The following is a 120,749-nucleotide window of genomic DNA, read 5'->3' on the forward strand; positions in this document are numbered from 1 at the left end:
ATTGGCCCAGCTGATTAGGGCTGATAAGAGTTAGAAATCCATAACACCTGGAGGGTTTTATACTCTGACATTCAGTAGATTTGGAAAGAATTTCAATCCTGAAACCACCCTGCAAAGATCAGCTTCTGAATAACATCAGGGGGAAGGCTCTGGATTGACATCAGAATCACAGACCCCCAGGCTGTTTTTGGAACCCGTGCTCCTAGACAAAGGCTAAATACCCAACTAGAATTGATTTTCACATATTGCCACCTGAAGCAGGGACATCCACCAGGGGGTCAAAAAAGTCAAGATGGTAGCTACAACCAATCAAAGCTCTGTCTCTTTTTTACACATCTCACCTTTTTTTTTTACCCCCACTCCCCTTGACCTGAAAGACTAAATCAGACTGATTATAAATACAGTCTACTAATGGATCTTTTCTGCTTAGTCAGATGCTCTCAAGTTGTGTCTGAAGATTGTTCAACCTGGGAGGCAACATTCAGACTTCAACTTTTCAGGATTTTCTAAGCAAACATGGCCATTTTTGAACACAAACTTCAAAGCAGAACTTCAGTGAGTGACAAAAGAATGGCAGCTTATCTTTTCAGTTCTTTTTTCTGGCACCTGAATTTAGGTCCTAGACTTTTATTCCATTACAGAGGTCAATTAACTTATCAATTTCAGAATATTTGGGGTATTCATCAATGCTGTTTTGTAAGGTTCTGACTTTACAGATAGGTTTCTACACAACCAACACACTTTGTACTTTTCACATTTCGTTTTCTTCAAACCATACTTATTTTTTCCCGCTTTCCAGTGTCTTCAAGCATGACTAGGTTAGAATATTAGAACATGTTATCAGGCATTGGAAGTATTTCTTGACCGAGAAAGGAAAAAAAAATCACAATAGTTAACAACTGAAAGTCACTGTAACTCTAGAAACAAAAGGGTTGTTTATTAAGGTGAAGGAGCACTAGTAAATTGTCTGGCAAAATACATGTCACCTCTGTAGTCCCCTTCTTACATGGTGGATTTAGCCATTGTTATAATTCAAACAAGAGCTCAACTATAACCATTTTCCTTGGAAACTGAACCATCCAACAGCTTTGTGGATGAAAAGCAAATGGATTCAAAGGCTTCAGTCTAGACAGGCTCCAGACAACTTAAACAATGGAACAACACACAGCAAAACTCATAAACCAGCTTGAGATAACTTTTTTCCACCCCTTCGCCATGCTTTATTTAGACCCCATCTCCTGTAGGGCAGACATATTAAAATAACACTTAATTTTGGAGAGGTCTTTCTGCCATTCCTTCTAAATACATTTGATTATGGTTGAGGTAGTATTGCTTTAGGCAGCTCTCATAACAGACTCTACACAACAAACTCTACAACCTCAAGGGCTGTTCAGGCTCCTCTTGTGCAAACACTGCCTTAGCGAGAGCCACTTCACTAGCCTTCGGAAGCCACTTCAAAAACCGAGAGCTGTTGCGGAAACCATTTTGATATACTGGGGAAAGGCAGGGCAAGTTTGGAGGAATTGTTCACACTAAAAGAATTCCACTGTACTTGCATGAACTCTTGAATGCATTCCAAATAGCTATTAGTATTTTGGGCACAACAGTTAATTCTGACATGATCTATGAACCCAGGTATCAATCAGTAAATCAGTCTGAGAAAATATTCCAGACATATATAACAGTTGATCAATGAATACAGAGATAAAAGAGTTTTTATCTTTAGGTGCATAAGCCACGTTCAGATGAAATCAGCGCTCGTAAGCACAGATCACAATTTTCTTTGCGCAAAGAAACTTCAAATTTCTTTTTATGGAATCCTGATTATTAGGTCAAGAGATCTGTGAGGCTCCCCCAAATCCCTCCATCAAAACATAATTTAATTGAATGACCACCTGAAAAATGAAGGCAAAATACTGCTTTGAAAGTCACGAACATGAACAGTAGCAATTGTATTATCACATGGCTACATGCTCAGGTATCTTGCCGCACGAGATGCTTGATGTCAAGTGGGAATTGGAGATGGAAGAGCAGAACCTTCTTAGCAGCAGGACAGCCTCCATGTCAAAGTAAAATAATCAAATATTTATTACAAGGTGACTTTGCAATATTTATATACATGTATATACCCCAGAAATGAATCTACTCCTGTAGTCTAAAATGGGGTGGTGACTTTGGCCTAACTTTAGAAGACCTCTGCCAAGTCATCAGCTCTGACCTTCAACAAGGTCGATCTGTTTCTTCCTTGGCATGCCTTGGAACAGGTAGAAGGCAAAGAAAAAGCATTTCATGTCACAGGAGGTTGGGGAGCCTGTTAAACTCACAAGGGACTTCTCAGAAGGCCATAGGTAACAGAGCAAGTTTTAAAGCAGGATTTAATGGTACCCCTTATTCAACTTTTAAGCCCTCCCCTCAAGAAAAATAACTCCATGTCACAAGAACTTATGATTTTCTTATACCTCAAAATGGTTTTCAGGAGCTACTTTTTAAACAAAGTTGTTCATGAAAATTGTTGATAGCAATATTCACTTTATGTATAGGAAGACGTTGATGAGAAACTAATCTGATTTTTCTAGCATTTCAGCAAGTGGAGGTCAATGCCATTCATCAGTTACAAATTCCTTTCCTGGTTTGTGAGTAAGGATAAACGGTTTCTCCAAAATACTGAAATGCAATGTCATAGGATTACTTACCATGCCATGTTTTTGCTGAAACATGCTGTACCTGGTTATTTTTCAAACTGATTTCTATTTGCCCTTTTCAACACAACTCTAGTTCTCAATGGTGTATTTTGGAAGCATTTATTCCTTGGCAAAAGTCCTAATGTCAGTCAGAATGACTGACCGATGAGCCGTCAGAACTCTGAAATGCCAGTTTGAAGTATGGACAATGAGAACTGTTTCATTCACTGCAAGATTCTTGCTAAGCTCCAAGGATATGCTTTGGACACAGTAGTTAGAGCAAAGTTAGGAAAGGCTAGCTAGACTTTGAGATGTGCAAACTAAAAAGCAGGAATTGAGAGGACACATACCACACTGCAAATCAAAGTATACTTGGTACTGAAAGTGTGTGCTTCAGGCCACAGGTCATGATCCCTGGCCAAGCCTAAACTCTCCCACCTACAGTATGATGAGGAATTAAACTGGCCTTCTTTGCAGATTTTTCTTTTAATTTCACTATTATAATAGCATATGCAGGGAAACTTGCTGAACATGCAGGAAAAGCATTACAGGTTGGATCAGGCCAAGCTGATCCTAATCTAATTTTGCACTTTTAAAACTATCCTTTGTGCTTGAACTAGCTTACCAACACCAGGTATTATTGTCTACTCTTGCTAACGATTACTGAAGCTATTTTAGTATATAAAATTGTCCCTTCCTGTTCTTCCCAGTTGACCTCACTTCTCTTCATTCTCTTCATGCTGTAATACATAACCCAGGAGTCTTAATTTTTTACCAAAAAAAAAAGAGAATACTCTTGGCATAGATGAAAGTCTGATTACAGAATTAAATTACTACGTTTGGATCAAATCTGATATACAGTAAATAGCAACTACCTCAAATACTATGTGCTAAATAATATGTAATGATAGGAACTTTTATTGTTTAACTATCTGCAAGTAAATTACCCATGTCCCACCTCACCATTTTTCCTGGTTGGCTATAGATACTCTACCTCCATCATGCTACAGTACTAACCCAGTTGTCACCATGGTTAAAGACAATGTTTTTCATTGCACATTTTAAAAAACAATTTATCATCAGAATAAAAATATTAATTTCTGGAGTATTTAACCCAGCTCTAAAGAAGGGGAAAAATAATCATTTGCTCAGAATGCAAGCATGTCCTATTTTGGCCTGAGGTAAAATTGGACCTCACAATTTGTATTAGCTTTTGCCTGTGTGTGAGACATTCAGTGGAACAAGTTGCTTCCTATCAGATATTCGCAATGAATGGTCCTACTAAGTCCACGAAAGATTTGTGGACATGCAGCATTAAGGTTATAGAAAGCCATATGGGGAATGTCTGGACTTCCTCCAGCCAACTTGTATTTTCTGAATATTTGATGTTATACTAAAAGTAACTGGCAAAATCCAAATTTAAATTGAAGTAGTTCATTGATGAAGGTTCTCTGAGTATTACCACAAAGGTTGGGAACATCTGGTCTTCCAGATATTGCTAAATTCTAACTTCCACCACTGGCCACGCTGGCTGGCTGTTTAGATTTGCAATGCAGCAACATCAGGTTTTCCATCTCTCTTTCAGAACTGGATGATGGGACATGTCCATGCAAATACATTAAGGTTACCTCCCAAGTATTTGTATCATCTCCCCAGTCCTGGCTTGGTCTGGTGCAAAACAAAGCAACATTGCACACGTTTTCTGATGCACCAAGATACACATAACCGTCCTCTCCTCCACCAATATATGTACATTACTAATATTTGATTACTGAACACCTGCCATTAAAACATGACAAGCATAATTTAAGCAAATTCTGGATACACAGCTAAAAAAGATGCAGGGATCTCTCAACGTTAATCCTGCTATGACTTATTAGTAGCTATTTTATTAGGATCAAAGGTGGCTTAATTTTAGATACTAGTGAACAGAGATAGCACTTGGCTGATTTGGTCTGGGTTTAGAAGCTAAACAGGGTTAATCCAAATTAGATGGAGATACCACCAGTGAGGGTTGTAGGACTGACTGGGAACTTAACACAAATTCTAAGAGGCAGCAACAGTGGACCACTCCTAAGAACATTAAATGATTACCTCCATGTAGTAACCAGCTGAGTCAGAGGTGCGTTTCCCCTCTTAACCGACAAGAATGAATTACTGACGCCTTCTACTCAATTGGGCCTTCTTTCTCATGATAAGCTCTATTTTAGTCTTCCTGGTTTGGCACTCCTGAGATGTCCGAGAGAAGAATTCTGTAAGCTCCAAAACAGGGGTAGACAATCTGATGATCTTCAGACATTTTAATCCACCATTGCCATACTCACACTGGCCAGGGCAAATGGGAGTTGTTCTCCAGCAGACCCAGAAGGTACTAGGTTGCTCACCTGTTCTTGGAAAATGCCAGGCAGTGCTGGTCTTCCTGGAGGAAGACTGCACAACCTCTCACCAGTATTGTGAGACTGCCACACTGTAGTAATTTCTCAGTACCCATATTTGTGTGTGTGTGTTTTTTTAAAATTTATAATCAAATCTGAATTCACTCTTCAGTAGAACTGTAGTAATAATATTTTTTGTCCAATCCAAGATTAGCTCAGGAGTTGTATTGTAATGATAAAGCCAAGTAACACTCTAGGAGCAGCTGAAAATTCAAGAAATGTTTGCTAAATCACCCTATGGTTTGGCAACCGACTGAATGAAAAGAAAGAGAAGGCAGGGGATGTCATTTGAACTTGCAGTTCATGCACAGATATGATCAAAGGAGTGGAGTTTGATGCAATTACGGTTGAATTAATTACATACTGAGGCATCCCTAAGATAGTAAATGAGATTTCTAAAGATCTCTGTTGATTGATGGGCATACTCTCTTTCATTTCACAAAGGAACCATTGTTTGGTAGGTCTATAAACTGCTCTTTTTGTTTAACTTATTCCTTATGCTTAACCATCCACCTCAGTCCCCACAAAATAAATGTTCTAAGGAAAGCTCCAGGCCCTCCCCTCCTGTCCCATTATACTCAAATGTATACATGGCCTTATTTGAATTCAAGCTAGACTATCCTCTTCCAGGGTTTGGTTTCGTTTCACAACATCTTATTCATGAAGATCTTTTTCTTATAACAACACACTTCTAGCATGTTTGCACAGGCTGACCGTGAAGACAAAACAGCACTCACACGATTCAGTATCATTTTGGTGCATGTCAAAAATGCAAGTTTTAAAGCAGGGTGGGGTGAAAACCCTTCCTTGCTTGTTCTGCTGAAAATGCATCTTCAGCAAAGGCTTGCAAGCCTGTTAAGTTCTGTGGCGTCAGAAACAGGGAACCGGTAGCCTTCCGTATGCTGCTGAACTACAATTCCGGGCATAACTACGGGTAGCTTGTACTAGGAGTTGTACCTCAGCAATGCATGGAGGCTCACAGGTTCTGCATTTCTGTGTTGGAGAAAAATGAAGCAGAAAAAAAAATTGGGGAAACAAAGCAGCAAAAAACGCAAAACAAAACTGAAAGAGTAGTTAAGGGGGGGAAATGATACAATATTAAAGATGCACAAAGGGCTTTAAGTCCAAAACATTCTGTCTCAAGCGCAAAGTAGCCAGTTCAGGTTTAATGGAAATGACTCAAGCTTGAAGCAGGGCTCCATGCAACAGAGCTGCCCTGAGCAAAAATCACTTCCAAAATGTTTGCAGCAGCCCTTTCCACCCTCAAACCAACTGCTTCACCCTCAGAATGGAGCATCCTAAATTCAAAACGGTTTGCCTGGAAACGTTTTTCACACTATGATATTCTGTAGCACATACACTAGCTTCATCAGGAAGCACAGAAGCAGCACTGGTGTCATCTAGAGTTGGTGCCTGGAGTTAAAGGGTAACAAATCAAACTTCTTGTTGCTGTAACACTTAAAATTAACTTTTTCTTGCAGTATAGTAGAGGACCTAAATTTAATTTCCAAGTTAAAATAGTTCTTCTCACAATCCACAAGCGTTTTTTTGAAGCGGTAGCTCTTGATTTAGGATGTTCTCCTCAGAAGCAGCAAATACTGTTTCTCCATACTGCACTTAGCCTACTGTTGAGAAGGAACAGACCGGTGTTAAAAATGCTATCATAAATGTAGGATGATACATACGCAGAAAGCATATAAGTGTGTAACCCAGCACCCTAGAAATTTCCACTTTTGCTTTTAAAAGTGAAGGTCAATTTCTTGTTCACATGACTGGACTAGTATGATTGAAAGTGTATGGCAAAAGCTAAGGTAAAATGTACAAGCCCAAAATGTATCATCAAATTATCCTTTTCTCTGAGGAATCTTTAGTGCATTATTATCTGAAAGAAGAAACCTTTGCTGTTTTCGAAGATTCCTGAACCTAAAACGCTGGAGGGAGACTAGCCACTAGCTGTCAGCTGTAAGTAGAGTTAGAAATGATACTTTAGGGACACGTCTCTCAGCGGTAGATTGCATGACTTCAGATTCAATCCCTACAATTTCTATTTAAAATCTCATATCTTAAGTCTAAGGTCTTGGCAGTAGAAAAGAATTCCAATTTGAATCAAACTAAGGCAGAGTCCACTTAGTCTTTGGTATATGCAGATTAGTCATGTGAACTAATGTGAGCTGCTTATGGGTGGCTGAGTACACAAAATTCTTGACTGGACAGACCTGGTGCAGAAGGACATGTCATTATTGCTGGCAGTCTGCATTTGAGAAAGAAGACCAAGAGTTGGAGCTGGGACTCCAGGAATATAGGTGCTGATACCATTCTGCAGCTAGCATAGCTGCTTGCTCAAAATTGGCTCAACCTATACATTTGCACATTAAACCTAGTGCAGAGTAGTCCCAAAGCCTAAAATTATTGTCCGGAAGGAAGCATCTACACTAAGACGAGGAACCTACAACCTTGCAGATGTTGTTGCTCTCTAGCTCCTATTAACAATGCCAACATTACAATTGATGAACTCTAGTTTAACATCTACCAGTCTATAGGTTCCCCAACCCAGTTCACACCGATAGGGCAGGATAGGTGAATCTAACCATTTGCTGTATTCAGATAAGCACCATATATATGCAATCCCAGACACTCTAGAAATTTCAGCATCCTCTTATGCATGCAGTGAAAAACCCACATTGGACAGTATAGGTAAACTCCCATTCTTAGCATAGTACAACTGCCCAGCAATGGTGACTACCAATTGAAGTATCACAAATGTACATTTGAATTATCGTAACAAAACAATGAGGTTCAAGCACGAGAAATACTTAAGTCATATGGAACTGCCTATTAAATGCTTCCTACATCTGCATATACATAATATACAAGTTACCTTGGGCACCAAGTCCTCAAAAAAAGTCTTTGAAAAAAAGCTTTTGTGGCACCCTGGGAATCAGGAGAAAGTATAGAGCATCTGCTTTGTTTGAATTTATTTTATTCTATCTGAAAGACCCTAAAAGGTCTTCAGGGTAGTTTTACCTCTTTTTCTTGGAGACACAGTCCTTCTTTAAGGCACATATTTTTCATATACATATATATATATAAATGAACTTAAAAATCCACTCAGAATAGTAGAAAAAGAAAATGATTTGGCTACATCTGGAGAAGTGCTGCAGTCCTTCAGGCCCTTAATAACGTTGGGTCCTAAATGAACTCTCCTCGGAATGGCAGGGAGCTACGACTTTGCTCCTGCCAACGGTAGCGAAGCCGGGAGAGTGGTCTGTTCTCCAGAGTTTCAAATTCAGAAAAACCCAGCTGGTTCAGGATCTCATAGACACCCGCCTTGGCCGCCACCTGAAAAGAGAAAACACATCAGGGATTGGGAGGAAGGGGGAACAGAGAGAGAGAGAGAGAGAGAAAGATGGTCTTAACAGTTTTTTTTAAAGCAGAGAAAAGTACCTGATGTTTTAGATTACCAGCAAGCTAAAAAGGAGGCAATTCATTTGCAGCAAGCATCAGGTTTGTATGTGTGTGTGTCAGAATGGTTAAGGGCACTCTGGAGGAATTCCTTACTCTTTTCTATGGTACTTTCAGATATATTTGCAATACTCCAGTCTAGGCATTTTCCTCCTCCTCCTCCTCCTCCTCCTCCTCCTCCTCCTCCTCCTCCTCCTCCTCCATCACCACCACCACCACCACCACCACCACCATTAACCACTCACACACTTTGATTCACTTGGGCAGGGTTCTCTGATGTTTTGAGCTAGTAGGTGCATTCTGAATTTTGACAATGTTGCGTTTTCTCCCACCAAATGACTTAGAGAGCAGGGACAGAAGCTTATCCCTGTAGAAACTCCCTGCCTGGCCCAAAACACTATTTCCCAGCCAACAAACCAGTGAGATTAAAAGAGAAGGTAACTTGCCCATGAACCTAATCTCCAGGCAGAGCTCCAGAATGCAATGCCCCTTTTTTGAACTCACAAATGTTCTTTCCCAGGAGAAGCTCAACTGAGGATCCTTACAGTGAAGGAACTTGGCCAAGAAAGGCTGAGTCATGAATGCCAAGTCACATATTTACCTCCACAAAACTAACGGGAAATGACCCCTTTCAGTAGAAGGTATAAGAGCACATCTTCCCAACAGAAGGCAGCTTTGGGCCTTTTTACATGCATCACCTCTGCAAACTAGGGACTTACATCAACCCACCAGTGTTAAAAGGCTTGCAAAAGAACATAAAACTTAGTTTAGTTCTGTGCTTTAAAATAACTAGAGTTTAATGGAATTACAGCAAATGTATATTTGCAGTTATCAAGTTATTTGTCTCTCTCTATATAAATATATGCATCCTTCTGTACAACATTAAGAAGGTTGCTGGGGTGGCAAAACAAATGAGAAAAAGATGCTAACAATGGTTTATAAAAGTAAGAAAATGTTTCTGGAATACATCTCCCCAGTCCACATCAAAGAAGTACCAAAGTAATCCAAAAACAATTTGGGAGAATGTTTCATCTACTTCTGCTAGGATAAAGCAAACATAACTGTTTACATTTTTCTCCTACAAAATAATTCAAAATGCACAGCCTTATTTCCCCCCTGAAACTTTTATGAATAAACTTCCCTCCATCAAGCATTTAAAGCCACTTTGCAAAGCATGTCTCTGACCAGCCAAGAATCTACCCTGAAAAATTGCATCTACCCCTGTATTGGGAAAAGGGATCTGCAGTCCCTAAAAAGACCATTTAAACTGCTTTAGCTTCCTAGAAATGCATGCATGCATGCATGCAAGCAAGCATGTATGTATCTTTGAGTGGATTCCGATGACCAATGAGCAGTTTATATTTGGCTTGGCTTTGCTGTCATCATGATTATTCCACAGATGTCTAAGCCACCGCTATCACCTGACTCTCAGGTGTCTACAGGATCCTAATTATACACATCAATCTCAAATGTTCAAATGTCCATGGTACACAGACACAATACCAAAATCCAAACCGACCACCTTATTGGAACAATATAAACATTCCTATTGCATTCTGTCAACTACCTAAAAAAGCCCCTCTGAAAGGCCTCCCATCTTAACTTGCTTCCAGAAGACCAAGGACATGGAATCAATCTAGCTTCCCAGGATGGCTGTTCCAGATCATATGGGCCATCATGGAGAAGCACGGGGAAGGCTTCATAGAACTTTCAGAGCTTATCATTATTCCCAATGTTCTGGGAATTTCACACTAATGCCATGAAATGTGAAAGTAACTTTTCTGAGGCTTACTGCATTATCAGTAGCATCTTTTACAAATGTTATTTTCTTTTAACTTTAGCTACTATACCTGGAGTCTCATAAATCAGAGTACAGGTAGTCCACTTTTAACAATGCTAATTGGGACTGGAAACTGTTGTTAAGTGACATGTAATTCAAAAAACCACATGAGCACCAGCCATTTCCAGCAGTCCTGGTTGCTGTTGTTAAATGAGGACTGTGCAGGTCATTAAGTGAGGACCTCACGTGACCATGACTTGTGACTTACTGCTGGCTTCCTAATTGACTATGCTTGTGGTAAGCCAACAGGGAAAGTGGCAAATTGTATCACTTTACCACAGGATGCTGCAATGGCCGAAAGTTCAAGGTCTGGTTGTAACTACCACTCGTTCAGCTCCGTCGTAAGTTTGAACGGTCACTGAATGAGTGGTCATTAAAAGAAGACCACCTGTAGTTACTGCAGATGGAGCCAACTATGAATATGTCCATTCTGTCGATCTGCTGTGAATGCTGGAAACAAGGCCTGATTCAGTTTTATAGCTACAAGACAAAACTGTTTACACACATGCAGACCAGAGAATATATTGAAAAATACTTCACTTTAACTAGAAGATTAATGAAAGACACTTGTGTGAATACCTATGTAACATGTATCTGCCTTTCATTAACTAAGAGCCACAAGAGCTTGCGGCCTGATGAGATAACCTAGAAATTACATGCTTGTTGTTTGTATTTTAGGGTATGTTCCGCTTAGTTGCAGGGTCCACTTCTTTTATACTACACTTGCCTACTTCTTACAGTGAAACGTATCAATGCACAGTGTAACAAGATCCCACACCACCCCCAACTGGCTTGTCTGCAGAGTCTGACACAGATTAGAGCTGAAAGGGAGTGATTGTCCCAAGGTTGCCTAGCTGGCTTCTGGGGTTAAGGGAGGACTAGAACCTGGGTCTCCCCAATCCTAGTCCAGCACCTTAACTGCTACATCATGCTGGCTCTCCCTAGAAATTATATTCTTAAACCTGATAAATCTCTTTGGGAGGAATAAGACTAAGGGTGTGCAGCATCAGCCCTTTGATTGGGTAGGCAACATTAAGAAATTCAATTTTCTGTATCAGGCTTTTACAGTTTAGTAGAAGAGTGCATGTTGCACATGTAAAAGGTTTCAAGTTATATTCCCAGTGCTCCAGAAAGGGATGGGAAGGGTAAACTGTGGGGAAGTAAGCTGGTACCTTCCAGGTGCTTTGGACTAAAATTCCCAAAATTCTTGGGTCACTTACAATGCTATCTCACACTAACTGGAATTGATGTTCAAAACATCTGGAGAGCACTGTCTTACCTCTTCTTAATTAGATGGACCACTGGAGCTATATTTCCATACCATCAACCGGAAGTATTCATAGCTCTGGATGGTTCTTAACAACAGCCCATATCTATCTGTTAGATGTGGCAAATAATTAATGAATCAGGAGGTTGGAAGTGCGACTCACAATATGGATCACAACATGGCTCCCAGAAGTTCTTGACAAATGAAAAAAATGGTTTCCATAACAATCAGCAAAATAGTTGTGCCACCCTTACATGGTCTGTTTTATGGTGCAATAAGCTCTTTTTTCAAGTGCAGGATAAACATGTGCAGACAACATTCTTTCTCTTCCTGCTCAACCCTTTTCGTGCTGTACATTTCTGACCTGCGCATTTCGGCTCCATCTCTCCTCCACCCACTGGATTAATGTCATTTTCCAGCAAATCTCTTCAATCGAGAATAGCCAGGCTGTGATCGTAACCACGGCTGGCAGATTCCTCTTTCATCTCTCACCAAGGAGATCAAACATGCCAATATGGATTTGCAAAGCTAACTGAGACAGAGAGGAAATGAGGCTTTCCCATCATATATACCAGGCAGGGGCTCTTTGCTTACAGCTTACACAAGCAAGAAAAAGAGAGAGGCTAATCTCAAGGGAACTGATCAAATGTGCTTAAGCAACTCATTTCCTGCAGTTTCACCTTCTCTCATTCCAAGTAATTATTTGCATGGTACTTCTGCTGTGCAATTCCACTGTAAAGTTAATCACCAGAGCTACATTTCAAGTGCTGTTAAACCCACTAAGAATAATTTAAGCCACTGGTACAGCCTACTTATCAAAGACTGGGGTTGGGGGGGGAGGGTTAGTTCTTTGTGGACTCTTACTTGAAGTGAATGCCTGAAATACAACAGAAGTTGATGGTGCTAATTTTATTTTGCAAATTCCATTTAAATCACACCAATTCCATCCTCAGCTAGTCCTTTATTAATCCCTCTTTGTTGTTCTTCTGTTTTGACTGGAAAGGAATAAACAGAGAGCTTGGTAGAAGAGCATATACTTTGCACTCAGAATGACTGGGCATCTTTAATGAAAATGATCTCAGATAACAGGAGATGGAAAGAGCTTGGTGAGACACTGTTCATTAGAAAATACAGGGCTAGAGGGAGGAGACAAAACTCATATACAGCAGGTTCTAACATTCGTTCTAACAAGTCTCAAAACTACAGCCTTTGCTATTTTCTCCACATGATCTCTTTATCCTCTCTGAAGCAAATGTCATCCCTCAACAGAACAAATTTATTTAGAACGTGGCAATTGTTGATCCACAGGAGGTCTGAACTCGCTTCCTTCCAGATACCTTGGTTTACAAATCTCATAATCCCTAGGAGGCATGGCCAACAGGTGTGGTAGGTCAAGATATCTGGAAGGCACCATGTTAGATGGGTAGTTTAGACCAGGGTTCCTCAACCTCAGCAACTTTAAGATGGGTGGACTTCAACTCCCAGAATTCCCCAGCCAGCCATGCTGGCTGGGGAATTCTGGGAGTTGAAGTCCACCCATCTTAAAGTTGCTGAGGTTGAGGAACCCTGGTTTAGACTGTAGGTTATTGATGATGGCATTCAATGGTTGCAGATCTTTCCCCTGACCTTGTTTCAGCATCAAAAAAAGGAGTGAGATATGCCAGTTTTCCTCCAGAGACATTTATATCTTTTACTATATGCAGGTTTAGACAACTTTAGACTGACATTATAGGTATGGGTATTTAAGGAATAATGCTTGGTTTCCCTTTCTTGCTGTCTCCGAAAGAGGAATTCAACTCATGGTCAGCGGTTTTGTTTCAGAGTTCTTGCTGCTGGAGCAAGTCTTTATAAAAATCACTATAACAAGTTGGGGTTTTTTTTCCCCTCTGAGAATGACCATTAAAAGGAAACAATGGAATCTCTGTTTAGACTCTGTAAAGGAAAGCACTGAAATGTTGATTTTTGTTCATGCACAAAAAAATATCCTGTTATCTTCTGGAGGAAAACATTAAAAAACTGAAAAATCAGGGGAAGCGATTGGGATTTGCTTATGAATTTAGGCTAAAAAAGCATTCCTTTGGAAGGTTAAACATTTTCATAGCAAGCTTCTTTTCAAATGCTCAAGATTTTTGCTTGCAGAATGCATTACTCCCCCAGCAACTCGACCCTTCATGGCATCATTAAATATCTAAGAAACAGTAAGTTGGATGGTGTGACTTTTCTAGTCTCATGGCTTGTAAAAATCATAATCATCGTCATCGTCATCGTCATCATCATCATCATCGGAGGAGGAACAGCAGCAGCAACAGCCACCAGGAAAAATATTTTACTTCAGTTACAGGTATTTGGCTTAAAAGAAAAAGGAGGAAACCTTTATCTAAAGTAAAGGGAACCTATTGTCTCACTCTTACCTTTGCAATTCAATTATTACTTCTGGTTACACTGTCATTTTTCACTGAAAAAGTGTGATGCATATTCTGAGGTGCACACATGCATCACTTGTACAAGCTGGGGCACCCTCTTTTCAAGATTGGAATTTGGAATTTTGGGAGCATTTAATAGATACTCCCATAAAATGATTGTGATGGGTATATATGGAAAGGTGCACAGGGTTCCTGTGAGTGTAAAACAGAGAGTGGATGAACCACATATATTGCCTTCAGTTCCTCAGTAGCATAAAAATATGACAAATATTTAATATCAGATATACAACGAATAGTCAACTATTTAACACTGACTTATATTTAACAAAGACCTAATCATGTATCTTCAGATCTTCTGTACCTTAATGACAGAATGTCCAGTCCATGTACATGAGTATGGACAAATAAGGGGATAATCTCCACATTATATGCTTTTTCTTCATGAAATGCTGGTGCACATGGCCCCACATGGAGTAACCCCGCTTGTTACATAAAATATCATCCTGCACTCTACACCTCTGGCTGATCAGACTAGAGGTTAATTTTATGAACAGTTCTTTCTCCCAGCTAACAGTTCTCACTGCAATTCTCTGCACAGACAAAACAATTTCAAATTAGGGGGAAAAAGAGAAAAAGTAGGTGACAAGGACCACCCCAGTTGCTTCCTCACAGCTTTCCAAGTTATAGTATGGACGTGACAAGAGCTCGGAAAGATTTGACTGCTCATGGAAAAAAGAGAGAGAAGAAAGCCGGAGATGCAATGAAAGAAAGACATCAAAAGGTCTTTTGTGCAGAATAATACAGCGAAGAAAGATACTTTAGATGCTTATTAAAGGCCCTGGGTGGCAGGAGAACAAGCCTCACTGTCAAAAACAGCAATGGGTTGTGTTCACACTCATTTCCTCAAAATGAGAAGAGCAGGATGGAAAAGCTTCCTTGAGCTCAAAGACCACACTAACTTTTTCATGAGTGCCAAGGACCGTATTCCGACAATAGGAACAGTACTTATTCTGGGGTGTGGATGAGTCTTCCCCCCACACAATCTAGGGCGGTCTGGGGAAAAAAATGACCCTCTTATGGCCCAAGGAACACACTTCTTGCATGCCTGCTTTAGGGACTGTAACCTAATCTAACTCTGAAGAGTTGAATAACTTCCTGCCCTGTTTTTTCCAGAAAGCAAGAGATTGACCAACTCATCTGAGACTAGGAGAGGTACTTCTGAGCGTGCCTTCAACAGAAAGGTAACAGCCGAGAAAAGGGGTCTTTTAAATAGTCACATTTTGTATGCTCCTTCTCAAAATAGAAAAACATACCTGCAATAATAAATTATCTAAACTGATAGGGAAAATAAGCAAAATTAGTTTCTAAAAATATCTTTATGAATCACATATCTCAGATTCGTGTCTTGAAAATACATGTAGAACTAAATCTACAGAGCGTTTTGCTTGTCCTGTTTACTTATCCCCATTGATTGTCAGTAAATGGAACAAAAATGAGAATATTTTGTTGACAGCTTTTGTGATTGATCAGTGCAAAGCCTACATGTTTATTTAGTGATCCCATTATGGACAGGATGACAGCCTAGGCATATTAGTAAGAATTATTTACACTTATACAATCTCTCTGAATAAAATGCTGGAGAATGCATTTGTTATTATAGGAAAGCAATCTGGGCCACTTTACTGTCACTGCACTGTGACAATGCATTCTCTTTTGCCAAGGTGAATAAGACCAACATACCACATTTAAGTGGTAAGAGCTGATCAATTCCCTATAATCTGTGAAGAAGGCACCCCAATTCTACTACGTATGTCCATTGGACCACACGGCACGGAGACTGATTCACTAGGATACTTAAACAATGAGGTCTTAGAAACAATTAGAAACAATAGACAACTTGGTGCATTCTTACAAGGGCAGGGGAATCTTTCCTCTGCTTCCATATCATGAATAAAATTATGATAATATCTACTTGTGAGGAGTACTGACAGAGAAGAATGGGAAGCTGGAATGGGGAAGAACAGAGGAAAGCAAAGCGGTCTGAGACCAGATCTCAGATACGGTACATCAACATGTACTGGTCAATTGTAACTACAGAAGAAACAGTCCAGAGTCACACAGTCCTTCACAGAGATCCTGTGACCCGTTATTTTCCCTCTGCCTAAAGTGCTCTATCTACTCCAAACTTCCCCAACATGGCGCTCTCCAGAACTTCTGGACTTAACTTTTGTTAGCTCAAGACTGTATAAAAACTGTAACTGGACACAATAGGAAGCATTAAGGTTAGGAAAGGATGTGTCAGTCTCTAGGACAGTGTTTCTCAATCTTGGCAACTTTAAGATGTGTAGACTTCAACTCCCAGAATTCCCCAGCCATGGCTGGCTGGGGAATTCTGGGAGTTGAAGTCTACACATCTTAAAGTTGCCAACGTTGAGAAACACCGCTCTAGGATATGGGTTGTATTCTGTGCCTTAGGAGATAACCATATGAATGATTATCTTTGTTGCTGGAAAAAGAGAAAGACTGATTTCATTTAAGTTCCTTTCTTTCCATGCCTGTTGCTATGATGGGACTATATTGATCTCAATATAGGAAAAGTGACAAAGCTAATTTGCAGCATGAAATGAAGCAGGGAGGACCCGGTTTGCAGTATGATCATCACAGAAATAAGGTTTCTAGACCCTGAATCAAATCATACATGGGTCTAAAAACTATCCAAGAAATCAATCTGGTAAATCATATATGGATTATATTATTATATATGAAGTGAATTTGGGAGGTGATTTTTGAACAGGTACAGAAATTCAGTGATAAAAAAAATTCTTACAGATGGAAACTGCCAAGAATGTCCCTTATAACTTCTTACTTTTTACTGGATATTGGAGTCACTGCCTGCTTTACTAGATAAACAGAAAACACTACAGGAATACAGTGCTGAACATATGTACTGAACATAAACTGTTATTATATGCTGATTATATTGCTATATCTCATTGATAATTACGTATTCTCTATACAAAAACTTTGTGACATGGAAGGTGTTACAGGTAGTCTTCGACTTACAACCACAATTGGGACTGGAACCTCCATTACTAAGTGAGTCATGCTCAATTTTATGACCTTTTTTGCCATGGTCCTTAAGCAAATCACTGCGGTCTTTAAGCAAATCATGCTGTTGTTAAGTGAATCTGTCTTCCCCCATTGACTCTGCTTGTCAGAAGCCCTCTGGGAAGGTCACAAATGGTGATCACATGACCCCAGGATGCTGCAACCATCATAAATACATGCCGATTACCAAGTGTCTGAATTTTGAACACGTGACCGCGGGGAGACTGAGACAGGTGTAAGTGTGAGGACCGGTGGTAAGTCACTTTTTTCAGCATCTTCGTAACTTTGAACGGTTGTTAAACAAATGGTCATAAGTCAAGGACTATCTGTACTTTGATATCAGATTATTTGAGTACCTGGGATTAGTCCCATATGCCTCCTATTCAGTTCTACTGTTTCTTTGGAAATTAACTGGGGGTTTAAGTGTGGTTTGAATTATTTAAAACAGTTAGGAAGAGTTGTTCCAAGAAATATTCCTCATTTGTGGCTCTAATGGTATAATCTGGTATAACTAGTTAGATTTTACCATAACAGCAAATCAATGGAAAACCATCTTAATAATATTAAAAACCTTTTTTATATTATTTAGAAGAAATTAATTCCAGAAAATAATTGGCTTTCATGATTAATGGATTCTCCAAATAATGTTTTAAAAGGGCTGGTCAATTTCATTATGTTAGAAATACAAAATGGATGAGGAGACACTTAAATATGGCATTGGCTTATTTTACTAATGCTCTGTTTTAGTTTGACATGTGTATGATCACTAATGTGATTTTACAAAGATTGTTATGGTTTAATTTTATTAAAAAGTTGGAACTTACTATTACAGATTTATTAGGCAAATATTGTCCAACACTGAAAAGACAGAGCTTAGATTCAAGATATGCGTTTACATTCGGCTTAGGAACTGGCTCTTTACTGACCTAATAGAATGCATATTATTTTGTAATCAAGGTTTATTTTTGTTTTCTTTTCTGTTTGTACTTTTTGTGGTACAGGAAAGCAAAAGAAAAGAGAAGAATAGCAATAGCAACAGAAATTAGATCTCAAATAAGAGCTAGCAAATTTGTATAAGGTATTCCGCATTTTCTAAGTCATACAGTGAAATAAGGGGAGTGTAGACATTGAAACAGCAATGAGTTCATATGCGGACAAACCACAATTCTCTCTTTCCAGGACAAAATTAGATTTCGGATGTGACAATCAGGGATGCCTTAAAAAGGTTGACAGGAGGGAAAGCATATGAAAGCAATTTTGGGGGATTCTGGAGAAAATAGGAAAGGATAATTGTGCGGGAGGCATAGACATCCAAGCACAGAACGCAACTGAGGATAAATTGGGAACATAATCAGAGGAAGCCCCAAATGGGAATGTTTGGTGGGAAGAACATGATAGGGTAAGGAGAATAAGACAGAGAGGTGTAAGAGACTAGAAATAAATGGCTTCCTTCCAGCACAAACTGTTTCTATTTAAACAAGTAAACAGTAGTTCTAAAACATAACTAAAGAAAATGTCATGAGGCCTCTCAGTTTTCTGTCTGAATGATTCATTCTAAGGCAACAACACTGTGGAACTTCTATTAAATTGTTGGTCAGAGCTATGATGCTTCTGCTATATTGCACGGTATATAACTTTCAAGTTTCCTTTCATTTAACACCTACGGTGTCCCATGTCCTTTTCACATTGGAAGCAGGCAGATTTCTCTGGTCAGGCAGTTATCCTGATATTCTTGAACAAATCAGTTATCTTGACTGCAGAAAAGTTAAGGACGTAGAAAGCTGCCTTCTATGGAATCCCACTATTAAGCCACCTAGTATTGTCTGAATTGATGGGAAATGGCTCTCTACGGTCTCACCTGCATTCTGGAGAAGTACTGGATTAAACCTAAAAACTTTGGCATGTAATGAATATTCTCCACCACTAGAAAACACTAGCTCAGAACCAAGGCAGCCAAACCTGGAGTGGGTAAATGGTGGCTAGGTCTCATGTTGAGACAACAGAGAAACAACCAGTTTCTCTGCCTTCCACAGCTGGGAGACCAGCCAAGGAGAGTGGTAGCCAAGCCTAATACTTAACACATGCATGGACAATTCAAGTCTACCTGTAGAAGATCAAACAATGAGAAAGGATGAAAAGAAATACATAGCAAATCATTGAACCCATAGGAATAAGGCATAACTTATATATACAGAAACCCACAGAAATCTGTAAGAATAAGATACATGGTATATAGAAATACAACGCACAAGTTTTAGAAACACATAGAGACAAAACTTAGAAATATGTACACACCCACAAATAAGGAAACAGAAGACAGATAGGTGAGAGTCACAGAAATTCATAGAAAAATCCTGGAAATAAGTGAAAATATCTTTAATTTCCTTTGAGAAGCAATCTTTCTGGGGGTTTTGGTACCATAAATCCTCCTCTGCGACAAAGGGAGACAAAACTTCACTTTTTATCTGTAGTCTCTACCACTTCCCCAAAAAAACTCTTGCACACACACTGTCTCTTGTCCTGTGATGGACAGGATGGATTTTTTGTCCCAAGAAGTAACATTCTAAACTAGGGAATATATTTCAACACCATTTATCAAGTAACAACTTGGCGTTCTTTAGCCTGGTGCTGTCTAGGTGTGTCAGGAGCAGAACTCCCAGAATTTCCATGCTGGAATTTACATTATGTTAGCACTTGTTAAATCAATTTTCTATGGAGTTTGGCCAAGTGGAACAGTAAATAGTTCAAAGTGCTCCTTTCCAATTGGCAAGGTGAGATAGACCATGAAAAACTAAGGGGTTAATGCACACTACAGTAAGGTCCTACTTAATCAGTTATTAAAAGCTCATTTGTGATCATCTCAGAGAAAAACAAAGCATTATACCCTCTTCCATTCTTCAAATCTGATGTATGTGAGACTGTCATGTTTAGATGGAGGGTTCCTAGATCCAAAAAATAAGATGTGTGTTGCTGTCTGAGATCAGGTGTCTTGCTTATACACTTTCTTTAGAATCATGGATTACAGCTGAACCCTGGGATAGCATCATTGGGAGAACTTGGCTGAATTCTTTTAGCTGGTATATCAGGCAAAGAACCTTAGCCATTTCTCCAAAGAGAGGAAGGGCTGCAGACATCAAGCAGGCAGGAATATGGAGCCTGTAACCCATCAATGGTTCCCCTACTACTCTCATTAAAATGGCCATGTTTCAAAAAGAGTTACCACCTTGCCTGTCCACAGCTGCTGAAACTTCTGGCTTGCGGTCAGGAGCTCTTAATAGTGCCTGATCCACCGAAGCCACTTGGTCTAATCTTGCTCTCTGCCAAAGATGCTTACTGCATAAAAAATATTCTGAGAAATAATGAACATCATCAACAAATTACAAGAACAGCTGTTGTTCATGGGAATGAATCCACAAGGAATGCAAGGATAATGCGTTTTGCCATAACAATAATGTGTGAAGTGACTGGGGATGGGAAACAGGGCCTTTCTTTAGGCCTGCGAAGGACCTCTGTGAAAGCTAGAAGCAGCTATGAACAATGATTCTGACTTGAGAGCAGAAATGTAAATTTGGAAACAAAAAACGAAGACTATAAAATGCAGCTCCTATAAATGTTTGTCACCCACTGTTCCATACTGTACATATATACATTTAAGGAAAGGCTGGGCCTCCCCATGTTAACAGTGCAAAAATCTTTATAGTTTCCCATTTTTATATAGTCATCCAATGGTGAATAGTAATTAGTCAGCAAAGCTTGGAGGGACAACTGCGTCTGTGCTGTCTCCCAGTCCCAACAATCACGGCATCCCCGTGACTTTCTTCTGCCCAAGAAACAAATCCTTGGTCCTGCTGGTTCTTTCCCCTTCCACCTGCTAATGGACACTCAACTGCCTTGCGGCACCTACACACATCTCCATCCCTCTGTTCCCTTTGGTGTAAGCAACACGATGCAAAATGCAGAAAAAGAGTACACAGTAATAAGCAAAAGAAACTAAAGGGAGAAGAAGGAATTCTAATCAACCTAGCTTACAACACGGTACACTGTATCTTCTCTCTATCTTTCAGTTCTTGCAAACCATCCTTGCTTTTTCATATCCATAATTGCCTTTTTGTCTTTTAAACATCTCACTTCATCAATTCCATCCAATCGCAGTTTATTCAGTCCTTCCTTTCCTCCTGTAACATTCACTCTTCCTTCCTATATTCATCCTGCAATTCCATCCTCATTCATACTCTCTATTTGACTAAATCACCTCAACATACTTCTTTCAAACTAGTTACCCATTTGTATATTCCACCAACATTCATTCGGCTCCCTTCATTCTTGACTCTATCTCTTCCTGTTTTACGACACACACTTCTTCCCAATGCATTCAACTTAATCTTTTAACAAAAAAATATTATACGCTGGCATTTTTGCTTCTCCTGACATTCTTCCTCATAACAGACCACATGCTCCTGACTATTTTTCTATCAGCAGTTGTACATCTTCTCCATCTGTTTTCCTATCTTTAATTAACATAACGCCAAGATACAAAAATTAATCTACTTGCTTTCATTTTTCTGCTCTTTATGTGTAACTTGCAAGTTCACACCATTTTCCCTATTAAACCTAATTACCTTGGTCTTCGATACACTGATTTTCAGATCCAGATCCTCATTGCATCATATAATTTATCAAAGGAGCCAGGGAGAATATTACAGTTTAACAAAATGTGCAAATGTAGTGTATGTATCTCAACAAGTTCTGATCTGAAAAACTGTACCCACAAATTATGTGACAAAGTGCAGAATTTAGACTACCTAAGCTGGGAGAAGGGGAAATAGGCCATAAATCCTGTTTAGAGCACATTCATCTTCAGATATAGGAAAATTCACTTCCTGTCTGTCCTGACCCTCCATACCCCTCAACCCAGCATTATTCATCAAAATAAAAAATCTACAAAATGTTATCCAAGGGCTATATGTTGGTATTGAACACTACTGACCTCATGCATCCAGATGCTGAAAGGCTTTGGCCAGGAGTCTTTTTTCCCCAAGTGAAGATACGCGTTGAACAGAATGAGATAAATATAGCGTTCCAAGAATTGCAGGCTCCTTAGCTGTAATGTCTGCATCTCTGGTTCCTCCTTTGCGATTTTTCCCTGAAATCAATAATTTTAAAAGGCTTTAATGGTGGGAACCAGATGCCCTCCAACTCTTAAATGGGCAGGTTGATTTGTATTTTAACAAAGAGTATCAAAGAAATGAAAACACAACTGTAAAAGCTCAGACTCAATTGTGGGGATTCTTTCCTGATCAAAAGCTGCAGATCAGATGGGATAAGCCCTCAAAGCAGTACTTTAGCACCTAGTCAACCTTGGCTAATCTCAAAAAGCGAAGTATGGTTAGACTTGATTAGCACTTGAACACCAGGAAAAAGTAAAAAAAAAAAAAAATCCCACAAATCAGCAATGGCAGACTACATCCATATTGTTGCCAAAATACTTACATGGTCATGTCAATGGGCTGAGTTCAACTTGAAGGAGATTTCATATATGTATGTATGTGTGTGTGTATGTGTATATATGTGTATGCGCATATATGTGTGTGTGTGTGTTTGACATGACCACTCATTCAGCGACTGTACAATGACAAACACGCTGAAAAAAGTGGCTTATGATCAGTGCCTGAGGTTACAGACGTTGCAGTGCCCCCACAGCCACATATCAAAATTTGGGCACTTGGCAGCCTGCCCACACTTTGACTGCAGGGGCATTTCAACTCCCCCCACCTGCCTATCTCCCCCCATCTATGCCCTTCTGCCCCCCAGCTGCCCTGCACCCACCACCCTAGTTGACATTCGCTGTCTTCTTGCTCCTGTTGCTGACAAGGTGTGCCCAGCCTGGCTGCTGGGCCAGGCCAGGCCGGGCTTTGGCTATGGGAAAAAAAAAAGCCAAAAGCAGCCCCTGAGCTGGGGCGCACCAAAAAGCCCCTTTGCAAAAACCTTGTGGAGCACGACGTGCCAAAATGCCCCATGAAAAATGCTTTACAAAGGGGTGTTCTGGCATGCTGCGGCTCAGGGGCTGCTTTTGGCTTTTTTTTTCAGTGGGAGCAAGAAGATGGCAAAGGTCAGCTGGGGCGGTGGAGGGCAGGGCAGCAGGGGTCTCAGAGTGCAGGGTGGCAAGGGCAGCTGCAGCTGGGACTGGGCTGAAGTAGCTGAGGCTTCCCAGGGCATGGCAAGCAGCCCCAGAGCCACGCAGGGTGGCCGGAAGGGCAGGGATGGAGGGGAAGATAGGAGGGGGGGAATTGGAGGCAGTCCCTCCCCTTACTGAGGCTCAGGGCTGGGAGGGACCAAGCCAGGAATGGCTTGGATTGGGGTAGGTACTCATTTAATGACCCACGATTCTCGGTTAACGATGGCAACTGGGACTGCCGGGATTGCAGTCGCTAAGCGATGTGGTCACATGACATTTTTTTAAAATTAAATTTCATTACAAAAAGAGGGGAAAAAAACATAAAACTGGTTTAACAAAAGTGAAAAAAAATACAACAAAGAGAAAAGTGTTAAAATATCATTATAACAATAAACAATTTCAATTCTATACATACTTATCTGATACAATTATTACTCAAGTACTTATATATTTCTAATAGATTTATATGATTATCATTTTTTTTAAACTACTGTATTTTGTATAAATGAGTCCCATGTTTCATTATATTTATTCATACAAAGTCTACATCTATAAGCAATCCACTCATAGGTGGCAAGTGCAATCAGGACTTCAATCCATTGAATGAATGGCGCCATACATTTGTCTTTCCAATGCTGCAATATCAGTCTTTTGGCCATAGTAAGGGCACGGAGAGTCCGTTTACATTGTCCACATGTCAAATTCCATGTACTAGGTATATAGTTCAAAAGAATATTATCCTCTGAAAATTTTAGCTTTTGGTTCACAATCATATTTATATAGTCTATTGCTTTCTCCCAAAACTTGGTAAGCATAGGACACTGTAGAAGCATATGCTTTAAAGATACATTGTCCTTATCACATCTCCAACAAAATGCTGTTTTTGACATCCTTTTCTATACAGACATAGTGGAGTCCAATAAATTCTAAATATTATTTTTTGTTGTATAAGTCATAGTTCAAAGACTATTGACACTCTTGCTATAGAAGTTAAGACACTCTCCCACTGTCTAGACAATATGGAAACCTCTAATTCTTTTAGAAACCTCCAATTCTTCCACTCATCCCTTAACATCTGCATATCAAACTGGTCTATTGTATCTATAAAAACTAATAGTAGTTTTTTTAGTTTTAAAGGATCTAACAAGTTGTTCTAGTATCTCAGGGGTCTCAGAAACTGAAAATGCTGCTGGTCCAACCAATGTTGTTAATAAATGTTGTAGCTATAAATATTGCCACTGGGTTACATCTGATAGATGATATTTATCTCTTAAGACAGTCACATGACATCTTGTTTTATGACCGCATCACTTAGTGATGGAAATTCCGGCCCCAACTGTGATCATAAGTCAAGGACTACCTGTACACACACACACACATTTTGCATGAAATTCCAGATTCAGTCCTGACCTTTATAGGAAAGTCATGAAAAAGTTCAGTCAGAAGAATTGTTGCTAGATTCAACTCAGTATGATACAACTTTTTATATACCTTCACAATCTATAAAATTAAAATTTGTCCCAAAAGTTGAGTGAGATAAAAGCATGGTAAATATGTCACGTAATATGGAGAAATGGATTCCTAGAATGATATTCCAGAAAACCATTACGTAAATAGCTAGCTGCAAGTTTCTCTGGTATCATTGAAAAAAAAAATCTCTCCATTGGATCAAAGGATGGCAGGTGGAAAGATAAAGACAAAAAACCTGCCCTGCTGTATATTGGGATATATAGGTTCCAGAAAGCAAATAGTTCAATTGCTGGAATTGCCTTTCTTCTCAATAAATCTTGTTTAAAAAGACTCTGTGAGAATTGTGCTTAGAAAGACACACTTTCAGATTTAGCTTACTGCCAAAAAGCTTGACACGTCCCATAAAAACAAAGAACGCATCTGTCATGCAGAATGGCGCAAAAATAAATACTATTTAAATGTTTTGTATCTGAAACACTAAGTCAAAACTACACTTCGCAGACAAGGGGCTAAGCTGGGACTGGGTCACCCTTTGCTTTCTAATAACATCACAGCTGCTCAGAAGGTCTTCTGTTAAGCAAGGACACACAGCTGGCCAGATGCTGATTCTGGCACTCTCACACTGATCAGCTGAAAGGACCATTAATCAGTTCAAGGGAAGCACTGGCATTGGGGTTGAGTGGCACAAATATGTTTAATTTCTTTTTTTGTGGGAGGAATGAAACAAGTTGAATGGATGAAAGCTCCCTAGGTCAGGAATTTGTGTCCATTTCTTTTGTATTCTGAATCCTTCCACACCAAAAAAACCCCCTGCATTCCTGCAAACCAAGGTGAGAGTGACTCTGTTAAAACAATTACTTTCAGACTTAGTTCAACGTTGCCATTTCAGATCTGCCCATATTAAATGCCCCAGTCTGGAAGCAATTTACAAGCTTCTCCATCAGCCTTCCCCAGATTGGACACCCTTCCAATATGGATGCCGACTCCGAAACCCCACTGCTGATAATTCCGAGAGACCGACAGAAGCGAATATGTGTAGCTCAGGGTTGAACTATGGAGTCCTTGGGGTTCTCTGAGCTTGGTTGTTTTCTTGCAAACGCTTTGTTTCTTGAACTCTGAAGATGTTACCTAGCCGGGTAACGAACGTTTGCATGAAAACAACCAAGCTCAGAGAACCCCAAGGACTCCACAATCCCGACAGAATCAACTCCAGAATTGCAGATATTCTGTGGAAAAGTGCGAAGTGCCACATCTCTGAAGCCTGAGACTAAAAATCTCACTGTGTGCATTAACTGCACATACCTGGAGGCAGAGGGAAGACTCTCCTTCCAGCTGGGCTAATGTGGTAAGGAGACTTCTAAGCGTTACCATCCCACAACCACCATCCCAGGGTTAGCATCCTTTGGGCAACATTTCCCCTTTAACCTCCTTTCAGCAGCAGCTAATAACGAAGCAGCTCCTGCTGGCAAAACCAGCAACTTTAGGAAATGATCTGTCCCCAGGCCATGTTTAAATTTGGCAATCCAGGTTCTCATTAAATTGTGCCACATGCTAAAACTTTCCTCATTTAAACACAGAGACCCCTGAAATAGAAAAAAAAAATGTTACAAACATCAACTTTTGGAGGCGGGCGATAAGGGAGGGCGGGTAGGGGAGAACCAGGAATAGGCAGTTGAGATTTTGAGCTATAAATTGAACGTTTGTTTTATATAGTGTTTCTATTCCTGAAAAACTGTAGCAACCAAGAATTAGCCCCGTCCTCTCTTCTGTCCCTTCCTTGACCTCAGTTGAGTCATGACCACACAACAGCAATCACTGAGGTAGACATCAGCGGTGTAGTTGTGTTCGTATTCATAGTTGCAGGATGAATGCAAACACCGCCCATCCTCCAACTCAAAGTAACCACTTTGCTATAAGTAGAACTTAGCAATTAAAGCTTTACAGAATAGAACGAAAGCAAACAGGAAAGGGGTTGGGGGCTTGGGAAAATAATGCAATTCACTGGGAAAGGGGGCCTGCAAACAGATGGCATCAACACTGCCAGACAAAAGGCATTATATGGAGCCCTCCACCTTCCTCTCTTTTATGGATGTCTTGCAATAAGAGAAACGATGGAAGGAAGGATGGGCAAATAGAGGGGACTCACAAATGGGAAAATGCCATCTGGAGCCTTCATAAAATTCCGTGAATAAGCCAAGCTATGCACAATGAGCTCCTTGTCCAGAAATGGCCAGGCTAAGGCTAAAAGCTGCACACACTTACCTTGGAGTAAGGCTCACTGAACTCAGTTGGGCTTATTCCCACTTCTAAGCCCACAAAAGTATGCAGATTTTTAGAAACAAAAATAGAAATGTATTCCTTTCTAAGAGCCAGAGCGGTGGCGGTCCATTAGGTGGTAGCATGTGCAAAAATGGTAAGTTGCTACTTGGTGGTTTTTCAATAAAACCTGATAGTTTTACAATCACTGCAGCATCCTGCGGTCATGTGATCGCCATTTGGGTGCTTTGCAAGCAATGCATATTCATGACCGCTGCAGCCTCCTGTGGTCATGTGATCGCCATCCATGCATTTTGCAGCCAGTTTCTGACAAGCAGAGTTAATGGAAAACACAGAAGTAAAATCACAAGTCGCTGGCAGATGATGCCTCACTTAACAACCTTGGTGATTTGCTTAACGACCAAATGGGAAGTGACATAAGCCTGCTGCAGTGACGTGTTTTCCGCTTAGCAATCGCGGCACTTAGCAAAGGAGTTGCCAGTCCCAACTGTGGTTGCTAAGCGAGGGCTACCCGTACATTGTATTCTCGAGAAGAAACAGCAGCTGCTAATCATGATTTCTTTTCAAGTGGATCAGCACAATGCTTAAAGGGTTGGATGGGTATTGAGACAGCCAGATTCCAAACCCTCATGTCATAATCCCTTGCCTAGCCTACTATAGAAAGGCAGAGTACAAAGGAACTGTGTGTTGCAGGGAGGAGGGACCAGGTGTCCTTTGGACAAACAGCAAAATGTAATTATAAATGGTTAAAACATACTCATTTCATTCAATCGATGCTAGAAAAAATATTGATCCATCTAAAAACTAGATGGATAAAAACTAACTTCAGCTCTTTGTAAGTGATTCGGCAAAAAAATTAGATGGACTGTATCTTTCTTTAGAGCACATCCAAAGAGCTACAGTATATAAGTCAGAGCAAAAACTAGCTAATTCTGTTGTTATTAATCAGTTTTGAAAGGCAACTGTCATAACACATCAGGATCTGAATTTCTTAAGCAGCCACTTTTTGGATCATAAACACTAAGTGGAAGAAGGAAATATAGCCAAATACGGTTCAAAAACCCGGGAAATCTTCAAATGGTAATGAAATGACCTATTCCAGAATCAGACCCCTCTGCTGGAAAATGGGTCCAACAACAGTTACCCCAGTCGGTAAAAGCCCAAATAGTCAAGGGACATTTAGTTCTATTTCAACACTCAGGCAACATGTGTAACTTTAAAAAATATCTATGCCCACCTGTAGCCTGACAACGCATTTAAGGCAGAAATATTCTGTGATCTCTCTTGCTGAAAAATTAATGGACCTGTGGGGTAACTGCCAGAATATTAGAAAGAACCAGAAGGTAATACTGAATTCATTATTTTGTAGCAACCTGATCTTACTGTGCTGTTTCCTGTTTAAAGCATCTGCCATCTCCTTCCTCCACTATCATGTTTATCTGCCAGAGTTCTGTCTGGTTTTTAAATCACACATTTCAGCAGCCTTGCAAGCAGACGTTCACCTGTACTGCTTTCACAGTCAAGCAGAGCAACATAAAGGGAGCAACATCTTTCTCTCCAGATCTGAACTTGATGCCCCACTGAATAGTTGATGTTGCCACTGGCTTCTTGGAGTCAAAGTCCACACATCTTCAAGTTGCTCAGGTTGAGAAACACTGATCTAGATCAATCCACTGCACCTTTCCAACATCTTTTTTCTAGGAGCTTCGACTCTTTAGCAAATGGGAATCGCTGGTTTTCAGGCAGCATGTTTTGCTGAGGAAAAAGGAAGTGGCCAGCTTGTCCCTTCTCCTGAAACCTGCTGCAAGGGCGAGATGCTGTGATTGCACTAAAGGGTCCAAATGCAGAAGCCTTGTGTGTGGAGGTGTCTCACCATAACAAGCAGATGAGAGATCTGCAGAGGTTTGTTTTTTGAGGGAGAAAGTTTGATGTTTACTTTGGTGCAAACTGGCCAAGCGCTCCATATCAACCAGCAGATGAGCTCTGACAGATCAAGACATCACTATCCTCATCTATTGGCCAGGAAGGATAAACTCTGATTGGTTGTTGGTTCTTGAGAATACTGCAGCTTTGCAAAGAAGTAAACATAAACCTTCTTGTAGCAATCTGGTAACTTTTAATAGTCAGAATAGCCTCCTCAAGCCCTGCTTCATTTAAGCTGTGCAACTGAAAATTTTGGGATGGTCACCTGGGAAGTATCCACAGAAGGAGGCAGACTACAATATTCACCATGGGATCAATTTTGCAAGGGACTACATTTACATCAACGGCTGACTTTTAAAGCTAATCAACTCGGTGTTCTTGTTTAAACAAAGGAGCATCAGAATCAGCCTTCTAAACTGTTATGTGACACTTTCAATTCTTTTGTACAATTTTCTAACAGTAGAGGGGAATTCACACCAACCTTTAAGTACAAGGCTAGCATAATTTTGAATCTAGGCAGATTTAGTAGGCAGTATGTTTTAGTGAGAACTGATGAGACTCAGAATTAACATGCCTATGAAGATTGATCATTTGAATAACCACAGCCAAATATGGGAACCACTAATGGACAAACAAAACTGTAGAAACGTTGTATGAAAACTGAGATGGACCAAACATACAAGCAATTCAAGACTTAATAGGTTCAGCTCTATTCAGGGATTATGTCTCAAGAGAGCAAGCATAGGAAGACATATTGTACCTCAGATACACCAAAATATTCCCAAGATTGGCATACAGAGGAGTTAGAAGACATGACTCACATTAACATGAGCAAGAAAGAAGCTTTTATGTAACTGGAAACTCTGCAAGTTTGACTAGTGACCTCTCAGCTTAATATAGGAAGGCTAAGGACCTAAGGGACTTTATGTTGATAAATGTGATGGTTAGAGCAGCCTACTCAGCCTTGTGCTTCTTACAAGGGCTCCCACCCATGGTTGATGAACACGTACATGTAAATAAGTCATATTTCCAAATGTGTGCGCTTAATCCAAATAAAATCCTGCTTGAATGCTTCGACAGTTCCATTTTCGCTTTCGGCCTAGTATCCAATCATGGTAAAAACTCCTGATGTTATGATGTTTAGTTACCTATGAAAACATGCTCTAAGAAACAGTGTCAGCAGCCATGTGGGAAAACTTACTAGATTCATCTCAAGACATATATTTATGGGCTGTTTGGAAAGCAGTTATCCTTAAACCACATTTATGTAATTGTTCATGGTATTTCAAGATTGCTCTAATAGTTAGCGACTAGATCTCAGAAATGTGACCAGCAAGGTGACTCTAAGAATTACAGCATTCAAATTGACAGTCTAAAGTGGCAGATTATTTCTGGCATAGGATGAAGTGCAGGCTGAACTTTAGAAGAACCGATGCCCTGTCATTGTCACCTTGTAAAGTAAAATGGTACTTGCTCCTAAGAAAACCCCTGGACATTTCCTTTCAAATTTCACACTTTGTTTAATGCTAAGTGTCATAATGAACACACAACAAATGAGTGAATAGCCCCATCCTGTTTTTTTCAGGTAGGGTATCTGTAAGCATTGATCACATTAGCATGTAGAGCACCTTTGGCCTATAATAAAAGAGTTCTACTTTGGCTGTATCTATGCAGTAAGTTAAAAATAGCTGTAGAATGACAATCTGAGGTCCCTTATTTTAATAATCCTGACTTTTTCATGCTGAATTTTCCTGAGCATTCAAAACAGCAACATGGTTATCTTGTTGAAATAAGGCCTTCCTGTAGCCAGACACAGTTTCTTTCTAAGCACTGTTTAGCATTACCTGCGTTTTATGCTTATACGCATTCATTTGCACATACTTATATATGCACACAAGGAATCCATCGATCCATTTTTAAGGAATTAGCTTTAAAAGTTGGGTGGTAATTTAAAAAAAAACATTCCCAGAAAAAGAGATCACAAATCTGTTATATAATGTGGCCAAGAAAGCTGAATGAATATGAAGTCACCAGGAGTCAAGCTTGATGCAAAAGGGATTTTTACAAAAGAACTTACTAATGGCCATTTTACATAAGACAAAAGAGCAAATTCATACTTGCTACTAAGTAGCTGCAAATCCTAACTTGATAATTAATATTTACGGTAGTATACAATATTCCCACAAATGAACTAAGAAGCATCCCATTTAACTTCAGACTTTATTTCTTCTTCTTTCAGTGTGGAAGAACAGTACTACAAAATTTGCTACTGAATCTTCTCCCCCACCCCTTGTTCCTCTTTAGGGCACAGTTGATTTACGTTTGGTGTACTTGGTGATGGTGCCAGACGATGAGTGGAAGATGATGAGACAATGGCTATATATTTGGAACTGAATGTTAGAATGATTTGCCAGTCCTGTTCTACAGTCAAATCCCCAACAGTCCTAGAGTATCCATTCTAAACTGAAGAACAGTTCTCCAATACAGCAGTTAAAACTATATGCTTTCCCTCCATTTTTACTCTGCACTTAAACATCTTAAGGAAGATTGATTCTGGGAAGAAGTGGGGAGAGAAGTATGGGTACTTTTTTAAAGAGATCAAAAACTGCCTTAGCTGTTTTAAGAATTACAACTCTGAGAGCTGGACCCTCTGTATCACTACCAAAAACATATGTTTCAATGTAAATTTGACTTCAGTATCCATGAGTACAATGGGTAGATTATATATTTGTGTTCCAAAAACCAGCAGTTAAATGAAGGAATTAAGTATATTCTCCATCTCATAATTGATTATAAGGTTGTAGCTAGACCACAGGAGATGATTTCTGCTTTGCAGAGCTTGGTCAACTAAAACACCGATTATCTGCCAACAAGTTGGCGTTGACTCTTAGTGATCACATAGGCAACCCTTCTCCAGGATGATCTGTCCCCAACCTGATCCTTCAGGTCTCCCAACAGTGTACCCATTACTGTTGTGTCCATTCAACCTTGCTAGTCATCTTTTTTTTTCTTTTCACCTTTTCCAACATTAAAGAGTTCTCAAAAGAGCTAGATCTTCACATAATGCATCCAAAGTATGATAATTTGAATCTGGTCATTTGTGCCTTGAGTAAGAACTTTGAATTGATTTGTTCTATAATTTGTTTTCTTTACTATGGTATTTTCTAGTATCTTCTCCAATACCAAAGTTCAAAGACATCAGCACTATTTCTATCCTGCTTCTTTAAAGTCCAACTTTCATATTGACAGATGTCACAGGAAAAACCATTGCCTGCACGATTCTGACGTTTGTTGGTATAAACAAGTCACAGCACCTGAACATCGGAATGAGGCAGTACATGAATAAAATGCAATTTTATCAATGCATTGACACAGACATGTATTTGTAAAAAAAAAAAAAAAAGGAGTGATTTTTCTTTGTCCACTTCATGCAATCTATAATGAGAGGTGGAAGTCTTGGTTAAGTCTTAACCAAGATTATCCAATGAATATTACTAAGAAAATTTGAACCTAGGTCTAGCACCTCGATACTAGACCCCACAGGCAACCCTCCTCTCTGACCCTCATTAGTCAATTCCACATCCAGCATTTCATAAAAATACTCTTCAAATGAAACTTGGATCACTGGAACATGATGCTCATGAGCAATGGAGCATTTGCTTAGATACACGTTATCTCACTCTTTATACAATTAGCTCCCAAAGTGCCTTGTATGAAAATCATAAACATAATTTGCACAGTAAAACCAAACACCTTCTCCAAAACTGGTAAGGCAATGTTTTAGTATTTGTTATTTATTTATCTTAGCAAATTTATATGGCTGCTCATTTTGTCCAAGTAACTCTGGGCAGCTAATAAACACAGCATAAAATGCCATAAACAGTAACCAATTAAAAATAATAGTCGAGACCCCTTACAAATGTCTAACAGCATTAAAAAAAAATGCATACCAGGCTCCACTAACATCTTGGTCCCAGTTCCTGAGGAAGAGCCAGCCCCATAGGGCTTGGGGACATTAAATCTCAAGTGAAAGGGAAAGTGGGTCATTATTTCAAGAGAAAGGGGACAAACGGTGAAGCTGCTGGAGGAGTGGTACAAAGAGGTCCCATTTCAGTCAGTCCTGATCACCCAAATAATCACCCCAACTGAGTCAATATAGGAAATTTTCCATCAACGTAAACTGAATGACAATTCCATTTCGCCATTTGTAGCTCAGTAGCAAAACAAAGGTGGTGTTTGTTTTTTTTAAAAAAAGCTTTTTACAATTTGTTAAAAGAATAAAACTAGAGGATTTATTTAAAAAATATAAGCTAAGCCAGGCAGGGAATATTTAGGGGATAACATCTCTCTATTATTTCAGTCTGCTAAAGCCATTTCTTTTCCTTAGCAGACAACTTGTCGACTACAGACTAAAGTTATATATATCTTTCTACAAAAAGGGCTGGAAGCTATCACAGTCCAAGTAAGGACCTTCCTTCTCCCCCTACTAATGGGGCCCTCCAATCTATCATTCTCAAAGTACTTTAGAGAATGTGCTCTTTTTTGTGCTTTACCCACTAGCTAGACAGCAATGCCAGTACAAACCTCCCCACTGAAACATAAATTTTCTACCTAAACTTCACTTCCAATACTGCTGAAAGTTTCAATGTGAGTTAGAGCTTATTTAACACTTAAAGAATGAACCACTCAGGCACCATTCTCCCCCACTCAGGATATTAGGAAAAAGAGAAAGAAAGAACAAAGGAATAATAAAATGTGATGATCTCAGCTAAGATATGGTATGTGACAGTAATTCAGCTACAGCTAGACAGACTCCAGATGCTGAATAAATACTAATGCCCATACTCTGTTTGGGTTTCAATGTGACTCAGACAACAAGGCACTCCAGTACTATTTCGGAGGGTTGGATTATTTGAGCCTAGAGTTGGATTATTTTTGGACTATTGCTTTTCCATAAAAGCACCCACTCTTCAAAAACCAGCACTTCTTTTTAAATAATTAACTTTACTGCCCTCAAACAGAGAGATAAGATGGGGGGGGGATAACATGGGGGGGAAAGGTCATTGTAATGGTTAACTGCAAACATCTGAAGATATACAGTAACTGACACCTTCACTGTGAACTAAATGGGACATCAACTTCTTCCTTGGTGTTTTCTGTTGGTTAAACAACCTCAACACCAACCCTGTGAGATAATCCTGCCTCACCAAAAATCTTATTAGCCTCTCATCTTGATGGAAAGTTTCTACTTGGATGTGATAGGGGAAACAATCAAAAATGTCAAGAGATTAAAATATACCAAGAATTGGGATTTGATAGAAGCTCAAAGATGGGGATTACTCCTTTGACCACAATTCTGTATATATTACTAGGGATTTAGCAAGTAGGACCTGGACCATGGCATCTCACTAATTCCAGCTTGAGATAACTGTTTAGGGATCTCCTTGATTTGGGGGTTAAAGATGCCTTCCCCATCACCATTCCTGCCTTATAGAACAGCATTCCCCCTGAGATCCAGACAGCTCCAACACTGCCTAGCTTCCAAAAGATTCTGAAGACCTAGCTTTTCTATGAAGCATTAGGTTAGGTGGTTTTCTAAAGCCATCTTGATTGTTTCTGGCTGTTTAAGCTGCCTTTGGCTCAGTATGTTTTAATACATGTTTCATTTATTTTATTATCCATTACAGGTAGTTCTCAGCTTATGATGGCAATTGAGATGGGAACTGCCATCGCTAAGTGACACAATCATAAAGCGTGACGTCACATGACCATGTTGCTTCGCGATGGCAATTCTGGCAATCCCTGTTGCTGTCATTAAACAAACACTACATGGGTTGTTAAGTGAGGACCTCACATGACCACAACTTCTGACCGACTTCCCCATTGACTTTACTTGTGGGAAACCAGCAGGAGACATCGGAAATTGTGATCGCATGACCACAGCTCACTACAACATGATAATCATGGGTCAGGCGCTGAGTGCCTGAGTCATGATCACATGACCACGGGGATACTGCGACCATTGGAACTCCAAGGACCCATCATAAGTAACATTTATTCAGTACTGTCGAAACTTCGAATGGTCACTAAGCAAATGGTCATAACCCAGAGACTACCTATATTCTTATTCTTTTGTTGATTGCTACTGCATGTGCTATTCTGAGTCACATGTCAAGTGGGTGGCTATCTAAATTAAGTAAACAAACAAACCTACATTTGCAAGACAGTTTTTCATTAGTTTAAGTCATCAAAATGCACATTCATTTTTGTTTTCTCCTTATAGCGTCAAAAGATGTCATTTAGAAATTCAATAGTTTTATCTATTTGTAGCTGACCTGAAGGAAATCCCTCCTTGGGGTAAAGATTGGGTTGGATGGTGGTTTCCTAACACCAACTTAATCCACAGGAATTTGACATGCAGGTGTTTGCTATGGGATGCTATGCCTTGCCGCACCACATTCATTTTTGGTGTTACCTTGCAGCATCGAAATATTAGCATTTATACATTACCTTCCATCTTCTGAAATTGAGGGAACAGGTGGTAGAAGGGGGAAGGACAAGAAACCTTCTTTTTGCAAACATCCTTAAGCTAATTTATCTCAGAATCCAAGCCAGAATGTTTAGCATGGTTATATTAATATAAATAATAAGCACAAAATGACATTTTCCACTACATTCTGAAATTTTATTGTTTGTTGTCCCCAGGCATGAAAATTATGCATTCAGAGAGCCCATTTTTTTTCCAGCACCCATTTGCAAATGGCTTGTGTACTTGACAAGAAAGCCAGAATACAGTTGACACTGGAATTAAAATTACTAATGCATCCCAGTGGGAAATCTTTTAAAAGGAAACAATAGAAAAAATATATTAAGCAACTACAGCTGTAGAAAAGGTGGTGGTTTTCTTTGCTTGGGACCTGTTCCCACACGTCATGCCTGGTTGGTAAGACACATGTTGACTTCCAATTATGGCTTGTAGTCCTTGACTTTATATCCCTCTTTTTCTTTGGGACCACTGTACGTAGGGAAGGGTCTTCCCTAATTTTATTCCCAGAGGTACAACCCCATAAGTTAAATTGGCTTAAAAGAAAGTGACAAACCACACTCATTCAGCAAGCTCCCTCCTGAGTGGGACTTAAGTCTCAGTTTCCTGGTCCAAGTCAACAATTAGACTACACTGACTCTCCCATGAAATGAGTGTGTGAATCTGTGGAAGACAATAGTGATGCTGTCACTGTAAGAGAAGTGCTGGGAATGAGCACTGGGCATAAAGTCAAACTGCCAACAATAGACTTCATATGAATATTTCTACCTTCAGATATACCAGTGTTTCTCAATCTTGGCAGCTTGAAGATGTGTGGACTTCAACTCCCAGAATTCCCCAGCCAGCAGGCTGCCAAGGTTGAGAAATGCTGAGCTATACTGATGAAGCCACCTATCAGTGTTAGGTGATAGAAGGGGAACTGAAGAGAAAGGCCTGGCAGAATGGGAATCAGAAATGGATGGCTTGCTTGGGGAAAAAAATCTATGGTAAGGTTTAATTTGGAGATAAAATCAATTGCAATTTGGAATCTACGTATGAACAATCATAGAGGCAGCCAGTGGAACAAGCAAGTGTGCTGAACAGACTAGGAATGCAGCAGGCAATCTAAAGGGTGATCCAAACAAAGCCACTCTAGTAACTGTCCACTGAGTGACTCAGATCCAGAATCATGTCTTATTTTTATTTATAGGCCACGTGAAAAAATAAAGGGTAGTCATGGATGATGAAGCAATGCTGGAATTGAGACAAATATTCCGCCACAGCTCTTCTTTCTCTACAATGCATCCTTGCAGGGCTCCCAACATTCACAGACCAGGAGGCACTGGCCACAAACATATCTTCTGTGATCTAAGAATATACATTTGGACCCTTAAGTTCAAAATAAGTTTTAACAGAGATGTTTAGAAAGACACTGTTTTCAGTGGAGAGACATTTAGAGCTGATGTGGCAGATTTCAAGCTTATAGGATCTTACTTTTTTTTTGGTAATTATTGTTTTTATAGGAGAACCTCATGGTCACCGACAAGAGCACAGGGTAAAGCAACAGTGGAGCCATTATCCATCACACTCCAGCTGTGCATACTTATGGCTAATACTGAACCTTGTACCCTTTCAGCCGTAGCTTAAAACGTATTTGTTCAAAGTAGTTTTTAAATGAATCTTTGTTGATGCATACTTGTTGCTGTGTTGATCATTCTAGTTTTAACTTGTTGGGATTGTATGGCTTTTAATCCTATTTTGTACCCAACTTTGTGATTACTATGGTTATATTGAAAGAAGAAAATGAACAAACACAATATGAGTTGCATAATGCAATTGAGCATCAACTGCAGATCCCAGAGCTTTAGAGGCAAAGAAAGCAGACACTATTGCTATGAGCTAGAACATTTTCTTAACTTACTGCAAATCTTCTGCCATTCTACAGTACATCCCAACCTTTTTTCTATCTCTGGTGTAGAGAATTCCAGAGCAAAGCACCTGATGAGGCTGACCTGCAAGATCCTTTAAGATTGATGGTCTGGGATCAGAAATGATCAAAACCTAAGAGGAGATCCTGGCTTGATATGACACGTCCACTTCCAGCCTGATTATTGTCTGTGATTTGACTAAGTGTATGTGATTATTTCATATTAATCCAGCCTTTGTTCCATCAAATATAAGTGAATTCAACAGAATACACACAGCACCACTACAAAATGCGAGTGAATTATAAATAGCATACAAATACTACATATTTATGATTCAGTCATTTTATTCAGCTTGACCTGTTTTGAATGGAAAGTTAAACAACTGCATACATTCAGATCCAAGCTGACAAGAAGCAGATGACATTATTTATGAATTATGTTTTAGGGTTTCCTCCCAGTGAGTTGCTCACAGATGGTAATGAGAAACTCTTGTTTAATTATGTCTATATTTGTGTGGGGCTAGCAACAAGGGGAGATGAAGCCCTCCCAAGTTACAGCCAGAGAAGTCCTCTGATTTAAAAGCCCAATTCAGAAAGGGGAGACTAGAACAGCCTTACAATCTCTTCCGTAGCTTTCACACTATGAAAAGACAGTGCTGACTCAGTGAAGATGGGCCATCTTTTCAATAAGGTTAGGACTACGCTATGATACAATCAGTCACATACATGGATAGCTCAGTATGTCCTTTGAAAAACAGCATGCAGAAACACTGTATTTTTTAGATATCGTGTTCCTTTTTGAAGAAACATCTTTAAGGAAACATTCTAGAAGTCACCATAAATTGACTTCCTCACCTAACCCTATCCCAAACTGTATGCATTTTGCTAGTTTGGTTCCTTTGCACAGTTGTTAGACACAAGTATAATTAAAATCAATTGCCCAGTCCAGGTAAGAATCCTGTGTGTGTTTAAAAGCTCTAAGAAGCTGAAGCAACTATTCGCTGGAGCAGCTGCTAGAGAACCCAGTAAAGTTTCTTCCAACTTCTATTCAATGCTCCTGTTTGCTCAGCCACTTTATAGCTTCCTGAATCTCAGCAATCAGAGAAACTCAACCAAAACTGAAAAGTCCTCGTTGTTCCCCACTGCTTCAAATACTGTCAGCATTTCACAACTTGCTGCCCTCCAGATGTGTTGAGAACACAGTCTTCAGAATTCACAGGCATTGTAATCCAGCATTTGTCCACCACAAAGTTGGAAGGCACCAGTTTGAGAAAACTTTATTTATCCATCCTTTGTATCTGTATACAACCAGACTTTAAAAAAATAACTCATAGCAGTTTACATCATAAAAGCATAAAACATAGTAAAAACCTAAAATTAAAATAATACACAAATCTACCATAATACAATAAGGCACAATAATGACTGTTCATCCCCCAAAGCCCCTCCAGAAGAGCTCTCATTTTCTAGTTTCCAGAAGGCCAACAATGAGGATGCCAGTCCAACTTCCAGAGGGAGGCTATTCCATAATATGGGGCTGCAACTAAAAGAAATGCTCCCTGGGAGCCCCTGCCTCTTTCTTCTTACCTAACTGGAGGACCACTAAAAAATGTTGACTGCATGAACACACTGGACAAGTTGGATGGGCTGCTTCTGTGAGCTGAAGGCAGTCTTGTTTACCACCTTGGGATCAAATCATATTTTTGTTTCTCACAAAGATTCATGAGATGCTTACAAACAAGAGATGGAGACATCACCCTTTCCCAAAACTGATCTCTTACAACAAGCATTTGGGGGCCTGCTGCCCCAATTCAGAGGTAATACTCAGTCTTCAAGATTAATAAGCCCTTAAAAGATCTGTCCTAATCCCCCTTTAAAGCCATTCAAGATGGTAGCCATCACTACAGTATGAAACAATAAATTCCAGATGTTAACTCTGTATTATGAAACAAGTGCTTTTATTTGTTTGAAAACTCTTTCCAGTCATTGGATAACCTCTGGTCCTAGTGGTTTGAGAGAAGGAAAAAGCCTTCTCTTGGGCCAAATTTTCCCATGCCATGCAAAACTTTTTACCCTTCAATTGCCCTTTTTCCCCAAGTTAGAGTCCCAAAGATTCTGTTTTTCTAGACTGGTAGCCTAAGCTAATCTTAAAAGTAGCCACTAAAAATTGGTTTATCATTTCCATTTTTCACAAAGAGAAAGCCAAGTAACAGAATACAGTAAGAATGTACTACATGACAGAATCAGATTAAAAGGCAGATGAACCCTGGTGTAGCTTATTTACTATGAGATGAACTGAACTACACACTTGGTTCAATTCCCACTGTTGCCATGAATTCAACAGTCTTCCACATACTAACCTTTTATGCTCCCTTACACCCATCTAATGCTCCTCCTACCTCTTCCTTCAGATTGTTTTAGATTCTTGTTTTTTATACAGGTAGTCCCCAGTTTAAGAACAACTTTTGTTCCCACGGTCTGTCCTTAAGTCAAATTTGTATGTAAGCCAGAACAGTAATATTGTATAATACTGTGTAAGTAATATTGTGTAATGAACTCAAACCATTGTGTACTTAACTCAAATTTTGCTACAACAGGGTCCATTCTTAACTATGGGTCATCTGTAAGCCAGGCATTCTTAACCCAGGGACTACCTGTATATACTTTCTCTTTTAATACATATCTCTTTTATATCTTCTAGCTTTTCATATATATTTTTCTAGACTCTGATGTATTTCCTATGCTTTTTACTGACTGTATCCCACCCTCCTTATTCTGGTCTATGACCGTAATAAAGATTTGGTTTGATTGTTGTCATGAATTCAGTAGGTAGCCCTACACAAGTAACCATTCTCTCAGACTTAGTACCTCCACCAATCTTTAATATGGGGATACCCTCAAAATAGTTCACTACATCATACTCAGGGTTACTATGAGGAGGTATATGAAGGACTTTGAACATCCTAAGACAGAAGGGGCAGGGGGTAGGAAACCCTGTTTAGGGCCAAAGGCTATGTTTGGCCTTGGAGTGATATACTGGGAGACACACCCCAAAAAGTGTAGTTAGGACACTCTGTGTGTGTGTGTGTGTGTGTGTAAATATATAAAGAGAGAGAAAGATCAGTACACCTTGGGATTCCAAGGAAAACCTTCGCACACAACCAAATATATTGTCAAAGTCTTTTGTCAATCAACTCCTGCTGTAACTACCAGCAACCACAAATCAAAGACAGAGACAATGTCAAAGTTAAAAGAGACTTCAGAACAGGTTCAGGCAGCTTACTGTTTTCAGATGTCTGGATACTAATTGCTCACACTGATCATTTTTCAAAGAATGACAAAAGTACCAGACTACTCACAGAAGAGATACTCTTCTGATATTCCTGAACAGAAATAAACTTTTTTTTTTTCAGAGCAGAGGATCAATATTGAAACTGCCAGAATTAGGGATCATTAGCAATGCTGGTAATTAAAACAAAAAACAAAAGGATGATGTAACACTTGCAATATTATTTTTACTTTAGTGACACACATCCTAAACAACAAGCACAGACTACCTGATAATTTCCTGTGGATGCCTATGAGAAGCATGCTTATTATTTTGGAAGATTTCAGCTCATTTTTCCAAAACATCATGTGGAAGAGGGTTCATGCAAGGTCACTGGAAAAAAGATCCGTCCGTCCATCTATCGGTCCATTCATCCATCTAATTTAACTGACCACTTGGAACCAACTGGTCTTACAGAATATACATAATAAAGTGGCTTATAGGTTATACATAATAAAACTAGAATACAGAATCAGAATAAAATTAATTAAAATGGTAATCAGGAACAAAAATATGAGAGAAGGCTACCTTTAAGGAAACAGGGGTTACATCCCTTTGCCTAGTATTTACAATTTATATCAATCCTAGAAAAGCTCCATAATCCTAAAAATACATAAGCACCACCAATGTCACAATAAAGAAACAACTTGGATTCACAACTGTGAATGGAAGGGTGAGCTATCATGAAGACTGCAAACCAGACGCATACACATAGCAAGACATTTTAGAAGGTTTAAAAAAAAAAAAAGGTTATGGAACCCACTGCACTGTCCTGTAGATGCCAATTCAATTTAGTCATTATTCAATATAGATTTATACTGATTGTGATGGCATTAGGTAATGTCTTATATTTATTATTATACTGTTTTGTGGCTAATGCTGGCTTACATCATGTTGCATTTTATTATTTAGTCCCAATGCAAAATACAATCATTTAGCTATAAGTGCATACTAAAAAAAAATTGCTACTACAGGTAATCCTTGCTTACCAACCACTCGTTCAGCGACCGTTCAAACTTACAACAATGCTGAAAATAGAGACTTACAACCGATCCTCAAAGTTGCGGCCATTGCAGTATCCCCAGGGTCACATGATCACAATTTGGGCTTGGCAACCAGTGTGTATTTATAACAGTTGCAGTGTCCTGCAGTTGTGTGATCGCCATCTGCAACCTTCATAGCCAGCTTCTGACAAGCAGTCAATGGGGAAGCCAGCAGTAAGTAGCAAGTGACCTACAGTGATTCACTTAACGACTGCAACTGCAACTGATGGAACCAATGTCATAAGTCGGCATGGTCACATGATGTCACACTTAATGACAGTGCCTCTTAGCGACGAAGTTGTCGTTCCCAACTGCAGTTGGCAAGTGAGGATAACCTGTACTGTAACAGTGTTAACAATGGTGCCGGGGAAAGACAGGAATTATAATCTAACAGATCAGTTTAGAGAAGAAAGAGTTCGCTAAAATCAGCTCATTTACTCCAGAAGTCTTGTCAACTATCAGCCAGATAATTTTGGTAGTTCACAAACACAGTCTATAGGCTGTTCATACATCAGGCTAAGTGATTAAGATTTAGGCTTAAACAAACATGATTTAGTACAATGTGTAAACTTTATACTATTTTGTTTATAATTAAAATTTCTTTTATATACTATTTGTTTATAGTTGCATACATTACTTTTCTATGATGTACTGATACTATTAGGAGTTACATCCAAGAATTTATTGAAAGACTTGCTTTATAAAACTTTATTCTGAAGATAATCAAATATTTCTGAAACCACAACATGAAACCTGATCCCTGTGTTAGGACAGATCAAAACATGGCAAAACATTGTACAAGCTTCTGCAAGCTCCAGAAGCTTGTACAAGCTTTTGTGATATTTTAAATTTGTTCATCAATTCATCAGTGAAGATGTAAAAAAACACAAGGGAGCAGACAGAAAAAAACCCTCCCAAACTTAGGAAATATCTCTACAGCAGATAGCAGGATTAGACCTGGTTAGCAAATGGACAGGAGATTACCAAGATCCCATGGAACTGCAGGCTGGACTGGGAATTATTTCAATTTATATGGCTACCCATCTCAAATTCATGACTCTGGGTGGCTAACAATAGTTAAAAATATGTAACCGTAAAACAAAACAAACCCAAACCCAAACACATATACAATCAGCAGCCGAGGTAAAAGCAAAACCACCAAGAACAAATTGACATAGCCATTGCATGGGCTGTAACACACATCTGGATCCCCAGTCTGGTCTTTAAAGGTTTGCAAAGAAGGCAACAGTCAAGCCCTTCTGTACTGTTATGAAGAAAACAACAGAGGTATGTTCATGAAGTCACCAGGATGGAGACTATACTTTAAGCAATAAGGTCTTATTCAGAGTCAAACATCTGTCCAACATCTAAAGAGAACCTGCTGAGAATCCCACCTCCTGGAGAGGTGCACAGGTTGTGGATTAAATAACAGGACTTCCCTCTGGTAATTCCCACACTCTGGACCATTCTTTCCCCAGAGGTACATTCAGCCCCATCTCTTTTTGCGTTTTGCAAGCAGATCTTCCAAAGGAGGCCTTCAACCCTAGTTCACAGTGGCTATTCATCCTAGGAATGTTTATTGTTTGTGTCAATTGCTTTTTGTTTTTGTACTTTGTTGTTCATCTTTTGTACTTTGTTATAAGCGTTGTGGTGGTCTACAAATATATTTAAATAAGTAAATAAATAGCAATAGTGTCAGATTATTCTGAGTCTTCAAGAGACAAAGGAAATGGTGGCTCCCTTAACTATGAAACACAAGGATCTCTGCATTCCATTTTTAGTAAATGCTACATGACATTCTTTTTGAGCTTTCTCTTTTCAAAGAATATTAGATATGCATTCTTCATAATATAGGATGTATACACAGATATAAAATTAAAACTACTTGTGTCTTTTTGACCAGGATACATATAATTCAGACACAGTGACAGTTGGATTTAAAATTATGTTTTCAATGTACTGTCCAAAAATCCTGTCTTTATAGCCTCAAGGAAAATATTAGCATTCCAACCTGACATCTAGTGGCATTTTCCACACATCACATGCACTTTACACTACATATGTAGACAAAGCCACAGAAATATAAATGGTTCTCCAGTGAAAGTACCTGAAGGAAAAGACAAGCATCACAGAGGAAAATGTGTCCAATTAAGCACTGAGTTCCAGAAAAAAAGAAACAAGTAGAGACAGATAACAATCAAATGGGAAGGAGAAGAGATTTTTTGAATAAAATTACAGAAACTAGGGAAAACTTATGCAAAGATGGGCACTATAAAAGGTAAAGGTGGCAAACATCTACTGGAGAAAGAAGATATAAAGAAGAGATGACATAAATATCTAGAAGAATTACATGAAAAACAGCTTCAAGCTGATGATATGCATGAAGGTTTAATCACTGAACTGGAGCCAGACATTCTCTAAAATGAAGTTAAATGGGCTTTAGAAGTATAGATAACACTGAAGCTAGAAATATTGGCCATATTGCTTAAAACCTTGCAAGATGATGCAGTTAGTGTTACTTGTGGTCTGTACGCAGGTATGGAAAACACAGCAGTGGTTAAGAGACTGGAAAAGACAGATTTATATTCCAATGCCAAAACAGGGCAATACTAAGAAATGTTTAAACTACCAAACAATTGTACTGATCTCATATACTAGTAAAATAATTTTGTAATCTAGACTTCAGCAATACGTGGAACAAGAACTGCCATAAGTACCAGCCAGATTCAGAAAAGCCCCCCTTTCCTCCCCCCCAAGATCATACTGCTAACATCCACTGGATAGTGGAAAGGACAAGGGAGTCATAAAAAGCACTCTATTTTTGCCTTATTGATTATCCTAAGGCTTTTGATAGCTCTTCAAGACATGAGAGGTACCCACCTCATTTCCCTAAGGAAGAATTTTTACCATGTCCAGGAAGCATTGCTTACAACAGAATATGGAGAAACTAAATGGTTCAAAATTGGGAAAGGAGAGCACTGCGATTGTATACTACCGCCTTATTTGTTTAACATATGTAAACTATATCAGGAGAAATTGCTGAGAGAAACATCAACAACTTCACTATGGTGATGATACAACTTAAATGGCTGAAAGCGAGGAAGTCTTAAGGAATATCCTTTTGAAGGTGAAAGAAGGGAATTCAAAAGCCACCCCTCTGCTCAATATTTAAAAAAGTAAGATTACTTCAATAGGCAACACCAACCAGTTCCAAAGAGGTAGAGACAAAGCTAAAATGGTTACAGATTTTATCTTTAGGCTCAAAAATTAACAGGGATGGTGACTGTAGTCATGAAATAAAAAGCTATTGGCTATTTGGGACAAAGACTACAAACCATCTAGAGAAAAAAAACTGAAGTTCAGAAACATCAAACTAACAAAGATACGTATGGTCAAGAACATGGTTTTCCCAATTGTACATATGGCTGTGAAAGCTGGACCATCAGGAAGGCTAAGAAAGAAAAATTGAGGTATTTGAACTGTGGTGCTGGAGAAAATTGTTTTGACTGCAAGAAGAACAAATCAGTCAATACTAGATGAAATAAAAGCAGATGAAACAAAACCAGACCACTCCCTGTAAATCCTAATAATGAGACTAAAGCTTGCATATTTTGGAAGCATCATGCAAGAGATCCTCACGCCTGGAAACATCAAAGGCAATCAAGAAGAGAGGGTAACAGAAGACAAAGTGGCTACTAGCTATTATCAATTATCACACAAGTATGAGCTTACAAGAACTCAAAGAAATCATTACTGATGGACAATCCTGGTGAAACTATGTTCATTCCGTTGTGAAGAATCAGAAACAACTGAGCAACAACAAAAATGAAGTGAGCAACAGCATATGGCACAAAAACAGGGGTGATAAATGTACAACCCATGGTCTATAAATGGCCATCAGCAGCCTTTCTGCAGTTCCCAGAACACACTTACACTCTTGAGTTTTTGCTCCATTTTTGGGTCTTTCTAAGCAAGTGAAGGGGTATTTACAGGCAACATGGATTATTTGAGCCTTTAAAGTAAATGTAAGGATGTATGTATATTTCCTTATGTCTTAGTAGATGGTAGTAACTGGCCGGTCTTAAGATTCTTCTGTTTTAAAAGGAAAACCATAATGGAATACATATCTAACAAAGAGGAAGAAGTTTACCAAACAAAGAGAGCAAACAGCAGCAAGAACAAACCCAATACTGCCCTATTTTTTGAAATTCACTGAAATTCTCTTTCAATAACTTGAAAAAGAAAAAAATAAAATAATGGCCAACAGCAACCTGCAGAAAACTTAAGAAAATGTAAAATTAAAAACTTTAATTTTTTAAAATTAAAAACTTTGATTTTTTAAACTCTGGGTAATTCTTTCTCATCACTACCATACTATGTTGAACAAAGGTAAAAGAATTTATGCAAAATGATGCAATGTATGTAAAATCATGCAAATTAGGATTAATTTGGGAAGTTACAGGACTTTTTGTTCCCCAGACATGGAATGACATTTCTGTTTTCATTTTTTTCTAAGCCCAGATAACACACAACCCTGAGAGGTTTACAAAACAGAGTTGGTAGTGATCATATGGACTTAAGCCATTAAGTCCAACCCTTGTTCAATTTAGGAAGCCCAGAAAGAGGACAGCTAAAATCACTTCCATGAAATTAGAAGGAGGTCCTCATGTATGTCTCAGGCTTCAGGTTATTCACTCAATGGATGATCCTCATCCTGAGCAATCAACCTCCTCTTATTTCTGATCCTTCTACTGCAGCATTCCATGACATTTCAATTACGTGGCTGACTAAAGCCATATCATATCCAGATCCACTTATTTGTCTTAATAGCTGATTGGACCAGAAGTGAGCAAAAATTCAGGAAATACACCCAGTAACTTGTTTGTTCTCTGCAAGGTCAACCTTACCTGTCTGTAAGTACTAATGATGATTTCTCTCAGGTGATAGTGCATAGGCGTCATTGTTTCGCTCACAGTATCCAATGCCATGTCAACTTCCTTCTTCATACGGTGTCCCTCTGGCAATATCTGAACCACCTTCATTACCACCTGCCAGATAAAAGCAAAACTTACAGCTTATCATAAAGCTTTCCCTTCTGGAATCTCTTTTCCCATAGAGGGACTAAAAACTCAGCAAAGAAAATGCCTCCAGCAGGTCTAAGAAGAAAAACAGTTTGTCCACAAAGGCAAAGTTTAGTACTTATATATCCACTTTGCATTGTGAAAAAAACAACGTAAGGAAAGAGATGTTGAGATGCATACTTGACTCTGTTTGCCAATACAAAACCTATCCCTACCAAAACTCCAGGAATTTGCATTGGTTTTCATATATCACACATGGTCAGTGCTACCCTTTCATCTACTGAAGACTTCCTTCTTTGTTTAAAATAGACAAATGCCACACTATCCAGTATTTGCACCGATGCCCTTTGCTTATTGAACCCTTGTAGTTCAATAAGGTCAGTTTGTGGACCATTTCTATGGTAACTGTGTAAAAACTTGTGAGGAGGCAGGTACAATCTCATTATCCAAGACCCGCCCCCTCTGTACAAGCATTTACATTGCACACATATACAAAAGGGTCAGAGCTTGGGTTGCAATGCCACACCTGCCATCTTGCAGATGTTGACCCCACTGGGGACATCCATGCTCCAATGGGATCTCTTGCACTCCTCCAACTACTCTACGACTGTAGAGGCAGCAGCAGAGATGGGAGATGCTCATTGTTCAGTCAAAACATGCTGTAATCATTCTGAGCAGCAACCTTTCAAGTATTCTGTCTGTTCTTTGTGCTGCCAGTATTCTGTTATTGTCTGGTTAGTAGCTGTGTTGCTTCTTGTCAAAGTTGTTCCAGCCTGCTCAGTAGAGTTGCTGGGATCAACCATAGTCCCTGCTGTTCCAGGTTTACACTGGGCAGGTTATACAGAGTGGAAAACTGAAAGAAATGCAATAGTTAAGCCCAAAAGGAAGATAGCTGGAAGCTGCATATCCACTGATCTGTCTGGTACAATACTATTCAAAGAAAAAATCTGGTAAAAAGGTGTAAAGAGTTTTTTGGGGTGGGTTGCTGCTAGAATGCATGTGGGTCTTCATGCATTGTGCAAAGTTTTACTTTGCAAACAAATAATGCAAAAATGTTGCTCTTAATGTATAAACACCAAGGCTTTTAGCATGCTCTTAATGTAATTCATCTATTCAGCTTTGGTACGTGTGTGTACATTTTGTTCATTCTCTCGTTCCTTGTTCATGCTGAGCATCAAGATGTATTCAAAAATGCAAAGGATAGATTGGTTTGGCTGACCAGCTAAGCGTTGAGTGCGTGCACTCTCTACCAGCTCTTGCCTCTTGCTGTGATGTTATTGCTATTCCTCGTCTAAAAGCACCAGCAATCTTTTGTGTGTGTGTCGGGGGAGGGGGGGGCTGGCCATTACTGTTACATGTGAGCAACCCCCAATTGCTTTTACTGCACTTGTGCCTGGCAGAGAGGCTAAAAAAGGAATTATGCAAATCTATTACCTGGCCTCACTAAGGAAGTCAGGTAGGGAAACCTACATAAAAAGGGGCCAGAACACTTAAAACATTTTTGCTCTATCAGAGCCCAGCCAGTTTAGAACTCATGTTGATACAACATTTCAGGTTGAGCTTTTTTGTTCAAAGCTGTTTAAGATGGCTTCTGTTTCATGCATGTTCCCATTGCTAAATTAAAATATGTCTTACTGAATAAATCTCAAGCAGCAGGGTTGGCATGAAACACAAACTCAGCCAATGCATTTATTTATGAACGTGAAGGTTCTCTACTGGAAAAGTATTATATTAAGAATATACAAAGTGCATATTGATTAGAAGACACCAACCTCAAATTCTCCTTTTGTGTACTTGGCATCAGGCACACTCACGATCTCATCCTCCATTATCTCAGGGATTCCCTGCAGCAAGAAGACAGCCTTAGCCTTGACTTTAAAGCCATGGAAAAGCTAAAACAGTGCCCCCCCCCCTTTTAAGAAGCTGGCAATATACTATTTAAGAGATATAGTAAAACCAGGATTACCAATAATTTCCGGTACTCCTTTTCTTTCTCTGTGTTGATTTATAACAAATGTATTCTTTTGTAACCCACTACATCTTTCAGTGTTCAAAAATCTTTGGACCACCGATAAACCATTTTACAGAGAGCCAGTTTGGCATAGTGGTTAAAGCACCAGGCTAGAAACTGGGAGTTCCAGTCCTGCCTTAGGCACGAAGCCAGCTGGGTGACCTTGGGCCAGTCACTCCCTCTCAGCCCTAGGAAGAAGACAAGGGCAAACCACTTCCAAAAAACCTTGGCAAGAAAACTGTAGGGACAGGTCCAAGCAGTCACCAGGAGTCAAGACTGATTCAAGGGCACACACAGACACACGGGGGGGGGGGGGCATTCTACATCCCCCTCTCCAAGAAACCCTACGGCACTGCACGGGATTCTGGAGTGTTTTCTTAAGTGCACATGGCAAACTTTCTAGCAAAGTCTGTCTAACATAAGAAGAGTGTGCTGTTGCAAGCCTCAGCTACAGGCACCCTTTCTTCTCCCCTCTTCTCTTGGCCCAGCTGCAGAATGGGTCCAAATTTGTTCCTTGCACCAAGCTGATCATAATGGCCTCGGTGAGTTAAGGTCACTGTCATTCAGGACACCTATCATTAACATAAGACAATGAAAATAACAATTTTGGGAATAATGGGCATGACTTAAAAAGTACTGTTATGGTATACTGAAGGACTGATGAAGGTTATAAATGGCAGAGAACTTTGGGAATAATTCAGTATAGAAATATAGTAACTATTTTTCTGATTATGTGCAATTCAACGTGCTGCTCAAATCCCAAACTGTGGTTAACAAATTAGGTCCATAACCTAGGGATCGAAATTGACTTACTGCCAAACTATAAACAAATTAGCCAGAGTTTGTTAAGATGAAGCAACAAGCCAAGGTTGATCAAATTCCAACTCTTCCACCTGGCTATGCTGCAAAAAAGAAAACAACCTTTGGCTTGGCTCTGACATTCTTAAGGATAGAATTGACATGACAATAGACTAAATGCTTTTATATCAGAAACAAACAGGCACTGATTCTGGAAAAACATCTCAAGTTGTTCTCTGGCCAGAGCTGAGAGAGCTGTTTCCAACGGCACTCTGTTATTCTTTCATTTCCCACTGAAGACCACCTTGTAAGCTTTCACAGAACTCCAGCTGCCTGGGAAACAGTCTGGACACCCCTGCCCTGATTAAGCACAACTTGGAATATTTATATTAAAATCATGATCCATAACAAAAATTAAACATGAGCATATAAGTCCACATTAACCTAATTTTTTAAAATTGTTTTAAAAATCAAATTCCAACAGAAAAGGAAGACATATTTCAACAAGGGGCAACATAATCAGAATTAGGATAAGGTCGCTTTCCAAGGGCCATCTGGAATAGCAAATCATGACAAACTTTTCTAAATGGCTGAAGAGACAAGGATGATTTTAGAAAGACCAGGAAGCTCTTGCTTAACACACTTCCTCAGAGGTAGATTGCAAAGACTGCCAATATCTGCACACATCAATGGAAAGATGTCATACATCATGTTTTATTTCTTGCTCTTCCAGATATGCAGCTCCCGAAGTAGTTTGAAAGATTAAAACCCATGATCCAGAAGCCAGCAAGCTTTGAGACAAATGTGGAATCTGATACGCTTTGCACAATCCACTGAGGATTTCATTCATGATCTCAGGTACCGCTTCCTACAGAATTCTAGACTGTTCAGAGAATGGGCCATGTCTCTCCAAAGGAGCACATACATTGAAATGCCAAAGGATGAGGACAGCAATAACCATGGCTGTTGTGGTTCTTCCTCTGCCACTGTGACAGTTGAACACAAAGGCTGTGTGAGAGTCTTCAGCCAAAGCACCCCTCATGGCTTCCAGCATCTGATCAAAATCCTATAGACAGAAACCAAAGATGTCATGAGTAAACTGCTCTTTTTTCAGACTAGAACTTTTCTGTTAACTTCCAAATCACTTAAGATGAATTCAAGTAACAAACTGAAACTGGACCCCACACAAGTTGAGAAGAGTAATTATTTATTGATTGTACCTGTTCTTTAAAACTCGACCTAGTGTGTAAATGACATGTATAGCTTCCAGTTATTGAGAAGTACAATAATCTGTCCTTCTTGTGTGTGTTCCTATTCTCATAGGCAAGATACCTTCTGAGATATTGTTAACATTAGAATAAATATATTTTAATGTCATAAGATCACACAGATATTGGCAGATGTATAGATTTCAATTAATAATAGTTTGCTAATCATTCCAAGGGGGGCGCAGTGGCGCAGCGGCTTAATGATGCTGAAAGTTGCCGGCCAGAAATGGTCGACGCTTCAGCGGTTCGAGTCCAGCCTTCGCATTAGCAGGGTGAGCTCCTGTTTCCTCCCCAGTTCCTGTCAACCCAACAGGTCGAAAACTCACGTGAGTAGATAAATGGGTACTCTCACTCCGGTGGGAGGAAAAATGCTGGCAGCACCTTGCAAAAAAGGAGTCGGGAGCAGTTGCCAGTAAGCGCAAAAAAACGTGCGCGCCCGAAAAGGTCGCGAAGCAACGGAAACCCCGCCTCCTGCGCTCGCCAGCTGGGCTCTGCTCTAGGAAGGAGGCTCTGGCAAACCACTTCCGAAACACTTGCCTTGAAAACTGCAAGGACTCGTCCAAGCAGTCACTGCAGAGTCGGTAACGACTGAGCGCAGATTAAAAAAAAAAAAAAATCATTCCAAACCAGCCCCTAGAATTTACTTTTGTGGCACAGGAAACAACCTCAGTTGTCAATGTCTATCATAAATGATGGGTTGCACATACATTAAGCTTCTCTGACTATGGAACATGGAATATCAGGGAATTCAATTTCCTTCAAATTAGGTCACTTTCTCAAAATTTCCTCCCTATTTATGTTCATGAACATGGGTTACTTAAGTAAGCAGCAGAGCTGAAGTCTCAGAATGAAAATTGTTTTTCTGGTAGCTGAAGTGAGATGAATGTACCCAAATGCTAGGCCAACATGAGTACATTAACAATATTCAAATAAAACAAGCAGGACCCATCTTTTTTCTGAGGGTCAGTAACAACAGAAGGCTGCAATGTGCTTATAGTAGCAGCAGTAGTCATGATAGATGTTATTTATATAGCATTTATGTGAGAACAAACCGAGTTACAAAAATAAAATCAAATAATAAGCATAAACTGGACAAAACAGGACAAGGTATCAACATATGTTTGGGATTGTGTGTTTGTAAACAACGCCACAAACAAATTTCTTCCCAGAAACAGGCAAATCTGGCAATGTGAAACTGCCTACCCCAGGACACGCTCAAGGAAGAAAGGAAGAACAAGCATAGTTAAAAGAAACAATCTTAAGACCAAACTACACATTACAGTTTCACAACTGACTTCTTTCTCTCCTCCTCTTTCTCTTGTACACACAGATACACACAAACAATGTCAAGTAAAGGCTGGAATATAGAATGGGAAACTTGCCAGGTGAAGCTTTTCACCTACACCAAAGAGCAGATGTGGCATTTCTATGCGCTTACCTTCTCCTTCAGGCCACAGAAGTCTGGAACTGGGATCCGTTTGTATGCCAGCCCCTGGCAACTGCTTTTGTGCTGGTTAAATATCTCCTGCATGGTTAGGCATGATTTAAACATTTTCATCTGCTTCTCCTGTTCCAAATAAACCTCAATCCATTTCTGGGATTTCAACAGATCGTTCTTCAAGACAGATTCCAGTTTCTGAAGAAGGGTACAGCAATGCCAAAGAAACAAGAAAGTCATTCATCTGTTTCTGTTCTACCCTCGAGAAATATTAATTTTCCCAAGCCTGATGCCCTCCAGGTACAGGCATCCTCATACAATGCCCATCTTTCCAATGTGAAAGGGGTTATAGAAACACATGTGGAGGGAACCAAGTTAGAGTTTACACTGAGGCACAGAAACAGAAAACCAACTATTCACATGAGCAACTGGCTGGCTCTGAATTTCTCTATTATGCACACAGGGAGATTGGGCTTTTTTACAATGCAGAAATGAATGGAAAACAATTCATTGAACAAAAAGATGCTGGGTAATTTCACAAGGAAAAAAGATTCATTCTTGTCCAATATAAAATCTCTGTACAAGTTACGGTGATTCTAACAAAGCCGATATATATATATATATATTTTGAATTATGTAAGTTTTATTTATATATATATATATATATATATATATATATATATATATATATATATAAAACTTACATAATTCAAAATCTCTGAGTTTTCATTTTTATTGCTCTCTGCTATGCTAGTGTGTGTAGTGATTACAGTGCTGGACTAGGAGCAGCGAAACCCAGGTTCCATTCCTGCCACAGGTCTAGAACACAGCTGAGTGACTTGGTCCTCAAATTAGCATCAGACTTTGCAAAAAGCCAACTGAAAAACGAAACCCCTCATTTCATAATGCATTGACCGCTATCTGAACTGCAGTGAGCACAGTGCAAAATAAACAGGCCCTGCAACTAAGCAGGACAAAGACTAGGAAAAACATCTACTATGCGGTGCCTTGATGCCTCTTTAGTAGAAAGAACAGAAGAAAAGTATTAATGATGCCCATTTTTGTCTTTCCACCCCCAGAACATGTTGTGATACACACCTTACACACCTTTACAAGGGTTTATAGAATCTGGAAAAACATTTTACATGAAGGTCCTTCAAATATGATTGAATTGGGCTGTTACTGTCATATACAGATGCACAAAAGTACATGCACCCAGCTATTGCCAAGAAGCACCAACACTGCATGAAGAAATGACTTTGCCTACTACTTCTACAGTAATCGATGCCTATCTTTAATCACCTATTGCCAAAAACATTGTATTTCACAATATTTTTTTTCTAGAATACACACTGGAGAATAAAAGATTATCTTCTGCTCCCATGCCAAGGAATGTTTGACTAACCCATATTTTCCTGCATAATATAAAAGAGCATTCTACCTTTAAAAATCCACTCCATATGATTATGTCTAGTTAATGAAAAGAATATTTCTCTTTTCCAGAACTGTTCACACATGAAGTCAGAATGTTGCTGTGTTATCGGTTAGCATGATGTATGAACTCATTCATTACAACTTAATGTTATGTGCAAATTAGGCCATTCAACAATTCATGGTTACAAAATCCTGGCTTACAATTTTAGCATCTTACAAGTACTGTAGATAAAATATCAATAGTGACTTATTCCTAAATACTGAATATCAAATCTCAGATGATTGCTGGTTAGGAATCTTTCATGATGTGAAAGGGGCTCCATGGAACAGCCTCCTAATTGATATCAGATTGTCAAAGATCATATTGCTTCAGAGGGACATGCTGCAATCAAAATGACACAAATCACCTGTTGAGTGACTTGATTTTTTTTTTTTTTTACTATGAATGTACAAAAAATTTTACTGTATGTTGTGAATTGACAAGAGGCTACTTGATTACAGCAGGTACAACCTGAATAAACAAATAAATTCTACAGGAAGAGCATATCCTACAGCCATTCTGAAAATGAACTGGAAAAACATGTTTCAGTTCATTTTAGATTTAAAACATTGTTGATGATGACACTTATGTGGCCATGAGAAAAACTGTTATGTCAATAAAGAAATATGACATACAAATTTATCTGCTTTAAGTAGTGAACTCATCCAACTGATGTCTTAAGACTGTAAAACGTGGAAAAGGAAACATCAGTAATTTTGCATTTTCTCTTCCCTCTTTTACTTGCAGAAGAGTAAGTGCAAGGAAATGCATTCTTTTCACCTGGGAAATTACTCAGGAAGGAGAACACAAACAGAAAGCATGGATCACTCCTACCTACCAGAGCTTATTCTCCATCAGTATATCATCTCCACAGCATACCACTGAATTCATTCTCATTGGATATGCTATCAAGACCTCTTCGGATAAAAATAAATTTGTTAGTAGCACAAGTGTGCAGAGGAAGAAACAGAAACTTCATGCATCCAATGGCTCACCTCTAGTTGTTCTGATGACACTACAGGTACTGTTATCTGCTGTTCCAGATTGCCAATTTCCCGGAGGGTATAGGTTTGTTCATTCTCTTCTAGAACAACCTCTTCGCGGAGATTAATCCATAAGATGTGAGAATGTTTCCTCTTTGCATCTGTCAGGTAGTTCAAGACATTCCCAATTGCCTAAACAGAAATGGTAATGAAGTCATGATGTCTTAAAAAGGAAAACAAGAAAAAATATTTACAAAAGTCTACAGATGATAAGTCTCATCTTCCCATGCCCTAGGCTATTACAAGTAAATCACATGAATAAATCAAAGAACTTGTAGAGAAACCTTCAGTTGCTGGTGTTTCTTTCAGATCAGCTTTGATAAGAGGCACTCTGAAGTGAAGTTAGTGCAACAAGCATTTCTGAGCAGGGAGGTGTTGAAAGCAGATCTTTGGCCTTGACCACATGAGACAGAGTGGAGACAGGCAATGGGACAGAGAATTCTGATAATGGCCAAGACAGTAGGAAAAATATTACGACTTTCAAAAAGTTCCACAATTGTTTTCAAAGAGTGCCGCAAAGCAGTGTTGACAAACATCTATTTCTATGATGTATTACTGTTTCTGCTAGATTCTATTAAGTACCAATTTGAAAAATCTAAAAACATCAGTATAGTTCCTCTTTAAAATCCAGTTTGGGAATAAGGTTTGCATTTACCTGGTCCCATCTCAATCTCTTTCTGGAAACGACATAGCAATGTACTTACCTTGGAGTTAGGCTGAGCCATTCCATACACAGGCATTTTGGGGACCCTCCGGAAGTTGGCCACATTCATGTCTTTGACAGTGCTAAGAACATCTGGAGAAAACCGTTCATCCACAACCTGCAGCAGAGATAAAATTATGAAGCTTTTGTCCATTTTATGGATAAACTGAATATTTCTTATTTCTATCATAAAAACAGTCTTCCTTCAACCAACCCAAATTCCAAAGAAAGAACAGTAATAGCTGTGGTTACATGAATGAAAAAAACTGTTGTTTTGAGATGCACAAGCTTATTTTGTTCTCTGCAGATAATCATGGAAGAGGTGACCTATGTTAGCATGTGCAAAGTTTGGCATAACCCTTAGAAGTAAAAAAAAATGTTGCTTCCCTTATAAATGCAGGGAAGAATCTTAAGAACCTGACATTAGAAGAAGATTACAAATTACTTTCAGGGCACCTGAGAGGAGAAAAACAATCCTAGCTCTGAACTAAGTTGAACTTTAGCAACAAGAATATTTTATAGTAATATGTTAACTGAACCGTTGTGCACAATGGCTCTGACTTTGTGGAAGGGACACTAATAGAGAAATGCAAAAATTAAGAGAATGCAAAACAGGACACTCACCAGCACCCGTACTCCCTTTATTATCTGCTCCCCTGTGATTCTAAGTTCTGACAGATTCATATTTGCTTGAAGTCTGTACAGTTCAGGGTGCCTACAGATCCATCTACTAAAACTGAGAGCGAAAGCCAAGGGATACTGCCAGCCCAGAAGAAAGAAGAAAAGAACAGTTTCAGGAACATGGGGTGACCCCAAGAACTGTACTCATCAACTCATCAAAAGAACTAGTTTTCAGGTCATTGAGGTGCCTTCCATTTCCACTCATCCAACTTTTACATAGTGAAAGCCTGACTGAAGACAGATGTTTTAACAGGCATCTAAAAGACATAACAGAAGGTGCCTGACAAATTTCAGGGCAGAGAATATTCCATGGGGCAAGCACCAGTGCGAAGAAAGTCAACAGGTGAGTGGCCACAAGATGGCACTCTGAGGTTTTCAGCATACACAGCACAGAGGCACTCAACCAGGTTTATCCAAGCAAAGTCCCATCAGGTAGCCTATTCACAAGTTGCTTCAGGTCTTAGAGATGCAGACTAAGGTGTTTATAGCCCACACAGCTCAAGAATCTCAGGGTGGCTATATTCATTAAATAGATGATAAAAAATGAAATGTTAAAATCTTAAAAGAGTAAAACTATAACGACCTCAATTTAATACTGGAGAGGCACAGATTTTCAGGAGCAATAATTAATCAAGGACAGGCAGTAGCTATTATGTTCCAAATGTATTGTAAAAGGCCAGATCTTTACCTGGCTCCAGGGGAAAAAAAAATAATAATAATGTTGGCACCAGTCTGGCTGACCACCATAGCAGAGAAGGCACTTTGTGATACCTCCACCAAGAAGCCTTGCTACTACTCACACTTTAATGTTCAGGTATATACATATCAAGAAATGTGCTCCTTGGAGTTTTAGTGTTAAACCATTTAGGATCTTAAATATCATTATTAAAATTTGGCAGTGTATAAGTAGCCACCGCAGTTCCTTTAACCCTGGTGTGACACAGTCTCTAAAAAGTTACATCACCTCCAGTTTCTGGGTCAACTTCATGAGAAGCCTCATGTAAAATGCTCCACAATAGTCTAATCATGTGGGTACTAGAACATGTACTACTATGGCCAGTCCATTCCTGTCCAAGACAACTGGCTACTCACAGCTGGCCAAACACACATATGGCTATGAGAACACTTGGACCTCAAGCGATAGGTGATCCAGAAGAATACTAAGCCTGCATGTCTACTCCTTCTGATGGAGCACAACCCCATCTAGAATTGGAGACTTTACCAAATTCTTGGAACTGTAAGGTACCAAACCACAATCTATCTTATCAAGGTTCAATCATAGCTTATTGTTCCTTATCCAGCCCATTACAGAATCCAGACATCAGTCCAACAGCTTCACTGTCTCATCTGACTTTAATGGCCAAGAGAATGAGAGACGGGTATTATCTGCATATTAATAGTGCTCAAACTCTTTGGATGACTTAGTAGGCAAACACAGTGCCAAAGTTATGTGCAGATTTGACACTGGTGCTCAAGTTTTCTTTTATTAGGCCTCAAAATATTAATTTAAATTATGTTAAATTATATTAAATAATTAAATTAACAAAATATTAATTTAAATTATGTTAAATTACGTTAAATATTAACATAATACTTAATTTTTTGCTTTAGTTGCTTTAATTTTAATACAACTAAACAATGTTTGAGTGATGATGTTGGCAACACAAGGCAACTTTTTTCAGTAGTTTGGACAGATCAAGATCCAAGAGATTACCATCAAGAAGCAATTATGAAAGTATCTTACCATCAGACATTTCTCTATCAAGAAAGGTGAGGAGTTCCATGTTCACATCAATTCACTGGTAGACCATACAGCTTCTGTCCCATATTTGTGCAAAATTCTTCAGGACAGAGCTCAGTTATCTGAAACCAAGCTTCTAACAGCCTGCCCCACAGGCCTTTTAATTAACAAACCTGTTAATGGACCTGAAGTTTGATGACTGAAGTACATGGATTTTTCAGCTGTACTGCCTACACTGTGGAACTGTCTTCCCACAGGAGGGCTCACTTGTATATTTTATTCTTTCCCCCCCAATAAGTAGCCATAACAGGGATAGGCATGATATGATTCTCTAATGTTGTCAAAATGAATTTCCATTATTCCTTACTGCCTTGAGTTAATGGGAGCTGGAATTTAGTAATATTTGAACATCTGAGCTATACCTTGCCTAACTATGAGGAAAAAGATGGGTCTTTGAGACAGTACTTGGCCAAACATGATTACTGAAAGTCACCTGGCTGTGGCAGGAATTGGAAAATGCAAGATGAAGATTCATGGAGGAATGCTCACCTGTTCATGAAGGTAATAATTGAAAGCAATCAAGAAGAAATAGCGTTCAAGTCTCTGTAATGTCTTCTGAAGGAAATACTCTTTGGTGCTGTTCTTCTACAACATAAATAGATATAACAGTCCAGGCAACTGAATATGTGTTATGGAACGCTAAACTACTTATCACAATGAATCAAATCCATTTATACATATATTGAGAGAGAAAAAGAGATGCAGATAATGTAAATTTGCCTCTCAGTGTAAATTACTACTTACACTATGCTACAAACAACCCACAACAAGGCACACTAAATATCTTGGAAGAAAATCATTTAGCCTTATCAATGCTGCTTCTCAAATCATGATGACATTACAGGTCATGACAGGTACAGGACAAGGTATCCCTGCCCTGTGGTTATTAGTACCTTCCATTTTTATTAAGTAAGAGCAGAGTGTATTAAGATGCTGATTTTTGTACCCACCTTTATGACTTCCCTTTTAATGTTATCACAATTACACAATAATAGGATTTTTCACTAGCCTCTTAGCACCCCTGCAAATGTCCTCTGATCTATAATTTTCAGCAAAAATATCTTTAGGACTGCAGCACTGCCTACCTCTGACTTTGGAAGTCCCAAGATTATTTCCTCTACCCCTATAATCTATGACATAAGTTCTTTCTAGTTGTTTTAGGGAACTAGCCTTCCCAACTTGGAGTCTCCAACCCACTTTTAAAACATTAATTTTAAAAAATGATAAACAAGCAAAATATCAGCTTAAACTTTTATTTCTAGGAATCTAACTGAGCCCCAAAGTTCTTAGAAAATAAAAAGGATCAAGGGGAGTACAAAATATACTAGCCCAGGGGGTTGCCAGTGGGGATGGCATGCTGGCAAGCTAGTACTTTGTATGTGGTTATGTCACTGTGACAGATATCTTGTGATAGGCAAATCTCTCAACAGCCATTTTGTGAGGATTCCAACAAGGGTTGGGGACTCTTGTTTAAGATCATGATTTTCTAACAAAGACATCATCCAGAGACCTCTGTTCTTCAGGCAACTCAACTTTTAAAGCGCCATTACCCCTCCAGGAAACATATGGACACATTCATGGTCCCCATTACTGACCACTTATCCTCATGTCAACTCCCGTGACACAGGCTAAGCTCAGAGATAATGACTTGTTAATACCACATCATGAATTTCAAAACTGAGTGCAATTTAGATAAAATATTCCTGATCTACCTCCAGTTTTTAACTACGCTGGCTCTCTGTATGGAAAAAATAGAGCTTTGAATGATTGCAAAGAGGCTTCATTTGGTTTTGGAACAGAGGGAATTTGGCAAGGATCCACTGGAATCTTAGATTATATAATTGCCTTTCATTAATATTTACTTGTTATCCTCTAGGAGAAATCCGGCCTGAAGTCATTTATCAAAAAGATTTAAGAAATACGCTTAGAACTGAATATTTTCCTGCACAGACTATTTCCATCCACATGTTAAAAGAAATGATAATAATGGCACAAATCCAACCAAATTTAAGCCCATTCAAACCCTACTGCTCCCAAGAGCAGAGATTATGCAACAGAGTTTAAAAAAGAAGAATAATTGTAACATATTTTATGGTTGCCCTTGAAAGGATATTTACTGAGATCCTATCATACATTCAGAGGAGCATAAATTATGTATTTTGTAAAGCCTGTTCTTATTTATTTAAAAAAGACTGGACTGTGCATATATCAAGTCTCCACAACCTGTGCAACCTACCACATAAAGATAACATAACCATAAATTGAGGTGATGTGCTAGGTGTTAGATATACAGCCCCAGAAAGTAACAACAACAAAAACAAGAAGTCTGTCAACCCCATGGTGGGCAGTTGGCTTAGAGACCTACCATGTGTTACAGACATGTTTTGCCTGCTTCTCACAAGGATGCATTTGCCTGAAAAATATGTTTCAAGAAAAAAAATTCCATTGTTTAAGAAGAGCTGTTACTGTGCTTGAATTTCATATAAACATTAACTGTGTTTATATGTAGAGTGACTTCCAAAGGCTAACTTTTTAGAGCTGGTGAAGACACACACTACATGCTGTGAGGGCAACCTGAAAGTCACTTCAAAAGCAAAGCTAAATTATTCTCACAAAAACACTGCTCAAAAACAGCAAAAAGAGGAGAAGATCCTAGCAGGTGAATTTCAACTATAAAGAAAGAGTCTCACATCACAGCAGAGAAAAAGATGGCCAAGTCCAGAATAACTCACAGATCTGAGAAAAATATTCTTTAGTAGCCTATTTCTGTACTACTTTCTACCAGGAGTTTGATGCAGGTGTACAGTAGATATTCTCTCCTCACTGAAACCAGGCAAGCTTGTAAGGGAGTTATTCAAAGAATGGTGACTGCCCTAAAGTCCCTCTATGGCTAAACAGAAATTGGAATCCTAGCTTCCCCAGGGCTGGCTCTATCATTAGGCAGAACACAGGAGCAACAACTGGCCAATGATGCTGGCTATCCTCCTGCCCCAATTTTTTCTGCTGAATTCCTTGGTTATTTCCTTCTGCTAGAGGAGAGGATAGTGTGCAACACAGCCTAACCTTTGACTCAAAAGCTTATTCTTAACTGCTGTGAAGAATGCCTTCCAATCATATGTATAAATGACCATTGGTCAAGTTCCCGTACATCAAACAGAGGGGTGGTATTTGGTCTTCTACTGCTGCAATACGTCTTGAGTCAACCCTGACATACAACCACTTTATCAGAGTTTGCAACAGATAAACAATTTTGAGCCTCCTCCATTTATGTTAAGCAGAAGCAAGACTAAGAATGTAAAAATGGTCTTCCTGGATTAGAATAAAGTTTTTTACCTATCATGGTCAAATCCCACTGAGCCAGGTGATCATGGCATACCTCCATCTTTCAGCTGAGGTTACTACATGGCTTAGGTGGGAACATAACACCAAATATCCTGTACTGCAGGAGTTAGTCATCCTTTCAACTTTTTGGTGCTCCAGTATAATAATACAAGTTTTAAAATAGCTGAACTATTGAAAGATTAGAGATCACACTTATGAGATACTAGACCTCTTACAAAAGAATACCAAAATCTTCAAAAGGACTTTCCCCCAAAACAACCTTGTGCAATACCAAAGTCTCACAGAACTTGGCAATCTCATGATATTTCAGCCATTTTAATTTTTTTTAAAACAAATAAAGTATTTAATGTGGGGGTTCTATGCATCATAGAGGGATGACACAGGAACTTGGAGCTTTGAGGAACTGAGTTATTGACCTCTGTGATATGATTAAATTAGGCTGAAACACCAACAGGGGGTAAAGCAAGACAAAGACCTAACTAAGCCATAGGGGCTACCTGATACAGAAAAGTCTCGTGTGGACTTGTGGGGGTCACTCTGCAACTTCCCTCCCATGGCCAGAACTAGGTGATGAACAGAGGCCATGACCTAACACCATTTCAAGCATGATGCATCAGAAGAAGAATAAATCGCAACAGTGATAAAACAATTAAGAGCAAGGATTTTGTATCTTCAACTCCAAGAGTTCACTTGGAAATTCAAGATATCTTTCTGATATTCTGGATAAACATTTATCCAGTGGAAATCTTTCTGGCTTTCAGTACAAACAGTCCTTTGTTTATAGTCATCTTTTACACCTCAAGAATCTTATAGTCTATCCTGTTTATATATCTTTAGGCATGGGTGGGGTGCTTTTAAAAGAATTAAAGCGGCATATCCATGTTTTTAATCTTTCTTCTTTCAATTCTTTGAAGTATTTGTCACCATTAGATGATGTTACAGGTTGTAACAGAAAACCACTTTTCTCACTCCAACAAAAATAAAAAGATAAACTAACTGGCAGACTGAAATATTCATGATATACAGTAAAAGCAACAACTCATTTGGGGTGACCAAATGCAAGTCATTGAGTCCAAAACTATACATTTTTACATGTTTGCTAAGAAAAGTAAAGCTCATGAAAGACTTCACAGAACACAGCTAACCAATTAATAAAATGGCAAGTGTCTAAATTGAAATAACTAGCAAATTTATCATTTTTCTTAGGAGAAACTCAGAACCGAGGCTTAGCGTTATCTGAACAAATAACTTATGTGTTATGTGAAACTTATGTAAGTTTCCAGTTTCAGGTAATCACAAAAGCTGCAGTGTTAAATGTAATGAGTATACAGAACAACCTTTCCTGACCTGGGGTTATCTATTCTTCAACTCCCTTGGTTCCAGGTTTGATCTATAATGGCTGAGAATTAGGAGAAGTGAACTCCAAGACATCTGGATGGCAACAAGTTGAAGACAGTGCACATGTAAAACAATACTGCACAGTATCATCTAGTGAAATTGGCATCAGTCTCCAGAAACACATTTTTCCCATCATCTGTTACATGAGATTGTTAACTGGAGATTCCACAGATTAAATCTTCAGATGATTTGCAGCTATGTTCCCTCTGAATGTACCTGGTTCAAACCTGTAATGAACTCATTACAAGATATAATTTCTCAACTTCAGTCTCCACTTTGCCTGTGAGAGTGTAAACTTACTGACTTTTCTTACAAGACAGATGGACTTGAAATGTACATAAATGCCAAGAATCATATCTAAATTATCACATGATTATTGGGATAGTAGCTTTCTGGAAATCTGAAAAAAATGGGCCTATACAGACTAGATGGGCTCCCCCGCCCCCCAGTCACCTGCAACCATAGTTGCCAGAAAGGTTGCCATAGGTTCCTACCATTTTGAGGTAGGACACATGCGTGCACACACACACACACACACACACACACACACACAAAGAAAAGCATTAAACCCTAAACCAGACTCAGTATAATGGGTAAATCAGAAATAAAAATCCAAAATCTTCAAACAGATTTTTAAACCTTGGATCTACCATTCTGCATTATGATCCCACCATTGCCTTGGGCACCCACAAATGCTTAGTCCAACCCCAGCCATCAAAAGGTTGCCAACCCCAACATATATCAAGAAAGGCTTCTGACAGAATGAACTGTTGCAAAATCTGTAATTAAAGTATCTTCTACCATGAATGACTCTCTTCCAATAAAACTTAAGATTTCTAATTCCATTGTAGTTAGATATCCCCATTTTCTGAAGAAGACAGCAATTCCCAGTCATAAAAGTGTGGGCCAACGATCATCAGAAATGTAAAGAATGTAAATAACTGTGGAGAACTTACTAGTGTCATGGATCTTGTCACCATTTACAAAGAACTACTAGTACCTGGTTTTGATAATCTTCTCCAGTTCCTTCCAATTTCCTCTTGTATTCATAGATGGCTTCCTTCATATCATGCATTTCTGAACACAAGGCAATGGCAGAATCCACCTTTGAGGGCCAAAGAGAAAATGTCAAAAATCTACTGAGAGAGGATTTCATTCCCTTCAATCTTATGTCTATTTTATCTGCCTCCTCTGTTCATATGATCACCTGGAAGCTATTTTTTTTTTTAACTGAAATGAGACTTGGGCAAGCACGGGCCACCATGTGGTCCTTCAACCGCTGTGCATCTCCAGAACTTGTGCCAGTGAAGTATGATGGTGAAACCCCAAGAAATGCAGGACAATTTTTCATAATTTGGGGTAGGAAAAAAACTACCAAGTCCTTCCCCCTCTCAAACATACACCCCTCCTTTCCCCCATACCCCAAATGCTGACATAAATACACAGCTGAAATGAAAAATGTGTATTTGAAAAACCTTCAGCATAAAAAGCTTTCACTTACTGAAAAATAGAAACAAGGACTGTAGGGTAGAGGAAAATCACTAGAAGAAGGAACAAACTATTTTGACTAGGTGAACCTATTTGCATGTTCATTTTTCACTAAATCTACTGAAGAGTTCTTTAACTCAAAAAGAAAAGCATTTTTAATCCCTTGCAGGACCAAATTAAATATTATGCTATACATGCTAAAGAACTCTTCCAGCCAAGATGTAATCTGTATGAGTTTACTTTTCACATATAGTAACCATCTATCCGCATGTCTTCAATCCTCCAACAGCTTCCTCAATAAACATAACACTACTTTGGACAGCTTGCCCCAACCTCATGGCCTCTCTCAGCCATGGATACTGGGAATTCTGGGAACTGTGATCCCAAGGCATCTGGATGGGCATCCAGATTGAGGCAGGTTGACTAACTGTCTTTCTAGTCATAATGGAGAGAACTCATTTCTTTCTGGACAATCAGGCATTACTGTTTTCATCATTAATGACTACATTAATAATATAATCAAATACAGAGAGTTGCAATCACTCACTCATACATACATACACATAATACACACTCAGACACAAGGAGCTACATAACTCATCATTTAAAGAGGACACCATGAAGTTTGTCTGTTTGATTCTTGGGTTCTTCCACTCAATTTGTAGAGTTACTATAGGTCCTTTATCAGATGCTGTCACAGATTGGGACAAGTAACTCTGACAGTCTTCACCAGGTACAGTAAGGGTAACAAAGCAGAAAAAGGCCACTGAAACCAAAGGAACAATACAGGCAGTTCACTTACCTCCTCCACTATCTGCTGGCCATTGGGTACCATGCTGATGAAGTTCTGAATAATTCGAAATTGTTCCCTGGGTGAATATTTGGTAGACTGTGGAAGGCTGTGATTAGGTAACATTAAAAATATTCCTTAATGTAAAGTATCCATAGAATCTCACAAAAGTTTATCAAACTTTCTAATTTTCCTTTTGTCAAAATTATGTGATGTGATGCACTTCATCCTGCGCTTATTCACACTACTTAATTAAAAAAAAAAAGTTCCTACTTGAAGCAAAGAATTAGTATATGCTTGATCTGTTGGTACTATTACACTTATTTTAAATAAAATAAAATAAAATTTAAAAGAAGCTGTAGCATTTAGCTTGACCAAACATGAAATCCTGACACCCATACTGAAATTATATTTTTGTTCTATATTTTGTTCTCTTAATGTCACATATAAAATACTACTGGAGTCAATCAAGTTTCCCTTTATTTCATACCCCTACAGATATTCAGAAATTCTGCATTTTGATGATGCCTAAAATAATAAATTGACAATCCTTATGTAAATAATGCAGTCCAATCAATGCTTCACTGGGATAATATCTTACAAGGGGAAGAAGTTTCTAACTGCCCTTAGTTTATGATAAAACTAGTTCCTGTGATAAGAACAGAGCCATCCCTTCTTGATAGAAGCAGACTTTCTAGTACCTATAAATAATCATGACTTCCTTCCAATTTCATTTGACCTCAGGAGGAGACACTATACTTACTCTTGTTTTTGTAGGCCACCTTTACGGTGATAGAGGACTAGAGTTCCTAAGACCATGGCTAAATTGGTCCTCCCAACACCAGTTTGGCAACTAAAAACCAGAGCAGGAGGTGGCTTGCTGGGATCTTGGAGAAGGAGCAGGTTTGGACTTTCCTGTAAGACAGAATTGCACACATTTGTTGGGCTGCCATTTGCTCAAAAGGGTGGCCACCGAACAACTATGTGAGAGGAAAAATATTCCTCAGCCTCCTAAAGTTCACACACATTGTCTGTTGTTGCTCCAGATCAAGAGAAGGAAACACTCTTGGGTGGCCAGAAAGCAGGCAATGGGTTTTCTATTCAACTCCTCTTCATTCTGCATAAGCAGGGGATCAGATTTGATGGCTTCTCAGCCTCTTCTAACTCTGTTTCTCCCTATTCAGTCTCATAAGGTGGTGAGATTAGCCCCAACCCTATTGGCCTTCCAGAGATCTCTCAAGACATGGTCTTTCCAGCAGGCCTGGGGATCCCTTCAGAACAGGGAGCCCACAAGATGGCTTTATCATGTATGAGTTTTTAAACACTCTCCCATTGGCCTTGTTCTATGCATGTTTCTTGTTTTCTATGGTTATTTTAAGATGTGTCTTTATTGTTTTGTTTTTATTGTACCCTGCCCAGAGCCGCATTCATGAGATAGGTAGCTCTAGAAATTTGATAAATAAAGTAACTGTAACTCAGTATGTCCTAAGTCCCTACTTAGATCACATTTCTTAATACACAAGATAATAGTACTAGCAAGCGGACAAAAATTCTGTTGTTTTTTATCGTGTGTGTGTGTGTGTGTGTGCATGCGCGCACACACCTTTGAATCAGTGTTGACTCCTGGTGACTACCTGGACAAGTCCCTACAGTTTTCTTGGCAAGATTTCAGAATTGGCTTGCCCTTACTCCTTTTTAGGGCTGAGAGAAAGCAACTGGCCCAAAGTCACCCACCTGGCTTTGTGCCCAAGACAGGACTAGCCTGATGCCTTAACTACCACGACAAACTGGCTCTCTTTTTATCTTATGCAATTAAAAAAAAAAAAACCTTATGTGAGGCCTTATGTGTTTTTAAAAGTCAAACTTTTTTAAAAAATAAATGAAATGTTCTCCCAAGAAAACATGCATAGAATTGCAACTGAATGGTTTATTGTTCCCCAAACGAAGAAAGCCTCTCTCCTTCCTTTAATCAAATTAGCTTAACATATTAAACATGGCATAGAATCTATCCTATAATTACTCTAACCCTGACTTGTTTCCACAACACTTTTGCATATTTTTAGTATCTACCAAAACTGGCTCTACCCTTAGCAAAACAATGAAACTTCCAAAGTAAACACAGTCACTGTAGCTAGCAATTTGATGCCCATTAATTAAATTCAGTATTACAGACTTGATCCAGGAAAAAAACTAAGCATTCGTTTTAATGGTTTTCTAATAAAATCAACAGGCCTTTAAAAGCTTAATTTCTTGCTGGCTTGTGCAGTAATTCTTTTTACAGTATGGGGGGATATTAGGCGTTTATATTTTGCACAACAAAATCATACAGACCGTCCTGATCCTAAAGCAAATACAGGCATCTAATAAACGCGTGTGTTCAAACACCAGCTCGAGATCCAGAAATAGACACAGCTCTCTGATGAATCTACACTCAGCAGAGGCAAATACAGAGGAGGAAAAGCAAATGTTTGTAGTATCTGCACCCAACAGGAAGGACTTCCAGCTTCTGCTAACAAGCATCTTGCATGTGCTTCCTTTTCCAAGTGAGGTTATTAAATAAAAGACAGCTTGTAGATTAACATCTGGCAGCACCCCTTACCCTGAGGAAACTGATGAAAGCATCAAATTGTGTTTCTAAAGGAGCTCCATCCACAGGCAAAGGGAGTCGATGGTACCTACCAACAAAAAGGAGTTATTTCCAGATTTTGAAAATTCCCTCGGTCAAAATACAGGCAAGCTTTGCACAGAGACTCTTAGAAAACATTTAATTCAACATATTGGCATGATGGAAAGAATCAATGCAGATACCCTGTCATTTCCCCACCACTTTCTCATATGACTGTTTCAGTCATAAATTTCTAAATAGAAGCCGGTGCTTCATTCTTAACAATGACAAATTTTACCCATCACACAAAGCCATGCTTTATTTAACCATGCCTTGTTGAATAAGATACAACTGGCTGAGTTTACAGAATCCACTAAGTCAAAACTGAACAAATGACACTATGCCAGTGCAATGTGCTAATCCAATCACTTTATTATGCAGAGATAGATAACCTGATATCTGTGGGCAGCAATCTGTAACCTGGACATCTGTAAAACTCCCTGTCTCTCCAACTTTAACTTTGATAAATTTAAATTAGAAATAACAATTGAGTGGGAAGCACCAAACCAGCCTCCAACACCTGAAACCATAAACATTCTTAAAAATGGGGGGGGGGGCAGTTGCAGTTCACCCCCACAAAAAAGACCATGGAAGCCAGAATGGTAGTAAATCTCCTGGAGACCAAAAAGTTTTGTGTTGAGTAACTGTAAGAGTTTGCCTTTGAGGAAATATTTTCTACGCATATGACAGGCCACACCCACCGTGGCAGCCATTTTGAGGCTATGCATCCTGACCCCAAGAGCAGCCATGGCTTTCTCTCTCAATTTTAATAACCCTACCAGCTCAAGACATGGCCTACATTCTTGGAATAATGTTTTGACAGGCTACTACTACAAAGGTAAAGCAAACAATGGTGAAAAGAAATAATGTCCAAGTTAGTACAATTACTTTATTAGTAAGGACAAGATTCTTTTCCACCGAAATTTACCTGTAAGATGGCAGCAGGAAGATGGGCCTCTTGTACACTTCCTCTGTCACATGGATGTCTTCTTCACAGAGGATGTTGACTGAATGCGGTTCATCTTTGAAATGTTCAATATCATTATAGACGTAATATATATTCTCACTCAGCTGGGCAAAATCATGTATCTTCAACAGATAAATCCAAGAAACCAACCTGAGAAGAGTCTTGCTTTATAAAACATGATCAACAACATGCTTACATGCAACGTTCTTCCCTAGACCTCATTGCGGGCATTGCTGATGGCTCACCATAAGGATACAAAAGAAAAGGCGCTGCTCCTACTCATCTCAAGTTGTCCATGCAGACATTATAGGACCAATATTAAGACTGGATTGTAAGACTCCTCAGACACCAAGATAATGCCAGATACCCTTCTATTACATTGTGCAGATATCTACAATGGCATTTCAATTCAGTGGCACAGAAATATTAAAGGACACCATGCACTCCATAGCCATCCCCATTTCCAAATTTAAATCCCTAAGACATATTTTTTACTATATAGCAATGTGATTAAAGCTGTACTAGTTTTTAAATAAACAAGAATTTATAAGCAACAGTGTCTGTAAAAAAATAATCCAGAATATTCACAATAAAAGACACTGATGCCCAAAGGGATTGGAAATCACACAATAAATGACATTAATAAAAATGGGAAAACATATCTCAAACAAATCTCAAATTCGGTGCACCTTCATGCAGCCCCCCAAAATCACCTCTTTCCGAATAGAGAGTTCCAGGTTTTCTACTTTGACTCCTCTCTGCAGGCCGTGTAGATTCTCACGCAAGTTTTCCTTTCCTCTTGGAGTGTAGGGGACAAAATCATTGTCCATACGTAGAAAAAGTACAGGTTCTTCACGAACACAAAACACAATACATTCCTGCTACGACAAAGAGAACTATGTTGGCTACCTTCTCAACAGGTGGTAGATAAACGCTAATTTACATGCAAAGTCTTCTCTGCCTATAGTAATTATCTTCAAGTTTGGACTACGCTTGGATGTTCTGCACATTGTCCTTCAGGGCACTGCTCAAGGGAAAATCTCTAGATGTGCAAGAGAACAAAAAAGTACTCCAAGAAACAGATTTTTGATGTTGCTAGGAAAAAGTCAAACATACATACATCAAAATGCCTATGGAGAAAAAAATGGAGTTTCACTGTTTTCTCCCATCTAATGATATGTGCATAAAAGTATGTGTACTAGAAGACCTCCAAGGTCCCTTCCAACCCTATGATTCTATGATATATACAATGGAGGTGCATCTGAACCTTGTTTGTTGAAAGGATACATGGGGTTTACAAGGGTGGTATAGCATATCTTTGCCCTGACACAAGCAGGAATGCTGAACTTTCAGCCACTGTTTAAGGGAATAAACAGTACTGCGTGCTCAACCAGGACCTGGTATCTAAACCCTAACTTAGAAAAAAGTAAGGCTGCTACTATTCAGGACAGAAATGAGATAGTATGGAGGAATGGTCTAATTCAACAGAAAAAATAGCATTGTGCTGACCTTAAACATTTACAGATACATCCTCCCCCATAAAAGAAGCTATGCTGATCTACATCAGCCTAAGTTCTACAGCTAAGCTCTACATAGGGCACGCTGTCACTGCAGCCACAATGTGGACAGTGAGTGCCACAGGCCTAGCTTCTATAGTCCTTGCAGCTTACTCTCATCTTAGTGAACATCTAAAAGGTTATGTATACAATTGACAAGATTGTTTTCTTAAAGAAAAGCTTAGTCTGCTCCAAATAACCTAGAAACTAACAGAGTAACTGCAGAACTTGGCTTTAGCTGGGTAGCTTATTGCCAAGGCACTTTCTCTCAACCTAGATTTCCCTGCTCTGAACTCTGTGGAAAAAGAGTCAAATGAAAACAAATAATAAGCAGGTGACCCATGTTTCAGGCTAGCTAAGAAACCAAATTTTCTTTGCTACAAGTAGTCAACCGAAGGTGTATTTATTCATCTACGGGGCAACTATCCAACACAGAGCCCAATTACTTAAGGGGCTACCTGTCTCCCAGAGTATCTGCCCAGATAATTCAATCTGGCGGGGTTGGCACAATCTGGATTCCTTTGATTTAATATTGCAATCTATTGGGACCCTAGAAATGCACATTCTTTGTAGTAGTGCCTGCCATAAGGTTCCCCCTGAGATCCTGATGGCCCCCACCCTGTTGATGCTTTGAAGGGCCTTGAAGATCTGGCTCTTTGTCCAGGCCTTTGGTAAGGGTAAGAGAAGCCCCCCTTTGGACTACATGGGTTTATTTCTTTTTGTTCCCGTATGGTTTTTTGTTACCCTTCCCACCTTCACTCTTTTGTCTACTGTTGCATTTTTCCTTGTCGTTAACCTTTTTAATCTGCAACCACCCAGAGTCATTAGGAGTCAGGCAGCATATAAATCTAATTAATTATAACTATAACCAGATTCAGATTCTGGCTTACATATAGGAAACTATATCTCAGTTGTGCTTTCTTTCATGTACAGACCTTATGACCATCATTCTGGAGTTTCTGCAGGACTTGCTTGAATCCACCAAAGCTGGGCTGGCCCATCCCAAACACTGCATATCCCCCTTTGGCCTGTCGAAAGTTTGGAGCCCCACAAGTGCTGGAAGTATTCAAGACATCTAATTTGCTGTATACATCACGGACCATAAAATATTTCCCCTATGTACAACAACAACAAAAAGGAGGGGAGACATGAGTGTGCAAAAGAAGGCAGTGCAAGCAGTCAATTAATGTCTTCACAAAAATAACGTGGTCGAGAATCTGCAGATGACCAAGCAAATTCATGGAAGACAGTTGTATTAAGGCCATTATCCATTAAAGCTCAATAGCATTCAGCAATATTATGCCACTAATAACCACTTGTTGGACAGGGAACCAGAACAGAGAAACAGGATGTTGATCTTTTGACCCAGAAAGGCTCTTTTTTATGTTTGTACATCATCACATCCTACTGCATATCCATGCATAGCTCACAGCACTCACCTGTACAAGATAGTGTTCTGGAGTAGATTCTGTAATCCGCCCCACAGCATAGCTGGCTTTCAATAAGTCGTCATGTATTTGAAACTCTTCTTTGCAATTGTAACTGTAAGAAACACATGACAGAAATTGAATAGTGGGATTTTCTGCAATTAAAATATATCCTGTGATGACACACTCTACAAGCACCATAAGATTCCATCACTTAATTTCCTATTCCACAGAAGGTTGATACACCTTACCCAGATGGTAAGCCCTGTAACAAACAAACAATCTCACAGCCATAACTCAAACTACTTTGTGTAGCTGTCCTATTTTACACTGAATGTGTGTACAAACTGTTAGGTAGTCCAAACAAAATTGCCACTCAGTTAATATAATAACATAAATTGCACCTCTCAAGTTGCAATGCAGCAACAGAAGCAAGTGGCCCATCAAGGCTGTCAGTATTAATGGGGGGAGGGGAGAGTTATACCTGTGTTTTATGTACCTAAATCAAAGATTGGCAATAGAAAGACTCACAGGTATCTTTTTGTGGCATCCGCCAAGCTCTTGTCCCATCTATTTATTTAATACTAATTGGTAAGTTGTTAACCTGCAAAGCTAAGCCCTAGATTCTTATATCATCCTTATTCTATTTTTTTTAATATTAACAATTAACAATACAGTTACACGTATATAGAAGCAAAATACATACAACCTTATTTGATTAGATTATCTATGAACTTGGAACTGGGTAGCAGACAATCATTAAGTCGTGTTGCCCATGATTAATAAGTTTAGGCCATTTTTCCATTACAGCAATTTTTCAGCATATTTGCCACCGTATGAAAATACTCAGAACCCTTCCTCCTTTCAGGATCCTGCTACTACCTGCCTGGCTGCGACCAATAAGAAAACTATCAATTCTTTATGTTTCAAAGGGTTAGTTGCATTATCAAAACAACTTAGTAAGGCCAATATAGGCTCTTACGTAATGGCCTGAGTTGTGATTTATCCTAGTTTTATATTTTTTAAAAATCAGTCCAAAAAGACTGGACAGGTTTACAAGACTACCACCCATGATAATCGGAAGCTATTTCTTTCTATTTTCTCCAATAGCTTCATCAGACCAAGACAACCCCAGGATTCCACACAGGCTGGTGGTCTTAGGCACAACAGCAGCATGGGGCTGAATTTTGAGGTTTGCTTGGATGTATATCCACATACCCAGAGAAGAGACAGAGTTAGAGTTAGGCTAAGAAAAGACAGCAGAGGATACTCTAAGTAGCTAGTGCAGATGGCACAACACCAGTTTCATTAGTCTGCCTTTTGGTAAAGTCATATTTTGGGACTATTCACTCTCCCTATAAGAGCCATTTGTCCTTATTATTCTCAACATTCAAATTGTGGCTATCAGCCCATAAACATTGCCTGCTCTGGATTTATATGCTTACTTTTAAGCAACCAATTATGAGGCAGGTCAGCTTTAAGGGACAATAACACATATAAAGCTATGATGAGCTGATTGGGAAAAACAAGACAATGGGATGGACATTAACCTCTACTGCTTAGCATTTAAGTTCAGCTGGAAATGCATGTCACTCCTCTCTAGATTTTAACCTGCATGTTCTATATGCCAAGAAAAACCTGCTGATTTTATTTTATGCTGTGGCTAATTTTTCTTGGATTGGGGAATAACTGCCTTCAAACTCTCATTTGCAAATTAGGGTTCTGTGCCCGTGTTATACCAACAAAGACCACTAACTACTGACACTCTGGAGCTTCAATATTTTTCTCTAACCCATTCCCACCTGAAATAACAAAAACAGAAGAGGGAGCAGAATTCCTAACCACAAACCGTGGCAAATGGGCTGTAATCAATTTTGTAGGCCACAAGTAGAGATGGTTTGTTTTAGAGCAGCCTTTCTTAACCTGGTGTTCTCCAGATGTGCTAAACTCCAGCTTCTGTCATCCCCAGGGAGCACAGAAGTACCAAGTTGAGAAGTGCTGCAGAGGGAACACATTGTCTCTTCTATCACATTCTCAATACAAGATGAGAAAGGGAACAATGTCGGACATCTTTTCTTAGCCTAACTCTTTATGCAGACAACATCACAGCCATTAGAAGACAAAGGAGCTCCAGAAGGTTGGCACAAAGATTAAAAGATCTGCAGAAATATAACTGGTGGTTGCAACTCACGTAATGACAACAGGCGCCACCTTATTAGTGATAATAGACTTGGCTTTGTTATTGTGGAGGCCAATGGTCTGGAAGGAGTGAATGCTGAGGGAATGATGATCCTCCATGGTTCCACTGCCGTGAATATTCTCAAATGTTGCTGTTGCTACTGTCTGCTGAGCTGTGCTGGCAGTTGTACCCATAATCCACAGGCAACTATATCAATAAAAATAATCAGAAAATTAATAAAAAGAAGGGGAAGGTTAAGACTCCAGTAGTCTGCAAAGAAAGAGGGACAGAGGACACAAAAAGAAACATATTCAGTGAAAGGCAATCAGGAATTGTTTGCTTATTTATTTTTATTTATTTACAGGTCTTATATGGCCACCTAACTCATATGATGACTCTAGGTGGCTCACAACTATCCATAAAAAAACATGGTTAAAAACAAAAGTGTCCTTCCCCCCAGGAACCAGACCAATCATCCTAGCAGCTCAACACCCATCCTAACCCAAGGCTTGGGGGAAGACCCAGGTCTTCACAGCCCTCCAGAAAGCCAAAAGGGTAGAGATCCCTCAGATCTCAGGTGGGAGACTGTTCCAAAGGGCTGGGGCAGCCACCCAGAAGGCATGCCTCTGAGATCCTATCAAATGGCAACATTTGAGGGGACCTGGAACATGCCCACCCTATCTAACCTAGTAGGACGGGCAGATACCCTCAGGGAGAGGTGATCCCATGAGTAACCTGGCCCTCTGCCATGCACCTTGAATTGCACCTGGAAAGCAACCGGGAGCCAGTGCAGCTCACACAGCAGTGGTGTTACTATTTGACATAGTTATGCATCTTTTTTCAGAACTAGGGCTTTCACACTATATTCCAGAAAAACCTGGGGATTCCTTGGGAATTCTTTCGACAGTTTTCACAGATTTCCCCTAGCATTATGTAACTATGCAAAAAAACCAAAAAGTGCGGGTGAAGAACGTAGCTGGTGTTTCACAGAAAAAAGGAGCCTGCAGAATATTTTGGGCATAATCTAGGATATAAAGTCCTGGCATTCTATGGCAGATGACCAAGGAGTTCTTGGCAGATGAATCAGTGCTGAAAGCATTGCCTAAAACTGGAAAGAGCACAAGCCACTGAGCTATTGCTGTACCCACAGTCCATTCTGGCAACTTTGATGGCTTCCAAAGTAGTCATTTGTTTAATAAAACAAGTAAAACACTGGTAAATAGTGCGGAGAGAAAGTATGTGAACCCTTTACAACCATCCATAATCCTGTAGCGCTGTGTCTTGCAATGTGATCAAAGCTTCATCTAAGTCCTATTAGTTAAAGAGATACTAGTTAAACCAGTAGCACACAAAACAGTGTATTGTGCCATGACTTCATTGCAGACACTGAGTCAGCATGCTTTTTCTAGGTAGTGACTGCTAGGCCCAAACATTAAAAACATGGTCGAAATCTTGCAAGATGGCCAAGTATTCTAAGATTTTAACTATATGCTTATTTTGGTATAAGCATCTGCAGTATTCACATGAATTCCTAGTAGTCTCCAGGTCTTATCAACCTTCCAAAGAACCAAACATTACTAGGTAGCATAGTAAGCATGCTTTTCATCCTACTCCATGAATGTTTCTCACATATAGAGACAGTAACTGCCTCCATGTCTTATAACATACACACAACTTTAACCTAAGAGCTCTGGAAAAGACTTTTCATCCAAGTAGACATTCTTCTACTATTGCTTCTGCAACTTGTATTTCAGAGGCAGAATACCTTCACCTATAAACCCAAGTAGAATATATCTTCAATGCAACATGAATCCAACAGTGTGCTTAGCATACCCAAAACGTTTGGTTGTTTAGATGGTATATAGAAGAGGTGACTAGCGGGTGCTCCAGATCATCACACACTATTTTTTGTTCATGCTAATTTGTGTAATTCCTGAAATCAACCTTTCTTGCCAGTTTTTCAATGGCAGAGCAATTTAACTAGAAGCCATCAGTAACTGTGATAGTAGCACAAAACAAAAATGAACCAAAGTTCTCAGAAATGACTTGCTATATCATCACAGAAACAGCAAACTGCAACTGTGTCTTATAGAAAGATGTGAGGACTCAAAGGATTTGATGAAGTAGACCACTGTCTGTAATGACTTAAAATACTATCAGTGGTTGTGAATTTTTAAAACACCATAACCATGTGATTATAAATACCCATGTAAGGAGGAAGACTGTATGCATGTGAAACAAATTAAAATTGATCCTTTTAAAGTTTATCACCATGAAAACTTTGCCCATCCATAGAAAAGGAAAGACATCTGTTGGAATCAGAGTAGCAACCAGAATTCCAGGAGCAATTTCATGAAAAATATAAACACCCAATCAAAAGATCTTGTCTCATATTGACACAGAGGTGACACACCATGAAATACATCCCTTCTAAGAAGGCTGGCCAACCAATCACTTTTCAGTTGCTCATTTTTAATTTTACTCACTTATTTGATCAATTATTATTTTTCAACACTGGCAACTTTTATGCAAAAAGCAATTTTTTGCATTAAAAAATTGGGTGGCTATCTGCAGATGCAATAAGGATGGAGAAACAGTGATGCTTCACCACCCTTATCATCATGAAGTAGGCCTTAATAGTCACTCTACCCCACATTCGATCAGGTTTGCTCCTTGTCGTCCACCAGTGGTGTTCTAGGTGTCTCTTCTACTGCTTCATCTCCTTTAGCTCCTCTGTAAGCAGGACCTCTGGGAGTGGAGAGGCTGCTTAGCCACAATCGGATCCAGAGCCCCAGCCACCTCTCACTCCAGGTGGCCACTGGGACTTTGATCGGACCATGCAGCAGACCCTCCAGAACCCCAAGCTCCTTCTGGAACCCAACTGGTCCATTAGTCACCTGGGATGGACTGATCTAATAGGTCCAGCCTCCCTCTAAAAGGAGAAGTTGTTCTGCTGTGGCCTTGCAGATGATGGCCCTCTGGAACATCATCCCTCTAGGGATCAGACTGACTCCAACCCTCCTGGCCTTTCATAAGGCCTTAGAGACCTAGTTTTGTGCTCAAGCCTGGGGTCCCAGGTGTCTGAAGGAACCCATCTTCTACCTGTGCTAATGGCTGTTTGATTTTTCTTGGTTGCTGGGTATTTTCATTTTTGTATACGTGTTTGGTTTTATTTACTTTTAATAGTGTTAGCTGCCCAGGGACATTTGAGATTGGCAGCCACGTAAATTGATTAAATTAAATAAATAAATATTTTTTTCCTTCTAGCTCACTCTCAATTCCCCAGAACAAGAAGTTTGTCAGACAGGTTCCAGCTGTTCAAAGCAGCTGGCTCCCTTCTAAAGGAGGGAGAGAGAACTGCTGTTGCAAATCTTGAAATTCAGCTATAAGAACTGCTAACAGCAGGACATCTCCTTTTCTTGTAGTCGCTGTTCTCGCCCTTGTGATTCGTCCAATTACCTGGAAGAATCCATTTACCCCTAGCCTAAACACAAATTGCTTGAGTTTTAAGGGTATGGTGCATAGATTTTGAACAAAACAGGGGATGCATCTCTCTCTGTCTCTCCCGTTAGAGAGCAGACCCTAAATGAATTAAAGCATGCCATATTTCCTTACATCTCAATCCACTTAATTGATTGCTTCTTGCAGCAGAGGGGAGGAAACATCTAGAATGTCAATCCATACTATATTTATGTTATAACTAAGCAGAATTATATGTATGGCTGTTTCACATGCTATAATATTGAGTGCCAACATGAAACTTGTCCCAACACAAATTTAAAGCAAAATCAAAACCAATCCATAGCAACATCAATGAAATGATTCATGAGGCTCCTAAAACAACAAATCTTAGTTCAAGATAAACACTTAAACTGGCAGCAGCCAGGCACTGCATCAACTGATCCTTAATACAAAGACTGTCACATATCTTTCTTAATAGCTAAATGAAATAAAGACCATCAACTACCAGTGAGGGCACAGGAAGTAGCAAAACCACAACAAAAGGCTCAATGAAATTAAAGTAAAATTGCCAAAACAATTTTAAAAGCTAACACTTGAAAGCTAACATCTGGAAAGGCCAATGTGTCTTTTTTAATTAGATACAGAAAACTATAAGAATTATTGCACAATAAATTAGCCTGTAACAAGTATAATTAAGGAAATCATATGGACAATATTTTTGCTGAGATAACTACTTCACAAGATTGGTACAAGACTGAATTGTTTGTATTACAGCATACAAATCAACACATAAAAGTAACTCCAGGAAATTATGTCTTAACACAGCTTTTCACAGCACGTTGCACTCCAGCTGTGCTGGGACAACCATTTCCACAATTCTCAATCATCCTGGGAATTGTAACCCCAGACAAATAGTGCACATCAGCTTGGGAAAAGGAAATTTATCAGAGCAACACATGTGAATTTTACAGACACTTGCTACCATGTCAAATTATTGTTAAGGATTTTTTAAAATTAAATTACAAAGGATTCGTAGATTAATACAACCCATTGATATTAGGAAATTAGGAGCCAGGAGCCTAGCCTAGCCTCTCTCAACTAAAAGATGAATAAATCACACTTCTTTCCAGTTCCTGTGAGTGACAGGGCACAAACTGCTAATATTTATGCTGGCTGTCAATGCATTTTATCATTAAAATGTCCCTGCATTTGACCATGAACAAATACACATTTCACACATCCCAGAAGATGGAAGGAGGAAACACAACTCGGTCCCACTCCTTGCTTCAGAAACTGAGCAAACTCAGGGAGGCAGTGAAGGACAGGAAGGCCTGGCGCAATATGGTTCATGGGGTCACGAAGAGTCGGACACGACTTAACGACTAAACAACAACAAATCAGAAGGTGGTTTTGTACACCAAGACACATAGCCCAGGACCCCAAAAGACTACAGCAAAATGCCACATCTCTGCTTCCAGAGATATAATGGCAGTGTTGTTTCCCTGCCAGTCCCTCATGGGGGAGCTTCATTCCTTCTCCTGAATTGTCCTGTGCCACAGTTATTCACACATCTTGAATTTACATTCCACCAAAGAAGAGAGCTTGGCAGGAATCAGAGACAAGCCTAACAATGGGCTAAATTTAGATAGTGTGGCTAACAGGGAGGAGAACAGAGACCCACAGCTGCAGGATGCATCTGTCTAGGACTCTACTTCTTAGGTGGAGGAATCCCTCTGCCCTTCTTTTTTAGCTAAGAGAATCAGTGCAAAAAAGAAAGCACTCATACACGTGCACACACCCCTTTAGCCCCCTCCCCCCCAAACTTTCATCTGAGCCAGAATCTAGCATGGCTTACACAGTAATTAAGTAGGACATCTTGAAAATAGTTATTTGCCTTTCAAGACAGTGTAACACATATTACCATATTTTGCAGCCAGATCAGTACGGCTGCAACTTCCTTTCTATCTGCTCATAAGGAAAAGGGTATACACGACAGTCAAGCAGAGAGACTTTGCCGCTGCAAATATTGGCAAGACAAGTCATTTTCTGAAAGTCATAAACCGCTGCTTTGAACCCCAGTGTGAATGTTCCATTTCATCCAATTTTTCGGCAAGTCAAGGCATCCTTCAGTAGCTCAGCAAGCCAACATACTTTCACCTCCGTGTCTTTTATTGAGTTCCATTCCTTTTAGATTGCTCTTCTTCCCAGTAATGAGAATGAAAAGGGCTATATGATCAGCATGAGACATGGTTCTTGATGAACACTACTTCTTCAGACTTTTGGAAAAGCAATCACGTGTTTAAAAGGCTCCTCACATGTCACATCTGACATAGGGGATTTTACTGAAGGGCGTACAAGGGCACAGAACATATTAAACAAACCTAATCCTCTAACTTTACCTCCTAGAATTCAATTCTTGATTATTTTTTTTTAAAGTAAAGATAACAATACTCGGAGGGCTAATTCAACAGGAAAGAGGAAAGTCACGCAAGAAAGGCCAAAAGCATTTCCATCCTCAAGCAGCGTGTGTAAAATCAGGGGCACCATCTGTGCATGACCTGAACCCAGGGAGCAAAATGGAATAACAGCAAAGGGCAGCAAACAGGGGAAATGTTATTGTAGAAGAAAGCAGCAGCTAGTAGTTGACGGTACCAAGAAGGAAATGATTTCACCAAGCAGGTTGTCTTCTGGCATTTCCCAGGGAACATCCGGTATATGCATTTGTTCCTTTTCAAGCCCTGTGTCAAAAGACAACTATTTTAAAAAGTCGATGGTAGGTCTCTTTCCAACAGAGAAGGCCTTGGTGGAACCTCGTCTTTATCATTATAGATCCCAGTCGGAACTCTTTGTTTTGAACAATTTTAATTCAATAAGATTGACAAATGACATTCAGATCACCACCACCCCATTTGAAAGACAAGAGTATTTTACAAGCATGGGGTTATTTTGCTTCTCACAATGGGGTAGAGAGAAAATAGAAGCCATCATTGTGGAGTCCTTGGGGTCACCATCATCCAAAAGGCACGTATTACTATCAAATTGTCTCAGAAGAAACCAAAACACCTATGCTGGAATAAAGTCAAAAATGGAAAACTGCAATTAAAATTTCGGATGCTGGACTCTTTAAAAACACACTTATTAGCATATCCAGTACAACATCAATTCTATTCATACTTCTCCAGAAATAAATTTATTCAAGAGGTGCAATTACTACATTTTAATATGTCGAGGGGCCTCTTTGTGCATTTTATTTCTTCTCTCCAAGTTTTCAAGTCTTTAGTTTTGCTATAATTTATTTTCTCAGTTTTTGCAGTATTTTTAAAAAACTTTCGACAGCCAATTCTAATTTCATTAATTATAAGAAGTGGCAAGAAATTAAGCAGGGTGTTAAGAGTTCTATTTATCCTATAAAGACCGTACTCTACACCATCCAAATCTCTACTAATTATATTACCCTTAAACATATCTATACTATATGAAGAAAGGAGATTTATAGTGAATTCATTTAAACTCTGCTTCTGCTGTTTAGCAGTAATGCCTTCGTACGTCTTGACAAATTCTAAACATATCTTGACAGAAGGCTAAAAACATTGAGAGGGAAGGAGAGGGTGTGTTTTGTGAGGACCATGATATTAACAAAAGGAAGTTATGTATCTGTTACCAGTTTCTGTGCTTACATTTCTGGCTGGTTGAACATAGTAAAGTAGCTATCCAGGCCTACACATAAGATATATACACATGGACTGCCTGTAGCAACCCAAGTCTGGCATCTGGGCCAAATTATGTATATGAAAGCAGTGGACATGGTAAGAGTATTTTTTTTACACACATCTGATTTTGTGAAATTCCTATATGACTAAGGGCTCCTTGTTGATGCTATATATCTGACCAGCATTACATCAAAACCCCACCCCACCCCAGGAATCTGGAGAACAGCTACCAGTTAAGACAGAGATAACCCTTAACTTAGTGAAAACGCAATATATGAGACTCAATATATTTGACCTCATAATGATGCAGACACCATGATTCACTGGCATCTAGCTTCTTTCTGCTTAACAGTTAGGCTAATCAAACACCAGGATCAGCATGACACCAGAAAAGGTTATAAATGATGACCGGCCATTCCCTTACAAAGTGGCAAACCACACCAGGTCCTTTTGTATAAGCATGAAAAATTCATTGGCAAGTCAGCTGCGACTCTGAGAAACGCTTCCAGGGAAGAAAAGAAAGTGACTTCCAATCTGCCCCTTATATAGGCAGGAAAGAACATGAGGTATGACACTCTTGGGGAGGGGTAACGTTCCTGTTTTTCCTCCTCAAGCTGTAGCAACAACTTGTGTTGGCTCTTCAGTTAAATGTGAACTGTGCCAAGAGACACACCCTGTACAGCAAGAGAGGCATTTGTAATCTGTAATACCTCTTCATCAATTTTCACTGCACTCCCCAAATATACAGCAACATGATGCTTCAAACCAAATTAATTATATTCTAGGATGCGGAATGTCCAACACAGACGATACTTTAATACATGGTCTGTATCAGGACTGAAGGCTTAAAAGTCTCCCAACCTTTTATTTTTGGTACTGTCTTGATTATTTCAGGGAGATTAACTTATAGTAACCATGATGATATGTTCAATCTAGGCAGGCGTACTACCCAATTGCTAGCTGTTGAATACGGGAACCAGAGGAGATAGACTGCAAATTCTATAGAACAATTTTTAACCTATGGCGGTTTATTCACATGGGCAAGACACAGTTTGGTGCAGCAATTATTTACTGATAAACAGACCAGCTGGGCCAGATCAAGGAAGCAAGGAGTACAGACTTAAGTAAGGTATCTTTAATGCTAGTCCTGGCGTAAATACAGACTCTAGGAAACCACAAGAGGAATTTCCAATCTTCATTTATAGCAAATTCATTCAGGCAGAGATTCTTTGAATGATATGAAATGTTTCTTCCCATGTTTCTTGCCACCTGGGCTGTGCTGCCATTTATAAAATAAGCTGCCAATGGACTCCCTTTCTTTGACTCATTATGCCTAACCTCCCTTCCATTACTTTCCCAGCCTCCCCACAATCTCTCATGTAAGGTCAGCACTGTTTTCCATCTTTCTTGTAGAATACTAAACGTGCTACAGGAAACATCTCGGCCTTCTGAAATCACGTCGTCCTTAGCATTGCAGAATTGTAAGCAAGGGAGTCCCTTGCTACTGATTTGTCTATCTCCCAATCTCTTTGCTGCATGCACCCAAAATTTCCAGGGAGCAAATCAGTGACATCTTGCTCTAAGACAAATAAACCGCAATCGTGCAACATGGCACAACTGAGATTTCTTATATAGCAAAACCCTTCCCAGGCCATGTTACTTTAGATTGTAAGTTTTGTTTTTTGTTTTTTAAGAGGGGGAGAATCACTTACTGAACACTTCTTCCGATGCAGAGGACAGAACTGGTATTCTGAAGGAGTACACCAAAAAGTTATAAGCCATCTTCCTGATACCTGATTTGCTATATGCAAGAAGTTATAAGCTCCATACATTTAAGTGTCTTGTGAAGGTTGTTTTGCATTTCATAGTATTTATACAATTAGAAGTAGGAAAAGCTGTCCATTTCCAGTCTGTGTCACCTTCACATCTTGTTAATTATCATTGTTACTTTCTACTTCTGCATTAAACTGCACATTTAAAAAAATCATCTGCAAGTATTATTTAAACATGCATGTATACACATTTGGATAATCAAAATCACTGTGTTGCAGCCCTTGAAGAAATGTAAAATCCAGCAGCCAGCTAAGTTCCAGAATAACATCAGGTGCTGCTCAGGTCACTTCATTGAGGAATTTGTGTAGAGTAACTACTCTCTGACTACTGAATTATGTTTAGGCTAAGTCATGAAACTCTAGTCAGCAGCTGTGGCATCTGAGGCCACTCTTACAACTGAGGAAGAGGAAAGTAGAACCTGTGATGAAGAAACAGACAAACAGTGATCCCTACATTAAGCAAATACACCAAAACAAAATGGGACTGAAAAAAAAAAAAAGACTGGAACAAAACAGAATGAAAGAACTGTTGAAAAGAAGGTGTTCAGCCAGCAACCAAACAGAGCTTTGGGGTTATTTTTGACAACACCTTATAAATGAACTGAACTCTTTGTTAGTAACACAAAAGCTCGTGACACATCCTCCTCACATATGGAAAGGAGGTTCATTTTACTCAGCCATAAATTGGCCAAGATTTACCTTGATCCTCTCACACAAACAATACACACACACACACACGCACACACGCAGAGGAAATGCTGTGCAGCTGCTTCCTAGTAAATGCCAGTTCTGGTGTTATATATCAAGCCATAATGCTATAACTTCAACTTAAAAGCCTACATAACTACTCTAAATTGGATCATCTCTCCTGTAAACTGGATTAGGTAACTAAACTGAAACAGTTGCTGCGGGGAGGGGGGAAACCATTTATTTTACAACTTTAGAACAATAAAGCTGGGCAAGCAGTAGAAGTAACATCTGTTCTCAGTATAAGGACAAAATTACATAAAGTTTTTTGGGTGCGTGTGACTTTGAGTCCATGTTGACTCCTGGTGACTGGACTAGTTCCTGCAGTTTTCTTGGCAAGGTTTTTCAGAAGTGGCCCTTTCCTAGGGCTGAGAGAGGGGGACTGGCCCAAGGTCACCCAGCTGGTTTTGTGCCTAAGGTGAGACTACAACTCACCGTCTCCTGGTTTCTAGCCTGGTGCCTTAACCACTACACCAAATTGATCTCAAGAGACTTAAATATAGGATATATAATTCTTCCACCCAGAGGAAGAGCTGTGTGCCAAAAAGAAAGGAAAAATGTGCTTTATTAGAAATAGTGGACTTCCATGAAGAGGATATATGTAATTTCTTTCCCCAAAATCTTCATCTTTGGTATCTCAATCTTACATACAGATTGGTCAAATTGTATGTTTCAATGAATCCCTAAGTGAATAGATGCCAACACAACCTCTACATGTTATGAAGTTAATAGTGGTATCTTTCTGCAAAATCATATGTGAGCAGTTGTTTACAGATTGAAAATCAGAGAACAGTGAATATGGCAGGCACAGAAATTTGGATCCCTTTTTATCAGTTCTTCATTACACCTGCTCTGACAGAAATAACAGCTTTTATTTCTTGTTGTCAGCTAAAACTCCTATTTTTGCTTTTGGAATTTTTCCCTACTTTTCTTGCAGGTATCTTCTAGCTCAGAAATACTCTGGAGTCCCCACACATACTGCATGACTGAGATCACTGCACAGATTTTCAATAATATTCAAGTCTGGGGACTCCAAAACCTTTCTATTTTTTTCCTGTAAGTACTTTTTCTTGATTAGGTGGTATCTATCGCCTTCCTGAAATATTTACCTTTTTGTCATTGAAGAAAGAGAAGATGAAAAAAAGGTAAATATTTCAGCAAGGCAACAATCCAGAAGATATGTTGATATTTATCTGGACCCATTCTACCTTCAACCCACACACCTTTTCCTATGCCAATGGTTGCCACCCAATCCCAAATCATATTAGAGCCACATCTGTGCTTAACCGTTGACAAGGTGTTCTTTTCTTCAAATGCTTCACCATTATTACTCCCAATGTAATTATATAGTAGAGGCTAAACTTTTCAATCTTTTTTTTTCATCAGACCAAAGTGCTTTGTTCCAAAATGTTTCAAGTCTATCAAAGTTTTTGTTTGCATACTTTGGATGATGACTTTTTGGATGAAACTGGAGAACTGGTTTCCTTCTGATAACTCTCCCACGATGATCATTACTGTATAAGGAGCACTGTATTGTGGACACTGAACATCTACTCCAACATCAGCTAAAATGGCTTTGTTTTGCATATCTGACCAGTTTTCAAGCAGTTGTAGCAGGTTTTTAAAAAAATCTTCCAGATCTTCCCTTGACTTCAACCATTCCATATAAATTCTATTTCTTAACAATATTTCTTACAGTTCAGTTTACTAGCTGGAAGCATTTAGATGTCTTCTCATAGCTTTCCCCTTCTTTTTAAAAGTGAATTACTGTACAGCTGCTTAGAGAGTTTACAGCCTTTATGATCCCCTTTGGGGTTTTAGTTAAAACACAGACACACACACAGAGTAGTATATTAAATGGAAACACGTTCAAACTTCTGCACCCGACACACTCATTTTCTTATTCTGAATTTGTACATAACTGCAAGCATGCATTCAAGTCTGCAGAAAGTTGTTGTGTTTAACTGGTACCAAGCTTTGTCAATTTCTGTTTGTTTATGACTTCATTGAAAGAAACAACTTAGTCGGAGTGCCTAAATTTCCCCATGCCACTGTAAAGAAAGATGGTTATTTATGGTTATTCTGTTCTTCACACCATACAGAGTAGCCAAAATAGAAGTATGCATTGAAATAAGAACAATAATCATCCCAAACGCATAGAGACAATGTTATCGTTAGGCTAACTGAAGTTTTACATAGGAAACTTTAGAGTTTCAAGAACTCTTCATCTTGACATCTAAAAGTCTGCTGTTATTTTGGAAATTTTCATCTGCCTAGTGAAGGTATTGCCTCTATGGATTTCATTTTTTTTTTCTCCTTCTTGTGCCAGAATGAGTACTTTTGCTCTGTAAAAGAAAGAATGAGCTTTCTTGACCTAGATTAAGAAGAAACACATGCCCCCCAAAATCCCTGTAGCACTTCAGATAATATGAAACCATTCATATATGTAAGCTTTGGCTGAGGGACAGCACACTGCATATAAAAGGATGTATATTTGGAAGCTCAACATTATGATTTTTGTTCTATTCATAGCAAAACCGCCACTTCTCCTGCCAATTAGAGATCCTGAAAGCAACAAGGATCATGTTTACAAGGCACTCATAATCTTTTCACATTGCTCCAATTAAGGGGCCAGAGTTCTGCAAATCATTTTCCTGGGGAAAAAAAATATGGGGCTTCTTAAATGTGCAAAGAACAATTTTAAGAACCCAAACACATTCCTTCTCCTCCTTTAGGCAGATTATTCACAGAGTGGAACATAAACCCGGTAAACATCACAAGGCGATTTAGCACTCCTTGGTTGAAAAGAGGAGGCGGAGGAGGAGGAGGGGAAGGGATGAATAGATTGTCTTCTGTCACCAGAAAAAACTGTCACCCATTCAATGACTGGGGAATACTTTTTGTTATGCACTTTAAATGTATGCCTTTGTTCATATCCTACTTTTCTTCCAGGAGCTCAGCCAGCATGGGTCATATTCCTCCTCAATTTTATACCCCCAATAGGCTGGACTGAAAGATAACGAGTGGTTCCAATTCACCCACTGAGCTTCTATGTCTGAACATGATTGATCCATTTTCTGAATAACAACACCACAGCATCTCTGTAATTCGAGTGATCCTTATAGAGAAAAGCCATGGCTCTTCAAAATCATGGAGCTGAGCCTGCCTAATTCAGAATTGCCCCCCTTCACCAGGGACTGTGCTCAAATCATGAATGCTGTGTCAGGCCACACCCATAAAGGCTGGAGCATTGGGATCAGAAGCAGCTGCTCTCAAGAGTCAGAGAAGTTACCCTAGACTTAATTGCTTCCTTAGCATCAGTATCAGGAGCATCTGTTCCTTGAATGATATCTATGGCAGTCTAACGCAAGAAGGTCAGGGGGCTGCTATGTTGATGACCTTGGCCTGAGCATCCAAAGTGTTAAAATACGTTCTCTGGATAGACTTCCATACCCACCAATACATCTAATTTTTGCCAAGTGGATTAACAACATTATAGGTAAAGACATCTAGAGACAAATGCAAGAAGAGCTATTTTCTCTCAAGTTGTCAAACACAAAAGGAAACCTTATTGTGCCTATGATCAAGGAAGATTCCAGAAACCACCAATGGGACAGTGAGCAAGATGTTCTTTAAACCATCCCTTTGGTACTTCAAGCCATCCCGACATTTTCTTCTGGTACAATAAGAGGAAAAAGCAACATTTGCAACACTTATCCCCTCAACTACCAGTTATGCCATATAGGGAATAACTACAATTTTCCATACAAACACTGTGCCAGGGTGAATTACCTGAATACCTCTTTGGAAATAAAGATAGGTGTCCTTGCTAATGTTAGTATGCCCAGGGTTTAATGGCTACAATGTCATAATAAGGACTAATGCTAGAACATTTGGGCATTTGATCACAGTATGTTGAAAATCCACCCTGAATGCTTAAAAAAGGTGGAAAGCAACTGAAAGAGGCTCAGAATGGATTGAATAGGTTCTGTTATATGCACTGTCAAAAGAATAGTTTGCTAGAAAACTTGCACTGACTAAAAGTAGAGGTAATCTATTCTTCCTTCAGAAAAATCAGATTATTTTAATAGATGCACCATTCAACAGTGGGTTATTCCAAGAACTTCCAGTTTAGCAAAACATTCTATCACTTGTCTTCACTGAAGAGGACAGAGATTCAATTTATCCTGACAAATTTACCTACAATAGTTATAAGAATAGTGTTAGGATGTCTAGAAGGCTGATGTAATTAGTGTAGGGGAAAAAACAAAAAGATACAATAACTCACAGTGACCCAGATGGTTTTAACTCTGGTAATTCTCCTGTGTCTGAGGAATCCAAACAATGATTTAGAGCTGATGGGATGCTGGTTGAACAAAAGGAACTGATGGGATGCTGGTTGAACAAAAGGAGTAAACCATTTTATTTCCTTACGTGATTGCTGTAGAAAAATAGCCTAAGAATTAGCATCTGCTGACAGTGATGTTATAAAACATCCTCAAGAATTGTTCTTCACAGGAATTGTCAAAGGATCAAGGAGCCCATATGCCTCCTTTATTTATGTATTTAGCATATTTATGCAGCCACCCATCTCACAAACACATGACTCTTTATTCGTGGTTGAGAGAATTATGGAAATCTGAATAGCAAATACCTGGCTAATATGAAAATGAAAATTATGGAAATTTGAACAGCAAATACCTGACCAATATGTTCTACCTGGAATAGGTAAAGCACTGGATGGCTTGATTGGAAACAAAGACTCCTCAGTTATTGGATCTGTGGGTAGATGCACACAAAAGGAACTCTGCATTCATTTGTTCTCTAAGGGAACTATACACTCTAAAGGCTATATTATTCACATAGAGAAGTAAATTATAGACATTATTATCTATGAGGTTCTGATTTACATGGGACAAAGCCAATGTTCCATGCCCTTCACCCTTTCCTCAGCTGAAAATATAGCTTTTCTAAAAAAAAAAAAAAAAAAGTAATTGCAACCAGAAAAAATGACATACTCTCTGAAGAACACCACACTGTATTTTTCCAGGTTTAATTTTCCAAACCTGCCTTCTTTTTTTGCTATTGACCGCTTAAGATCAGTAATCAATTTATTTTCTATGCAAAACAATGCAGTCAAGGCTAGCGCAAGGAGACAGCAGAACCGACACAATATACAGAGACACAGATAAATTGGGAGCAAAACAGTTTATCCAAGACTCCTACATCTCTGCCAAGCTTTCTGGGAAATAGTCTGCAGATAGTCTGAAGCCAGGATTACTAAGACTCTTACTTCAGATGTTTAATTGCTGCTATCTGTGCTTTCACTCTTTTTGCTTATTTTATTATTATTTTATAGCTATTCACCAATTTGGCCATCCCATCACAGAGATTTAATCTCTTTTAAGACATACACAATACAACCGCTTCTTACAGTACTTGTACCAAAGTAGCAGTTTTCATTCCAAGCTTAGAACATAAAAACTCTGCTGAGTTGGACCATTTTCTTCCTAACAATGGCCAGCCAGGTGCTTCTGGGAAGAAAATACAGAAACTCTTTGTTTAGATGAACAGAATAGCTCTGCTGGATCAGATCAAGGGCTAAGTGTAAAACTAGAAGACCTACAGAGAGAGACACTTACATGAAATAGAAAAAAAACAAAAAGAACAAATTTGAAAAGCAGAGTCGACCTTTTAAAATAGCAATTCATTGAATTATAAAAAAGCAGAAAGAGAAGAGAGACATTAGAACATCAGAAGGCACCAGCAAATCAAAGCCCTGTATAATCTGGGATCAACCAGATGTCTGTGATCCTACAAGAGGGATACAAATCCAACAGCAACTCTCTGCCTATTCTTCTGAATTCGGACTAATCATAAATAATAAGCCCATTCTCTGTAACTTCCCTCAGTCCTTTTCCAAAGCAGAACTGGAGAGATCTAAATTCAAGCTCACCCTCAAGCATGGAGTCCCACTAGATGACTTTGGATCTTTCAGTGCAGGATGAACTGCCCTGAAACAGAAAAATGTTATGTGCGATGGTCAAAGTTTTTCTCTGTAATGTCTGACTGCTAGGTACACAGCTTGGATATGTAGGCAGCTGCAGAGAAAAGAAGTAGAAATGTATGTAATGTAGTTAACTTTTGTTAAAAGACTGTGTAATTCAATTTATTAATGTACATATTGCCCCTTGGTAACTGTAGATAGATATAAACACGTATTCACCAAAAGTCTTGCGAATACCCTTTGCATTAAGCTTGCATAGGAATACACAGAACTGTATACACTTGTTAACTGTGTGTGCATGTCTGACTTCGTTCCTATCCAGTCCTACCCTCCAACTGCATCCTATCTCACAAGGTCATTCTGCAGAAAACTGGAGAAGAAAACACTGTATACACCTGTGTACATCTCCTTGAGACTGGAAGAAAAAGTGAGATATGAATCTAATGGGAATACTGTACCTAAATTCATCCAAGATATGAATTTTGGATGAATTACCCAATATATGGGACCACATATATTGCTTTCATTAATTTCCTAGGAAAATAAAGGCCTTATTATTATCTTTACTTATTTGAAAAGAATCCTGTGGAACACACTTCATCTGCATGCAAAAAACAACCGAGGACAGCAATACATGGCAATACTGTTGTGCCACACTTTGCAAGGATTTAAACTGTGGATGAATGTTTTCAAGGCAAATGTCAGGTTTTGAAGAAGCACCTCCTGGCCACTTGGTCTAATGCAGTGTTGTCCAAACTTGGCCACTTTAAGATGAGTGGACTTCAACTCCCAGAATCCCCCAGCCAGCCATGTTGGCTGGGGAATTCTGGGAGTTGAAGTCCACTCATCTTAAAGTGGCCACGTTTGGACAACACTGGTCTAATGGTTAAAGCTCTTCTGATGGATTATGTGCCATCAAGTCATTTTCAACTCCTACTGACCACGTAGACAGATGTTCTCCAAGACAATCGATCCCTAACCTGTTCTTTCAGGTCTCCCAATGGTTCACTCCTTGCCACTGTAACTGGGTCTGTCCACCTTGCTGCTGGCCATCCTCCTCTTCTCTTTCCTTCCACCTTTCTCAGCATTAGAGCCTTCTCAAGAGAGCAGGGTCATCGCATGTGTCTGAAGTAGGATAATTTAATCCTGGTTAAGCCTTGAATGAGAACTCTAGGTTGATCTGTTTGATGATCCATCGGTTTGTTTTCTTGGCGGTTCACAGTATTCTCAGGAGTCTTCTCCAACACCAAAGTTCAAAAGCATCAATAGTATTCCTATTCTATTTCTTCAAAGTCCAACTTTCGCTTCCATAGAGTGTCACAGGAAATACCATCGCTTGCATGATTCTGATCTTTGTAGGTATGGACACATCACCTCCTTTGAGTATCTTTTCCAAGGCCTTCATAGTTGCTCTACCAAATGCTAGCCTGAGGCATATTTCTGGAGTATTTGTTCCTTTACTATTGATGGCTGATCCTAAAAGGTGGAAGCTATACCCCACTTTGAAGGTATCAAACCTTTGAAGATAAGCCTCTCTACTGCTTCTTAAATGATCCCCAACAATCCAGAATCAACAAGGGAGCATTTGCTTAAGTGGCAACCGCTCTGAGACTAAAACCAAGCTCTGCTTCTCTCACTGTGTTTGAGGTTGCAAATTACACTAAGACACATAGTTTGTTTAATCAAGGTCCACTGAATTCACCCCAACATGGTGGGTTCATCACACAACATGTCATGCTAAAATTAAACAAACTACATGTGACTCAGGGTGATGTGTGAATGCAGCCTGTAAGCATGCTAGGGAAGAAAATATATCCCCTAACTGCCCATTCTCACTGCAGCAAGAAAAAGAGGATCATCATATTTCTCCCCCTTAAAACCAGTCCCACACAATAGGAACCCAGTTAGATCTCTTTCAAAGGCTCTTTAAAAACACATTACATCCTTTGGCTCAGCTCTAGCAGAAACATTTATAGAAGCTTCAGGATACACAGTGGTCTTGGGTGTAATCTTCATTTTTTTAAATGGTTACTCTTCTGGTATACACCAATTACTGTATACATATACAAACGAGGTTTGCATTCAGCACAGGAAACATGGCAGAACTATTAAATAAAAGGTCTGCAGGCCACCACACGTCCTTCTGTTATTGAAAACAAATCCCCACAATCATTTTCTGAAAAGTACAATTTGCCATAATGGAGAATATATGAAGCTCAGGATTCAATTGCTGGGTTCTTGGTATTCTGGGAGTAAAATTTGTGGAGGGGGAACAGAGCAAGAAAAAAATACTCATCCAGATAGTCAGCAATATACCCACTACAATAGGTACTTGCATTAACCTCAATGCAGATGTATAATTATAGGATTCTGACAAACACTCACCAATTAATATGAACCAAGCCTCAACCTCACCATCTATGGCTAATCTCGAAGCTCAGCTTGGTGACATGCAAACCAACCTTCTCTGCAGTGGGTGACTCCAGATGGGCTAGACTTGAATTCTCACAATCCCCAACCACAACAAAAGACCTGAAATTCCCACCACTTCTGTTAAGTTGGGCTTCCACGTACCCCAGATGCAATCATGGGCTGAGAAAGGCCTGAGCTTGACTACAAATGTGCAGTTGTTACCCATTTGTTAAAGTCTTTCCAGATGTCAAATCCAGCCCCTGATGCTAAAGCCAGAATTAGTCAATGACACGAGGATTGGGTATCACACCATGACTGTTGGATTGCTGCTAGTGCCAGGAAGAATCAAATCCATTTCGCATGTATTTGACATTTGAACCAGTGCACACAAATTAATCTCAGCATTTCACCAATATACCCCCCCCCCCAAATCCTTATGGTTTACCCACTCTAGGTGCTTAAACAAGAGTTTCTATTGTAACTGTACATTCATGACCTAATGCCAACTCCATGAAGCATACATTATCACTCACCAGGAAGACACATTATTAGCTTATGGATAGGCATGGCTGAAGATGACAGCATGCACAGGTTGTTGCCCACCTTCCTCTTCACCAAGCCTTTACCCCTTCATACTCAAATACTGCATACATCATATTCAGAGACAGAGAGGTTTGAGAGCTGGGATGGTAATTAATATTTTAGAGGAAAGGGCGCAGATTCAAGAAGATCTAGGGTTGACAGTAGGATGAAATGAACAGGATGTGATTTAACAGACAGAAATGTAACAGTTTACATCTGGGAAGGAAAAATGAAAAGCCTAAGCACAGGGAGACATGGCTTGGCAGGGGTACTTGACAATGGGATCAGGACGTCCTGCTCAAGCACAAGTTAAACATGAGCCAGCAGCTAAAATGGCAAATGGGGTGCATTAACAGAAATATAGAATCTAGATCTTGAGGAAGGGACTGTCCACTCTCCTCTGTCCTGGTCAGACCCCATTTGGACACCACCATCCCAAAATGACAGTGATAAATTGGAGTGATGCAGAGGAAGGCTATCAAGATGGTGAGGGGTCTGGAAATCAAACCCTAGGAAATGGTTAAAGGAACTGAGTACGTTTAGCCTACAGAAAAGATAACTGAGGGAAGATGTGGTGGCAGTCTTCAGATATCTGAAGGGTTGCCAAATAGAAGAGGGAGTGGACTTATTCCCTATTGCCCCCAAGAGCAGGACCAGAACACACAAATTAAAACTTCATAATAGTAAGTTCAAACTAGATGTCAGAAAGAATTTCCTAACTGTACAAGCTGCAGAGGCAGACGTATGGGATGGCAAACTCTTCTTTACTGGAAGTTTTCAGAGACTGGAGAGTTATCTGTCAGAAATGCTCTAGCAGAACCTGCACTAAGCAGGATGTTGGAATAGATGACCTCTGACGTCATCTCTAATTCCATTATTCTGTGTTCTCCACTCTCTGCATCATGAAACCCAATGGTACATTACCTGGGCCTGCCCCAAACTGGAATTCTTCTTGCCTGTCAGGGAAATAAAACTGAATGCTGGATGGGGGTGGGGAGATCAAAGCTACCTATGGTAGGTTGTAGTCAAAACATCCAAAAGCCCCAAACCCTCAAATATTCCTTCTGTCTCCCCAAGAAAGGAGGCCAAGCACTTGAAACAATGCAAGCATTTGTAGAAATATGACCACTTTGTTCCACTGACAAAGTAGGCTCTAGTCTACAAAAATCATGGCATAATAAATCAGGTGTTGCAAGATGCTGTGTTGCTTTTGCTAAAACAGAGGAACCAACAATTCTCTTTCGCTGAGCACAGATCAATATAAAACATTTTCTGTGCTATATTCCCTGTGGTGTCTTCCCCAGCTACACAGAACAGGCTCCCTTCTTCATCCACTGGGGTTTACTCCCAGGGAAAGAAAGGTTCTCTGGGGATTCTAGCCAAAATAGCATTTCTTAAAATATTTCTCAAAATGTCACAGAAGGCATTCTTCTCTCCACCCTTCCTTATCGCCACAAAGTGAACACATTTTGCCTCTGCAGTAAACGTTTGTTTACTTTCCTTTTTCTTTGCTACAGGACCATATAATGTTTTGATAACCAGTTGAGAACAATCTTCAGGAGGCACAAAATGCTTAGGACAGAAGCCAGAGGAAACTGGGAATTTTCCTAATCTGGCAAGAGAAGAAATAAAAAAAGGAGGTTTTAATCAAGCCCACTTGGAAATGCATGGCCATGGGGTCAAGATTCATTTCCAAATCAACATCATTAAATTCCGGGTGCAAATCCACTGTATCCAGTAGATAAGGATAACGTAAATGGTCTCCCTGGCATTTTTTCGACTACCCCAAATTCCAAGTTGCAATAATCAGGAATGCCACCTCTAAGAGAATAAACCCATTTTGATTGAGAAAGAATTTCCCTTCTGTCTCAAAATGCAGCATTACCCATCAGCCACAATAGATACATTGATCTCTAAGATACGGAGCAAATTCTATATATAAACACATTACCTTTCCAAATGATACCAACATTTCAGATTTCAGCCTATCTTATCAGTGACATCTCATGATCCACCGGAATGTGAAGAATTATGGCAATTATTACATGCACCTACATGAAATTGCAACTTTCTTGCACCCATCAAGTTTTATTATGGCCATAAATGCTGAAGAGATTAGATTCCCAGCATTAGTATAACAAGCAACAACTAAGACTATCAAAGATTTTTTTTCAAATTCCATGAATGGAAACAGATTTTTATAGTGCTGGAAGTCTTGATATTTATGATCGACCAAAAACAACCCCTCACCCCCCAAAACAGCCTTTGAAGATAGCAAGTGAAACTTGCATCAAGGAACATCTACTTTACAATCCCACCAGAATCATCACATCTTTTTTAAATTCCAGAGTAAAGGAAGCAGCATTTTATAACTGAAGTCAACAGCAGGGGGGGGGAAAAAAAGAAGTCCACAGAAGTTCTCTTAAGGTACCTGATTTTTAGTTGCACGGGAGATCATCCAATTTCCTCTCTTTGGAATAAAGAATTAAAAAGGAAAACCAACCAACCCAAAGCTTCAAAATTAAAACCCCCCAACTTTCCAGCAGTGTTTTCAAGACGTTGCTCTGTTCTGTCTCCCGATTCTCAAGACATCCCATCAAAGTTTGCCATAGCAGCTTCTCTTTGGTGGTGAAGCAGTTAAGCCCATCTTCGGGGTGGGGTGGGGTGGGGGGGGCGGGGGCGGGAAACCAAGCCACCGATGGAGCAACGGAGACTGTAGCACTTTGTTTTCAAGAGATCAGATCCTAGCCATTGCCAATTAAAATAGGACTAGCCGAGAGCAACAGGAGCTGACCCTCTCTCCGAGCGGAACAGCCTCGACCGTCTGTGGGCTGGAGCATGTGAGGGCCAGCTCAGGGGCTTCTCTGCCAATGAAAAGGCGGAGATTCCTGGCAACAGAAGCCACAGGCACTCAGCCTCCGAATCAGAGGGACTTCCAAGGCAGGGCTTGGATTCTTGTTTGTCGGGAAGGGGCAAGAAAGCTGCTAGTGTCGAGCTCAGTATTTGTCAACCTCAGCAACTTTAAGATGTGTGGACTTCAACTCCCAGAATTCCCCAGCCAGCCATGCTGGCTGGGGAATTCTGGGAATTGAAGTCCACACATCTTAAAGTTGCTGAGGTTGACAAACACTGAGCTCAACACTTGAAGCCTCTGCAGCGCCTTTGAGAAACCAGGTTGCTCCAGCAACAGCAGTAGTTCCTACAAAGTTCCTTTCTGCCATCGTCCCCTTCTTCCTTTTAATTCTCTTTTCTTTCAGAAGAGGGGGAGGAGATCAGCAGCTCCCAAAGTTGGAGGAAAGGAGGGGGAAACGGCTGGAAGGAAACCCCCCGGGGCCTTCTCAAAGCAATTGCTAAAACTCCTCCAAACAAAGGTATCCCTCGACAATATTTAACAGCAAAGGGTTGGTGCATTAAAAAGGCAACACCGCATGTGGCCTGGCTGGGGTTTTATGTGGATTGCTTTGATGTTTAATTAATACACACACACACAAACACAAAAATCAAAAAAGCAGCCACCCTTTCATGCAAAGAACTCAAATCTATCCGACTCCGCTTGCTCGCACTGTTCCTTGCCAGCATCATCTCTAATCTTCTTTGATATTTCCCCGCTGCTGAAATTAGAATATAGACTCACAGAGGGTTTTCTTCTGGCATAACTCTACTGTCACACAAACCACTTTGCTTCTTTTAAGTAGGACCCACTCCTCTCCTTGATAATGGCAACTTATAAACAAACTCGAGGAAAGATAAGGCACTTGGAATCATCAGGACTGAAGCTGCGCACGGAAGCATAAATAAATAAAGGCCACAAAAGAAACAGCCTTACTGAGATGAATCATTAAGGCCATTCCCACAGTAAAACTTCCCTAATCCTGCTGGGATGGCTGTCAGAATGTTGACTTAGCTACTTCCAAAACACGAAGACAAAAGATGGGTAGATGAGCAATTTCCTCCACTTCCTCCCTCCAAGATACACATGCTCCAAAATGTACCTCTCCGGGATACGGTATCCTTTTCTCACCACAATCCATTTTCTCACTCTTCGCCCATCAAATGGCTCTCCAGGAAATTCTGGGCTGCCTCCAACCCAACAAGCAGAATTACATACTGAAAGGAGACAAGCCAATGCTGAAACGCCTGCTGAAAGGATGACTGGAGATGACTCGCGATCCCTCGTGGGTTTCAGACGGAGTTTCTTCCGCTATACCAGTGTTTCTCAACCTCAGCAGCCTGGAAGACTTGTGGACTTCAGCGCCCAGAATTCCCCAGCTGGCATCTTCAAGTTGCTGAGGTTGAGAGATGAGCCATTATACCGTGCATGCAAGGGGTTAAGCCCAGGTCTTATTTATACCCACACTAGGGAGCCTGATTACCCTGCATTAAAAATAAATAAATAAAGATGCTGTGCCCTAGTTTCACATTCAGATGCAAATGTGCCTGGCCTGCCAGAGACTTGGGGGAGGGGGGAGAGGGAGGAAGAGACAGAGAAAGATGTCTTGGAGAATTTCCAGTGTAGCTGGATTCACAACATGCATCCTAGAACCCAAATATGCTGCATTATTTTGCACTAAAATGTGTAAGCCTCCTTACACCTTGATCCAGAGAAACAGCAGGAACAGCCACATTTTAACCAGATTTCTCCTTCCTCTTTGGAAATCTCCTGATGGTCACTAAATTTAATCCAAGGAACCCTCTGGGTAAGTGCCAACCACAGAGACTGAAACACGCGCTTTAAATACTATATTTCTTCCACAAACACCGCGGCCTTGCACTGCAGCCGCCAAGCAGAAGCCAAATATTTACAAGATATCATCAGGCTCAAAGAAAACAGTAAGAAAAAGATCCAAAGAAATAAATATCAGGAGGAATGGAAATGGAACCCAGACAGTGCCCGAAAATGGTAAAGCGTGCAGGCATAAAAATTTGCTCATACTCTGGATTAAGGCTTTGTACCTTTCAAAAATTATTCTGAAGTAATGCTTTGGACCTTGCATGAGCATATCGCTCTGCTCTTTATTAAAGCAGCCACTTCTTTTAGGCTTCCATGCAAGAGTGAAAAGAGAAGCCACTGCTTTAAAAGTCACTTTCATGACTTCGCTCCATAAAGCAATAAACGCCACAAAAAGGACAGCTCCGCTTTAATTAACAGCAGAAAGATGCGGTGCTTTCAATGGTCTGAAGCATCTCTTGCAAACTATTTTCAGACATACCCAGTACTATTATAGATGCTAGATCTTCTTGCAGCCTTTCAAGTTGGCACCAGTATGTAAATTTTACTTTGGTCAAACATGATGAAGAGGACATAGGGAATGGCCTTGAAGGACAAAAGGAAGAGCTGCTACCAAGGCAATGGTCAGATAAGAAGGGCTTGAACCCGGGCCAAGAAAATAATGTGAGAAAAGTCTCAGACAAGGTCCTCCCCAGTTCCCATGGAGATAAAGGGACGGGGGGGTGATGTGGGAAGCACATTCAGACTTGCAAGATTCTATGACTATAGCTGTTCCAATAAAAGTAATCCTGACCTATATGATATTGGTTTTTTAGTCTGGTCTACCTTGTAGGGCTGACACATTCCTTATTAATCAACTGCAACTCAGGTTACCACCATGAGTGTCAAGGTAATCATTCCAACATTTCCTTTCAGGTAAGAACTCAATGTTTGGAATATAAAATGTAACCCACTAATTAGCTGAAGGTCACTGTAAAGAGAATAAATAGGGTTTGTAAAATGATACCTTGGGGTTTCACCACAGCCAACCATTTTAGTAGCTATAAAACATTAAGAAACAGTGTCTGAGTTATCTTGATTTCTTTTTTCCTCCCATCCCCTTCTCCTTCTAAGCTGGCAGGGGTATCCACAGGATATGGTCAAAAAAGTCAAGATGTCAGACACAATGGTGCAAGTCCTGCTTGTTTTTTATCCTGACACACTTTTTTTGATCACACCCTGCAGCCACCCCTGGTACTGGCTTAATTTAGTTTTTAAAACTTGAAGTGGGAGGCTGTTCGATTTTCATTATTCTGTTCTGAGAACTTTTTAAACTAAAGAGTTTATATAATGAAGTACACCACAGTACTATTCAGAAATGCCCCAGTGGTCATTCCCAGGTAAGTGAAATAAGGATGTGACCTTAAGGCTCACCAAAAATATTATTTACAAGACTTTTATCAAATATTTTAAGACCCAACGTTCAGCAAAAGCACCATGGTTTGAAAAATACAGAAGTTCAGCCATGACTGCTGGTTAAGAGGATAAATTCCTTTTAGTTCCTCTCTTCTCCTGACTTTTTGAACACAGGTTCGTTGCCAGGCTGTTTCCAGGCAACGCTGATTTCCTCTCACAGATTTTTGCTATTATGCCACAATACCATTTGTAAAGCTAGAGAGTTAAAGTAAAGAAGTAGGAAACAGCTCAGCATTAACTTTTCTAATGAAAGGAAGCCTGCAGACCTAAGGGGATGGAAAAAAAAAAAACACACACAGAAATTATGCAGAGGTGGACTCTGCCAAACTATCTTTCTAATGGAATCATACTGATGAACGACAGAGGAACTAACAGTACGCTACACACGATAACTTCTACTTGGCCCCAGCCTTCCTCACATCTCTGCAAATACAAATGTACTCTACAGAGACCCTGCTTGCAATTAACTGGAAACTTTTAGATGGTGTTTGAAAAACTTAAGTGAAATGTGACCCAAACAAAAAACAAAACAAAAACCCTCTTTGAGAGATGTTTCCACATCAAACCCTCCAAGCCGATGCTATTATAAATGCCCTAGTTTTGACTGACAAAAATAGTGGCTTTATTAACCCTTCTGCGCTACTGGTGTGGCACACTTCACCCAAAGTAAATTCAAATTTGAGGAAAGGGGTCTCATGGGAGATATGAAGGACAGGGGAAAAATGAAATAACTTTCAGAACGACCCACAACTTTGGGATTCCAAAAACAAAGACGGCATAAAAGCAGGAGGGTAGCATAGCAAAATGTGGAAGGAGCCATTCATAACAGTGCCCCATCATTTACTTTTTCCCTTTTTGTTTTCTGAAATCCTTGCATTGTCAGCTAATTTAGAATTTGCAGGACGGACACCAAAACAGGAGGACGTTAAAGGAGGTGCCAGGGCCAAAACAAACAGCCTCATGTTTATTAAATTGTTCCATTACTTACAGTGGCAAAGGTCCTTCCCTGAGCGGTAGGGTCGGTCTCCAGAATTCTCCAGAATTCGACTCACAAAGGGGTTGCTTTTGTTGAGTAAGTTTTATAGCCCTTCAACATCTCTTTCCCCTTCCACCCCCGGAGTTGTTTAGTGTAGGCATCAGCAAGGGAAGGTTATATATTAATGAGGAGTAAGTGTCTAGCAGGCACTGCTATGACAAAAGAGGGAGATAATTATCTGATTAGGAGAGAACAAAAAGTTTGCTATCTCATAACTTGCAAGGGTAAATAGGAAGAGATCGCTTGTCTAAGCAGCTTCTCTTCCAGGTGTTAATTGAAAAATACAGGTCAATCACAGGACATTTGGCTCTTTCAAGGTGATCACACTCTGCTATTCTGAGCATCAAATGCTTGTTCAGGCAGGCATTTTTGACTTTAATACTGGCGCTCTGCCTTTTATTCACTAGTCAGAGTTTTTACTTTCATTTCTATGGCCTATAAAAGCCCTCTTAAAAACTTGTGTAATGGTGACCCCTCCAGGCAAAACAAGGCATACCTTTACAAACATTCAGTAGATTGACAAAAATATTAAGGGGTGACTAATTCAGCAGCAACAGACAAGCTAAGAATTGAAATTCTAAGACAAAGTTTCTCAACCTTGGCCACTTGAAGATGTGTGGACTTCAACTCCCAGAATTCCCCAGAGAGCCATGCTGGCTGGGGAATTCTGGGAGTTGAAGTCCGCACATCTTCAAGTGGCCAAGGTTGAGAAATGCTGTTCTAAGATATATAAGGGTTAGACCCAAGCACTGCTTCCCAAAGATCAACAACGACTCAGTCACTGGAGTTGTGAAAGTTCTCATACTGATGAAGAGGAATAGCAGTTACCAGAGATGCAGATTGTGCTGCTTTCTCAAAAAAAGGCAAGCTTCTTCCCTCCCAAAATATGGGAGGAAACTAACAAGAACTGTGTTATCACTGTCTCTATACGGGTGCCAATTTGAAAGTAGGGTACTTGCTTGAATTCTTGTGCTGTAACTTCAACCTTCTTCCTAACAAATCAAAGTACTTGGATTAACTATTTCCAGTGCAAACTATAAAGTCTGACAGCAAATGATTCAAAACCATAATTAAATTTAGTTACACAGTGGGACAAAAAGCCCACTAGATTTTAGTGATATACCACAGGTGAACACAGATTAGGAACTTAATTTCCTATTATAGGAATACAACAGAATCTAAGTGTCTGTAGCAGGTCGCGACATCTAGCCAACCTGGATCATATCTATTAGGACTTGATTAGTACACAAGAAAATCCCAGGACTGCAAAAAGTTGAAAGAAATATCAATCAAGAAACAGCAAGACAGCAATGGCAGATGAGGGAGATATGCTGGAAGCCAGAGCTTTGCATAGCAGAAATGCCAAATATGTCAATAATCAACTGCTACTTCTCACTAAGCATGAGAAATGTAAAACGAGGTGTCCATGAAGCTGTGGAAAAAACAGGAGGAAGTGCCAGGTTTAAACTGCAGAGGATATGAGATACAGTACTACACCCTCACTCTGGCAAATATCCAAATGAAGTAGCTTCAGTGTAGTATGCAATGCAATTCTTAACTTATTCAAGCTATGAAGAGCATTTGGGTAGCTTCTACTGAGTTCAGGCCAACTAAAGGAGAGGCTCTGACAACTGATCACTTCTCTACTGCTGCCAAGAAAGTCGTATGACTCCATGGGCATGTCCCTGAAGTCATGAGAAGTTGAATTTAACTATACCAAACAGAATTGAAACCTCTTATATAAATAAACTTTTGGTTCACAGAGCATGCAACCCTAGATACACCTATATGGGAGTAACCCAATGGAATTTATGTTCAAGTAGATATTCACAGGAATGCACTTTAACAGGGTTTGCTCATTCCACTAAGTCAAAACTCAAGAAAGAACATTACAGGTACTCCTTGTTTAGTTATCACAATTGGGACCAGCAACTCTGTGCTTAAGCGAAGCAGTTGCTAAGTGAAATCGTGACTGTGCTTATGATCTTACTTCAGCTTTCCTTTGCTTTATAGTCCTGCAAAGGCCGTAAACAAGAGGACTGATTGCAAAGTTACTTTTTCATCATTGTCTTAACTGCAAATGGTCACTAAACAAGTTGATTGCTAAATGAGGACTATCTGTATAGCTTTGTACAATGCATAAACCATCCGGTTAGTAGAAAAATCCTGTTATTGTTAATTAGGACTATTCACCCCCACAGGGATCCACCCTCAATGGCTTCCAATAGCCAACAGAAGAGAACTGTTGTGAATAACTAGAAAATAAAATCTCAGATTTCTGTTAGGCTTCTCCCTGGCAAGATGGGCTAAACCAAAATAAGAGGCACACTAGAATCCAAGAACCTCTAATAAGCCATTTATTGTAGAAAAACTGAATTCCAGCAAATGCTATGTACTAAGAGCAAGTTCTATTTGTAGTGAAATCAAGGTTCATATTTTATGCCTCTTCCTCCCACCCAAGCCATGCAATGGGCTAAAAGGCCTTCTCTTCTGGACAGAAGACCTGGGTTTTATCTGCCTCTTGGTCTGACAATGGACAGAGTGGTTATCAGTTGTGAGAATTCTCACAATTTCTAGCCCAGGCCACAAAAGTGCCACACCATGACGAAACCCTCCCACTTCAAGCAAAAGGCCAAATAAAGATAATATTCTTTTATTCACATATTTATTCCAAAAAAAAAGAGTTGACAACTCCAGCAGAAACCACAATCCTGAAGTCTCCCCACCATCAATGTGTGCATCTAACACATTTGTATATTATGCATACACACATACACTTATTTTATTTATTTCCAGTCAGGTTTCAGAGAGGACATGATACGGTACCAACAATGATTGTTCTGATGGATGACCTCCATCAGGACTTGGGTGGAAGGACTGCGTCCCTCCCGGTCCTTTTATACCTCTCAGTAGCTTCCATTACCATCAACCATGGTATCCTTCTACATTGTCTACAGGGGCTGGAGTAAAGGATACCATTCTAAGGTTGTTCTGCTCCTTCTTAAGTGGGTGGTTCCCATTAATGGGCAAAAAGATTTTTGAGTTGCTCCTTACAGAATACTCGGAACAATGGAAACATTAAAAACTTAGTTTAGCACACTAAATGGCTATTGCTCTAAAATCAAAGAACTTCAAGTATTTTCTCTCAACTGTTACTTACACATTATGTAAATGTGATAAAAGTATATATAAAATAAAAGGACTTAAATATTTTATATGTATCACGTTTATACGGCTGCCCTTCTCACACAAGGTGACTCTGGGCAGCATACAATAAAACCAACAATTAAAACATATTATAAAACCACTTAAACCACTTAAATAATTAAACATAAATAACAGCATGCTGTCTGAACTAATAATATTTGCACATATCTATAGACTTCCTTTCTCCACAGTTCTGGATTTGCTTACAAAGCACAAATGTTCAGAGGAAAGTCTAATCATTCTCAATCAACTAATAGAAAAACCAACTTTAGAGGCTCTCCACATATTGAACTACAATTCCTACATTAGGAGGGATGGTGGAAGCAGTCATTCGCCAACATCTAGATTGCCCTAGATTCTTACCTGTTTTAAAACAAAATTTGCAATAATGTAACAGGCTACCCTGTGAAGGTGATCCATACAATCCAATCAAAGCTTAAACCATGAGAAAGTCTATGCAGTAACAGGAAAAGTAGATCGTGCTTATGAAAACCTCTTAAGTTTTACCCGAAATTTTAAAACTTAAACTTACAGTTTTACTTATAGCTTGCTTTACTCTAGTCAATATCTATGCCGTATAGGCTGTATTGATATTCAGCAAGTTAAATGTAACTCTTGTTTTGTTTTGCTGGTCAATGACTGAAATAAAATGACTGTTAAGTTTTCAGCTGTACACTTTATGTAATAATGTGTATTAAGAATCCAAGTATTTCTGCTTCCAGACACAATAAATAGAGCAAAGAATTAAAATATTGCAGGACAAGCCATGTGGATCTACCTGTTTACATTCCCTGTCTGCAAAGCAAGAACACCCAGGGAGAGCTGATTCTGGTTAGGGATATTTACATACATCTCCTGTAAAATGAATGCTATGAATCAGAAAGCAAATGGGAAGAAACATCATCAGGACTGCAACAGGGCTGCAGGTCTATCAAATACAGTACAATATTGTCTATTTTAACTGGCAGTGAAAGCTGAGAGCCTTTTCCACCCGTCACTTATCAAGTTTTTAACTGAAAGCACAATTGGAAACTTGTTCCATTCATAAGGTGTGTTCTAGTACCAAGTTTTAGGAACTGTTTGGAAATCAAATTAACACAGCATATAATTTACTGGATGCGAAGGTATCACGGCACACGACATTAACCCCAACGTTTTTTTTTTTTTCTTTTTAAAAAGATCTTTAAAAATGAGACAAAACAAAATTGGGGATAGAGAAGAATCTCTCTGATTCGTTTGCGTACAGAATATTTTTTCACCCAGAAGTCAGTTTTCCAGTATGAATGTTTGGAAGAACTACATGTAAATAAGAAGACAAGGATAGACTGTGGGTTACCCTGGAAGGTCACATCAAAAAAACTAACCAACCCACTGACTCCATAAGGTTTTGCATCTCTCAGTACAGCCACTGAAATGAAGGAAAGACATGTCAATAGCAGTTGGACAGGACTCATATAGTAAACACACTCTGCGGTTTGATACGTGGCCAGGTCCATCAGGAGAAACCTTTAAAATGTTAAATATTGTTCCCAGACTGTACACTGCTTGTAACTCCCAATGCAGAGCAAACAGAAGTGGAAATGAAAAGGGAAAAAAAACACGCCCTGCCTTCTCTGGAAGACATTGAAACTGGAAAGAACTGATTTCATCAACCGACCCAAGGGAAAATGAGGGATGGGTGCCCCCCCCACCAGTATTTTTAGAAATATATATGTATACTGTTTGAGGAAAGTGTCAATGGAACTGAAATGAGAAAATACCTTGCTAAGTATGGATAAGATGTACTGCTTTTAATCAGCATTATGGATTTTAGTGTTCTTGCTCCAACCTGCTGCCTTATAGTTATGTTGAATGCAACTCCCATCATCCCCAGGTAGACATATTAACTAGAGGAGTGTTTCTCAACCTTGGCAGCTTTAAGAAGTGTGGATTTCAATTCCCAGAATTCCCCCAGCCAGCATCTTCCCCAACCTAGGGCCCACTAGAAATAGCAAGCAAAGTGTGAGTGGATCATCAAGAGAGGGTAAGTAATAGGCAGGAATAGAGCCATAATAAGATATAGATGACATTTTAAATACATACTAGCCATTTAATGTGATTTAGCCATTTCCTAACACATGGAAACAGAATGTGTACGGTAGAACCCAGAAAATAAATTTTACTGAAGTGCTAATATTTCTAGATAACGGTCAAAACATAGGCAACTGGTATATTGTGAATGTGAAGCACAAGCTAAATAACTTCCAGCTATTTTAGATTACATCCCCCATCAAATCCTGACCACTATTTAGAAGGATTATAATCCAGATATCTGGAAGACACCTAACAGCCCAGACTGCACTGAGTTTTAGGAACTGACCATCCAGATCCCCAGTTCATCTCCTCAGAGAGGATGTTCCATCCACCCACACTAGCTAATACTTAATTCCTAAAAGGACCGACTCAACATTATTTGGAAGTCATATTTGAATCTTATGTCCAGAAACTTTAGTAGGGCTTACAGAAGTTAGTAATCTGAATAAGAGGTTTGCTTGTTTATCCATTTAAATAGCGCCACCCATTTCACTTACATGACTCTGGGTGGCTCACACGTTTTCTGCGTAGGCTAAGAAAGACTCATTTTCTTTTGTCCCAGAGCAGAGCTGAACGGCAGTAAATCAAATTAACATCTGTAACTGTGGTTATGAACTCCTGAATTTCTGAAATTCACATATTCCACTATCCCTTCACCCACGTTTTTATCAAATGCTTTATCTACCTCTTCCCCGACCAACGCAAAGCCACCCCGGCCTGCATTTGCAAAACCATTAAAAACTATTACATCCTCCTTCCCCACCCCCCACCCCCATTTCAAAGAATACACAGAAGAGGCAAAGAAACTTTTAAGTGCTCAGTTGCACCTACCCTTAGAAAAGGATGTGTCTGGAGTACATGCATAACTAACGTATCCGCAGTTTACTCAACCTAAGTTTCTGTAACGCACTATATAAAGCAACCGCACAACTGGGTTTGCACAACCCGCTAGAGTAAAATGTGACTGAATTACAACCTAGCCAGTACCTGCGTTCCCACAACACGCTAAACCATGATTAACGTACCATCGCTGATTTAATCCAACAGCCTTGGTTCGCACAATCCGCTGGATCATAAACTAATCCCAGTAGCTGGACTCGCATTATAAATTAAGCCACAGCCTTGACAGCGTTCCCCTGCTGCCAACGTTGTTGGGGGCGAATCGCGCCTCCAGATCAACCCGCAAGGTTGCGATCCTCAACACCCTCCTTCCTGTTAAGTAAAGTGCCACGAACCCGCTGGGACTTACTCACGAGTAAACAGAGCTGCCCTGGAGTGTAAACCTGAACCCCCTCCTCCCCTCGCTTCGTCCAAACCTGACTGCGGCATCCGTTCGCAGGACCGTCGGACTCCGGAGCGCAAGAGCACGCAGAATTCACGGGGAAACTGGGCTTCCCCGCACAGCTCCCTAAGAAGCCGGCGCAGAGACCCAAACGCCCGAGAGCAGCAGCACTTCCTGCCGGGAGAAGCGAGGAAGGGGGAGGCTCGGAGGGGCCCAAGCCGCGAAACTCGGCGACTGCTCACCGGAAAGGCTGCATCCCCCGCCGGCCGGGAGAGCGAGGCGAAGCGACGGGGCGCAGAGCCAGCCCTTTGTTCCCCGCGCATCCACGCGCCGCTGGGCTTCTCGAGAGTGCGCAGCTTCCAGCAGGCAGGCGGAACTTCGCTCCAGCCTGCAGGCGGGGGCGCGGCTTCTCGGGAGCCCCTGGTGCGCCCCCCCCCCGCGCTCCTGAGCCGCACTTGCAGGCGTGCAGGCGACGGATGGGACGGAAGCGCCGGTGGGCACGGTGGCACATGCGCAGCGAGCCCCGGTCCTCGTTTCCCGAGCGAGGATGGTTTCAGCCCCCGCCTCAGCCGGCCCCACCCTCATCTGTTTGCGTGCCCCTCGTCCGCAACGTCCTAGCAATGTGGGTCTGTTTTGCGAAACAGCCTGATCCGTGATGAAGTGAACCAGGGTTGAGCGAATTACCCCGACCGCCTGAGTTTGCACAACCTGGAATTACAAAACGCCACCCTGGCTAGGTTGGTGCAACAACCGGTTGGTTAGTTTGTGGTTCAGCAGCTGTGTTCACCTATTAGGATTACCCGCAATTACTCCATCCCATTTTTTCCAGCTCCTGTTAAGCCGTACATCAGCCTTTGAGCTGAGTTTGCATAAATTACTGGCACAAATGAGGTTCGCTGGTTTGCGATGTCCGATGTCATGCAAATCCAGGCAGAATGGAGAGTTTATGGCTACTATGTTGTGTGAATCTAACCCACTGAGTTAATCATGACCAATACAGGCTCTGGGCCACTAACTAGCCAAACACAGCCTAGTATGTTGTGTGAAACAGCTTCTGAAGCACCTTGGCTGAGGTTTCTTCCAGGTAGCTGTGAAAAATTACCCCTGGCCCTAGCCTGTCCCATCACCATGGCCCTTGCCAGTACTAGAATTTTCTCAGAAGGATTGACTTTTGCTTAACTACAGTATCTCATTTAACAAAACTAGTTCTATTTCTGCTTGTGCTTCTTATTTTAATTCTGCTCACTGGAAAGTTTTGCTCATCTAAATCGCTTATTTCCTCAGCATCACCCAATCAATATTTAATCTGGAAAGAAAACCAGTGTATCTCAGGTTGCAACTGATTTTTATCAAAGCAAGGCATTAAGTTCCAGATGAACTTCCTACATAAGATAACTGGTAAATTCCAGAAAGATGTAAGATACAAATCCAAGTGTCCGAGCAAAAAGTTTGCTGCCTCCCTAAAAACCTTAAGTTTTAACTGCATTCTATATATTATTATTATGTCCTGAACTGTGTTTTATTTTATGCCTTCAAGTCAGTGTTGACTCCTGGAAACTGCCTGGACAAGTCCCTGCAGTTTTCTTGGCAAGGTTTCGGAAGTGGTTTGCCACTGCCTCCTTCCTAGGGCTGAGAGAGAGTGACTGGCCCAAGATCTCCTAGCTGGCTTTGTGCCCAAGGTGGGACTAGAACTCAGGGTCTGCCAGTTTCTAGCCTGGTGCCTTAACCACAACACCAAACTGGCTCTCCTGAGTGGTAGTTGTTTAATGACTTGGGTGTTTGTTTTTCTACAAGCCTCTGTACAAACTTGAATTATGATTTTGTCCCACTACATAACAACATTATTGGGTCTGTTAAACACTATTTTTATATTCACTGAAGTGCTAATATTTCTAGATAATGGTCAAAACATAGGCGAGTGGTATACTGTGAATGTGAAGCCCAAGGTAAATAACTTCCAGCTATTTTAGATTACACCCCCCATCAAATCCTGACCACTATTTAGAAGAATTCTAATCCAGATATCTGGAAGACACCTAACAGCCTAGACCTGCACTAAACCCACTGAGTTTTAGAAACTGACCATCCAGGTCCCCAATTCACTTCCTCAGAGAGGTTCCATCCATCCACACTAGCTAATATTTAATTCCTAAAATGACTGACTCAACATTATTTGAAAGTCATATTTGAATCTTATGTCCAGAAACTTTATTAGGGCTTACAGAAGTTAGTAACCTGAATAAGAGGTTTGTTTGTTTATCTAGTCCTAAGGACAATTTAACATCCAGATTCCACTAAAACAAACTGAATTAATCAACATTATAGAACTGAGCTACAGCTACCCTTATAAGAAGCAGCATAATTACAATCTGAATAGAAAATATTAAGTGATAGAATACAGGTAATCTTTGCCTAACAACTGCCCTGTTTAGCAACTGTTCAAGGTTACAACGGTGCTGAAAAAGTAACTTTACAATTGGTCCTCACGCTTATGACCATCACAGCATCCCCATGGTCATGTGATCGCCATTTGCATGCTTCACAGTTGGCTTCCATCAAGCAGAATCAATGGAGAAGCCAGCAGTAAAATTACAAGCGAAACGTGATGTCTTGCTTAATGACTGTATCACTTAGATGTGGAGTTTCTGGTCCCACTTGTGGTTGTTAAGCGAGGACTATGTGTAATTAGCAAGATCAAGGGAAGGGAAGGGAAGGCACTAAGCTTTGATTATAGCAGCACCTGGCCAATTATGCCTGGATTCAGAAGCCAAGCAAGGTTGGGCAAACCTAGTTAGTGTTTGGATGGAAGACCACTAAGGAATCCAAGAATTATTAGGCAAGATTGGGAAGTTCAAAAAGAAGCTCAAAAAAAGGCAATGGCAAACCACTTCCATCCTGTTCTGCAATATTTTCATCCCCTGCAAAACTAAATTGCAACTCAAAGGAATGAGCATTTCATGTTTAAACAACTTTTTGCTTCCCATTCCCCCTGTCTTCTTTCAAAGCAGGGAGTTCCTGTTGTTTAGGAGTAACTAAGAACAAAGCAAGTTCTTTTATGCTTGACCCCTTTCAATTGTTCAAATGCATCTGTGCCTTTGATTAACGGTGTTTGTGTTCTTTATATGAAGAAGATCCCCTCCTTGCACTGCCACATGTATCACACATGGATGGGATATTGCACAATTGTGGCATGGATCTCATTTCCAGGAATTTCATACAATAGTCAAGTTGAAATTTGGGTATGAAAGTTGGAAAAAGGACTATAAACCTTTAGTAAATTATGGAAAATGCTCCAAGGCAAACAGTATAATGACAACCTAGAAAAAAGATAAGGCACATCCAAGAATGAACTGCGGTCAAGCTGAGGTAGTGAAAAAAGTTTGCCCGTGTAAAACTAAGGGAAACTTGCTGCTCTAAAATAATTGATCATAACTTAGAGCATGGTGGCTGAAAGATCTGAATCTTCTGGTTGATTTCTGTGTTATTTACAAAAAGTCACCAAGGATTTCAGGTTTACAACTGCAGACTATCAGCAACAATGTTTTCTTCCCTCTACAACACAAATTATACTATAATGTGTGGATCTGGATGGGGATGAACAGGCTTAGACTCAACCCTAGGAAGATTGAGTGGCTGGGGATCTGGGGGCTGCACATCTCCAATGACCATCCATTGTTACTTCTGGATGGGGTTGTCCTCCATTCAGAACTGGTCCACAATTTGAGCAACTTCCTAGATTACTGAAAGAGCAGGTAGTGCTGTGGTTAGGAGGCCCTCTGTACAAATTCATCCTGTGCACCAATTGCATCTGTTTCTGGATCAGGTGGCCCTAGTCCTATTTACCGCTCATGCCCTGTTTACCTCTCATTGGGCCTTGTAAAGGAATTTAGAGCTGACCTTGGGAGAGGTATGAAAGAGCCATTTAGGAGAGAAAGAAGGAGTAAGCCATCTGGGGGTGGGGAGGACTCGGAGAAGAGATTACACAGTCCTGAGACAGAAGAAGGCATGGGAAAGAAACTCCAAATAACTCCACCTTGATTTTGTTTATGAGACATCAGGAAACTTGGCTAGGCTTTCAAGATTGTTATTCTACAATGTAAAGCAGCGTTTCTCAATCTTGGCAACTTTAAGATGTCTGGACTTCAACTCCCAGAATTCCCCAGCCAACATGCTGGCTGGGGAATTCTGGGAGTTGAAGTCCATGCAGCTTAAAGTAGCCAAGGCTGAGAAACACTGATATAGAGCAATCCTGGAACCTCTGCTATCCTGTTTCTTTCCTGGCCTTCCTTGAAGGTCTGACAGTACTACTGCAATTATTTTATATGGGCTGCCCTTGAAGACCACTCAGAAGCTATAAGCTGGTCCAGAATTGGCAGGGCAAGTAGTTATGGTCAGTACACTTGTTAACATCACTACTGTGTGAGCTGCACTTACCAGTGGGCTTCCAGATACCGTACTGGCAGTCAGCTAAAAAGGCATACCTGTGGGATCATCTGTCTTCAGTTACTTCTGCCAATCCTGTAAGATCTGGCAGGTTGGCATGTTCTGGTTCCCATCAACTAAGCAATGTCCCATTATGGGACCTAGAAGTGCCTTCTCTGTTGCAGCACCTGCCTCCCTGTGGAATAGCATCCTCCCAGAGATTCAGATGACCAGCCTTTAAGAAAACCCCAAAGATTTGGAAGGCATTGGGCCAGGAAGATATAAGAGCTTGTTGTAATTATATTGTCCCCAGCACAGTCTGTTTCATTATGTTATTGTCGTCTTCTCATATTGTGATGCTTTTAACTCTTGTTAGCCACACAGAATCACTTGGCAAGTAGACAGCCATGCACATTGAATTAATAAATATTACTGAAATTAAACAGGAGAGGAAGTTCAGGTAACAATGATTGAAAAGGATTGTGTGATCTATCCATTTCTAGTGCTCAGAACAAATACTTGGGTTCTGAATCCTTGATTCTTTTGTTTTTTAACCATGTTCCAGTTGATGGATCTTAGGATTCTAGTACAGGAAGAAAATGAAATTAATTTCGCAAGCTTGAAGTTCGTCCATTCCTAAATTAGGTAAAAGTATCACAAACAAGACCCACTTCAAACTCAGAAAAGAAAACAATTATCTGATCAGTATGATAGAAAAAAACTGCATATATGTTTCTTCTGTTACAAGAGAAAAGGCAAAATAATATATAAAATCCTAGCAGGCTCAAAATAAACAGAAGCAGTATTAGATTGCACCAATGTCTCATTTTAATTTCACTGGTAACTTGTAACAGCAGACTTGCATCTAGTAGTGAAAATCTAACTGGGTCATGCAGGAGAAAGGATATGTATTCTAGAAAGGGTGTGGTGTAGCATCTGAAAATTATCAATGAGATGGTGCAGAGGCAGTGGGTTCTAGCAACCGGAAACATGGTGAAACTCTTGCACAATTTTGTAATGAGAGACCACATTAGGAAAGAGTTGTAAAATGGAAATCATGTGAGGTGACTGCTGGGCGAGAGAAGACGAATTGTGACACTGATGTTTCCCCTTTGGACCAGGAAGTAAGCAGGGAGGGAGGCTAGCTGTTAGAACAGGTTATTTTTCCAATATGACCAGCAATTATGGCTACTGCAAAATCCAACCACCATCAAGCTGCTATCTGCACCACCCTAGAAATGTGCATGGTAGGACAAGAATTAAACTATATGACTAGTGAATGGAGGATCAAATTAACTGGTGAGATTGTGAGAAAGAGAAGATAGGACAGGAATCTTCAAGGGCGGCATAATAGAACCCATGGCCTTCAAAATAGTACAGTGAAGCTTACCCAAGTTAAGGAAAACTCTGGAATTTCTAAAAGCAATTAAGAAATGCAAAGCCAATTCACTGAGGCAGGTTTATTCCTACTGATATCCAGTATACATAAGCAGTGAATAATTCACAGGGATGGTTACAAGAAAAATCAACCTTCCAGACAAGCTAACTGCATGATGCCAAGACATTATTACTTTTGCTTAAAAGATTGCTTCCAAAATCTCAAAGCTATGGTAATCCATGTTGTCAGGTCACCAGCAGCTGCTGAAATTGAAGTTTTCTCAGAAGTTAAAGAAGATGGGAAGAAGGAGATCCCAGTAAAAAAAACCTACTTTAATAATAACTGTGGAGATAACTGCTCTGCATGTATATTAGCTGTCTTGAGCGTGTCAGTGGAAAGATGGACGTTAAATGTTTTCATACAAAAGGACTTTAAAGCCTGTCGTTTCACATTCTAGCATCTGTGAAACCTTAGCACCATATGAATATGTGAACAAAATGGAATTTGGAACTGCTGCCCTAATGCTAAATACATTTAACTGGGAGTAAACACAATTTCATTTTAGAAAAGGATAGCCTATTGTTAAAGTAAAAATAAATAACGTGAGCATCTGTAATAATAAACGTGCCTGGTCTTCCACTTCTGACTATATTGAAAAATAGGAAATGGGAAAAAAGAAGAGGTGCTAAAAATATGCCTTTGTCCAAATGGCATCTGACATTCCCAGGAGCAGATGCCAGGTTTCCCGCTAGCCCCATTAGGTGACATTCTTCTTCCTTGTCTGTGGGATCCTGGATTTCTGCTTGGAGGTCACCATGCACCTATACCATCCAGGTTTCCTGATTGGGTATGTGTTTATCCTCGATAGCAGTGAGTTTTGAGAGAGGCATAAACATCTATAAAGTACAATGAATCATCAGCAATTCTACAAGATCTTTCTGGACCCTCTTGTTTTCTGTTTTCAATATGGCAGTGAAGATATCAACATTCTCTTTCAGACAGTGTGGGATAACAGGCTCCAAAGAAAAACAAATTAATTAAGGGCTGGGTGGCATGAACACTATTAGAAAGCTTGAAAATATTGTGTCATATAGAAAAAATGTCACCCTCCCTGCCACATCATAGGGATCTGTTCCTGGAATAAAGTCCCTGGTTTGAACTTGCCTCCAGGTGACTCCATAGAGGCAAACATATTGTTTTCGTCAGCAATAGAAAGCTTATATTCCTCAGGTCCAACCTGGTTTAACTTTATTCCAGATCAGCCAAGGTTGGCTAGGTGTTTACCTGCTTTCCTGAAGGGGTGTCTTTTGAAGAGATGTGCAAAACAGTAACAGTCAAATAACCTAGTGTAATATTAAATATCTTTAGTTCTACAGAACCCTCACATCACAACGTACCCTGCACTCTCAATTCAACACAATAATAAATGTCCCCAAGCACAGGACATTTCAAAAGGTCCCCCCCCCGCCCCCGCAAAAGCTAAGAATATACTGTCGACTACATTGGCACTTAAAGTTTCTGCTGATGTTTTTCCAACAAGGTGGGAAAACAGGAAGAAGCACTGGTGTTATTATTTCATCCACCTAGACTGCAAAGAGCAGATACAGTGTCTGGAAATTATAATTGGTGCAAAATGCAGCCGCCTGGCTACAAACCAGTGCGAGATACAGGGATGATTTGATGCCTGTGCTGAAAGATGTGACTGGATGCCAATTGCTTAAAGGTGTTGGCCTTTAAAGGCCTAAATGCTTAGGGATGTTATCTAAATTAGGGAACAAGAGGTTCTGATGATACTTCAAAACCACCAGGTAGAGAAAAGACTTGGAGCGGCATTCCCTGCAGCCGGCTTGTGGCCTTGGCCTGTTCTTCTCCTGCCCTTGATCGTAGCGGCCTTGGTGGACAGGCTGAGCTGTTTGCAACTTGCATCCGCTCTCTGGGGCCTCTGAATAGGAAGCGTCCTGCAAAAGCCCTTCAGGGATGCTGGTGAGGCAGTGTGTGTGCGTTGTTCTAGCTGGAATGGCACAGAAGTGCCACCATGCAGCTGCCAGGTAGCCTGTAATGTTCCCAGGAGTGTTGGCAAAGGAAAGCAGAGTCCCCCTTCAGTCTGCATGGGGAAGATGGAGCAGTCACTGAGCTGGGTGATGAAAAGTAGTCTTTCCACCAGATTTCTGACCCAGCCAGCACACTTCCTTCATGCTCCTCCTGCTCTGGGCACCACAGGGCAGGCTGCATTTCTCATACATCCTTGAGATTCGGGTCAGGCCACTGCTCTCTGTTCCTTCTCATCTTGAAGATCCTATCGATCCTCCTCATGTTACATTCAAAGTTGTTTTATTTACATGTCAAGATATACAAATACACCAGGCAGATTAAAGCAAACACCAACATTTTCAAACCCTTTCCCTTTCTGCTATTTCCAGCTGCCTCAGTTAATATTATTTTGTTGGCTGAATATACCCTACCCTGGCCAGAATGGTTGAGGAAGTGTCTATTGGTAAACTTCTTCACCCTCTCAGGATTTAGTTGCCTTCAGCTGGATTTAGTTGCCTTCAGCTTTTGGCCTCTTTCCAGTGGTTAAGAGAGAAGGACTCTGGTTTCAGTTTGTAGATAATCTAGGTCACGAATAGGTTCTACCCCAGATGTCCTCCCTGTAGCTATTTAGCTAAAAGATAGTCTTAATCCTTCCTTGTTCCCAGTCTACTGCACATTCTTTTTAAAGTAAAAGTAAACTCACTTGATCCCTGTGGAGCACATGGATGTGTTTTGCAAGAGTATCACCTTGGTTTACAATTTACAGACCTTGGGTTCCTTTGTGGTCTCCCAGCTAACAAGACCTCACCTTACTTAGTTTCTGAGCCCAGTCAAGATCAGCCACTTGGTGCTGACCCCTGAGACACGTTCCTTTTAGCTTCCTTGCAGGCAATCCACTTCTAAAAGAGATTAGATTAGTGTTTCTCAACCTCAGCAACTTTAAGATGTGTGGACTTCAACTTCCAGAATTCCCCAGCCACCATGGTAGCATTAGTAGAAAGAGTCTTGCAGACTCTTGTTGGAAAAATAGCTTCTAAGTAGAATCATTTTGTTGCATTGTTTATTATGATCCATTCTAACACTGCAGTGGAATACAGTATTGCCCTGTTTAGCAATGGCTTTGCAAAGATGAATAAAACAATGAATGTGGGAAGTCTCTGCTTGTGAAAGTCATGCTGCGGGGAAATAGCCTCTTGGAATTCTAGTTGATTACAGACTGAAACTGAGTCACCGATGTGATGTAGCTGCAAAAAAGACAAATGCAATTTTAGATTACATCAACAAAAAATATCTTGCAATTGCTACCCCCACAGTATTATTAATCCACAGTTAATTATTTGCAAATTTTAATTAAGCAATATGCTGGGTCAGTACACTGCATACACATTTCACTTGATTAAATGAGGGCAACAGTATATTGACTTGTAAGATGGTCTCTAGACTAGGGATACAAGCATGTACAGAGCTTGATATAAAACTGAGCATTGATTGCCTTTTTAATATTCTAGTCAGTATGTACCAGAATTGTCCTTATTGTGAGCAGGGAATGCTACATGTAGCATGGCTATGGCTAAGACTGATAAACTAGTCTATATCTTCTCGATCTTTCTAAAATACATTATTGGTTCATTATTCTGAAAGCTTCAAATGACCAAAACCATGATAGATAGTAGAGGTCAATATCTATGGGTCCCTCTGGTACAAACCATGGCTAGTGGAAAAATACAATTTACAATGTACAAAGTAATGTATTAATTAATGAAGAAAATGAGTGAAAGAAAAATAGACATTTGTGTATCAGCAAAACTAACAGAAAGGGGAAGGGGATAATACATCTGATTGAATATAGTCTGATCTTCTGGAATGGCACTGATGAATATGCAGGGAAGTGAAGATATGGGATTAATTATGAATGAAGGGATAAATGTATGTTAGGTCCTAGGAAGTATGAAGTGGTGCTTAAAACTTGTATATGAAACACAGTATGATAAAGTGGAAGAGGCGGTGGATGAGGAAAAATGCATGTAAGACAATGATTGGTGCAAAAATAAGCCTGGGAGAAAAAATACTGCATAATGCATATGTAGAGAAAAAGATAGCTGCAAAGAATATAGTCAAAGAGAGCAAGAACGGTTAAGACTAAAAGAGGCAGAGACAATGTAGAGCAATTATGATGGAACAAAAACATTATTTAGCAAGTAAAGGTGGTAAAGGTAAACTCAACTAGCCTCCAGCAGAGTATATGGAATTTTTTAAAATGATGACATGACATGGGATGAAACTGAGGTGAGGGAATGATGGAAGGACTGTATTAGAGATTTTTGTGGAATGTTGAAGAATTGATGTGCAGATGGTGTAACAGGAGAAATGTTAAAATACAATTTGCTTATGGAGTGTCTATGCGACATTTAACACTGTATGTGTATGAAGTCTGCAGGTGGGCCTGATGATTGGACCAGCAACAAGGTGGATGGATTCAGTTACAGCAGTGTTGTCCAAACTTGGCCACTTTAAGATGAGTGGACTTCAACTCCCAGAATGCTGGCTGGGGAATTCTGGGAGTTGAAGTCCACTCATCTTAAAGTGGCCAAGTTTGGACAACACTGAATTACAGCAATGATGGCACACCATTGGAAGATCTGAAGGACCAGGTTGGAGACAGATCCTCCTGGAGAAAATCTATGTGGTCACTGAGAATTGACACCCACTTGATGGCACATAATCAACCAATCAACACAAAAGAAAGGATAGCGAAAGTGAATGCAAAAACTACAAAGGAATTATTTTAAGTGTCTGACAGATTTCTGATTGAAAGGATATTAGAACTAACACTGAACAAAATTTATGCTGGGCAGGGCTTAGATTGTTGTTCATCAGCAGGTCATTGAGAAATGCAAAACAAGTTTAATGTACATTTGTTGATTTAGAGAAAGTTTATGATAAACTAAATAAGCTAGAATTATTGAAAACCTCCTTGGATTTGGAGATTGGTTGCCAAATGCAGTAGGAGCAGTTTATGATGAAAATAAAGCATGTGCAAGAATAAATGGAATATTTATCAGGGACTATGACAAAATGTGTTATGATTTCTTGGTAGTTCAAGATACAGTGTTGATGTAAACTAGATTTAACTCCTTTTGCTGTCCCATATTTCATGCCTTTAATATGGTTGGGTTAAGCTTACTACTTCTTACTCCTTTACTATACTTTGTATACGGTTGTTTTCCCCAAATGGAAATAATGTGATGAATATATAAATATATATTTGTGACTTTCTGTCTCCATTTTGAATGGGGAAGGCTATTGGCAGCCCTGGAGTCTCCTCTGACTCCACTAAATGTTGAAGTCATGACACTCAAAGAGTTTATCACCATTTTAAGATGAGAGTTATTGAAGATCATTACCTTGTTTTAATAGCTGCCCATCAGCGGTTTCCCTTGACCTCAAAAAGGCCAAAAAGCGATCAACAGTTCATCTTACCTTGGCACTTCCTTGTCTAACTTGTTCACAAGGCAAAAATGAATCACGTTGACACATCAGTTCTGCTCACAGCCACGTATAAGGCTCTGAGCTAATACAGTGTGGTGAAGTACAGTTCTGTTTATTTTAAAGCAGAATTTGAATACTAACTGAAGTATTTCAAGACAAGAAGTAATCTCAGAAATAAAAAAAAATCTGATAGGTCTTTCACACTTTAGGGTTATACTGCATCTATTTAAATAGAGGGAATGTTTTTTAAAACCTAAATGTTACTTCTTCCATCAAGTTAACAGATACCTTGTACAATCTAAAGATAATAATTTTCCCTCTTTAAAGGCTATTTGGCTTCTCTTACAGAAGAGAAATATTGCCAGCCTCAATGAGTTCCTACTGCCTGCTGCATCTTGGTTGGGTTAAGGCTAATTTTGGGGAAAAAAGAAGAGCAAGTGGAGGTCACCTCTCTCCCACCCCACTCCTGGTAAGTGAGTGGCCATATTTTGGCTTAGGCTGAGCTGTCATTAAAATAAGACGCTGATCCAATAACGGAAGTCACCTAACTCTAGCATATACCGTTATGGACAACCATATCTATTTAATGTGCAGCGGCCAACAATTGTCAGTATTAAAGGTGACAATGGCAATCAGCACATCCAGGTTCTGTTGCTAAGAACAGAGTATTAGAACTAAAATAGACCATAGGAAGATCTTGAATCTGCACTATGAAGTGACATTCTTCTCTTATTCCCTAAATCCCTATGTTAAAATGGACTTTGGACTGCAAATCCTCATCCTCTTTCTGGAAAATGTAAAAACCCAACGGTCATCACTGGCTGTGGAATCAATACAGTTATGGCTATGTCCATTTTACATTTTGAGATCCTGTGGTAGCTTACTGGCCATACTGCTGCAAGCAGCTGAAATAAGGCTACTATAGAACATTTTACATCAGTGTCAGGCATCAAAACAAGGATAGCTTTGTGAAGAGGCATCTTAATCATTTCCCACTATCCATCCCACTCCTAAAACGAAGTGTAAGGTGCTGCTTTCAAAAAGGAAATACTGCTAACTTCGAAGCGACGCTCCTCCTAAGGCGACAGTTGACTTCAAAGATCAGGAAGAACCACACATCAACTGCCGAACTGCATCTCCCAGTAGGGCATTAAAATGGGTGAGAAGAAAGCAGAAGGAATAATTTACTGTGAATAACACTCAAATCATTTGTTTTAGCGTAATCTCTTAGCAGACAGCAAACAAAACTGTAGGTATTTTTACAGTGGTAATTTTTACCTTGAAACATCAAAGGCAGCAACTTTTTTTTTTAACCTAAAATAATCTAAAGATAAAAAGCAGACTTATGGAGAAGTGTATGCAATCTCCACTCTTACTGATGATTCAGAGCCAATTTCTGGTGGCTTGTCTGCTCTACCTGGTTTCCTATATCTACAATTCAATCAAAATATAGCCAAAACAAAATAGCCTGAAATCAAACTGTTAGGGTTTCCCCCCCCCCAAATTGTGACAGATAGTAAATTCCCTCCACCCCTTTACAGATTAACATCTGGCTTGACCACATAGCTAAGAAGCTCCTTACGAGATACACCCAGTGTAATATAAACCCTGAAGTGTCCTGTTGGTATGATTTGGGGGCAAGTGAAATTCACTTCTGCTGCCCCCCCCCCCAATTCTTGACAGGAGACCTGAATGGCTGAAAGTCTGGGCTGGGCCAAGCACTCAACCAAAGGGTTTTACAAGAGGTCCACCTGGCCTGCCAATGGCACAGTTGAACATATAGGCAGATATGAAAGGAGGTAGCCTTTCAAGTAGCTATGCAGCCCAGCCTTTGGAAGGCCAAAGATGGATTTTGCTAATTGCCATCCTTGAAACAGAAGAGTGAAGAAAGAAGTGGGCCTCTGATGTTAGTAAGCAAGAATCTGATTGCATTAGAAATCCCAACCTGGTTCCTTTGCAGGTCTAATTTAGACAGTTAAAGCTGCCTTATTTTATGACAGCAGAAAGTTATTTGAATATACATTCTAGCGTTCTTGAAGATATAAAAGGGAAGATAACTGATTTTCATGTAAACAAGCTGCAGCTATGTAACATTAAGGGTTACTAAAATTTAAGGGGCCAAAAGATTCTTGTTCTTGTAGTAATAGACTAATACATTGGAACATTGCTCTGTTTTTCTGAGCCTTTTTTTCTGTGTATTTCGTCTTCTTACTGCTTCACATTCTTTCCCATCCGTTAATAGACCGTATTTATTTTACCCAAAGGAATGTGGGAATCAAATCTTTGCTAACAAAAACATCAGCATGAGCTATATACGGATTGTAGTTCAATTAATATCACGATAGGTATCTTCCAGACCTTGGTAGATTTGGAAAGACTTCTCAGCTACATTCCTTTCTTGTTTTTTTTTTCCCTAAAAGCTCATGATTTGGACATTCTAAGATGGCTTTTCTGTGTCAGAAAACAAGACTTATATATGAAGACTATATTAAATAATTTTTGGGCTGAACGGAATCCATTTTGATCTCTGCACTCATGAACTGGGACAGTTATGGATCTACTCCAAGTTCATTCTGCTATTGGACAAATTCATGCGTATTTTAAGATTCTGTGTCTAGGAATAGGACCACTGTGTTTTTTCCTGTTTTAGTGCACAAAGGATGGATAATCTCCATGCAAAGCACATCCAGGGAGCAAAACTAAATCTTGGCCCTAAATTTAGCCATTCCTCTATATGCCAAGACAGCAGCATGCTCATTTTAAGTTATTGAAAGCAGCCAGTCTAAGCAATGATCTCAACCTGATCTCAACCAATAAACCTTCATTTATGGCTGTTTCTGAAATTTTATAGGACACAATCCTAAAATATCTGAATTTCCAAACTACTTCTATATTTCCAATAA

General features: G+C 39.7%; 1 protein-coding gene across 6 annotated transcripts; it reads right to left on the reverse strand.

Annotated features, from left to right (window-relative positions):
• Positions 1 to 328: 328 nt before the first annotated feature.
• On the reverse strand, positions 329 to 107,008 carry PALD1 (phosphatase domain containing paladin 1). 6 transcript variants are annotated; one of them, XM_088144367.1, is made up of 20 exons: positions 106,769 to 107,008; positions 74,005 to 74,199; positions 71,826 to 71,928; positions 71,322 to 71,501; positions 69,544 to 69,708; positions 68,792 to 68,952; positions 67,798 to 67,873; positions 65,962 to 66,113; positions 65,211 to 65,307; positions 63,921 to 64,025; positions 58,670 to 58,765; positions 56,323 to 56,457; positions 55,700 to 55,816; positions 54,948 to 55,127; positions 52,479 to 52,676; positions 50,698 to 50,838; positions 48,736 to 48,807; positions 46,790 to 46,930; positions 22,204 to 22,359; positions 329 to 8,455 (listed from the first exon to the last, which is right to left on the reverse strand). In XM_088144367.1, exons 1-20 carry the CDS (start codon positions 106,780 to 106,782, stop codon positions 8,306 to 8,308), a joined length of 2,634 nt encoding a protein of 877 aa, XP_088000493.1. In that variant the 5' UTR covers positions 106,783 to 107,008; the 3' UTR covers positions 329 to 8,305. The 6 variants fall into 6 exon arrangements, with proteins under 6 accessions (XP_088000493.1, XP_025029412.2, XP_088000495.1 ...); XM_025173644.2 differs by lacking the exon at positions 106,769 to 107,008 and adding an exon at positions 106,561 to 106,708; XM_088144369.1 differs by lacking the exon at positions 106,769 to 107,008 and adding an exon at positions 99,917 to 100,029.
• Positions 107,009 to 120,749: the final 13,741 nt, after the last annotated feature.

The sequence above is a fragment of the Python bivittatus genome, unplaced genomic scaffold, assembly GCF_059951505.1.
Source record: "Python bivittatus isolate LINGU-HERP-01145 unplaced genomic scaffold, Pbiv_v1 ctg000400_np1212, whole genome shotgun sequence".
Taxonomy (NCBI): domain Eukaryota; kingdom Metazoa; phylum Chordata; class Lepidosauria; order Squamata; family Pythonidae; genus Python; species Python bivittatus.

Coding starts and splice junctions, on each gene's coding strand:
- PALD1 (XM_088144367.1), bottom strand. Junction 71,929..74,004: donor GTGGCGCCTGTTGTCATTAC/GTGAGTTGCAAC, acceptor TGTTTCTTACAG/TTACAATTGCAAAGAAGAGT. Junction 22,360..46,789: donor TCATTAGTACTTACAGACAG/GTAAGGTTGACC, acceptor TATTGATTTCAG/GGAAAAATCGCAAAGGAGGA.